Source organism: Blennius ocellaris, assembly GCF_963422515.1.
Source record: "Blennius ocellaris genome assembly, chromosome: 10".
Lineage (NCBI taxonomy): Eukaryota > Metazoa > Chordata > Actinopteri > Blenniiformes > Blenniidae > Blennius > Blennius ocellaris.
Window position 1 is genome coordinate 26,990,377 of NC_137659.1, and position 104,760 is coordinate 27,095,136.

General features: G+C 43.3%; 1 protein-coding gene and 1 long non-coding RNA gene across 3 annotated transcripts; both read right to left on the reverse strand.

Annotated features, from left to right (window-relative positions):
- Positions 1-1,032: 1,032 nt before the first annotated feature.
- Positions 1,033-76,658, reverse strand: colec12 (collectin sub-family member 12). 2 transcript variants are annotated; one of them, XM_080503791.1, is made up of 10 exons: positions 76,344-76,657; positions 70,904-70,954; positions 21,309-21,431; positions 18,694-18,780; positions 13,644-14,687; positions 12,977-13,540; positions 12,682-12,824; positions 12,479-12,588; positions 12,248-12,390; positions 1,033-5,178 (listed from the first exon to the last, which is right to left on the reverse strand). In XM_080503791.1, exons 1-10 carry the CDS (start codon positions 76,348-76,350, stop codon positions 5,159-5,161), a joined length of 2,292 nt encoding a protein of 763 aa, XP_080359917.1. In that variant the 5' UTR covers positions 76,351-76,657; the 3' UTR covers positions 1,033-5,158. The 2 variants fall into 2 exon arrangements, with proteins under 2 accessions (XP_080359917.1, XP_080359916.1); XM_080503790.1 differs by lacking the exon at positions 1,033-5,178 and adding an exon at positions 10,746-10,912 and having other exon boundaries at positions 76,344-76,658.
- A 9,981-nt stretch (positions 76,659-86,639) lies between these two features.
- On the reverse strand, positions 86,640-104,258 carry LOC308135271. The gene is made up of 4 exons (XR_013936789.1): positions 104,209-104,258; positions 103,601-103,731; positions 97,873-97,983; positions 86,640-87,451 (listed from the first exon to the last, which is right to left on the reverse strand). It is a non-coding gene; the product is annotated as an uncharacterized lncRNA (long non-coding RNA).
- Between the last annotated feature and the right edge of the window lie 502 nt (positions 104,259-104,760).

A 104,760-nucleotide genomic window follows, 5' to 3' on the forward strand; every position in this document is an offset into this window, starting at 1 on the left:
CTTCTGGTTTGGGTACGTGGTGATTTGCTTTACCGATATGACATTATTTACGGTACTGTATATATAGTTCAATACAGCAGCAGTGAATGTGTCCAGGTCATTGTTGGTACCTCCAGTGCCAGGAGAGGCTAACACTCCAGTCAGTGTGATGGACATTGTCCTGAAGTGTAGAATCTGCACCCTCTGGCCACACTTTGATGGTCTTAGTTGAAGGCCTCACATGAGAGGAAAGTGTATCTGGGGTTGAGAAACAGTGATAAATGGTCTGACTGACCCAGATGGGGAAGGGAGGCCACAGATTAAGCTCCAGCAATATTTGTATAAACATGATCCAGAGTTTTGTTTCCCTTTGTATGACAGAAAACGTGTTGGTGGAATTTTGGGAGCACAGTTTTTAAGTTAGTATGGTTAAAGTCACCAGCAACTATGGTAGCTGCCTCCGGATGAGCTGCTTGTGGTTTAATGATAGCAGCATAAAGTTCTTTCAAGTCGATAGGACACATGACCTGGAAGCTATTGAAAAAAATTACAGGAATTTTCATATAAATTGTAATATTTTTCATAAAAAGCATTAAACGCTTAATAAACGTGTCTCATTAATCATAAGGAGTTATATGATCCAACACTGATTTGGAGTCAATAGGTCACATGACCTGGAAGTTATTGAGCAAAATTACAGTAATTTTATGCTCTTTATGAAAAATATTACACATTTATTGAAAATTACTGTAGTTAAAATTACTGCACATTTAAACGGTCGTTTTTTTAAAAATATTCACATATTGAAAATAACAGACAAACAACTTTATTTAGGCTCAATAACTCGCAGGTAACAGATTCCAAATCCGTGTTGGATCAAATATCTACACAGGCAGGTTAAGACAGTTTCTAATCAGTCCATATTGGATAAACAACGTGAAAACCATATCGTTTCAAAATGTTCTTTATTTTAAAAACTGAGAGCTTGACTCTGCTCCAAGACGTTACTGTAAAGTTCACAATACGAGCGACCATAAAAATGTCGGAGCGGCTCACTTCACCAAACAGAAACGAGGGATGGCTGGCTTGTTTACGCTCTCGATGGGGTCGGCGTGCGCTTCCACCCGGTCCAGTAGCGATGAGTTGAAGGTCTGGGTTGAAGCCATGGGGGATGTGTAGACTAATATCCAGAAGCCTCCTGTCAGGTGTAGGATGTCAGGGTGGAGGTATTCCGTGAAAACAACCCCGAAATGAGCAAGAAAAGTTGCAAAATTGCAACTCGAGTGAGCCACTGGGCCTCGCGCTGCCATCTTGTCTTGTTTTATTATAATAAATTATTTCTCACTCACATTTTAGTGACCAAGGACAAATAGTAATGTAATTTTACACATAAAGACACATAGTTCCTTTGAAAAAGCGGGGAGAGAAAAAAAAGTTGCAGAGTCCATCATAGAAAATCATCATGCACATCATGTCTGTGAAGGCAACGGGAGGAAACAGGGATGGAGACTCAGCACAGATGAATTCCTAGACATTTTCCAGCACCTCGTTGCACACGATTATATAGAATGAGAAATTGTCTGGATTCCTTCATGTGGGGAAAGAAGTCAGACAAAGAAAAAGCCTGTTCCCCATGTCTGATATATATATATACACACAAACATATATACAAACATGGGATGAGAAATGGCTAATATGAACTTTAATCACTATCAAGTTTATATATATGTGACAGCAGCAAGCACGTTTTATACATCCATTAATACAGTATGATACAATTACTGGTACAGTTCAATGTCATAACATTCGTCTCTTAACACACCAAAAGTTACTGGAGAAAGTTTTCACAAGGCAAGAAATGACACTTAATACACCAAAACAGGGAACGAGGCTAGAAAGAGCAACTTAACAGACCCATATTATACTAAATCGACTTTTCTGTGCTTTGAACATCATTAAAGTGCTATTGTGGGAAGACTCTTTAGGGTCTGTGTTTTGTTTTTCATTAGTTAACAGTGATTCAACAGTGTTTCGTTCTTGCCTTCTTTTTTCCACCACTAAGGCCACTATGCACCAGTGGCCTTAGTAGTATAAATATTATCCAGGGAAGACTGTAAAAGGAGGAGCTTTGTTTATCTCCTTCGTTTCATACAGGTTTGTGACAGACAGAGTTAATTTCATTAACAATTTCCATCTCCTTTTGTTTACTTTCCCTGCTCAATCGCTTACCATTAATTACAGAAATATGGCGTACCTTAAATTTCAGAAATTCCCATTTGTCTCTGTGAGTGGTGAATTGCACATCATTGTTAATCTCATTTATTGCAGTAACAGTTTCTCAACAGTATTGTGTATCGTTTAAGAGATTTGAATTACATTTCCAATAACCTTTATGCCTAGAACAAGCATTATGGGCTTGAATATTGAGTGTAATCATACAATGGTCTGTTAATGGTGCAGTCGGAATGTACCTTGCTGTGGGCTGGCCTCCGTAAATGTAATTCCCTATGCTTTTGGTCTTACGCGTCACTTCGTGTATGTCGCTTCTATGAACGTCACTTCCGGCACGTCATTTCCGGTCATGGTGCGCCTTGCACCATTTCAAGATGGTGGCGACCAGTAAACAAGTATGGCGGCACCTACAACACCGCCATCTTGGATTTCCCCACTGACATCTCTTGACAATCTTGGCTGAGAATGTTATGTGTTTGTCTGTGTATTTGTATCTGTGTTTATTTAGTCATTTAATTATTTTATTGTTTGTATGTAGTTTCTTAACTTTTCTCAAAAACTTGTGTCACTAAATTTCCTTTGAAATTTTCAAGTAATAGTAGCACATTATTATACATTTCTTCTTCTTCTTGTTCTTCTTCTTCTGGGTTTAATGGCATCCATAAGGTTGAATTACTGCAGTCTGCTGGTTTTATCCGTTATCAAAATAAAGAGCAGACCCTGCATTGACCACGACTCCCTATTGGCGCTGGCGAGCGGTGGTGCCGCCATCTTACCCCAGTCGTCTGCTCCGCTCAGTCTAATCTGCTTGACAGGAGCAATGAAGTGTCAGAGACTTTAATCAATGATAACTTGCTGCATACTAAACTGATTTTCACCGGGTTTTATTTTCTGCAAACATCATGCATGCAGTTCTGAAACTGGACACATGGCTTGGTGTATTTTGATGTTCATAGAGGACTAAACAACACGATCTAATGGCATCTCTCGTGCTGAGATTAAAGCAGCTCAAAGGAGATCAGCACCTGTTTCCATGGAGACCCTGAGATCACAGCAGATCAAAAGAGATATCGTTTGATCTCACCATCTCCATAGCAACATATGCTGATCTCCTTTGATCTGGGCACCCGTATATCTCCATGGCAACAGACACTGTCCTGCTTCACCCAGTTTTTTTTTTATGTATTCGGAAGCAGTTACAGATATTGAAAAGCACAGAGCATAGCAATCATCTCATGAACTTCTAATATTTAAATGTTTGGAATTGGTTGAAGATTGTTGAAGAAACAACATGGAAGAAGTGAGAAGAATAGTAATAATGATTTGGATCACTAATGTGGAAGACATTCACACAGTGAATTTGAAGTCATTCACGCAATGATAAAGAGAAGAAACAGCAACTCATCAGCTAAGATAAACTACCAACGCTCAGACAGACACAACTTTTAGAAAAGGAAGCTTAGCGCTATTGAAGCTATATATATATATGTAAACAATTATATGTAAACAATTCAGAATTCAAATAGAAATAATAATGTCATAAGATTTATGACGCAACCATGACTACTTTTAAAGTACATCTACAAAATATGTTCCAACAGTGGTGATAATGGAGGAAAGCAACATAAAATATATAGTTTTTAAAAGCTGACGACAGCATGTTTTTGAGAGAATATATATCCACACAGTTCCTTTTGCATTTTATTGTGGTCCAAACCATCAGTGCTTGGTGATTGAAATCAGATTACACACGACTTCTCAGGCCTCTATCATCACATTACTCTACTTCAATAATATGACAACGACAACTGATTATGCAATCATAAACATGTTTACGTTCATTGTTTTGGCATAATGAGACAACAATCCTACTCAATCAATGACTACATTAACTAAAACATATTGTTAAGGTATATCTCAAATTAAATACAGCGGCTCAGTAATGCCTCCTCTGTTCTGAGCTTGTCCTTGTTTTCTTTATCTTTTGTGTTGGAGCTTCCTTCTGTTCAGTTTTGCGTCTGTGCAACACTTTTTCAAAAGGTTTCATTATAATGCTGATATCTTTTATTTTACATTGAAATGCAATAAAGGAGTTAAAATGTATGATACTTAATCCTGATGTCACTTGATTAAACAACTTTTGGTAGATTCTCATGTACAACAGTTAGCTGCAGCAGACATTGAAACAATGCCTCAGTGACACATGATAGTCAGGCCTTTTCTCCAACGCAGAGTGCAGTGGTGACAATGCAGTGATGTGGGGAGGATGCAGTGATGCATGATGTGGTGATGCAGTGATGTGGGGAGGATGCAGTGATGTGGGGATGATGCAGTGATGTGGGGATGATGCAGTGATGTAGGGATGATGCAGTGATGTAGGGATGATGCAGTGATGTGGGGATGATGCAGTGATGTGGGGATGATGCAGTGATGTGGTGAGGATGCAGTGATGCATGATGTGGTGATGCAGTGATGTGGGGATGATGCAGTGACATGGTGGTGATGCAGTGATGTGGTGAGGATGCAGTGATGCATGATGTGGTGATGCAGTGATGTGGGGATGATGCAGTGACATGGTGGTGATGCAGTGATGTGGTGAGGATGCAGTGATGCATGATGTGGTGATGCAGTGATGTGGTGAGGATGCAGTGATGCATGATGTGGTGATGCAGTGATGTGGGGATGATGCAGTGACATGGTGATGATGCAGTGATGTGGTGAGGATGCAGTGATGCATGATGTGGTGATGCAATGACGTGGTGATGATGCAGTGATGTGGTGACGATGCAGCGATGCATGATGTGGTGATGATGCAGTGACGATGCAGTGGTGGGACGGCTCTGTTGTAAAGTGCCTCTAAAGACAAATCAGTCTTCATGTGACAAACCACTGGACTCAGTTGGTTTGATCCTGCAGCTCCTCTTCACCTCACTCGCAGTCTCAGATGTCAATACACTGGGGCTTCCACTGGAACAGACATGAACAGCATTGTTTTACACTCCAGAGACGCTCACAGGCTGATATGTACAGTTACAGCAAATTGACAAATTCTGAGAGAGAAAGACACAGAGAGAGAGAGAAAGACAGACAGACAGAGGGAGACACATTGATTGAAACCTTTTATACAGGTTTTAACAGACATCATCACCTCACTCTGAACTTCTTTCCTTCTACGTTAGAAGTGAAATCAAATCAAAATGTTTGTAATTACTTTCAAAGGCGCTGATCCCCTATGATCAAAGTGCAGGACCCTCCTTTACGGTCTCTTTTATTTTTCCAACAACCTGTCTGGAGAGATCAGGCTGGCAGGATTTGTTTCAACCTTCACTCTGGACAGACTGATAACTTGTGCGTGAGCACTGAAGGTGCAAGGACCCCATTGTATCTAAAGGCGTTAGGGTCCGAGCCCTGACAGTGCATAGGACCCTTATGATGATGATGATGATGATGATGATGATGATGATGATGATGATGATGATGATGATGATGATGAGGATGATGATGATGATGATGATGCTTCTTCTTCTTCTTCTTCTTCTTCTTCTTCTTCTTCTTCTTCTTCTTCTTCTTCTTCTTCTTCTTCTTCTTCTTCTTCTTCTTCTTATTATTATTATTATTATTATTATTATTATTATTATTATTATTATTATTTAATCTAATATCAGAGTCCGGCCCTCATCACAACAATATGATGACTCTCTGTCATAATGCCTTTTGAGGGCATGGCAATGGTCAAGAATGCCATGGAACAGGAAGTGTAATGCTAAGGGCCTGTACATGATCAGGTTGATTTCAACTTGATATGTTGCATCATAGTTTCCGCACAAGATTCCACATCTGATCCATTTCAAGAGACACAGTCATTGGGTATAGTACCACCTGATTTTATTTTTAAATGCATACATTTTAATTATCCTGACTACTTGAAACAATATTTAATTCGTTTCAGATCTATCAATAATGTGAGACATGCATCTTAAACATTCTTTAGATAGATAGATAGATAGATAGATAGATAGATAGATAGATAGATAGATAGATAGATGACTTTATTAATCCCTGAAGGGAAATTGTTTTGTTGCAGCATTCTGGTTTATAAAATACAATGGAATAGAATATAAAAAGTAGGGAATAAAAATATACAAATATACAAATATAGAAATATAGAAATATCTGGGTAGGACATAACTTAAGAAATGAGCGTGAGTAACTATAATGAGGCTCTGGCGGAGGTAGACGAGTTAAAAAGTCTTGTTGCCGTGGGGAGGAACGACTTCCTGTAGCGTTCCTTCGAGCAGCGGGGTTGAATCAGTCTCTTGCTGAAGCTGCTCTTCAGCTTGTCCAGTGTTTTGTGGAGGGGGGGGGGGGGGGGGGGGGGAGGGATTGTCCATGATTGCTAGCAGTTTTGCCAGCATCCTGTCCTCCACCACCTCCTCCAGGTGACCAGCTTGGAGCCAACAACAGACTCTGCCTTCCTGATCAGTTTGTTCAGTCTGTTGGCGACCTTTGCCTTGATGCCCGCACCCCAGGACACCCCAGGACACCCCAGGACACCACAGGACACCCCAGGGCACCCCAGGACACCCCAGGACACCCCAGGACACCACAGGACACCCCAGGGCACCCCAGGACACCCCAGGACACCCCAGGACACCGCAGCAAAAAAGATGGTGCTTGCGACAACAGACTGATAGAACATCTGCAGCATCTTGTTACAGACATTAAAGGACCTGAGCCTCCTCAGGAAGTAAAGCCGGCTCAGGCCCTTCTTGTAGAACCTGTATGTTGGTGGACCAGTCCAGTTTATTGTCCAGTGTGACACCCAGGTACTTATAGGAGTCCACTAAGTCCACGTCCTTCCCACTGATGCTGACTGGAGAGAGCAGGGGCTTGTTCCTCCTGAAGTCCACCACCATGTCCCTGGTCTTCTCCACGTTCAGCAACAGGTGGTTCTCCCCACACAACTTCACAAATCGCTCCACCAGGACCCTGTACTCCGCCTCCCCCCCGCCCCCAACACACCCCACAATGGCCGTGTCATCAGAGAATTTTTGCAGATGACACGACTCAGTGCAGTACTTAAAGTCAGATGTGTATGTGGTGAAGAGGAAGGGGGACAGTACAGTTCCCTGGGGGGCCCCGATGTTACTGATCAGACCACCAGACACACAGTTCTGTAATCTCACAAACTGCGGTCTGCCCGTCAGATAGTCGTCCACCCAAGTGATGAGGGGAGCACCAACCTGCATGTTCTCCAGTTTGGCCTTCAGCAGTCTGGGCTGGATGGTGTTGAAGGCGCTGGAGAAGTGGAAGAACATGATCCTGACCGAGGAGTTGGGTCTGTCCAGGGAGGAATACGCCTTCTGCAGCAGGTAGATGATTGCATCATCAACCCCAACATGGGGCTGATATGCAAACTGCAGGGGGTCTTGCGATGGGCACACCAGTGGTCTGAGGTGTGCCAGGACCAGTCTCTCCATGACCTTCATAATATGAGAGGTCAGTGCCACCGGCCTGTAGTCCTTCAGTGCAGCAGGGCGTCCTTTTTTGGGCACGGGGACCAGGCAGGATGTTTTCCAGAGCACTGGCACTCTCTGAAGGTGTAGGCTCAGGTTGAAGAGGTGCTGCAGAACTCCACAGAGCTGGCTGGAACACGCCTTCAACACGCGAGGGCTGATGGAACACGCCTTCAACACGCGAGGGCTGATGGAACACGCCTTCAACACGCGAGGGCTGATGGAACACGCCTTCAACACGCGAGGGCTGATGGAACACGCCTTCAACACACGAGGGCTGATGCGGTCCGGCAGCTTTCCTCTGTTTGAGCCTCTCCAGCTCTCTCCTCACCTGGCTGGATGTGATGTGGAGTCCAGACGGGGGGGTGGAGGATATGGCAGTGTCTGAGGTGGAAGGTGGATGAGTTGGAGGTGATGAGGGTGGGGCAGGGGGGTGTCCACCGCAGGAGGTGGTGGGGAGCTGTGGTGGCTGGAAGGATGTCCAGTTGGTGGGAGGTGTGAAAAGGTCTGTGGTGGATGTCAACAGGGGGCAGGGAGGTGTTAGGGGTGATGGGGGTGGTGTATGGCAGGGGGTGGTGGGGGGAGGTGGGGGGTTGTAGCTAGTAGGAGCAGTAGAGGGGCCGCCGGGCGTGGAGGTGTTGAACCTATTGAAGAATGTGTTCAACTCGTTGGCGCGTCGTTCCTCCCCCTCAGCTGCATTCCCACCTCTCCGCTGGAAGCCGGGGGTCTCTCTCATCCCACTCCAGACGTCCCTGCTGTTGTTTTCCTCCAGTTTGTGTTCCAGTTTTCGTCTGAAGGTGTCCTTGCTCTCCCTGATGCTGCGTTTCAGTTCCCTTTGTACCCGTTTGAGTTCTGCTCTGTCCCCAGATCTGAATGCCTTCTTCTTTTCATTAAGAAGGGCCTTCAGGTCGCTGGTTCCCCACGGTTTGTTGTTGGGGTAGCAGCGGACCTCTTTAGTGGGGACGGTGTTGTCTATGCAGAACCCAATGTACTCAGAGACACAGTCAGTCAGGCCATCGATGTCTTCGCCATGTGGCTCATACAGAGCATCCCAGTCTGTGGCCTCCAGCGCTCCACGCATTGTCTCCATGGCCTCAGGAGACCATTTCCTCACCGTCCTCACTATGACTGGGTGCTGCTGAACCACAGGCTGGCATGATGATGAGAGCAGGACTAGGTTGTGGTCTGACCTGCCCAGTGGTGGCAGGGCAGTGGAGCTGTACGCATCCTTAGCATTTGCGTACAGCAGGTCCAAAGTCTTATGTTCACGGGTGGTGCATGTCACAAAGTGGTAGAAGGTAGTGAGAGTGGATGAGAGAGAAGCATGGTTGAAGTCACCTGTGATGATGATGAAGGCCCCGGGGTGTTTGGTTTGCAGTCTAGCAGTCACAGTGTGGATGGTATCGCACGCTGCTTCAGCATTACCAGATGGAGGAATATAAACAGTGATGACGATGACACAGGTAAACTCCCTCGGCAGATAATAAGGACGAAGTCCGACGGCGACGAGCTCGACGTCCCGGCTGCAGACTGTCTCTTTAACGGTGACGTGCTCCGGGTGACACCACCTGTTGTTTACGAGTACTGCGAGTCCCCCTCCTTTCTTCTTACCGGTCGCTGTGCTGTCTCTGTCCGCTCGGACCGTCTGGAAGCCGGGAATGGTGACGTTAGAGTCCGGTGTCTGCTCGTGCAGCCACGTCTCCGTGAAGCACATCATACTGGACTCTCTGTTCTCCCTCTGCGTCCTGACGAGCGCTTCCAGTTCGTCCATTTTGTTTGCCAGAGAGCGTACGTTTCCCGTGATGACTGCGGGGATGTGTGGCTTAAACCGTCTCTTTTTCACCTTCCGTTTAAGCCCCGCTCTGCAGCCTCGCCGTCTCCTCTTTAGCTCCTCCGGTACGGCGGGTCTCTCTCCGGCCAAGAGGGTCGGGCGCCTGAGGGCCATCAGCTGGTCGCGAGTGTAAACAATGCCGGCGGTGTTGCAGGCATGACTCCCAGTGATCCCAAGAGACCCGAGTGCAATTAAAAAGAAGAAAAAGTGTCCAAACTGTTGGAAAAGCATCTTGCCGTTGTGCTTTGCAAGATACGAAGATGCGCAGATGCGCAGGACAGTGCAAAAAAATAGCAATAAATACAAACGTACTGAAAATAGACCAGGAGCTGCTGCAACAGGCTGCCGCTAGGACGGCGCCCTTATCGTCCCAAGAACAAAAAATAAATAAAAAATTGGTGATTTTTCATTTAAATATGAAGCCCCCTTTGACTGCAATACTCTTCCCGCCTCTGTCCGCTCTATAATTTCCCTTAATATGTTCAAAAACTCTATTGTACAATACCTTGAGAATGTTTGTAACAGTTTCTGATTCTTTTTTTTATTATATCTTATATTCATTAGTTTATGTATGTATGTATGTATGTATGTATGTATGTATGTATGTATGTATGTATGTATGTATGTATGTATGTATGTATTTGTGTATTTGTTTATTTATTTATGTATTTATTTCTCTTTTTGTTCAAACTGATATAACTATTGACATGTGAGAGCCTAGTGTGTTTGGGTATGAGTGTCATTGGTGGGATTGTGTGTGTGAGGTTCGTTATTTTGCATTGTTTTTTTATATGATATGGTTTGTAGTCTATTAGTTTCATTTACAGCTGCTTCTGTTTTGTGCTCCTATTTTTTTGTAAATTATCAGGGACCCCCTTGAAAACAAGATGCTGCATCTCAAGGGGTTTATCCCAGAAATTAAATGAAATGGAGACAGGAAGGGAGGGAAACGTTCTACATTGCATGAGAGTCTGAGGGTATGTCCGAAAAGTCCCTCCTTTCTCCTTATCTATCAACCTTCACTTACCCCGTGGATGACGTCACAGGGTTAAAGAAAGGTGTTAGAAGGCTTCCTAAAGTAGTTAGTGAAAGGTGATCACGTCAGTGTGGCAGTCGGACCGCACTTTCACTCAGTGACGTTATAATAAGATGGCAGCAAGTAGTGACCTCTTCCGTGGCGGGAAAGAACTACAAGTTTCCGAAAATGGACTTTAAAAGTGCATTTGGGTTTTAGATGATGTACAATTGTTCAATGCAGATGATTGCTTTAGTAACTTACACGATCTGCGTCCTTTTTCCACCATCGTGATTTTCCACAAATGCTCAGATGAGCGGGTCCCTTTAAATGTTGTCGCTGCAAGGAATCGTGGGGGAGCATGAACTCACCTCCTTTGCGAAAGCATGCATCAGTGCTATCCTATGCTAAAGGAGACAACAAGCAACAAGCCTCCATTCCTTTGCTTATTGAGAATTCAGACAATCCTTATCATGGCCGCTAGACAAAACACTTCCGGTGTTAAGTGAAAGTCGATAGAGAAGGAGGGACATTTCAGACGTACCCTAATTCTGATCACAGCAATAAGATGGTTACAACAATCGGGCATAGTGGCACCTGCTAGAAACAAGAAGTGAGGCAAACATGCACAAAACCTCGACAGGCACAATAGAATTACTATTGCAACAACTGCAACAACACATCATCAGTAGGGTAAAACTAACCTGTCTCACGAAGGTCTAATCCAGCTCAGGATCTCTATTATTGGAGAACTGGCTTGTGGCGGCCAAGCATTCTTAGCAATGTGAATCAGAATTCATCTAGCATTGGATTGTTCAACCACTAATATAGAACGTGATGCTGAGTTAGACTGTCGTGAGACCGCTTAGTTTTGCTGTACTTTTGACCCTAGTTTTACCCTACTGGTGATGTGTTGCTGCGATAGTGCCATTCAAAGTTCTTGCAGCTTAAATTATGATGAGAAATTTTTTTTTTTACCAAATGAATAGCTTGAACATGTAAAACAAAACCTCACCAAATTTGGCACAAAAATGAGGCCTAGGGAAAGTTTACATTTGAATTTTTTTTCAGATATGGGCAGGGCAAAATGGCTCCAGTATTGTTATATTTTGGAAAGAAATATTAACTAACTTAAGTAACTAACCATAATCAGTCATATCCATTTTCCATATTTGATGTTGATCTTTTAGCTTTGGAATTTTTCATTTTTAATGGCAGTGATTGTTCTATATTTGAATGTAATTTATTGGTTAGTTTTCTTATTTTAATAATCACATGTGTGTCCATACTTTAATCCAGCAGTGTTTCAGCTTATTGACTTTGTAGTTTTTAGTAATATTTCTTGATTTTCGTGCTTCTGACTTGTTGTCATCAGGTTTTAATCTACACTAATGTTGCAATAATGAAGTGGATGCTTGAATGCAAAGTTCATGTAAACACCATTGCAGTTTGTCACTTTGTCTTTTGCAGAAAGTTTATTGGAAATGTTGCTATCCCAACGATACCAATGATGATACTGATGTAGTACAACGCTTTGCTTATTGTGTGAAATGATTACCTGTCACACGTTGTAAAGATAATCTTGGGGACAAGACTGTCTAACAGAGTGCTACATTTGGTGTTTGATTTTATGACTTTGTATATTCAATACTTCATCTTGCAAAAAATACTTACAGTCAGATGAACATTCACAGATGAAACCGATGCGATCAGTGCAGTAGAAATCATTCCAGTTGGCATTGTGGATGAGGCCTGCGCAGTCCTCGCCGTCTTCATGACCGTGGGTCCAATTATCAGGTTGGCCTGGCTTCCATTTCCTGGTAACAATCACAAGGGCAATAACTTAAACTTCGGGAGGCTGCGATCGTGTCAGACATCAGATACCTTCACAAATTTGTCACTCACTTAAAAATGGGTAAAGTCCCATCCACCCACTTCCAGATGTTTTCTTCTTCCCTGTCAGTCAGTCCCAGCCAGAAATAACCTTTTCCTGTGATCGCGTTTTTAATGAATTGCTAAAGATGAAAGAGCATCAAAACCATTTAAATTTAGTTTGTCTAATTTTTTGTAACCGTACAAATTGTACAAATGTGTTGACTGTTATGTACCTGTTCCTCATTGTCATTAATAATGAGCATATGAGCTGATTTGTTTGTACAAAACTGATTGGCCTCATCAAAGTTGAGTCTCTGAGCACCAGAGGAGAAGTAATAGCAGCTGTTTCCATACTTCCTGAACTCACTCATACAACCTGGAAAAGTTCATACAGATAATGTGACTAATTACTCAAGTAAAACCACTGCAGTTGTTTGTTGGATGACATAAGGTAGTGTTTGTAGAAAGAATTGCATAAATGTAAGAAGTGACAACCAGTTTCCTACATGTAGAGAATCATTGACTCACCCAGTGATGAGGTAGGAGTAGCAGGGGTCTGGACTTGCCGGGATACCGAGCCCTGTGCATCCTCTGTGCTTTCAGATTGTTTGGGCTTCTCAGAGACCACAGTGACCTGGGTGGGCTGACGTGGTTTTATTACTACTGGAGGTAATTGAGCTGGCAACCCTGGTAGACCAGGTGGACCAGGAGGCCCAATCGGTCCAACAGGCCCACGAGGCCCCTCTAAACCTGCAGGTCCTGCTGCTCCCCTGGGACCCTGTGACCCCTGTGATCCTGCCATCCCTGGCTGTCCATCCCTACCTGGAAGCCCTGGCAACCCAGGGTCTCCTTTCTCTCCAGGGTTCCCAGATCGACCTCCAGGCCCTCTCGATCCTTTAGTTCCTGGAAGACCTCGAGTTCCAGCTGTGCCTTTTGGACCGGTAATACCCGGAGGACCAGCCATACCTTTCTCTCCTTTGGGTCCCACCATTCCCGTTAACCCTTTGTCTCCTTTATCTCCTTTAGGTCCAGACTGGCCTACTGGTCCTTGTGGACCTTTGTCCCCTTTGGGGCCCTTTGAACCTGGTGGACCTAAGTCAGAATGAAAGCACATGAGACGACTGCCTGCGAGTGAATGTACAGGCCAAATACAAAAAAAAAGAGGCTCAAGGAGAAATTTGCAGCTTTTTCTTACCCCTTAGGATAGTGAAGTTGGTGATGAGTTGTGAGTGCTTGCTGTCTACAAGCTTCATCTCCTCCATCACCATTGACAGGTTGCTGACCTCTTGGTCCAGTCTGGCTGCCAACTCATCTTGCTTGGTGCGCAGCTCTCTGTCATTTTCCTGGGCATCCGTCACAGTCATATTCAGTCCCACCAGCAGGTCCGTGTGGTGCATCACCGTCTCAGCACATGACCTCAGGCCGTTCAGGTCTGAGCTGATGATGCCAAGAATCTGAGCAGCAAAACTCACATTTCCAGTCACACGGTCCATGTCATTCTCTTGGCTGTCTAATCGTGCCTCCATTTCCTCGAACCTGTAAGAGGTGGTGTTATCGTAATCTCTCTGCCGGTCCATAAGGTGACGTAATCTTTGGTCGTGACCCTCACTGATAGCTGAGGTGTTTAGGATTTGGCTGGCAAGAGTGCTGAGCTGAAGTCCCAGGTCATCTAAAGCTTCTCCGTTGGACCTCGCCAGGGCTGAGTTGTTAGCTGCCAGCACTTGAAGGTTCTGGACCTTTTCTTTTAGCCACTCAGTGTCAACTCGCATCTGTTGGGCAGTTTGGTGTAGAACCTGATAGTCGTTTTTCAGTTTCTGAACCACCTGACCTGCATCTTCAACAGTCTTCTGCAGTGAGCTGAGAAGACTCCGCTGCTGGGTCTGTGTAATGTTTAGGGCACTTATGCTAATGTGGGTCTGGCTCTGCTTTTTGAGCTGCCCCTGGATCTCTGACTGAAGTCGTACGGTGTCAGTTTGGAGGTGATCAATCATCCCACTGTAAGAGGCCAGGGTCTGGTTGACCCCTCGTAGGCAGGCAGTGTTGCTCTCCAGAAAACTCTGCAAGGAGACGTGGCCATTCTGCATGTCATCTCCTGTGACCCGAAGTTCCTCAAGTATGTCACGGTTACTGGTTGTTCTAACAGCGATGTCATTCAGCTGGTTCTGCAATGCCTCCAAGTCTGTCTTGAAGGTCTTGATTTCACTGGTGGTGTTACCTGACTTCTCTCCTGTCTGGTTATCTGGAAAGATCAAACAAAAACAAGTTGTTATTCAAAGTATAGCAATGTAATTTAAGCGGAGTTGCCTCGATGTGCAGGGACAATGTGAGTCACTGGAGCATCTTGTTGGAAGCCAATAGCCTGGGAAAGATTTCCTGTGATCTCAACATGGAAATGCTGCTCAACCATAATTCAATAATGTTTTTTTATAACATGATCATTTAGAGGGCCACATGATGGTGGAGTGAGCACTGTTTGGTTTCCTACCACATATAAACAGACATGTGTCTGAGGCAGTGGTTCTCAATTATTTTCTGTCATGCCCCCCCTACAGGACAGAATGTTTTTCAGCCCCCCCCCCCCAAATTGTACTACCATTGAGAACCTGATAATATGTATTTATTTATCTGTATAAACCACTGTATGAGTTGCTGCACCAGCATTCTGCATACAATCGCCTGATTATCACAATAAATTAATAAAATGAGCTGAGAACAACTTAAAGCAGTTTACAAGTTTAGTTTATGAATTGTGATTCTCAAAACAGAAAAAGTGCAAATGACTCACTGGGATGTGCATTTTTAAAAACTTAACACAGTAACATTCAAAACTTTAAACAGTGAGAAGTTCTGCTAGTTGTTCTGCTAGTTGTTCTGCTAGTTGTTCTGCTAGTTGTTCTGCTAGATGTTCTGCTAGATGTTCTGCTAGTTGTTCTGCTTGTTGTTCTGCTAGTTGTTCTGCTAGATGTTCTGCTAGTTGTTCTGCTAGTTGTTCTGCTAGTTGTTCTGCTAGTTGTTCTGCTAGATGTTCTGCTAGATGTTCTGCTCGTTGTTCTGCTAGTTGTTCTGCTAGATGTTCTGCTAGTTGTTCTGCTAGTTGTTCTGCTAGATGTTCTGCTAGTTGTTCTTGGAGGTGGTCTGAAATGTCAGACATACGTCTCCCGACCGTGTCATTAGAAAGAGGGACAGTCTTCAGTGTCTCTCATTAGAAAGAGGGACAGTCTTCAGTGCCTCTCATTAGAAAGAGGGACAGTCTTCAGTGTCTCTCATTAGAAAGAGGGACAGTCTTCAGTGTCTCTCATTAGAAAGAGGGACAGTCTTCAGTGTCTCTCATTAGAAAGAGGGACAGTCTTCAGTGCCTCAGCACTTTTCTCACCTAGCATGATTGTGACCATGTCCAATGCTGCGGGGAGGATTAGCTCGTCTGCTATGGTGTGAGGTTTTATGCACCTTGCGATGTGGTGGACAACTTTGTAAGAGGCTAACAGGCTTCTTTGTTTACTGATGCCGCGCTGACACAATGACCGGCTTGTTGGCCATACTCATGGAGTTTACCATGAAAAAACTCCAGTAACTGGGGTGTATGGTCTCCAGGTGTATGGTGTATGGTCTCCAGGTGTATGGTGTCTGGTCTCCAGGTGTATGGTGTATGGTCTCCAGGTGTGTGGTGTATGGTCTCCAGGTGTATGGTGTCTGGTCTCCAGGTGTATGGTGTATGGTCTCCAGGTGTATGGTGTATGGTCTCCAGGTGCCGTCTTCATTTATTTGGTTTGATGCTCCGCTGCCAGAGTTTTTAGGCATAAAACACAAACGGGTGTTTCCTGGTTTCCGACGTGTTCACGGTAAACCCAAGGGCGACGTAGCATCGTCATATCTCCTGCTCTTACTAGCTTTATGTTTACTCTCACCTGTTTTCTTTTCCTCTGACGCCTCATCCTTTCTTCTTTTCACTCCTGTCAGAAACTTCTCCACCTCTCCTCCTCCTCCTCCTCCAGCTCTGTAGTACACCGGTGTTCATGTGTAGTACTTCTTCTACTCTACTGGCTGAACAGGCAGCCTGTTGATTAGTGTGAGCACTGCTGCCACCTAGTGGCTGGAGGCCCTTTTTTTATTGTTCAAGCATGAATAAAGACACTAATACTGAAAGTCGCGCCCGCCTCACACACCCCCTGACACCCCACCACGCCCCCCCAGGGGGGCGCGCCCCACCATTTGAGAAGCACTGGTCTGAGGTTAGTTGGTGTGTATGTCCAGTGAGTGTGAATGTGAGTGACTGCAGTCTCTGGTTTTTGCTCTGTTGGATAAAAAGGTTAGAGACTAGAGGATGGATGAATGTTCACAGAGATTTTTGGGTGGATTTACTTCAACACATATTTTATGTAAAATTTGTAATTATGGTATTTGTATCAAGGTACAGTATAGAACAGGCTTCCCCAATTCTGGGCCTCAAGGTCCGGTGTCCTGCATGTTTTTGGTTTCTCCCAGTTGCAACACACCTGAATGCAATAAGGGCCTCATGACTTGGTTTGTTTGCAAACTTGACAATGACGTCAACAACAGATTGAGGTGTGCTGAACCTGGGAGAGAGAGAAAACCTGCAGGACACCGGACCTCAAGGTCCGGAATTGGGGAACCCTGGTATAGAAAATGCTAATTTGACCAAAGTATCTTGGGGTCTTGTTCACGAGTGGGGGAAAGACACACACCCACACACCCTCAATACACACCCTCAATATTTTAATATGTTGGCTGTATGAATCCTCTGCTGTTAATGTATTCAGCTTTGCACCTGTTGTTTTGTTTTGTTTTTTCTTCTTTGGTGCACAACTTTCGTGTTGGTCACGACTTGTGAAAGTGCGGACGTGAGGCCGGGGGAGACCGGGGCTCGGGAGCAGACACTACGAGGAGCACCAGGGTCTGTCTTTGCATTACGTCTGAGCTTTCTACTCAAATGCCAGAGCAGCCACTCTGCCCACGGCACAGAGCCAGATCGGTGCACCGCGTCGGGACACAGGGGCTGCTCTGAGCACCAGGATCTGTTTTTGCATTGCCTCTGCACTTTCTGCTCAGGCGCGGAAGTGGGGGCGGTTACATCCAGTGGCACCGACTGCTGGAGTGGCGGAGAGCCGGCGCCGCTGGATGTGACCGTCGGAGGCAGTCAGCACCGAACGGGTTTCCCCATTTGGGCAGAAGGCCAGCTCGACTCTGTGCTGCGGCCTGCCAGGGCGTGCTCAGGTGCTTCGCTGTCTCTGGACCAACATGGAAGTTGAAGCTGCAGCTCTGTGGCTGCAAAAAATGAAAGTTAGCAAAACAACCAGTGCAAAGTGGAGGATGTAAACACCAACAGAGGATTCATAAGATCCAGATCTGCCACCCAGCTGAGATTACTGTTGTAACGTCACATATCTGCAGAGCTCTAAGTCCCGCCTACTTTTTAAGCTTCTTTCTGCAGTGGAAACGGGTACCGGATTTGGCTCTGGTTACGCTTTGCCGTACCTCCGTAAGGCTCTGTTCCGTCCCTGCACTTTTTCTATGGTGAAAACACGCCATAAGTCTACACAGTTTCTTGGACATAGGTGAAACCTGTTAAATGTGTTGCCCATGTTAGATGTCATGAATTAAAAAAAAACAATGTCGGGTCACTATGGATTGGTCATGGTCATTGACCATGGTCAATGGCAAAATGACCATTTTATGGTCATTTTGCGAGACACGTGCAATGACCATAAAAGCAAACATTTTTTCACGAAGGGTTTGAGCACATTTAGGCCCTCAAAAATGCAGCAATAATAATTATAATTAGTTCAATTACAAGTTCTGCTCTGGCCGAATAATCAAAGGTAATGAAAATGACTATATATATATGTGTGTGTGTGTGTGTGTGTGTGTGTGTGTGTGTGTGTGTGTATATGTATGTATGTATATATATGTATGTATGTATGTATGTATGATTGTAGATTGCATATACAAATATTGTATTGTAGTTTCTGTGATGCCTGTGTTTCATATTTGTTGACTTTACCAGTCTTCACTATGTTTTCAAAGATTCAAGGCACAAAGGCAGAAACAGTGGATGGTAACAAGCTGCCTTTTCATTTAGTCATACGGAGCAGAACTGAGTGAAGCTTCTGGTTCTGCCCTCACCCTTGTTATAAGATAGTATTTGCTATCCATATCCTCAGACACAGTCATTGTGGTTAAACAGTGTTTCAGGTAAAAAATGTTTACTTAATCTGGAAAGTACAAACCAAGTTTCCTCAAATCCTTCGCCACAGCATCAATCTTGCCTCCATAGTTCTGCATGCCTGCTGTGACATTGTCCATTTTCTGGACCACTGGAAAAAGACAGAGAAAATGTCATGTACATTGTTACAGCTTTTGCACATGGTTTCATGAAAAAAGATGATTGCAGAGATAATAAGACCCTCACTGAAACGGTGCTGAAAACCACCTTCTATCAGCAGGGGGAGCTGTTGCATTTGTACCTCTGCACAGAAAAGCAAGTAAAGCAACAATCCTCAGCTCCTCAAACTCAATAAAGTGAAAACCTTTCAGAAGACATTTGTAAGGGAGGACCTCAGTATATGCTGATCCACACAGAACTCCTACTTCATAAATTCCACTCTTAACACCGAACAACAAGAAACATAGTGACTACCAAACACTGTACCATGGTTCCATTTCTCCTCTGCTTTACATCTGCAGTAACTCCTAATGTTTGTTTTTCTGTCAGTGTGACTGAACTGGAAAAAACACAGAGCAATAACATGCAGAATCACAGAAACATGATTACAATAGTCAGCTGGAGCACGCATGTTGAGATCATATATTAACCCTCCAAAATACAAATATGTAATAAATATTAGCTTTCCCTCTTGATAATAAATATACCACTTGTTACTTCCAGTCCCCCTACAATAATAATGGAAAAGCCTCCTCAGTTACAGCTGTTCAGTTATTTGCATGAGGCTGGACCTCCTGGTTTTCTGCATGCTGTGAGCAAATCTTAACACAGGGCTTATGTGACCATAAACAATGTAAGAGACAGAAAACCAGAGTAGAACTACACCTAAGGTGGTTCCTTTCAAATTATTTTGGACCCTCACAGCAGTTTGTGAGTCAATGTGTGATTCATGAAACAACAAATTGCTACCGAGCCATAAATTCTCTGTGTTGTTAAGCGAGGGCTCATCTGGTAGACATTAGAGCCTAACCATCCACATCACATGGACTTGACCCCACCACAGACCCTGACCTGGAAACCTCAAAACAATCCTGACAGCACTTACAAAGCCTTGTCCTGAGTAAGATCTGAACTCAGAGATGTGTGAATAAAGTCTTCTAGGATTGGATGAGTACGTCTGTGGAGGACACAGGACAGCAATAGGTTTTTTGGGGGGATATTTTAACAGGTTTCCTATGATTGGTTTGGGTCATAAATGTTTGATGTCATGACTGTACAGAGCACATCCTTACTGATGGTGAAAGAGATTGCTGAAATACGCTTCTGTTTTTATTTCAAATGATTTCAGATTCAAATAGAGAAGAAAATAAAAATTGGTAACAACATGTCATTTCAAGAGAGTGAATATATAATCTGTGACATTTGTGTGAATATTGGTCACATCATGTTGAATCAATTTCGCATCAACATGGTGTCAATGTTACCAAATATTTAGATGTGAAGACAAAGTCATAGTAACAAAGCGATCAGCTAAAAGTTTGTTTTAAAATATTTGGTTAGCGACAAATGCTTACGTTTATACAGAGACTTTTTCATTTTACCAGGAAAACTCTCTTTAGTCATTTTGACAAAATTATTATTTTCAACCTACAGACATAACATAAATAAATTGAATTGTTGTGCTAAAACTGAATCATCAGCAATGTTCTGATTCTAAAAGTCTGAAAGCATGCTAATTAGCATGTGTTAGAATGGCCGTCTTTTCTGCTGCCTGATTTAGCCACAAAACACTGAACAAAATAACAAATATGAAAAGTTGCATGGGGCGGTGGTTATAGTTTTAATTGACACTTTCTGACTTGTCAAACTGAAGAAGATTTTAGGCCTTAACATATATTCTGGAACTGTTATTGTACTAATTGTTTTACACTAAAAGGTTAATAAACAATTCTGTAAAGTGTGTGTCTAACATAATAATTCTGTTTTAACCCGCACCTGTTTCTTTTTTTGTCAAGGTTTTTACAAAAGATAAGAAATGATTTGAGGAAAATGTCCCATTTCTCATACTGCTGCCCCGAACTCTACCTGGAGGAATCCTGTTATGAGAGGAGTGTGACCCACCGACCTCCTAAACAGCAAGATCAGGTGTCAAGTCCAAATACTGTTTCATGAAAAAAAAAAAAAGTGACGAATATGAAAAGTTTGAGCGAGTTTTTAGAAAAATATATTGTCAAAGAATCTTACATGTCAAATTAGTCAGAAAATCGCATTCATTTTAAAGCTTTTCTGTATCCGAACAAGTGACAGTAAAGGATTTTTACACGTTTACAACCTAATTGTATTTCTTCTCACATCAATGCAAATGTTCTTACTTTATTATATGAAGCCATCAAAAAATGAAGCAAACATTTCATTGGCTATATGCTGAGAGATCTGAGATAATGATAACTTACTCAAATATAATTTTGTTATCATTCCAGAATCGGGTGATCAGGGCTCAAAAAGAAAACCCGATCAGTCAGATTAAAGTACGAATTCTGAGTTTTCGTTTTATTCTGGGGAGTCCCGTTCTTCACGTCACGGCCACTGAATTCAGAAAACTTAATCATGGTCCTTTTGAAATCAGTACAGTGGCTGCCATGTTGTTGGGAAGCTTCAGGAAGTGAAGTGTTGACTCACCTTTGTATCCGAGCACAGCCACTGCGATTGTGAGCACTGCACAAAGCACATAGAGGAGTCCAATGGCTGCTCTTAAAGCCCAGTCATTTTTACACTTGGTGCACTCGGTTCCCTCCTGAATTCCTGTAAACATTAAACAAGATCTGTATCACAACAGTGCACGACACAAAGCCTCCCTAATCTCTGGGAAATTGTAAAATGAAAGAGCACTTTTTCTCGTATTGTGCAACTGAAGAAGAGAGTTCATAAACATTACTCAAGGCTTTTCCGTCTACAAGTCGATTCATGCTGGATGTTTTTTCTTTCCATAACTAAGTTTAGACCTGCACTGGGACATACTGTGCTTTTCTTCTGCCAAGTATGAAGAGAAAACATTTGGCCTCATGAAGTGGAGAGTCGACCTGCTACGAAACGGTGAAAACAGCTCACATGTGTTCTCCAGACGACCGAGGAACCAAAACAGAACTGAGCCATCTGCCCCTCTCTGTCATTACTCAGCCCATTCCACCTAAAACAGCAAGGTAGTGAATGTTGTATTTGCACATGTTCAGCAGGATTTCCTACAACACACTGAAGACAAAAGCACCTGGGTTTTTAAAACCAAGTCCAGAAAACTTGGGGCACCTATGGAGCTGAAACAGAATACACTGACAAGTCAAATACTGAAGAACATCTGCACATTCTGAACTGGAACATGCACTCTGGAGAGAGCACACCTTCACCATCACCACATTTGTTTGGGGAACCAAGTTAGCATTGCTTCGATGTCAGCTGTTAGCTCATGTAGATGATCATTAGCCTCTCAGACAGCAACATCACTTTGCAAAACACTAAGTGTGGGCACATAGATGAACCACTACCCAAGTCAATGCGCTCGCACCAGTGTTTGTAGATACTTGCCAAACCGAGATATTAGCCGCTAGCTCCGGAGTGGCGTTAGCAGCGTGCGAGCATGCGGCTAACTGTGGCAAACTGTCAAACATATAACTTAAATAACTTTCATACATATGCATGTCAAAACACCTTAAGAACAAAAAATAGCAGTTTCTGAAAAGTATTTTTCGAAAATATTAAGAAAAAAGAAAAGCAAAATGAACAAACCACAATAACAACAACAACAAAAAAAAAACATCAAATAAAACAAAGACTCACAAAGGGTTACAGAATTATGTCACAATCTGTAAATGTCAACATAAGCCTCCATTGTCCATATAAATAATCAATTTGAAGGGATTAACTACCGTTCCAGATAGCTCAATATTGGTCCTCATACAGCATGAAACTTCAGAGAATTTCCTGAAACTTCAGCTTTTCAATGTGTTGTATCCCAACAAACTCCCTGAGCCAGGTTTCAAACTGTGGCCCTGCTGTCTGCAGATTATTTCCAGCTGTGTTAACTTCTCATCAATTTCTTTCAATTGTGAGTTTGTTTTTCCCTGTGCAGTATCATATGAGATAACATGGCCTCTCATAACCACTTTAAAAATGTCCCATAAAATAGTCAGATGTGTCTGCTGTATCATTAGTTTGCATAAAATCCCCCCCCCCCCCAAAAATTTGAACTTTTCAGTGTTCCACTTTGTGTTAAAGGATGAATTAATAGTAGACCACTTCCTAACTAGTAAATTCAGTCATTCAGCATATGGATGATATTATTATTTGTTCACCAAAGGATGCTCAATCAGTCGCCAAAGTTTTTGCTAAAGTCTTTGTGCACGTTTTGTGCCAGCAAGTAACCATTAGATGGCGACTTCCGGATCAAGTGTCCTCAGATAATGGGAAGAGTGTTGGTGAATAAAATTGTGAAGCAAAATAATAATGATAATGAAGCTGAAACTGAAGCTGATTTTTCGACAATTGGAAATCAAGCTGTCTTGGTTCTGTGTAGGATCGGCAAAGTCAGGGGATTTGGAAGAAAACAATGGAATCTTCAAAACCCTGTACACTCTGAACAATCAATTAACCAGTTTTCCAATGTATATATCAGAAATATGTTTCTTGTTGTCAAACGGTTCATTCTAATACATGTTGCTCTGATAATATGAATAAAGGGGATTCAATGACTTAACATGAATAGTGTGACATGATGAAATTAAATTAACTCAACATATTGTTTCGGTGAGTGTGAAAATGACTGAGAATTATGTTTTTGGTGTATTGTTACGAAGATGACTGTTGTGAATCAAATGTGACAATTTTTAGATCTGATGATGATGATGCCAAAAGACGACTGACATTGATTATGACAAAGACGACGTAGTGATAGAGGGTGAATTAGTGGAGACCCATCCATTCACTCTCATTAAAATTTTTGCGCTAATTATAATATCACTTTGTTATTTTAACACCATACCTATAGTGGGATGTTATCAAGGGGGGTAGTTTTAATATTATGTATTCGCACATGCATTAATATTACACTTTGGCCACTTCAAGCCTCCCTCTATATATTCAAAAATATACCTCTCATCCTGTCATTATGAATACTTTATGAATCTGGTCACAATTTTAAAAACACTTCGGTTTAACAGATTTCTCTCATCTGGCCTCCATCTAAACAATCATCTTTTTGTCTCATCTGGATTAGACGACACCTTCACTTTGTAGAAAAGACTTGGCCTCTCCCAATTTAAAGACCTATATAGCAAGGGTGTTATCTCTACCTTCAGCCATGCCTCTTAAAAGTTCAAATTCTATGGGTCAAGTTGCTTTCGATATTTTCAAGTCCGACGTTTATACAAAATGTAAATCCAAACTTTCCTAATGCACCTCAACCTCCTGCTTTGGCTGACATTCTTCAAATCCTTCAATCTAAAAGGCTTCATCTCAACGAATCAATTCCAACATATCATGTCTTGGAGACGCCTTTCTCAGTGAAATTAAAGGGACATGGGAGGAGGAGCACCAGGATATAATTCTCGAGGAATCGTGGACTGAGGCTCAGAAAAGAGTTAATAGAACAACTCCATGTGCTTGGCTGGTTGTAATTCAGTGTAAAGTCTTACACCATACCCACCTCTCTCAGTCCAGGCTGGCCAGAATTTATCCTGAGCTGAATGAGAATTGTGACAGACGTCATATTGCTCCAGCAACATTATCACACATGTTCTGATCGTGTCCGTCCCTCTCGAATTATTGGTCAGCAGTTGTCAGAGTTCTCTCACAGGCACTATTCTTAAATCTACAACTGAATAATCTGCAACTATTCAGCAATCTTTGGAATAGTACCAACTGACCAGCAGAGTAGTGGTTAAAAAGATAAAAGCTGTGCTTGGAGGGACAACAGACCTCTTCTATTCCACCAGGAACCTAGTGATATCCTTCATCAACAAACTAAAAATCCTCCCTGACAAGATCCTGAAGTGATGTTGTACAACCAAAACAGCCTTCTCATTTATTCCTGAAAGAAAAGGAGGCTTGTTGCTTCCTTTAGAGCCTCCTTTAGCATAGCGACCACTGATACATCCTTTCGCAAAGGAGGCGAGCTCATGCTGCCCCACAATTCCTGCCCCACATTTAAACGCTCATTGGAGCATTCAGGGAAACTCACGATGTCTGAAAAAGGACGCAGATCATGTAAGTTACCAAAGCAATCATTTGCATTGAACAACTTTAAATCATCTAAAACCCAAATGCACTTTTAATAGTTCATTTTCAGAAACTTGTAGTTCTTTCCCCCACCACGGAAGAGGTCGCTAACTTGAGCCGCCATCACATTATTATGACGTCACTAAGTGAAAGTGCGGTCTGACTGCCACACTGACGTGATCGCCTTTCACTAACTACTTTAGGAAGCCTCCTAACACCTTTCCTGAACCTCATGACATCATCCAGGGGTTAAGATCATGTCCATAGATAAGGAAAGAGGAGGGACGTGCCCTGTGTGTCTCACCTTATGTTTCCAATCAACCAATGATCTTCTCCCTTCGTTACGAGTTCCACCTGTGTCCACCTTTTCCCCGGGCATTGAACCCCCTCTCCCTCGTTTGTCTTGTCAACACATCACCCCTCTTGTCTACATGTTGCTCCTGTGTCCCCTGGACGTTTTCTGCAATAAACCTGACTTCACGGAACTCTATGAGTTTGCGTTTTGAGTCCAGCTACAATCCCTGACAGGTGGTGGTGGTGGCAGCATTATATTGTATATGTTCTGTTTGAAAAAAAAAAAGAAATATTGCCTTTTCTTAATGCAATCTTCTTTCTGTACCCTGTTCTCAATAAAAAGATCATTAAAAAAATGTAGGCGTGAACAAAGCGGAGACGCATGGGGTAACGAACGCAGAAGTGGGCGGCAGTGGCCGGCTTCACCCGGCCCTCAACTCCACAGCCGTCGGAGTTGTTCTCTGTGTCACAGCACAAACTTTCCCCTTGTGAACAGCAGAGTCCAGCTCCTGCTGAATGTCCTCCTCTCCTGTTACTGAGAGGAATGTCTGTACCTCATTGAAAGGCCGCGATGTTGTGTTGTGCATCAACGTTTCAATAACCCAGTTAACAAAACAACCAGTGAGCGCAAAGCGGCTTGTGTAAACAATGGGAGGATTTACGCCGATGAATTATTGGAATATTGAGGGCAATATTGTGTGCAAGTCCAGAGTGATGGTCGTCAGTGGCACCTGCCGGAATCCTGTACGCACCATGCGTACAACTTTCTTTGAAGGTGTGAAAAAAAAAAGTTAAAGCCTGGGCTGCTGTTTCTGTACACCCTCCCCCCCGTGGACGAGTTCTCCGTTAACCCTTTGTCATCGGCCGAGCACTCAGGAACACCCACTGGGAGGGTGCCTACTATGAAATTCAACCGTGGTGGCGCCACTGACAATCATCTCGACCAATCAGCAGACGGCTGCGTTGTCGCTCCTCCTCACAGACCAGTTCCTCAGTGCGAGGTACCTCAACGGAAGGGTGATGAAAAACCGTATCTGGTGGTCATGGTCTTTTCTGTACCATCCACCATTTTGATGGGACCACACAAAAACCCGTCTCAGCACAAAAAGTGCATTGGACCATGGCTGGAATGGCACACTTAACATGCTGGTGGAATGTAGGGAGCAAGCTCTTTAAGCGTACATGGTTAAAGTCCCCTGCAACGATGTGCACAGCGTAAGGATACATGCTCTGTTGTCTACTCAGGCCATCATACAAGACCTGGGGCCTCATTTATAAAACTGTGCGTAGGATTGACGTCAAAATTGGCGTACGCACGAAACACAGAAAGTGCGTACGCACAAAAATATCCTGATTTATAAAACAGTGCGCACGCACGTCCTACGCCGATTTCCCTTTATAAATCACAATCCACTCTAAATGTGGCGCACCTGTGTGCGGGTCAGACCACGCCCATATTGGCCTATAAATATTCAGAGAAACGCCTCTCATGAATATTGATTCATGACTGAAAGCATGCCGAAAGCAGAAAGAAAAGCCAAGAAACGCAATTTGACCCAGTGTGAGGTGGAAGTTCTGGTCGGGGAGGTGGAGAAGAGGAAGGCGATATTATTTGGTGGACACAGTGTTGGGGTCACCAACGCCAAAAAAGCTCTAGAGTGGCAGCATGTGGCGGATGGTGTCAATGCTGTGGCCTCAGAAGGTCGGAGTGTGGCTGAGGTGGAAAAAAGTGGTCAGACATCAAAGTAGACACAAAAAAGCGCCTGGCGTCACACTGGCAGAGCGTCTGTGCCCCGGGCGGGGGAACGGGCCACCCGGAGCTCACCCCACTGGAGGAAACACTGGCGGGGGTCATCGGGGAATCCCTCCTGAGTGGAGTGGTGACGGAGGTGGAGGGGGACACCCAGGCCCGCCCCTCCCTACACGCAGAACACGCGCTGTGCGTCGGGCCCCGCGATCCATGGGGGGCCACATTTTGCGCAAGTGAACTGAATTTCCCTCGGGATCAATAAAGTATCATCATTCTCTGCAAATGCGCAAAGGATGCGCTGCATTTTGCAGAGAGGCGCGTAGAACACCGCCACCAAGTCAGCCCGAGGCCGGGGAGAGAGAGAGAGAGAGAGAGAGAGAGAGAGAGAGAGACAGCTTCCAAACGTCAATACGATTCAGGAGCTAGCAAAAGAAAGAAACAGTCCAAACAAGAAGAGGCTCGTGCTTCACTTGAAGGTGGGATGTTGTTGAAATAAAAAAGATTGTTCCACTTTTGATCTATAAAGTTCTTGTTCCACTGTTGATAGAGGCTGTTCATTTGATTCGTTAGTAATTAAATGTATTGTTATTATTATTATTATTATTAGTAGTAGTAGTATTATTATTAGTATTATTAGTATTATTAGTATTATTATGTTATTGGAAGGGGGGCCCCAAAATAATATCCTGCTTAGGGCCCCCACTTGGCCAGGGGCGGCCCTGGGGACACCGCCGCCTGCCCTTCAGGAGCCCGATGGTGCGCTCCACAATACTATAGGTTCTAGGTCCTCTCCTCTGCGCCTTGTGTGTTAGGAAAAGGGGTGAGCAGCCACCGCTTGAGGGTTAGGGTTCTCCACTGTCGCCTGCAAGGTCGTGAACGGGTTAAACACTACTACAAAATTGCAAGTCTCAGGATTTCCACATGAATTCTCCGTACCTAGAAGCCACCCATCACGTACAGCCTCCAGTCTGCGCCCAACACTGCTATATGGGCTATATGATATAGGATATTACACTGCATTCATATCAGTGGAAACATAATACTGTTGTCTTACTACTGTCTTAATCATATGTTTCCCGTGTGCACTCCAGGGAGTATGTTTGTTTATTCATTGTAGAAATTTTATTTTTTACTATCCACTTCTTGCAAATAAACTATCCATATATGAGGTCATATAACTATTTATTTTACACGATCGGTTTCACACAGTTTCTCCCGTTTCTTTCTTCTGCCATCGGTGGCGCAGTTTCTCCTTCCCCCAGTTATGTGCGTACGCCTGGGTCAGAGTTGGCGTGGTGGACCCGTCTGGTTTTCCCGTCAAGTTCTCTTTTTATAAATCCCACGGTTTGCGTAGAGAGTGGCGTACGCATTCTTTTGTGCGTACGCAACGTTTATAAATGAGGCCCCTGGTAGCACACATCTGTTGGAATACAAACAACACATAGACACAGTTTCACTCACGAACTCCAACATAATTATCAAATACCACGATCCATGTAAAAATCAAGTCCTTTTGTTGTGGAGTCTGCTTTCATTTGTTGTCGTACAAATGAAAGCAGACGCCACAGATAATAACAATGTAAGGGTCAGTGGTTTTAAACTAAAGCCTAAAAAGTAGCTCCGTTTTCTATCAAGAGTAAGAAAAACTGAAAATATTTTATTTTTCAGGTTTAAAACTAGGGAAGCACCGATCCACATTTTTTCAATTTCGATCAGATCCCGGTGCCTGAATTTGGATACCTGCCGATACCGATACTATTCCGATACCAGAGCTTTATTTGTTTTAATATTATTATTGTCATTGTTGTTAATTTATTATGAGGCTGTAATAAACTCCTCTCTACAGTAAAGTAATAAATGTAGGAATGTTTGCATGTATTCTCTCAAAACACGACTTGAGGTTAGTACAAGGTCATAAAAGGAAGCAGTACAAACTATTTTTGTTCACTTTGAACAACGTGGGGGTCGGCGTGACGTCATCATCTCATAATAAACTTTATTAATCCCTGGGGAAATGTAGGAATGCAGCACAAACAGCAGTGTTTCCAGCTCTAATGCAGCACAAATGATTAGAACTATTTTAAGTGAGTTTTTCGTGGAGCTTCACGGAGTTGTGAATCGGCTGCTACAGCTAAGGAGCGAGCGTTTCACTGTTTTGATGCCATGGTCAGTGGCATTCTCCTCGGTGAGCTGGCATTTTAAAACAGTGACGCCTGGCTGTACAATGGCTTTGCAAAAGTTGCACGTCGCTGTGTTGCTTTGCAGTGTTTTGAGTGTGAAATACATCCAAACAGCGACATGTTGTCATGAAGTTGGACAGCACAATGCTACTACGCTAGCCTGTTCGCTGGCTGCAAACTGTGGAGTGGATTTCCTGACTCATTAGCCCATGTCATGTTGAGACCCGCCTCCGTTCAAGAAATCCATTCCACAGTTTGCAGCCAGCGACCCGAGCAGTGGATCGGATCGGCCCCATCCCTATTTAAAACTGTAACAGTCGGTCTGATGAATAAGTCAAGTCACACATTCTCACCTCCTCACACACAGCATCCTTCTGAAACTCCTAAGAATGAAGAAGTGGAGGAGAACAGTCTTTATCAGGCTGTTCTCTGCCACTCGACATTATGTGTAGGTCAATATTTCCCACCGTGGGGAAATGTCATACAGCTTGAGCAACATCTCCACCTGATTTCTCCCAAGAAAAACGTCACAAGGCTCGGCTCTGTTACCCAGAAGGGAGGGGGGGGGGGCGCGGCTACAGGAAAGGGACTGCTGGCGTGGGGTTGTATCCACTTTGGAGCCACAAATCTGTGCAAACATGATGTCTGACCATCTCAAAGAGGCCTGGGCACAGAAACGATGGCCACTGTTGTTCTTGCATGTACTTACAATCCCCCCTGCTGCACAGCACAAACTACTTAAAGGACAGAATCACTGCAAGAACAAGCAGCTGACCCGTGGTACAAACTCCTGAGGTCAGAGAACGAGCATTTGTTGTGTGTTCCTCATCTTTTCACATTCAGTGAACTTTAGGTTTTTATGCAGATAACTTTCTTCTCAATCAAGCTTTAACTAAGAAGCTTATATGGCTCTGATATGAGAGAGCAAATTGTTATTTGTTCAATGTCCACATTCATCTCTGGGATTAAATAACAGCTTGACTGAAATAGCTGCTGTTCTTTATAATAAAAAAATATAGAGATTTTATATACTGTATTAATCCCCAGAGAGGAAATTCCATTCTGCCGGTGGTCGGGCAGAAGGTGCTGTGCGGGGACGAACCGCGGACGCGATGCAAAGAGCTGTGTTCCAGCGCAGCGCTGCCGGAGTGGCGGCTCAGGCGTTTGAGCAGAAAGCTAAGGGCAATCTGTGTCCTGGTGCAACGCACCGGCGCGGCTCTGTGCCGCAGCCGGCCGGGGCGCACTCGGGTGTGGGGCAAGTCATCGAAGCTGGGGGCAATAAAATTAGAAAACATGTCACTTACATATTGCATTTTCACTGTCTTCATCATATTCATCCATTTGCACACAGGGATGGTGATGAACCCATGAAAGGTTCTCACCAAATCAATCCGGAGTAATGTGGGGATCAGTGGCTCTGACTCATGGACTACCTTCAGCTCAGTAGAACAACTTTGGAGTTGGAAGATGCTCAACACCACCCACAAAAACCACAAGACAAAAATAATCCTGACAAAACTCTACATTGGTATTGAATTTCTTTGTTTCATTAGTCAATGTGACTGCTTATTTTGGAAACCTTCCTGCACCATCAAAATGAAGGTCACACTGCACCAAAAATCAGCAATGAAAGTCTGCAGCCTCCACAGTAAACTTCTCCAGGGACAGAAAGTTCTTGACGATTTTCTCACAGTCAGTAGTGGACAAAACAAGTTGAGTTTGAACAGACGGAGATCATTGTTGCCTGTAGTTATTGAAACAACTTGTGTGCATTATTTCTCCGCAGAGAGAAAATGTGTCTGAGTCCCATCATGAAAGCATGTCAAAACATTCACAAGGTTAGCAAGTCAGGCGGGGGCTGCAGTGTTTCCCCTCGGGCTTCTCCAGCAAAGAGCCGCCAACTGGAATGTTAACAAATGAGCATTATCCAACACGGAAGTTACCACTGAGACAAACTATCCAGACATTACCTCGCTCGTTTTGCTGAGCTCGGCTAGCATGTTTAGGTTGTGTGTGTTTCAGTGGCCATTAACATGTTTATGACACTTTAAAATGGGCCTCAATCCCCTGCACATCTGGAGCTCATTACTGAGCCAAAAATCAAAGGACAGGGGCAAACATCTGATCCAATGTCTCTTCATACCGAGCAACAGAAGAATAACAGGAGCCTTAAAGAAGTTATCGTGGTCTTTACATTGACCTTTTGAGGTACTTTTAATGAGTGAGGCCATAGAATTTTTACAGTCGCAGGTCATTTTGTTTCTTAAAAAAATAGCAGGATGGCGTGCCCACTTTATAAACACACACACACACACACACACACACACACACACACACACACACACACACACACACACACACACACACACACACACACACACACACACACAATTGGCTCCAAATATGAAACAAAATTTCATAAACAAAAGACTTGTGTGCTGTGATAATTTAGCATCCCAATGATATTTAGGCAATTTTTATATCTTTTTCAGGTAAAATCAGAATAACATTTGTTGTGCTGAGGCTATTCATTTTTAACGACAGCAGGATTTCAGTTTCTGAAAATGTCATCCTAAGTGCAACAATTGCCAAATGGCTTCATCTAAACAGAAAAAAAACGACACTTCTGAAACATGTAGTTTCACACATGAGCTCTCCAGTTACTTTGTAACTTTACAAAGAGTAACAATGGAGGGCAATGGAATGTTTGTGCTGCTCACTCTTTTAGATTTAGCAGTTCTTCTCCAACAATGTGAACATTTCCTACTATTTTTTAAATTGTTTTAAAATCTGCATATGTGGAAACTAAATGGACCTATATGTGGAAGAAGGACTGAGAAACGGAGCTGGCAGGTTTACATTCCTACTGTTACATTTCAATGTTCTTACCTTCCATGTGCACAGCATTTAAAACCTTAAATATATAACTTTTTTGAAAAGAAAAACTTTACAAAAACACATTTTCATTTTAAGGCTAAAATGCTAATGCAATTCCTGGTTTCAGGGTTAATTCCTGCAGCACTTCAATCTTAAATAAAAAGAGAACAAAAAGTTTGGTAATTTTCAGGAGAGTCAAAGATCCGAAGAACTCTGAAAACACAACTGTGGAGGGATTTTTGTCCCACTGAATTAACAGCAACAACAACAAAGAAAGACCCAAAGACAACACACAGCACTAAAGTATTTCTGCAGATTAGAAAACTTCTGGGACAATGAAGTCTGCAGTGTGTTTCTTCCACAGTTCTATAGACACTGAGTCCCGCTGGACAATGCAGCATTGGCATAATGGCATATTAACACAGGGGCTTGTGTTCAATGAAGCAGTGAACACGGAAGGGATCAGATCTGGGGTCTGTGCTACAACACTGGATTGTCTTATATCAAGATAACTTCAAGGACAATTACGCTTAACGTCTAACCTGCTCCCGAGCTGGTTATGTTCTCGATCAGATCACAGTCAATGAGCGTAACAGCTCTGCCTCCTGACCAATCAGTGCTCTTGAGCCCCTCCTTGTTACATCAGAAAGGACAGCATGCATAATATGCTATTAATTCTTTCACATTATCTATATTTTCTTGCCTGTGACTAAAATGTCCTCCTAAATTGCACAGGATTAGTGTGTGAGGATTTTATTTCCTGGTCATTGGTCTCCTCTTGCTGCTTCAGGCTGTGCTTTCTCCTGATCCACACCTATGGTGTATGAGTGTAGCTCGCCCCTCTCTCACCATGCAGTGTGTATTGCGTGCAGTAATGTGTTAGTGCTCACGTTCAGGCTGTGGCTCCGTTCATTCAGATCACATGATTTTGATGGGGCTGGAAGCCCGAAGCCCCACTAACAATGTCATTTCGAAGCTCAGAGCTGATTGGGTTAGTATGCTAACGCTCACCCAGTGTTAGCATACAGCTAACACCAGAGGCCTGCAACCAGGGCCTTCACTCCTCAACTCCTCTGCTGACCCCACCACGAGGGTCAGACCTTCCCCTGGTCCAGAGACCAGCACCCAGAGTCTGATCTCCCATCAACCAGGAAAACCAACCAGTTCCTCCAGGACGGACCAGGGAAATGACGCCTCACAGAACTTCTTTGTGTTTTCCTCAACCAGCAGGAAAACCATCACAGACCTGAGCGACCAGCTCCTCAGTCTGGACAAAAGGAACAACCAGGAGCTGTAAAGAAGGACTCCTGAAACATCAACTTCATCTTCTTCTCCTCAGCCTGCAGAACCAGCAAGCACAGTTAGCAGGAGGTGCTAACTACAGGAGAAGACACCAGCTTCCCTCCAGCAGGACAACAACTGAACTCCTTCAAGGAAGTGGGAACAACAACTGGGCTGCTCAAAGCTGCCAGCTCATGCAGTTAAAACCAGACCACCTTCGCCGCTCGGACAAAAACTCTTTTCATTACTGAAACAGTTCAGAGAAATGTAGTTCTGAAAGCACTGGAGGCGAGAACTAAACTGTGCAGTTGAAAAGTTAATACTCTGCTTCACAGACACGTGGCTGCTGTGAGGGGGCGTGGCCTGCAAGTTCGGCAGCTTCTTATCAGTATAAACAGTCCTGCAGAAAAAGCCTTTTTTTTTTTACATCTGGCTGACGTCACTGCCAAAATGTCTTCTTGTTCTTATAGGTTCAAAAAGGGAGTATGCAGGGGCATTTCACATCTCTGTGTTTGCCTTCAGGCAGCGGTAACGCCACCCTGACAGCAGCAGAGCGATACGTTAGAGAGGTGCTAGTTTACCTCAGCTGGTTTTTTCTGCTTCTTTTCATTGTTATGATGTCATAAATGTCTGTTTCTTTTGAGAAACCTTCCTAATATGAAATGATGAAACTTCAGCTGAACTTAATGAGTGAATCAGTCAGACTTACAAACCCACATAGAGCTGAGAACTCAGCTGTTTGATGTGTCACACTACAATATTACTGCTTTGTTGATGCTGAAAATATATAATTCAAAGAGACAGTCAGAATTATGGAGCTTTTTATGGAGCTATATTTTCAGCTTGGGAGAGATTGGTATAAAATTCAGCAACATTTGTGCAAATTGAAATATTTCAGTTTAATTTTACAGTATTTTCCCAGAAAATATCTTTCCAAGTATATCAAAAATCACTTCTCTTGATGACTTCTTCCAGCTGGCTGGTGATGGACTGTGAAATGTTGACGGCCTAGCTAATCTGCAGATTCTGAGGAGCTGAGCTTCTGTTTTCTTGCAAACAAGAACCTAAAGACCGAGGGTACGTCCAAAAAGTTCCTCCTTTCTCCTTATCTATCGACTTTACCTTTACCCCGTGGATGACGTCAAGGGGCTTAGGAAAGGTGTTAGAAGGCTTTCTAAAGGAGTTAGTGAAAGGCAATCATGTTAGTGTGGCAGTCGGACCACACTTTCACTTCGTGACGTCATAATAATCCGACGGCGGTGCAAGTCTCCAAGTTTCTGGAAATGAACTACAAAAAGCGCATTTATGTTTTAGATGATTTAAAGTTGTTCAAGGCAGATTGTTGCTTTGGTAACTTAAATGATCTGCTCCCTTTTTCTGTCATCCTGAGTTTCCTTGAACGCTTCAATGAGTGGATCCCTTTAAATGTCACTGCAAGGAATTGTGGAGCAGCATGAGCTCACCTCCTTTGATAAAGGATGCATCAGTGCTATCCTATGCTAAAGGAGGTGCTAAAGGAAGCAACGAGCCTCCTTTCCAGTCCTCATCATGGCCGCTACATAAAACACTTCCGGGGTTAAGTGAAAGTAGATAGATAAGGAGATAGGAGGGACATTTCGGGCGTGCCCCTTTGGATGTCACCGGGTGATTATAAAAGGGCTATAGAAATAAAGTTGATTTGATTTAGTATTTGAAATACAATCCTGCTTCACAGAGTATTCCCAAGGCAGACCCTTAGTTTTGTTTATGAGGTGCACCTATTTCTGCCTGGATTACGATGTTGAACCCATCTGTCTTTTTCTAACCAAGTACAGATGGGATGAAAAACCAGGGCCTGTACTACAAACCATGATAAACATATCGAGGATCTCTCTGTTTTCTGGGTTATCTTATCCAGACATGTCAATCCTGATAACTGTTACGACAAAGCAGGTTATCAACTCGGTAGTTCAACCCAGACCAACGTGTGCATGTTCACATGAAAGGAGCAGAGTTTGCAGCGTCTGACCAATCACACGCGGAGAAAATCTGCAGAGCAGTGAACAGATTACTGAAGGATCAATTCTCTGAGAATATCAAGAATTTTAACACATCCACCAGGCTAAAAGCAACACTGCTGCCGTGTGTGTGTGTGTGTGTGTGTGTGTGTGTGTGGATATTACAGTATATTATTGTCACTTTGTTCATGTAATAAGTTTACAAATTTGTTTCTCGAAATATTCAAATTGTCAAAATGTTGGACCTGCACTCTAACAAAACTGAGAGATATGTTAGAGATTTATTAATTTATGTTTTTATTGTTTTGCTAATCTTGGACAAAAACAGCATTCATGCAAAGCTAAAAGGACATCATAAAAATAATCTTTGAATTTAAATATAGACTGTGTGCTGTGTTCTTGCAGCCATGTTCCACCAGGGGGCGCATTGTGATTAGGCCATGGTGGTAATGTTTGCATGTGAGTTTGAGCCTGCGGGCATCCTTATTTCCTGTTTTGTGCTCGTAGCAGCTGTCGACCAAATCTTCTGAATCTACATCATTGTTCCTCTTGTCTGAGTGATAAAGACAATATGTCTTTTTACAGTTTTTTCATATGAGGATAATAAATCGTGGTGTGAACCCACAAAGCGTCATCTTTTTATGAAGACTGTTATCTACCTGCCAACCAGGCCCGAGACGGAAGGGAGGGCAGAATAGTAAAAAGACATTCATCTCGTCACTCTCTACTGGGGAAGCCGGTCTGCATATTTGAAGCATCAAGAAAGCTTAACATGGCAGCTTCTGCACACCACCAGGAGCAACAAATGGAAACGAGATCGTGTGTTTCTGGTTCCACACACTCCAGCCACCTCACCTCTTCATCTGCAGCCGCTGCGAGAGCACGAGCAAAAGCTGAAGCCGCACGCGTTCAGCTCTCCTTCGCAACACAAGAAGCAGATATTTTGAAGCAAAAGGCTGCACTTGAAGCTGATTTGCACATACTCCATTCACAGAAGGCTGCTGCAGCGGCACTAGCTGAGGCTCAAGCTTGGGAAACGTCCTCGCTTGAAAGTGGAGACCTACAACAGCCCCAGGTAGACCAAATCCCACCAATCAATACAGCACAATGGACGCAAGAGTATGTACAACAGCATTCAGGACTAAACGTCTATGTACAATCCACTGTTGTGGAACAGCCTGAACCTCCACGTGCATCAACGCCACAGCCAGATGTGCACAGCAGGGAAGCAGCAGCACGCTATATAGAACAACATGGTCAGAAGCACACTGACAACAGCAGCCAAGCCATCATGCGTCATGCCTCTGCCACGCCATCCATCAGGTCCACAACCCAGACCGTCACATGCCCTGGGCCTAAAGAGAGAATCCTATGGTGACACTCATGTTCCTAATGGTGAAAGGCCGTCTCACAATGGTCATCTCTATCATCCACGGCTCAGTACATCTCCACCCAGACCTCCGAACATTTACTCTGCTGCCACCTCTGATCTAACCAAATACCTGATGAGAAGAGTTAATTTAGTTTAATTCTGTGGTTTTCCTTGAATAAATATCCATTACAAGCTTCATTCTTCAGTACAATTAATTGCAATTAATTACAGAAAATTGTGTGGTTAATTCGTAATAAAAAAAAAATTTGATTGACAGCACTAATATATATACAGACACAAATATAATTATTTGTGACAAATAAAGGACTTGAGTGCTTGAATGCCTGAGCACTGCTGCCGCACAAAATGTGTTAAGCGCTGGTCCTGCTGCATGTATTGAAATGATGTTACATGCCTGCATTGTATCGCAGCCATTCACAGCCCCACCTACGTTTGAACTGCACTCTGCGGTGGAACTGTGCAACACGTGTGGGCCTGGGCACGCTGTGCCTTACTGTGAGGGCCGGGTACACCGACACATGTCCCCAGTCCATCACAGGATACACACACACTCACATTCATGACTAGGGGCAATTTAGGGTCACCAATTAACTTCAGGAGCCTGTTTTGGGGCTGTTGGAGGAAAACAGAGTACTCGGAGGAAATATTCACAGACATGGTGAGAAAATGCAAACGTCACACAGAAAAGCCCCGTCTCCACCGCACACAAGTGGCGGGACGGAGCGGAGCGGTACGGAATAGAGACCCCGACCGAAATTTTGGGTCGCGTCCCCACTGCAGAGAGGAGCGTGAAAAGTGGGCGGGGCTTATGAGCTCCGCAGAAATGTGACATAATAACAGAAAAGAAAGTCATCAGATGTAGATCTTATGAATCCTCTGTTGTTGTTTAAATTCTCCACTTTGCACTGGTTTTTTTTGCAGCGGAAAAAAAAAGTTACTTTTTGCAGCAGTCATTTTTTGCAGTAGAGAGCTGCAGCCGCAACTTCCGTGTTTGTTGTGAGAGAGCGAACGCTCGGCCACTTGCCAGCGACTTGCCCCGCACTCGAGCACTCGGGGGCGGGGCAAGTGGCCGGAGCGTTCCCCCCAGTTGGCTGAGACACAGACACGGGAGTGGAGAACCTCCTGCTCAAACGCAGGAGGTTCTCCACTCCGGCGCTGATCGCGGTCCGGCAGCTCAGCGCCGGAACACGGAGGCGCCGAGCTCCGAGCTCCGTTTCATCGCTTCCGCGGTCCGTCCCCGCGATATAGCGCCACTGACCGCGATAAAGCGCCACTGACCGCGGCTGAACAGAACACTGACCGCCTCTGGGAAGCGGAGCTGCCAGAGGCGGTCAGCGCCGGAGACGAGAGCTCCAGACTCCGGTGTCCCGGACGCGCATCCACCACACGGCGAGCGCTATGCTGCAAACAGAAAACTCCAACGCGATGCAAAGTCCCTCCCCCCCCCGTGCCTCAAGTCGCTCTTTCACAACAAACACTAAAGTTGAGCAGCAAAGAAAAGAAAATGAAAATAAAAACAACCAGAGCACAGCTGACCACACTGACAGCAGAGGATTCAGCCGCACATTAACATATTGAGGGCGTGTAGTAAATCACTGACCAATCAGCAGACAGACACATTAACATATTGAGGGCGTGTCGTAAATCACTGACCAATCAGCAGACAGCAGCTCAAACTCAGACCCGTTCCATGGTCCTGGTACCCCAACGGAAGTGGGGCGGAAAAGCGGTGGCCTTTGGAGCGGTCTGGAGCGGTTTAGACCGCATTCCTGTCGTGACACGTGAACCGGAGCGGTTTAGACCGGTCTAGGCCGGCACTTTTTGTGCGGTGGAGACGGGGCTAAAGAGTCGGCCAGTAATTGAACCTATTAACTTCTGTGTAAACTTTCAACAAAGTTGAATATTTGAAGGTTATCATACTGAAGATCCACCTGGACTGTATGTGACCAATGAACTAAAAGTTCATCACTGATCACAAAGACATTTCACAGCAATCCTTTCAACCAAGGATCTATCAAAAGGCATATTTCCAGTGTTAAGGTCCATACAATTCAAATAAGAAAAATATGGTCGGTGCCATTTTAATACATAAGAATCTAGAAAAGTATGAAATGGTTTTATTAGTCTGAGCGGAGAACAAGAGACCCCCGAGTCCCCCTCCTCACATTCCAGCTCTGGCATGAAGGAATTTGGTCAACCCTCAGAGGGGGGGTGCAGAGAGACTGACAAAGAGAGACAGATAGACTGAGAGGAAGAGGTTGGTCTTTCATCCTTTGACCCGACCTCTCTTGCTACATGAGTTTCCATCCCCTGGCCCCCTACCCAGCACTCCACAATGGGTCCAATAAGGAGGCATAAAATGCAGCTGTCTGCTGATGGTCAGTGATTTATGTCACTGTGACACACCCGCAATATTTAAATATCTCATTGGCTGTAGAATCATCTGTTGTTGTTGTCATACTCTGCTTTACACTAGTTGTACTAGTTTTGTCGATCCCTTTGGGGTTTTTTTTGCAGCTCTTAACTTCCACGTTAGTCTGAAAAAGCAAATGCGGAGACAGGGGCTCGCGGTGGTTGGCGGTTCGAATCCCACTCTATCTAATTCATTGTCGTTGTGTCCTTGGGCCAGGCACTTTTCCCACATTGCCTCATATGCATGAGTATGAATGGTGCATGTATGATGGTGGTGGTGGTGCAAACCTCTGTCAGCTGTGGCTCCAGTGCAGCTTACCACCACTGGTGGGACTGGTGTGAATGAAGAATGTTTCTGTACATGCTTTGAGTCAGCCTGAAAAAAGCACTATTTAAATCCAAGCCATTATTAATATTGACATCTAAGATGGTGAGTTGTCTTTAGAGGCACTTTACAACAGAGCCGTCTCGTCACTGCATCGTCACTGCGTCATCGCTACATCGTCACTGCAACATGGACATGTGCGGCTTATTGTCAAAGTGTGGCCTATTTATGTACTTTTTTTCTTTTAAAATGTTGGGGCTTGTTTCCAAGTGCCCTCAATAGTCTGGGCAATACAGTACATTATTGTTTAAGTTCTGTGAAGAATGAATGGACTGCTGAGTCTCCACAAACACAGACGATTATACAATAGCATGGAGTTGTACCGGCTGGGGTCTTCAGTCAAAAATAAACCAAAGAATAAACCCAATAAACCATTGAGTGCTGCAGACAGAGGCAACCGGTGGTCTGTGTCTGACATTCGACCACACACATTTTTATTTGTGGCCTGCATGTCGCAAGTATTATTAAATGATCAAGTTGCTCCACATTATTTATTGTTCATTAGTCTTACCATACTTAAATTACTGTGTAGAGATTTGAGCTAATAATTACAATTCATTACGTTCACTATTCATTCTCCAAAAAAGGACAATAAGAATAATTCACAAGGTGGGGTATCTGGAACACACCAACTCCTTATGCTTACAGTGATTACAGCTTACAATGATTCAAAATCAGAGATCTGGTGGGATATCAAACAGCACATATAAAGGCCAAATATAAATTCCTACCAGGAAATATTCTAAAACTGTTCAGTGGTGAAGAAGGGAGCCATGATTTAAGAAGAAAACGCAACTGTAAAACTAGGGATGAGTACGGATAAAGCATTTCTGATGAGTACGAGCATGATACAAGTAAAACTTGTCAATATCCATGCTCATCCTGAAGGAAAATCCTCATTTGGTAATTGACTGTCTTCATGCTCTGTGATTGGCCAGTCACACACAACCCCAACCTCCCTACACACACACATCTGGCAAGCCAGAGCTCTGCTCCACTCTCTCTCACAAACACACACACACACACACACACACACACACACACACACACACACACACACACACACACACACACACACACACACACACACACACACACACACACACACACACACACACACACACACACACACACACACACACACAGAGTGACTGAACTCTGTGCTTGGCTTGACTCTAACTCACGTTGCCCTCTTCAGTAATCCTTAGGTTTTCTTCAGCTCACCTGTATTTTGGTTGCATTTGACAAAACAGAGCTGAAAACGGCTCGTGTCACGTCGGTCACTGCTTCCACTCCGGTCAGTTTTTTTTGTTTTTTTTACCGTCTGCTTGCTCTTAGTTTGGCTGGTAATGTAAAGTCAGTTGGAAAACTTTGCTGGTACTGCACACGGTGCTTTTGAGAAGGATACAGTGAACAAGGCAGACATTATTTTCCTGTTTGTCTCCACTGGATGTTTACATCAATCACCAGGTTCACACATCATTACAAAATAAAGTCTTACAGACCACTTACACACATACACACAAAGTAGCCTATATAAATATGTTTATTGTATATGGTTGTTCATAAAAATTAATGTATTATAAATGTCCCAAATTAAGCTTTACATACTTCATACAGTATATATTTTTTTATATATAAAACATTCAATCTCAATTCTGAGGCTGTTCTGTGAATAATTTTCAAATAAACAATAAATAAAGCAACTTCTGATCAATCTATATCAATTTCAGACTTAAAATAATGCTATTGATTTAAGCCCCATCTAGTTTCAATTGAACCACGCCCACTTTGGGTCCCCCCCCCCCCCCCCCCCCCCACTCCCAGTACAGATACGGAAACAGATCATTTAGATAATTGAACAAATACAGATATGGATACAGATAGTGGTGTACTCACTCGTCCCAAACCGAAACATTATTCTTACAGACCACTTACACACATACATATGTTGGGATTTAGTTAGTTATTAGTGTTTAAATTACTGTTAGTAATAGATTACTAAAAGCAATAAATCACTGGAAGTAATTTATGAAAATATTTAATTATTAATGGAAGCAAAATGTCATTCACTCATTAACAACTCCTAGAGTAATTGAGTAATTACTCAAAAATTAATAAATTATAAAAAAATATTTATTAATGAAAAATTGTCAATTTGAATACATTTTATATTTATCAAATAATAATGACATTGGGGCACCACCAGCTAAACTGGAAGTAGCTAATACCAAAATATCAGTCTCATTTGTAAAAAGGTTATTTAAGTTAGTTAATATTCCTGTGCAAAATATAACAATCTTAAATAACAAGGAAGGTGTGAGATTTGAGCTCAGACTGTTACAAACCAGTGAATTGTCAACAATAAATACACAATAATTACCAGGAATCCATCAATTCAGCTAACAGGCGTTTAATAACAAAAATGTATTAATTCAGCGATTCGGATGCTAAATGTGACTATGTAGAGAGCTTATCTCCATCAGTTAACACATGCGGCGGCGGGATATGCGCAGGTCGCGTGCGTGCACGAGGGGTTCATGAAGGAAGGAGCGAGCGAGAGAGAGAGAGAGAGAGAGAGAGGAGAAAAAGAGGAAGAAAGTTCTGCGAGGCTCAGTTCCATGACTTGGTTCTCCACACAAAGATCCAGTGGGCCTGAGGCTCACTGGATCTCCTGTTCTGAGGTGGAAAACCAGAGTCCTGAACTTGTGATGGTGCTCGTGAACGCGCGTTCACAACAGATGCTGATCAGCGGCACAGGAAACACAATTGCAGGTTAGCTTCAGGCTAATCTAGCAGCCCTGCCCTGACAAAAGTTTTTTATGGTTCCGTTGCGCTGTGTGGTTCAGCGCTGACCATGGGCTGGACGTCTGGAGGGCCTGGTTTCGCTGCAAAGGGGCTTCAGGTTTGCAGCTGTGTGGGAGTGGATTGCGGCTGGGGGGGTGGGGGGGTTTGGCTTTGCGTCTGGCCCCCAGGATCCACAAAAAGAAAAAGGGAAAAGAGAAAAAGGATAGTCCAAACAGTGTGTTCTGCTGGCCAGCAGGCTGAACTGTGGTTTGGTTCTTGTGGTCCACTTTGTGCTCTCTTGGTCTCCCGGTGCTGCAGAGACCTGGTCCCTGCTAGGAGACCAGTTTGAGAAGCAGAGACCTGGTCCCTGCTAGGAGACCAGTTTGAGAAGCAGAGACCTGGTCCCTGCTAGGAGACCAGTTTGAGAAGTGGGGGGGCAGTTGGTTGCGAGGCAGTTTGACCAAATTTGCATTTTGGATACCTGCTGTGTCCGGTGTGGGTTCCACCAAATAATAGGGCTTTTCCAACCTGGGGCTTGTGGCCCTCAGGTCACTGTCCCCCCCCCCCCTGCTGTTTCATTACCTCCCCATTGTTCTTGCAGCCGGTTCTCTTGGGGGAGAACTGCTTGAAGGAGAGCATGGATTCCAGGCCCAACACACACATATTGCTGAACACACAAAATAGCCTATATTAATGTGTTTATTGTATATGTCTGTTCATAAAATAAATATATTATAAATATTACAAATTAAGCTTTATATACTGTATATAGTATATAGTTTTTCATGTATAAAACATTGAATCTCAATACTGAGGCTGTTCTATAAATAGTTTTCAAATAAACCATAAATAAAGCAACTTCTGATCAATCCATATCAATTTCAGACTGAAAATAATGTACTGATTTAAAGGCCTAGTGAAATGTAAAACACTACTTTGCAAAAAACGATAGTTGGGCTACTACTTGTAAGGTTCCACCGACTCTGCCCCACCACTGTTGTCGCATAACAAAGTTATTTGAATTTTGAATCTCCAGCCGAGGAAGTCGGGGGAATCCTTCTTCGTGGGCGTGACGTCACGAGTTGTGCAGATCTCCATCTGTTGTGTTTATATCGGCTTGTTTCCTCTTAAATATCCAAGTTTTTACAGTGTTTTGAAGTTATAGTTGGCGTTTTATGAGCCTTGACGAAAGATTGAGCCTGGAAGAGACCGAGGGAGGAGAAAAGGAGCACGGGCGGCGGGAGCCGCTAACTCACACGGCTAGCGGGAGCGGCTAGCTCACGCGGCTAGCGGGAGCCGCTAGCTCGGGCGGCTAGTAGACGATCAAGTAATACCTGGACTCATCTTCGGTGATTCCGCACAGTCGTAAAAGCGCTTGGACATGATCCCCGAAGCCGGTTGTTCTGCCAAAAGTCAGGAGCCTCAAAGCCTCAAAGGTGAAAACTGGCGGCTGCTGAGGCGAGGAGACGAGGAGACGAGGACGAATGGAGGACGAAGCGTCTTCTGCTTCCTCAAACATGTTCCAGACGGGGTCACCGATGGCAGAACCACCTTCTGTGTCTTCTTCATCAATCACTGGGTTTGAAATGACCATGATGATGAAATCTGGTTCAATTCAGCCTCTTCGTGGTCAAAACTCTGATCCTCCATAATGTAAACACAACTTGGGCGTGTGCACAACCAGTGACGTCACTCTATTATTGTCAGAAGCTCCGCCCAGCAGAGGAAATAGCGCCGTTTATCGGCTATTTTCTCGCAGATTGCCGTGTTTTAACATTTTACCTTCAGCCAGTTAGCATAAAAATGATCCTAGAAGTGACACCAGAGTGTTTTGGAGGTCGAATTTTCATTTCACTAGGACTTTAAGCCCGACCCAGTTTCACTTGAACCACATCCACTTCCCTGGACAGAAACGGATACAGGTCATTTAGATGGTTGAACAAATACAGATACAGATAGTGGTGTACTCGCTCATCCCTATTCAAAACTTGCAGTGCCTGTACCACAGGAAAAGTTTGTGTTTCAGTCTGTGGAGTCAGACTGTGGAACCGTTTGAATGAGGAGCAGAAGCAATGTCTAAACATTCAGTACACCAGTATAAAATACACTACAAAAATACAATATTTACACGATATAAGTTTGAAGAGGGGATTTGACTCATGTCAGGTGCTTATAGGAGTTAAGGTTTATCTTGTTTATCTTGTATGGTGTGTGTGTGTGTGTGTGTGTGTGTAAGTATGTATTTATGTGTATATGTAGGGTTGGGTAGTAACGGATTACTTGTTACGGCGTTACGTAATTAGGATCCAAAGATTTTTTTTACTGTAATCCATTACAGTACATAAAAAAATTGTAATCTCGTTACAGGTATATTTAAAAAAAAAACTGGGATTACTGAGCGGGTTTACAATAGAAAAACAGATGTAATAAACTAGAAATAAAGCTGTCACATGCGCGTCCACGGGCATTGCGACACTTCCTGAAGCTTTCAGGTCACAACACACTGTTGTTACCTGGTCGGGACTGAAGCATTGCCATGGATTCTGCAGCTAGCTGCTCTCCTTCTGGCTGCTCACTTGGAAATAAATGCATTTTCTGGCTGGAAACTCCGACATCATTTTGTTTAAAAGTCGGAGATGGCTCTAAACCTCTCTGTAAAATGCAAATGACGCCTCCCAGCCGTGAAAGTGCTGTGAACGTCCAGGAACTCGACGTCTCACCTGAAGAAACATCAAGGTAAACAAACCCGCTCACTTTTGCTGAAACACACCTGGACTTTGTCAACGACCTTTATTAGCTCACTAACCTGTCAATAACCTGCCAATACCAGTACTGGTGCTGATGGTAGTAATCAGTAGCCATTGTCAATACGTTTAGAGGATCTTAAGTTTTTGATATTAATTGGGGCGACACCTGTCCTGATTTTTTTTTTAAAGTCTGCTCTTGGCTCAGTAGGGTCCAGTGGGTTGTTCAGTTATTATCAATCAGTGATTTCTGCTGCCAGATACAGCCTCTCAAACCTATCAACCTATATATTTCGTCCAGAAAAAATCAACATCAATTATACAGTTATAGTGAGAGTAGTGGACATGCTAGTGACGTAGCATTAGCATCACTGTCAGGTGACTTTGTTTCAGATTGCACTGAAATCAGCCAGACCTGCTGTACAGATATACAATTTGTATTTTAGTGTTTATAAAAACGAGTAAAACAAACGGATTCAGAATTTGGTGTAAACAACACGAAAGTGTGGATCCATCCTGCCTGAAATCAATTGTTCAGCCGTTGCTGCTGTCATGATTTTGTGAGATTTTCTCCTTAATATCAACTGAGCAGGTTGAAACTCTTCCAGGCAAATGCTCATTTAAATCACTCGAGAGCTGAATATATGGAAAAACACAGTGTGGCAGGCTTACTGGTGAAACATGCAGACAACTTTATGTATCTCCCAAACAAATTGTACTGGAGCAATAACAAGAAAAAAAACAGACATTCTAGTTTTAGGCCAAAGCACAGTTGGAGCAACAAAGGCACAACAGCTCACTAAGACTCCCACACCTGTTGTATTTCAGCAGATGGCTCAAAGGACCAATGAGTATTCATCTCCCGCTGATAGGACTTCCAAGAGTCAGATTGCATCAACTCACAGCCAAGCAAAGAAAAATTCAATTTTTTCATTCCAGCTTTCAACTGTTTTTTCCAAAAAGAGGAAACGGGGAGGTTGGTGTTGGTGTTTAGGGCCACAAGCAGGCCCGCCTTATCCAACGGGCTAGCAGGGGCTGGAGCCCAGGGGCCTACTATTGTCAAGGGCCTATCAGAATTAAGGAAAAAAGGAAAAAGAAAAGATGATTTGTCGATTTTCATGTCAATCACTTCACTTTGCTGCATGACGAACCGGATGATAGTGATGCGCTCCTACATGTGTACCTGGAGTAGGCCCGCCCTACCTGGCCCAGAGGGCCAAATCAGATAGAATCGAATTCCATATTATATTGTAATTTGTTTGTTTTACCTGTCAATCACATACAACTGACCAATTAGCTAGAATTTGTCATAGCATCACATTGATGCTGTGACAAATTCTAACCAATCCAAGCGCATAGAAAGACGTAACTTATGTACGTAACGCATCTATTCACTTATAACACTTCTTGATGGCGACTCGTAGCGAGAGACAGAAATGTCGGGGAAGAAAAAGTTTGAGAGCGGTGCACAGAAAAGAAAGACGCAAAAGGAGAAGGAGCGTCGTGATAAAGAACTTATGAGCCATATGCCGAAGCTAACGGGCTTTTTAAAATCAAAAACCAGAGGTGGAACCAGCGCCGCGGACGCAGGCACCTCCACAAGCCTCGGCGAACTGGCACCCGCAGCCGCTGCAGCCAGTGACCCTGACACGGGAGGCGCAGGCCGCGCAGCTGACAGCGAGAGCGGAGAGGAGATTGTTGGCTCTCATTCCGGTGAGGAGGAGCTGCTAGAGGAGGTGCCACGGCCCTCCCCGTATAGCCAACCCCAGCCTTCAACCACTAGCTATGCAGCTGCCATTTCACCGCTACGCCCAGACGAGTCGGGGGAGGAGAGCGCGGACCAGGTAGGAGCAGAGACGGAAGGCGCCGCTGAAGCAGACACTCCTCCCGCAGCAGGAGGAGGAGTGGAAGAGGACTCGAACATTGTGGACCCCTTTCACTCAGACCCTGTTCGATGGGGGGAGCCTGCCAGTGTGGCAGAAAACGTACGTGGCTATTGGGCCAAAATGGGACCAGAACGCTGCCAGAATAAGGACGCTGATGTGTTTGCTTCAGAACGCCAGTTCAAAAGCCAGAAACGTTTTTTTTCCAAAAGCTATTTCATGCGCAAACTCATCAATGGGGAGAATGTACAGAGAGAGTGGCTCTGCTATTCTCCACAAAGTGGGAATGTGTTTTGCTTTGCCTGCAAACTTTTTGGGGGGCAAAACAGAGACAAGTCGGCCTTTTCCAGTGTTGGATTCTCTGATTGGAAGCAAGTAAGAAGAAGCGAACATGAAAACAGTCAGATTCATCGAATGGCAATGATATGTTATATTAACGAGTCAGTAGAGCAAGGAGTGGTGGATTCGGATTTGAAAAAGCAATTCAACCAGGAATGCCAATATTGGACTGAAGTTCTTCAAAGAGTCGTCTCAGTCGTCAACTTTTTATCAGAGCGGGGACTGGCTTTCAGAGGGAGTAGCCACAGATTTGGTGATGTCAGCAATGGCAATTACTTGGGGTGTCTGGAACTTTTAGGTCAATTCGACCCCTTTTTAAAGTCCCACATTGATAAATTTGGAAATGCTGGAAGAGGAACCCCCTCATACTTATCATTGAATGTATGTGAGGAGTTTATTAAATTAATGGGAGAGAAAGTCCTCAGTGAAATTATTGGCAAAGCCAAATTAGCTCAATATTTTTCCATCAGTGTTGACTCTACCCCAGACATTTCACATGTCGACCAACTGACATTTATATTACGATATGTGTCACCAGAGGGATGCATTGAGGAGCGCTTTTTAAAATTCTTACCCATCACAAGTCACACTGGAGAAAGCCTCATTCAGTCTGTGATCACTGTTTTGGAGGAGATGGGGATTGACATCAGCAACTGCAGGGGTCAATGCTATGACAATGCAAGCAACATGGCCGGAACCTACAAAGGGGTGCAAGCACACATGAGGGAAGTTTACCCTCTTGCTGAGTGGGTACCCTGTGCAGCACACACCCTCAACCTTGTGGGTGTGAACACTGTGAACTATTGTGATGAAACTGAGAGGTTTTTTAGTTTTGTTCAAACCCTGTTTAATTTTGCTTCTAAAAGTACCTCCAGGTGGCAGACCATTAAGGCTGGATTGCAACCCAGTGAAAGCAACCGTATTGACAGTTTAAAATCAGTGTCTGATACAAGATGGTCTGCACATGCAGACGCCACAAAAGCACTGTGCCAAAACTATGCAAACATTCAAAAGTCCTTGGAACAAATTGCAGATGATGAGTCACTCAACATGAGCACCAGAGATGAGGCTAGGGCATTGCAGAAAAAAATGGACAACCTGGAAATGGCAATTTTGTGCAATGTGTGGAACACCATTTTACAGCGTTTTAATTATGTGAGTGCTTCTCTCCAGGCTGTCAACCTAGACCTATGCAATGCAGTTGACTTAGTTAAATCTTTACGGGACTGTGTCAGGATTGAGAGATCACTTTGAAAGGTTTGAGTCAGCTGGAAAAACTATGTCCCCCACTGTGTCCCCTGAGTACAAAGCAGACACTTGGCATCAAAGAAAAAGAAAGAGGAGAGCTGATGAGACACAGGAACCAGATATTCAGCTTTCTGGACAACAAAGATTCCGCTCATTTGTGTACACAACTATTATTGACCGCCTAGTGTCAGAGCTGGACCGAAGATATATCTCATATGATGGCCTACGTGGAAAATTTGGGTTTTTATGCAACTTGGATTCCATTTCTCCTGAAGACCTTCAATCTGCAGCTACAAATCTATACAATAAATACAAAATGGATCTATCTGAGGACTTCATTAATGAAGTGGCACATTTTCAGCACTTCGTTAAAACACTGTCAGTCAGCAGCAGCACCACTTCGCCCTTAGATTTATTAAAAACCATAAGAAAGCGACAACTTCAGACAGTGTTTCCCAATACGGACATTGCCCTTCGCATATACCTGACTTTGCCTGTGACCAATGCTGCTGGGGAGCGGTCCTTTTCCAAGCTTTCATTGGTCAAATCTCGCCTGAGGTCAGGGATGCACCAAGAGAGACTTAGCCATCTTTCATTGAAAATGACATACTTCGTAACTTGGACTTTACGGACATAATTAAAGACTTCTCAACCAGAAAGTCAAGAAAAAGACCCTTTTAAGATGTATAGCTTTGCTCATATTTATTATTTCTGCCATATTTTTGAAGCATGTTTTCTGTTGTTTGCAAGAGACAGTCTGTTTTAGTTGAGTTGTAGTTGTTGTTTTTTTTTTTTAATTAAAGATTGAGATTTTGATACACATTGCAAGATGCCATTTAACATTTATTTTTGACACATGTAGGAGTTGCAGGGTTGGGTTTTTTATCCGATTCAGGGTTAGGGTTTGCGCTGAGGGGGGGGCCTACAATTCTGTTCAAGCCCCGGGGCCTATGGGTACATTAAGGCGGGCCTGGCCACAAGACTTCTATTCATCGTCCTGTCTGAGACTGCTGACTGAACATCGAAACAGACACCCCTAGCATTGTGCTACTCAATTGATTGAGCCAAAATATCTGCAATGAGTGCAGAGCTGTACAAATATCTATAACATAAGAAAGAGCACAGCCAACGGCAGGCATCATTAAAATGATCTCAGAATATCCCTGCAGAAGTTTGATGAGGTTGAAACAACTCGAAGTCACTCGCTGACAACAACTCCAGAAATGTCCTGGTCCTGAATTTGAGAAGCCTTTTCATTGACACAGTCAGTACAGCACAGCACCGTACAGTACTATACATTACCGTACAATACCGGTCTGTCTAATCATTATGGAAGTCAAGGCAGCTCCATGTTTATTACCTTTGAATCCTTCATACAAGCACACCACTATTAGTGGTGTGCGATGCTCCAAGATTTGGTATCGATCCGATACCAAGTAAATACATGGCCAGTATCGCCGTTACCGATCCGATACCGATACTTTTTATCATTCAAGGTTAATGCATCATCAAACTGATGAATCTTTATAGAGTTAAATTTTTTTAAAGATACTTCCTTTTCTTTATTGATTAGTTAAAACCTAGGACAGAATTGAAGTTTATACAGAAAAATACAGAAAATTCTTTATCATAATAAAAATGTTTGTTCAAACAACAGTAAGAAATCAAATTTCTCCCATATATTGGAATGTCTATTTTTTTATTCAATGAAGAAAGTGTAGAAAAAAAGCAGGTCTTTCACAATAATTTCTGCCATGCTTTTTTTTCGCTGCCTCTGCTCTTGGAGAATCAACGAAGGAAAACAATAAAATAAACATTAGAATAAGTATTTAGTAAACTGACTTGTATTTTAAATATAGTAATCCTGCAGAATACCTTTTACAGTTAACACAACAGGGTAATTAATATATTCAACCAAATCCAAGTCATATTATATTCAGTGTATATTCTAGTAAATAAATGTATTTGAAATAAGATCAAATTGGGCTTTATTAATGCAACATGGGACAATTCAGTATTCACAGCAGCTGAACATTGCACAAATACTTCGACAGTTTTAAGAGTTACACACAAGAGAATATACTTTGTGTACACATAGATAATTAGATAAATATTGAAGGAATATAATGGTTAAACATTTGTTTTCTGTGTGACAACTGAACACATATTGTATTCAGTCGTCTGAGCTGAGGAGGCTCACCCGCAAACACGGGATCAGCATCTCTGTACCGTTCCCCTGCAGGTGGAGCAGGATGCTCTGGCTGTGGGGGAGAAGGTTGGCTGCAGCAGTGTGAAGGCGGCGGCCCGGATGAACGCGCCGTGGTGGTCTTTGTGGACCAGGTGGAGAAGGACAACTCCGTGGTGGAGACAGGAATCACCGTGTCGGACAGGTTTGTCCAGGTACAGCCGCTGTCTCAGCCGGCTGTCATCCTGTCCAATGTCCCTCCTTATGCGCCAGATGAGCTCTGAACCAAGGAGCTTTCCAGATGTGGGACAGTAGTGTCCTGCTACAGAGACATGGCCTCTGGAATTAAGTCTCCGCTGCTGAAACACGCAACATATTTCAGAAGACAAGTCTTTATGATACTCAATAACCGGTACGAGGAGCTCAACCTCCGGTTCCCTGTGAGAGTAAATGATTTTGACCGTATTGTTTTCACGAGCTCAGCTGGTATGAAATGTTTCAGCTGTGGTGAGCAGAGACACATGGTGAAATCCTGTCCGCTGTGGGCTGAGTCGGCTCAACCCGGCTCCGCAGAGTCCCCCGGTGCTGCCGCCATGGCTGCCGCTGCCCCAGCCTGGGGGGTTCCACCCCCTGGAGGTGACTCCGCGGTCCGGGCTCCCAGGAGATGTGGTGGCCGGGGCTCAGTCCGAGCGGCTGATTGCCGTTCCTTGGGCTTCACCCCATGCATTCTCGATGATGTACTAGCAAATTAAAAACATTAAAAAGAACCTGGGGTCTCTGGTAGTTGATGGCTACAAGGTCAGATAAGAATTTTGATTTGGCACCTTTCAGCACTTTCTGGTATCTGGACAGTGCATCCTGTACAATGTCAAAAGAGACTTGTAATTTCTCCTTTTTCCACTTTCTCTCAGCACGTCGATGGGCACGGCGGAGAGATCTAGTGTTTTCATTGAGCCAGGGCCTTGTTTGAACCTCAACGGTGCAACAGAGTCTAAGATCTCTGTGGTTCTGTTAAACAGCGAGGTGAGCTCATCTGCACTGAGATCACCATCCAGTGTAAATAATTCTGAGGATTTAAAAGCATCTGAAAACTGAGAGGCAGTTTGCAGGTTCATCCTGTGGGCAGAGCATGGGTGAGAACTGGTGGAGGCTGTTGAGCAGGGGACAGTCACAATAATGACTAAAACAGGAAGGTGATGAGAGAAGTAAGCGTCACATAATTCGATGATGTCAACAGACAACCCGTGAGACAACACCAGGTCAACATGTGACCCTTTTCATGTGTCGGACCAGTGACCAACTTAGTGAGATTAAAAGAATCAATTAGACTCAGGAACTCTTTTACCAGAGGTCGAGACTCACAGCACACATGAATATTAAAATCACCAACGATTAAAAACCTGTCGACATAGAGCTGCTCAGGTTGGTTTAATCTAGAAAATCATGTAACTGTCTAGATAGAGTTGCTCAGGTTGATTTATAATCTAGAAAATCATGTTACTGTCTAGATAGAATTGCTCAGGTTGATTTATAATCTAGAAAATCATGTTACTGTCTAGATAGAGCTGCTCAGGTTGGTTTATAATCTAGAAAAGCATGTTACTGTCTAGATAGAGTTGCTCTGGTTGGTTTATAATCTAGAAAATCATGTTACTATCTAGATAGAGTTGCTCAGGTTGATTTATAATCTAGAAAATCATGTTACTGTCTAGATAGAGTTGATCTGGTTGATTTATAATCTAGAAAATCATGTTACTGTCTAGATAGAGCTGCTCAGGTTGGTTTATAATCTAGAAAATCATGTTACTGTCTAGATAGAGTTGCTGTGGTTGGTTTATAATCTAGAAAATCATGTTACTGTCTAGATAGAGTTGCTCAGGTTGATTTATAATCTCGAAAATCCTGTTACTGTCTAGATAGAGTTGCTCTGGTTGGTTTATAATCTAGAAAATCATGTTACTGTCTAGATAGAGCTGCTCAGGTTGGTTTATAATCTAGAAAATCATGTTACTGTCTAGATAGAGCTGCCCAGGTTGGTTTATAATCTAGAAAATCATGTTACTGTCTAGATAGAGTTGCTCTGGTTGGTTTATTATCTAGAAAATAATGTTACTGTCTAGATGGAGCTGCTCAGGTTGGTTTATAATCTAGAAAATCATGTAACTGTCTTCATAGAGCTGCTCAGGTTGGTTTAATCTAGAAAATCATGTAACTGTCTAGATAGAGTTGCTCAGGTTGGTTTATAATCTAGAAAATCATGTTACTGTCTAGATAGAGTTGCTCTGGTTGGTTTATAATCTAGAAAATCATGTTACTGTCTAGATAGCACTGCTCAGGCTGGTTTAATCTCACAACAGTTGGAAAATATTTGGGTAACAACTGTAAATTATATATGTAGGACTAAAAAGTACTAAAAAGTACCGACCCCTTAACTCTGGGATTTTCCAAGATATGCCTGTCAGATAAATTCTGATCAAATTGGTTTTACGTATTCGATCCAGTTTTCCCATAATTGTGCATTGCAAGGGATTCAACTTCTCACAGGGAGTGAAGTTTGGTCAGTACATACAGCAGGCCTTGCTGATGTACCTGTACAGAAACAGCAGCCCAGCGAAACATTATGGTGACGGCACACCAAGCACAGACAAAACAATGGTGTCACTGATCATATCAATGTCAAATTTGGTGACATTTCCGTCAAAGGGTGTGTCCATGGCTGTACATTGGTGAATGTTCTCTGTGTTAGAGAAGAGCTGCTAAATTCTGAAGACTTAAAGGCCCCTTCATACTCCTTGCAGCTGCGTGTGCGCAGAGTACACGTGATGTAAAAATCGTCATCCACACTTTTGCGCAGGCTCCGCTGCGGCCCCACTGCAGCCGAGTGCACGCAGCTCAAATTTTGTGACCGCGTGTCCTGTGTGCGCCGACTGCTCACGCATCAGAGCCGACTTGACACTTGTGTGAGGGGATCCTCTGTCTCGCCGTCTGAACAATCACAAATTAAAAGCACATAAACCTTAGGAAAGGTGTAGAATGCCGTACAGTAGAAGTCAAGACAGTTTCAGGATTGTTACATTACGTTGTGTAACACGCATGGAAGTGAACCCCGAGTGTAAATATGATCATTTGCATGGTCTGCAGACGAGCCTTGCGGAGAGCATGAAGGGGCCTTAAGAAGCACAGACTCTCTGAAGCCTCCATTGTGAATGATCAGCTACTCACACGAGCAGAGAAAGTACTGACTCAACACAATGTTTATGCGCAGGACTACAGATTTAGAAGTTGTGCTTTTTCTGTTCAGTTTGAGGAGGGGCCATTTGGGAAACCTTGCAATCTGGAGGCAGTTTTAGGTTACTGTTCTCTCTTGGAGACATTGAGCTTTAAACAGGGCATCAGTTATTTCCTGCTGTGTTAAAACAAACCTTAAAACCAAGAGACCTAAATGAATCCTGTTTATCTGACCTGTGGCTGACCTGTATCTACCCCCATCACAATGTCATTACAGCTCTGTCTGAGATCTGGTCCCATCATATCATCATTGGTCAGTCCAGGATTGACCCATCATCCAGAGGCCAGACACATAGAGACTATTTGGTTTTTTTTTATTTGACATTGTGTCTACCGACTTTTCTTCATTCTGCTTTGCATGGCCTGTCTTCTCCCTGGCTTCTCCAACAACTGCCTTCCTGTTATTGGAAACATGAGTGAACAATCTTTCATTAGTACAACTGAACAGGGTCTGCATGTGATTGTGCCCTGGAGGGGGCTGTAAGCAACAGGCAGGCATTTTTCTCTGGTAATAAAGTCCCCTTAAATCAAAACCACTTGCTGCTTTACTCCCCAAAATAAGTCAGGCCAGGAATGTGACTCCTCAGCTCAAAATAAAACGGACAAAAATGTGCCGACTTGATTCAAACCCCAAAAAAGACACTAAGATAAAATAAGTAGCAACATAGCTGTAAAATACAATGTCCAATATTTTTCCTTTGACTTCTATTTTTAATTTTTCCATGTATTTTCCTTTCTTTCCCTCTGCCTCTATGTGCCTCTTTGTCTTTGGCACATTGCTGACATAGCACAGCCCAGACCTGGACCCTGCAGGCCCACCGCACACTCGTACTCCCTTTCTCAATGAAAAGGTTTGCACTGACTAAACTTCCAGTGTGCACACAGGAACCGTGTCAGCATTTTTGTAGGTTTATGTACACTCTCATTAGAATAATGGAGCTCTTGTGCAAAGCACATGTAAAAAATGTATCAAGGGTCTTTTTTATGTCCTGGCCGAAGATGAGGGAGAGAAAAGTTTTACTTTCTGTCACTACATGAGTAGGATTGGAGGAGAATTCAGAAGGAAAATAAAAACATTTAAAAAAATTGTCATGTTATTGAGTTGTTATTGTCCAGTCCAATAAATGTGCCAAAAACAAAAGAAATGTGAATACATTTTATGAAAAAGCCTTTTGCACTCTCTCTCATGTAATCTTAAATAACCAGGTTGTAGAGGTGGTACAAAGTCATAAATACCTTGGCATCACCGCGAACAACAAACTGTCCTTTAAGCACCATGTTGATGCACTTTCTAAAAATCCAGCAAACTGAGGAATTTTAACTTTGGTCCAACTTTCATGAGAATGTGTTATTGTTGTTTGATTGAATCCCTTCTCTCTTGTTGATTTGAATCACTCAATTAAAACTGAGTGATTGTGTCACTGTAGTTGCTGTTGGAGCGATCCCCTGGAACCGTTGTGCTGTTGTGTATTGTTTCACCCCGGAACTGTCATGTACTGGTGAGCTGCAGTGGAATGTGTTGTATTGAATATGAGCATTACTAAAAGTTATCCAAAACGTTACCGAGTGTGAGTGCATCCTTGCTCTGAGGTTAACAGAACAAAAACAGAAAATAGACCGGAGAGTGAAAACCTGCTGCAAAATTGCACAATACCCACAATACCACCTCAATAATAATCCATTGAGGTCGGTGTTGGACAAGATATTAGATAAGATTATACTGGACAATGTATTTAGCATTTTAATTCTACATGGCCATGGAGAACACCATCACAAAGAAGGTTCTTCTGCAGCAACAAACCATTGGTGACTCCTGATCTGAAGGTCTGCTGAATGACGAGAAGACAGTCTTCAGACCAGGGGACAGAGAGGAGCTGAGGAAGGTGCAAAAGGACTTAACATGGAAGTCAGGAGAGAAAAGGACTGCTGTAAGAAGAAGCAAGAGGAGCATCTGCAGTATAGCAAAGTGCAGGATGTCTGGCGGGGCGGAACACTGACACTAGACCAGTGGAGCCAGTGGAAGGGCACAAGGACCCAAGGACCAGAAGATGGCAAATTAATTGAATCCTGTTTTTGATTTTATATTTTTTTTGGTTTGTTTGTTTGTTTTTTTAACAGATCTGATTCCGTCCCCCCCCCCCCCCCCCTCCTTCTCACCAGCCTCCTGACCTGGTGACAAGTTCCATGTCTATCCAACCCCTCCTCCCAGGCAACATCAAACTGCCCCTCATCCTCCAACTCTCCTTTTCACCTGAGGCAGTAAGAACAGAGCTCAGGAGGTTGAGAAGGGCTACAGTTCCAGATGTCATCAGCTCCTGACTGCTGAGGGAATGAGCAGACAAGTACTGTCTGGTGCTTCTGGACATCTTCAGCCTGGCGAGAGGGCAGGCTCTGTGGAAAGCCAGTCTGGTTCTAGTCCACATGCACCCCAATGAGCCAAACCACTTCAGACCCGTAGCCTTAATGGCTCATCTGATGAAGACGATGGAGAGGATCAGCCTCTCCATCGTAAGCAACAGACCACAGTATGTGAAGCTTCACAGATGCATCACGGATGAGGTGGTCTGCAGTAGGGATGAGCCTTACGGATAAAGCATTTTTGACGAGAACAAGCATGATATGAGTAAAACTCGTCGATATCCGTGCTTGTTCTGAAGGAAAATCCTCATTTGGTAACTGACTGTCTTCACGCTCTGTGATTGGCCAGTCACACATAGCGCCCGCCCCTCCCTACACACATATCTCTGCAGCCAAAGCTATGTGCTCCACTCTCTCACACACACGTTACTCTCTACAGCACCCCTTAGGTTTTCTTCAGCTCGCCACTATTTCAGTTTGTTTGATATTTAAAGTTACTTGGTGAGCTTGTTTCATAACGTGCGCGGTGCATTTGCTTGTGTCGTGTTGGACACTACCTCCACTCTGGTCTCGTTCTTTTTTTTTTTTTAAATGTCTGCTTGCTCTGAGTGGTAATGTAAAGTCAGTTGGAAAACTTTGCTGGTACTGAACGTGGTGCTTTTGAGAAGAACACAGTGAACAAGACTGACATATTATTTCCTGTTTGTCTCCACTGGATGTTTACATCAATCACCAGGTTCACACACATCATTACAAAATAAACAGTCTTACAGGCCACTGACACACATACACACGTATTGCTGAACACACAAAGTAGCCTATATTGATATGTTTATTGTATATGGCTGTTCATAAAATAAATATAATATTAAATATATTACAAATTAAGCTTTATATACTGTATATAATATATATCTATTTTATATATAAAATATTGAATCTCAATTCTGAGGCTGTTCTGTAAATAAACAAATAAACAATAAATAAAGCAACTTCTGATCAATCATATTGATTTCAGACTTAAAATAATGTACAGATTTAAGCCGAACCAGGTTGTACTTGAACCACGGCTGCATGCGGTTTCGGCCCCGCCCACTGGTTGAACGTATACAGATAGTGGCGTACTCGCTCATACCTAGTCTGCAGTACAGGAGTTCCTCAGGGCACAGTACTCTCTCCCTCCCTTTATTCCTTCTACACTTTACTTGAAATGTAACCTGCTGCTACACTAAACTGGCAGTAGCAGGCAAATACTACCACTTCCACTGAGCGCACCCACACTGACAGCGCAGCACGAGGCAAATATTCCTCATTATTGATTACCTGATCATCCGGAGCACAGAAAATGCTATTCGGACAAGAAACCACACTCCTTCACGTCGGTGAACATCCAGGATTTGGACATTGAGACAGTGGATTTTTATAAATACCTGGGTGTTGACATTGTTTGATACTCTTCATGTTAAAACATTAATAGAATGTGAGTCCAGTTCTCCACTCTACATGTCATCCACATGTCATAGGCACCTTGGTGTACATATGTGACATCAAACATCACACATGTTTGATGTCACGTTCTAAATGATTAATAATAAAACAATTAATGATTAAAAAATGCTGCATGAAAGGACGAGAGAAATGTAAAGTACAGATTCAAGAACAAAACTACAAACACTGAATTTATCTTTCACATGCTTTCAAAAAGAGGGGACAAAAAAGTCTTACTCAGCCCTTGATGGATTACGTGAAATATTATTGGATGCATAGATGTGGTTGCAAACACATCTTTAAGCAATCAGCATTACTTTTATGTACCTCAGGGCAGCAACACTAACTTACAACCATTGGTGGTGATGAGGTCATAAAAGCCACCAAAACTCAAAAAGTAAAAAACATCTGGGCAACAGAGGTAAAACCTAACAGACCACTTCTTTCTTCAAAATACATCCCAAAGGTAAAGACAATTTGAAAAGAGATCTCAAACATGTTTCATTTACTTCTCCTAGACAACGTTGAGATCTGTGTGAGACCAAAGTGAGACTAAGGTTCATTTCTCCTCCTGTATCTCAGTTTTTACTCCAGAGCAAGAGATCTCAACAAGCTCTCATATAATTCTCAGAGTTTCTCAACTTTTTTGTCTCCGAAAAATTCATCAGCCGATGCGTTCGTAACCCTGGGTTTCCACTGTATTAATATTTCAATGGGTTGTAACTTGAAAGTAGTGAAAGCTAAAGGGTTACTGTAAATTGGATGAAAAAAATTGTAATATGAGTTTGTCTGATTATTCATCAGGTCCCTGAACTTATCATCCAACTACAAGCCGGGAGATTGCTGACTTTATTATTCATTTTTTTATTCTCTCTAAAATAATCAACTAATTTATTTAATGTACTGAGTCGCGAGTGAACTAAGCCATCACCATCATTACTTTTCATGACGTCGCTGACCTGACTGCATTTTTTACAGATAGTGGAGCTGATAAGTTCATTTGTTCACTAGCATACTTCACTTAGTGATACAATTATGAAATTTGGTACATGCCTTCTCCATACCCTAACTAAAAAAAAACCCTGGGTGTCCCCTCAAAATTTTAAAATGGCGGCTATTTTTTCAAGATGGCCGCCAGTCAAGGTTTTAGCGACGAGTGTTTTTGCTTTTGGTAATCTTTTTATCACATTTCTTTTGTTTCATATACCTTAAGTAGAGTATACAGGTATATGCACAAGTCTGATGTATTTCTGTTAAAGAGGTCATATGGCATGTAGAAACAAAGATGGCATCCAATATGGCAGCTAAAATCATGAAATTATATTGTCCAAAAATATGTTTGGCATAGAAAAATGCTCTTTTATCACACCACACCAACACTACAAATATTTTTACAATAAATCTGCATGCCTAAGTTCAGTTTTGCATGTCTAAGTTCAATTTAGGTGGTGGTGCTTTAGTTAGTTTTAGTTTAAAAGAGTGAATGTCAGTGCACAACCAGGGCACACTGGTGACTTCACTGCTGTGTAACTCAGCATGGGGTTCAGTGTCAGCTAATCCTGCTTTACTAATGCTGTACCTAGCTTTACTAACTCCAAAATGGTAGACTAGGACTAGTTGTAGTGTAGTTTAGTTTAGTTTAGTGTCCCAAATGCTGTCTAATAGCCCCATATCAATTAGCTCTTAGGAAGTAATTGGTAGATTTGTTAGAATTGACAGGGTGTGCCAGCGCGGGAGAGCCGAGCCAAGGGTAAGTGGGGCTATACATGGCTTTTTCATGTACTTACCCGGATGGTGTACAGATCACATGGGACTTAAATGGCACTGGATGAATGATCGGGCTAGGTGTAGGGTGACCGAATCGAGTTGTATCCCATACATTAATGTGCGTATCAGACTAAGGTGGTAAAAGGATAACCCCTCGGCCTTATTTAAGAACTCATAATGGCAAGTACAATCACAAGCAGGAGGAAGACTGACTGGAACAAATGTTGTCTTTGCCAGGAAGACAAGAAAAATGAAGGTCTAACTTCTCCCTCAGCCACAGTACACCATAATCCAGAACATGATGGGTATGTAATGATTGCAATCAACGTGCCATTGTTCAAGGAAATTGGTCTTTGATGTGTATCTGTGTCTTTGATGTGTATAATGTATCAAGTCTAAAGCCAGGAACCAGGTCCAATAGAGGACTAGGTGGAAGACGCAAGGTGATGGAAAATAACTCCATTCCTTCGAACTGGCACAAGTTCCTCTGACACAACAGCAACAAGTCAGAGCTGTTTGACTTCCTGGCAGACAAGATTGCTGAGATGTCTGTGCCAAACTTGGTTATTGTGACCAAAGGAACCAAAGCGATCAGCAATCACAAAGTGAGTCTGCTTGAACTTAACAACTGTTCTCACGAGGAGGCAGATCTTTGTCCATGCCAGATATGCTGCATCACAGGGGAGCAAATCTATCATGGTCAAAGCCAATGACACAGATGTCCTTGTAATTAGCCTAAGTATGTTCCCAATTCTGCAAGCCATAGGTCTGGAGAAGCTGTGGCTCGCATTTGGCCAAGGTCAGAGCCTTCGGTGGATAGGTATTCACAACCTGTACAACAGTGTTGGTGCAGAGAAGGCTAAAGGCATGCTATTCTTCCATGCATTTACAGGTTGTGATGTTGTCTCAGCCTTTAGAAACAAAGGAAAGAAAACAGCCTGGCAAACATGGAACATATTTCCTGAAGCCACCTCAGTCTTTTCTAAAGTGAGCAAGTACCCAGCAACCATCGAGGATGGTGACATGAAGATTCTGGAGAGGTTTGTGGTACTCATGTATGACAGGTCAAGCACTCTAGACAGTGTAGATGAGGCCCGACTTGACCTATTTGCCAGAAAGCAGAGACCTTATGAAGCCACCCCTCCAACCAGAGCAGCTTTGCTCCAACACACCAAACGCTCAGCATATCAGCCAGGCGTGAGGGCTCAGGCAATTCTGCGCCAGCCAGAACCAGAGAGTCCTGCTGACTGGGGTTGGGAAAAGGTTGGTGAGGAATGGAAAGTCTTCTGGACAGCAATCTCTCCCATTGCAAAGAGTTGTGAACAACTCACTAAATGTGGCTGCAAGTCTGGCTGCCACGGCAGATGCAAATGCTACAGGCTTGGGTGGCATGTACAGCTTTATGCAGCTGCAAATGTGAGGTGTAAGTAGCTTCTGGAGCTTTTTCTTTATTTTTTCTTTATTTTATTATTTATTATTTAGTTAGTTTTTAATGTCAGTGTCAACATCATCGACCACATATCATAAAAAAATGGGCACTGAAAGTGTCTAAAATGGTCTGAAATCGGTGCAATTGGGGGCCATCTTGAAAAATGGTGGCCATCTTGAAATTGGATTTGGACACCCAAACTTTTCAAAAGAGTGGGTTATAGTGAGCACTTGTGCCAATTTTCATGTTTGTATCACAAACTGAAGTATTTTTCCACTTATCAGCTCTACTAAGAGCACCTTTTTTTACTTTCACTCCTGGCTACTGCCGCCTGTATCCATGCTGGTTTGAGCTGGTTTGGCCCAATACATTACATGTAGACATTAATACAAATCTTGAAAGGAGAAGCATGGATGTCAAACGGACAGAGTTGTTACTTCGGCATCGGGAAGTAACTTTAGCTTATCAAAGTGAGAGCTAAAGGGACGCCACCTAGTGACAAAATCGTTTAAGGAACCTCTCAGAGTGTATTTAATCTTTTCAAGTTTGATGAAGAACATAACATCCCTCAACCAAGAAGATGAGAGGGGAGGCTTGGGAGATTTCCATTCAAAAAGTATTCTTCTCCGAGCTAAGAGAGATGAGAATGCAATAACATCTGCTTGCGGTCTTGAGGAGGCAGAATGCACCAAGGGGACCCCAAAAATGTCTATTGAATGACATGGCAAGAGGTTAAGCTGCAGGACGTCGGACAGTGTTTTGAATATAAAACTCCAAAAGTTATTTAATTTTGGACAGAAAAAAAACATATGACCGTGATGAGCAGGGGCACAGCCACAGCGATCACACCTATCGTTTACGTCAGGGTATATTTCTGACAATTTAGCTTTAGAAAAGTGGGTCCTATGGAAGACCTTAAACTGTATGAGCCCGAGGCGAGCACAAGATGACGTAGAGCTCATTCTATCGATTGCCTTAGCCCACCAGTCATCAGTGAAAACGACATTTAATTCCTTTTCCCATGCAACCCTAGCTTTGAGTACAGGTTTGTTACTGAGCGACATGAGATCGCTATATACCCGGGATATCAGAGCTTTCTGATTGGGACTTAATTTCAATGATTCCTCCCAGGGCAAAGTGGGTGGTGGAGAAGTGCGAATGAAGTGTCTTAGTTGTAGGTAGCGAAAGAAATGCGAGTGCGGCAGGCCAATTTTTTTAGTTAAGGCTGTAAAGCTGGAAAAAACTCCTTTTTCATATAAATCCAGGAAACAATTAATGCCTTTTGCTTTCCAGAGAAAGAATGACGCATCTAAAGCCGGGGGAAATAGGTGGTTACCAACGATGGGAGAAAGTACAGATGAGGATAAGAATTTAAAATGGCGGAGAAGCCAATACAATCGGGTTTTTGGTGTGCTTGGACGGGACAGTTGGAAGAGAGGAACACAGCAGCGCAGGAAGAGATGATGACAAACAAGAGTTTGACTCAATAGACCCCCAGGAGGTATTAACTGCATGGAACCAATACAGCAGTTTTTGAATATTAGCTGACCAGTAGTAGAACATAAAGTTTGGTAGGGCAAGGCCCCCTCCAAATTGACTAATTTCTAGTGTTTTCCTACTAATTCTGGGGTGTTTTCCTGCCCAAATGAATGATGTAATAAGCTTATTCAATGATTGAAAGAAGGATTTCGGTAAGAATATCGGAATGGATTGGAATAAGTAAAGAGATCGGGGTAAAATGGTCATCTTCACTGCATTTATTCTGCCTGTCAGCGTCAGAGGGAGGTTACCCCATCTCTGAAAATCAGATTTAGTCTGATTGAGTTGGGGAGTAAAATTCGCAGCCAAAAGTCCCGAGATGGACGGAGTGATATGGACCCCTAAATATTTAAACCCCAAGTGGCTTATAATAAATGGCAAGTTCAACTGCTGGAGGTTCGAGGGGGGGGGGATGTTAAGAGGGAAACACTCACTTTTCTGGAGGTTGAGTTTATACCTGGAAAAGGAACCAAATTCATTAAGAATAGAGATAACAAACGGAATAACTGTGGCAGGATTCGAAACATAGAGCAAGAGGTCATCTGCATATATTGACACACGATGAATTCCCTCCAGTAAGGGGGAAGAGCGCAAGGCTATAGATAGGGGCTCAATCGCTAGGGCATGGACTTAATGGGCAGCCCTGTCGGGTCCCGCGTGATAGTGGAAAATAATCAGATCTAGTATCCCCAGTGCAAACACTTGCCTGGGGATCAGTGTGTAAGAGACGGATCCATGAGCTGAAGCGATCACCAAAACCAAATTTTCTAAGAACAGTAAATAAATACAGCCATTCTACTCGATCAAAGGCCTTTTCGGCATCTAACGATATTACGACTTCAGGATGTTTGGAATTTGGGATCGAATAAATTATGTTCATTAATGTTCGTATATTGAAAAAAGAATGACGCCCTTTAATGAATCCTGTCTGCTCCCCCGAAACGATGTCTGGCAAGACTGCCTCGAGACGGGTTGCAAGCACCTTCGCTAGAACCTTAACATCAACATTAAGAAGAGATAAAGGCCTGTAGGACCCGCAACAAGTAGGATCCTTATCCTTCTTAAGTAAAAGAGAGATTGACGCCTGGGTCAGGGTAGGTGGTAATTTTCCCCGTTCGATTGACTCACTATATACATCTAGGAGAAGTGGGGCTAGTTTACAACTACATTTCTTGAAGAACTCTGTAGGGTAGCCATCAGGGCCGGGGGCTTTGTTACCTTGCATTGAACTTATCGCATCAATTATTTCCTGTAGCCGTAATGGTGAATCTAGGTTATGTCCAATTGTGGGGTCAATAGTGGGTACATTAAGACCCTGAAAAAATCGTTCCATGATGGTGTTGTTTGTTTGGGGGTCTGACTGGTATCAGAATAAAATGTTTTGAATGTTGCATTGATATCAGAGGGGGCAGACAAGAGAGCCCCAAGTGGGTCTTTAATTTGAGTAATGACACGCGAGGCAGCTTGGCGCTTTAGCTGATGGGCGAGCAGACGACCACCCTTATCGCCATGCCCATTGTAATTGCTACATGATTGTAAAAGCATGCGCTCTGCCTGCCCCGTGGAAAGTAAATCGAATTCTGCTTGCAGACTTATGCGCTCCTTATATAGTTCAGGACTGGGGTTACTGGCATATTGACGATCTAGGTTGAGGATTAGGTCTGTGAGTCGTGCCTGATTAGCTTTATACAGTTTAGTTAAATTGGCAGAGTAAGCTATAATTTGACCTCTCAGGTATGCCTTTAGTGATTCCCACAGTAGAGTGTAGAGGTAGAATCATTTTTGTTAATAGAAACAAAGTCGTCAATAGAGGAGAAAATATAATCGCAGAAGCCCTGGTTAGAGAGAAGCAGAGAATCTAGTCTCCACAGAGGACGGGGTCTTGGATGGGAGGTCAATAACATTTCAAGAACCAAAGGAGAGTGATCGCTTATAACTATCGCCAAATATTCAGCAGATACCACATTAGGAAGAAGACTAGCATCTACAAAAAAATTATCAATTCGAGAGTAGGAGCGATGTACTGGCAAAAAAAAGGAAAATTCTTTTGCATGTGGATTACGAAACCTCCAGGGGTCAACACATCCATTTTGTAGCATAAAATCTGCAAATTCCTTTGACATGGAAGAGGGATGAGCTATTCTGGGGCTGGAGCGGTCTAATACGGGGTAAATAACGCAGTTCAAATCACCACCAAAAATGAATCCATGTGTATTTAGCGCTGGGATCCTGCTAAGTAAATTGTTTGCAAAGTTGGCATCATCAAAATTAGGAGCATATACGTTAACCAGTAAGACAGGGTTCTGCTGTATGGTACCTGTTACAATCAAATACCTCCCATTCGGGTCTGAGATTGTACTAGTGGGAGTAAATTGCGTTCTCTTATGGACCAATATAGCCACACCCCTAGCCTTTGAATTAAAGGTAGAGTGGAAGACCTGGCTCACCCAAGATTTGCGCAGTCTGTGATGGTCATTGATGCGCATATGAGTCTCTTGCATAAAAGCTATGTCCGTATTTAAATGTTTAAGGTGTGACAAAACTTTGGATCTTTTAATCGGATGTCCCATGCCTTTGACATTCCATGAAGTAAACCTAATAGGATTTATTAAGTTATTAGACATTATGAGGACACATTGGTAGACAGTGTCCTACAAGAGAATACAGTGATATGAATGGACCCAGCATAGAGAAATTACAAGTACACACATGTATTGCATATAGATGTAAACAAAATAGAACACCAAGGATAACCCACCCCCCCACCCCCCACCCCCCAAACCCAATGTCCTCATCCCCAAACGATGAAGACGGCAGGTTGAATACAGCTTGAAGCTTCCGTTGCATCACAACAGCGAGAAAAGAGAAAAACAAAAACAAAACGTCTTCCTCTCTACATGCAGAGAGGCCCCAAGCTTTCAAACAGAGCACCTTGGGTGTTTACAAAACTCAAATGAACACCTTCATTGAAAAAAGTCACATATTTAAGCACTGCTAGCCTGGTATATCCAGCCAGTGGGAAGGGGTGAATAGCCATAGTCCGCACACAATGAACAAGAAAAAGAGAGGGAAAAAAAAAAGCCTGAAGTTAGCATATTCTCTCTTTTTATCTCTCACACACAGAGACACACACACACACACACACACACACACACACACACACACACACACACACACACACACACACACACACACACACGCGCGCGCGACTATAGTAGCGGCCAATATGGGCTAAAGGCTGTTTTTACCTGACAATATGAGAGAGTTCTGTGTCAAGGGTCCATGTGTGTTCCCAGGGGGACCGATTTAGGTGCGACACGGACCGTGAAGGGAACAGAATGAAACAAGTTCAGTAGTTGAAAATCCCCAGCCGTTAGAAAAGTGGGATTTGTAAAATTCCTGGGCTTTTTTTGGGCATTCAACAAACCTCTTCTCCCCGCGGTACTCCACACGTAGACGGGCAGGGAACAGGAGGGAGAATTTGACTTGCTTCTCGTAGAGGCAGCGCTTCACGTGGGCAAAAGACGCTCTCTTTTTAGCGATATTGGCGGTCATGTCGGGGAAGAAGTAAACATTATGTCCACAGTACCTGAGCTGCTGTACGTCCCTCTCTCATCTCAGAACGCGCTCCTTATCGCTGAAGTAGTGGAAACGGACAATGAATACTCTGGGTCTGGTACTCCCTCTATCCACCGGGCCGATGCGGTGCGCTCTGTCAAGGACCGGGGGGGAGGAAAAGACGTGGGCGCCCAGGACCTCAGTAAGGAAGGTGGCCATAAACTTAACCGGGTCTGTCCCTTCTGCCTTTTCCGGGATTCCAATCATGCGTAGGTTGTTGCGACGTGACCGTGACTCCAAATCCTCGGTCTTAGCCAACAGCTGTGTATTCTCAGATTGCAAACGAGCCCATATGTCTTCGAGGGCGGGGATCCGGTCACTGTGGTCTGAAATGGCGGTCTCCATGCCGGTCATCTTCAGGTTGAGCGAGTCGGTAGTCGGCTTAACGTCCTCTAAGGCAGCAGAAATTGGCTCCAGAGCTTCAGACACCACCATTTTCATAGTTGTAGTAAGGGTCGACATCAAGTCCGATAGCAGCACAGCGCGGAGCTTATCCAGGTTCGGTGGTAGTGTATCATCGCCGCCATGACAGCCCGACATCGTGGTTGCCTCTCACTCGGGTGAATTCTGCCCTTTCTCCTCTTGCTTTGTTCGGCCCATAATCACCAGGGGTCAGGGGTCGTATTATACCAGCACAAGTAGTCTGTGGTGCTAATATGAGTGAAATATCAAAGAATGCTCGGGAGCCCAGCTCAACACGTCCTCTTCACTCACATGCTAACCGGAAGCAAGCCTGGCTATTTTAACCTTTGAGAAGCTGGAATCAGTTTTTTCCCTCTTATTTAATTATACTAACAACTAATCAACTAATAGCTGCAGCTCCAGAAAATCAGTTTTAACATAAACATGTTTTTGTTTTCCAACAATGCTTGATGTAACCCACATTAAATGATGTCATCTGTTGTGTAAATGGTATTTGAAAAATGGAGGATTCAATCTAAATATAATATGTACATAATAATTTTAAATATTTAAATAGGTACTTGAAATGTGCAAATATGTGTAAAAGGTTCAAATGTGTGCAATTCATTGATTACGATCACCCTTTTATGGATGAGTATTACGATTTGCTGAAAAAAAATTGGATGCTTCCCCTTTAAGAGCTGCAATGCATGCTGGTTGTAGCAGAAGCTTGGAGAGCACAGAGCTGAGAAGCTGAGGAAGAAACAGGATTTGAGACCAAAAGGTATGAAAACGATCACATTCTATTGATCAAAGTATTCCTACTTGAAAATGTGTTATTTGGAAACTTGTATGCGTGAACCTCAGCGTTTTTTGATGAATTTAATTGAGACTTTTCCTCACGGTGCACTAAGCCATCGTCCGCAGGCCGATATATATATACCCTCAAACCTAAAAAACATTCTTCAGTAAAACCCTCACCTTGGATTAATGAGTCAATCGCTGTCAGATGAGTTAAACGCTGTCTCCGGCATCAGTGTCGGAGGACAGAGCGTTTATGGAAATCCACTGAAATACAGGTCCACCGGCTGCATCTTAAGGATTTATTACTGGAACTCAATGAAATTGCAAGAACAACACATTTCTCCAACCTAGTTTCTGTGAACAAAAGAAATTCAAAAGTTTTCTTTTACACCATACATGCGATAGTCTCTCCTACCACTTCACAAGTGCCTGTTTCCTCTCACACTGAGTGCAATCATTTCTTGAAGTATTTTGTCACTAAAGTCAGTGAAATCAGAGCCAAGATACCCCCTGCCCCAACCAAGATGAAGCCTTCATATGGCCCCTATGATTTTCTTCCTCCATCCTTGTTTTTTTATGTTTTTAAATCAGTTGGTCCCACAATTGTTGATGTAATAAATCTCTCCCTATCAACAGGCTCTGTCCCCATACTTTTAAGCATGCCTTCGCTGAAAAAAAACTAATTTGGAGTCCGCCCTTTATATGAACTATAGGCCTGTTTCCAAACTGCCCTTTGTCTCAAAAATACTTGAAAAAGTTGTCGCCATACAGCTTACGTCTGCTCTGGAGGCCCATGGTATGTATGACCCGTTCCAATCTAGCTTCCGTAAACTTCACTCCACAGAATCTGCTCTGACTAAAGTAACTAATGACCTTTTGATGGCAGCAGATGATGGGAAATACTCCGTACTGGTACGTCTGGACCTCAGCTCTGCTTTTGACACTCTGGATCACAATATTCTACTGGACAGGCTAAAGCAGTTTGTGGGTATCTCACGTTCGGCATTGTACTGGTTCTCCTCCTATCTCTCTCAAAGGAGGGTGTCTGTTTCAGTAGGACACTTCATGTCTGACACAGTCCCTCTGTCCTGTGGTGTACCTCAGGGATCTGTCCTGGGCCCATTACTATTCTTATTGTATTTATTGTCTCTAGGTCAGATAATTATCAGTTTTAGTGAGATTTCTTACCATCTGTATGCAGATGACATTCAGTTATTTCATTCTTTTAATGTTCAAGAGAGATCAGTAAACTTTCCATTTTAAATGACTGTTTGCAGGCCATTAAAACTTGGACGACCTTCAACTAAACTCAAGCAAAATCGAGGCTCTTATACTTGCCCCCCAAAAATGGATTGCAGCATTAATTCCATTAAATGCATTAAATGATTATATAAAACCCTGCCTCCATAACCTGGGTGTGTCTTTTGAACAGTCTTTGTCACTAGACAGCCATGTCAGCCCGTTGACACGTTCCTGTTATTTCCACCTGCGTAACATCGCCAAACTAAAAGGAATGGTATCTAAGGTAGAGCTGGAGAGGATTTTGCATGCTTTTATCTCTTCTCATTTAGACTATTGTAATGCCCTTTTTACCTGTTTGAATCAGTCATCTTTAAACCGCCTTCAAACCGTCCAAAATGCCGCTGCACATCTTTGAACAGGAACAACCCAGAGAGCCCACATGACCCTCGTCCTCTCCTCCCTCCACTGGCTCCCAATCACGTTCCGTGTTCATTTTAAAATGAAAACTAGTGCTAACTTTTAAAGCATTACATGACCAAAGACAATTTTATATTTCCAACCTCCTTCACCCATGTGCCCCAAAAAGAGCGCTTAGCTCTGGCCAACAAATGTTGCTTACGGTTCCACACACCAAGCTCAAAACCTGTGCTGATTGAGCATTTCAAGCTCGAGCACCAAAGCTGTGGAAACTCTTCCACTCCAGCTGAGATGTGTCGACTCCTGTGGCTCCTTTATGAAGCAGTTAAAAACATTTTTATTCAGGCAGGCCTTTGACCCCATAGCTCATTCTTGCTCTTTTGTATAACTATGTACTCTATACCTTTAATAATCATATCTCTGTTTTACTTATGTTTAACTTTTTATTTTTGTATTTTCTTCTTTTCTGTTTTTAAGCATTGTTAAGCACATTGTGACTCATGTCTGGGAAAGGTGCTATATAAATAAAGTTCCATTCTATAAACAAATGCTGCATTAGGGCCACAACACTGTGAAGTATTGGATGTTGCATATTGACAATTTGTTGAAATGAGCATGTTCAAAAAAGCCTGTTCAGATTGTAGAATGATAATAATGTTAGAATAGCTTTTGCTGTCTTTGAATGTTAACTGTATTGTTGTTGCTAACATTAGTACAGCTACATTGAATTAGTCATCGCCATTGTAAGTAAGTATGGAGTACTGCTGTTTTGTATTTCAGTAAAGATTCATGTTGAATCTGTTCATATTACTTTATTCATTCCAAAAGACAAATTCCTTCATCCGTCAGCTCATCTGCTATTTGCTATAGAATTATAAAACCTGATAGCTGTGAGTACAAAGATCTTCTATATCTCGCCGTCTTGCAGTCCAGAAAGAGGCCCATCACGATGTTATGAAGTGGATGATCAGTGTTTAAAATGATAGATCCAGTCAGGTGGAAGGAGAGGGTCACATGATTGAAGTCACCTGAAGTATTGAAGTGTTTGGTGTGTGTGTGTGTGTGTGTGTGTGTGTGTGTGTGTGTGTGTGTGTGTGTGTGTGTGTGTGTGTGTGTGTGTGTGTGTGTGTGTGTGTGTGTGCGTGCGTGTGTCAGTCACGTATTGCTCATTTTCTTTCCAAAGGAGAAATAAAGGAGCCATTAAAAACACTAAATTCAGATTAGCAAGGTGTCTCCCATAAGTATCAAGTATGACTCCCTTGAATTAGTGTCTCACCTATTTCACCTAGTGAATTTTAGGAGAAACAAATGAGAAACATTTTAGACAAAATAGAAGCTAAAATGAGGCAAAGATGAGATTCTCAAATGTGTCTCCCCAGCTATAGAAGAGCAAGCTTTGAGCAGTAAAATGTTCCTCTGGAATGGTATAACCACAGTTTTTCTGAATGCAAATGTAATATATAGTGAGTTTCAGAAGCAGATTTTCTCACACGCTGGTAATTACCAGCATCCTGCCAATGGAATCAGCGCCTCAAGAAAAAGGAACAATGAACTGAGAAGGCAGACTAACTTTTTGCTGGTAGACCAACCTTTGTTGTGCAGTTTTGTGCTGGATGAAACAATAGTATACTGATGCTGACAGTGCTGCAAAGTCATGAGCTGGTCAGGAACAGCAAGGATATTGTGGTTGCTTTTCTCATAGCACCTCCCTGCTGGTCTAACCCAGACTGAAACTGATGTACCAACCAAAAACAAGCTCTGGGAACTGAGGTGTGGCTTCCATCTGGCTCAAGGATTAGTGACAATTGGCTTCAGCCAATTGTCAATTGGCTTCAGCCAAGCAAAACAGTAAACAGAGTAACAAAGTAGTACGTGGGAACAGCAGGAAGTCAATACTCACCAAACCTCTTATAACCAAAGGACTGTACCTCCTCTTCATCTGCAAAGTCGTCTGGAGAAAGAAAACACAAACATAAAGAACTTAATCCAGAAGCTCATGTGTAAAACTGCACCTGGGGAACAAGGAGACATCATCTGAAGATTGTGCATCTAAAAAAAAAGCTTTAAAAAGCTTTCCCACAAAAAAATAGTTATGTCAAGGTCTGTTTCTGTTCTCATTTCTGTAAACTCAGCAAATTCTATCTGCTAATGAGAACTGCTTTAAACTCTTTAATTAGTAAATAAAGTACCGTATTTTCCGCACTATAAGGCACCGGATTATAAGGTGCACCTCCATTGATTGACATAATTTACAACTTTGATCATATATAAGGTGCACCACATTATAAGGCACATGGACTAGACCAGTGGTCAGCAACATTTATAGCTCAAAGCCATTAGATTACATTTTCCACTGATTCTAACACCCAGAGAGGTGCACACACTTTATTTTGATAGTCCTACCTGCAGCCTATGCCAGGAGGACACTACACACAAAACCTTCTTCACTGCTGGTTGACAACTTACAACTACCGGTAATAAACTAAACTACATGAACTAAGCAACAAAAACACAACACAACACAATTATTACCGACACCACAAACCAAATATAACCCCCAATAATTGCATTTAAAACATCACAAACAGCTGCAATGAATTATGGGAGTTTCTATCGGCTGCACTGAGGAGCTCAGGATGCAAGGCATGATGGGAATTCATGTTTTGTGTTGTTGGAGGTTATTGTGGGTTGTTGTTGGGCTTGGTGTTGTGTTGATTGTGTTTATGTGTTTTTGTTCCCCAGTTTAGGGAGTAATTATTTCATCTAGTTTATTTTGGTTTGTTAGAATGTTGGTGTGCAACCATGAGTGATGAAGGTGTTGTTTGGAGTGTCGTCCACTCTGAAGCTCTGGTTGTGGAGTTAGAGTTGTCAAAATAAAAGCTTCTGGTTGTTCAGCTGTCAAAGAGCAGTCTCCAGGAGAGCAATTCTTCCATATATAAGGTGCACTGGGTTATAAGGCGCACTGGAAGCTTTTGAGAAAATTTGAGGTATTTAGGTGCCTTATAGTGCGGAAAATACGGTAATGACAATGACTTGACCAATTTCCCAAGAGTGGAAAAATGTACAACATACGTACAGTGGCTGTCAAACAGAAAAGTAGTGTTGAGCCCTGGACTCTAATGTTTTCAGTATTGTATCCTGTTATCAATCAAATGAATTGTTCATGTTTAATGTCGATTCCATTGATTTATTGGAGGGTCCATGGATCATTTGGTAGTGGGCCGCGAGGAAATAAAAAAAAAGAATTTAAAAAATATACATTTAAATATATTTTGAAAAACAGTTCACTTCTGTTAGCAGTTCAGTTCACTCCTTCACACTTTTTTCACGCCCTCAAACTTACTTAAAGCAAACATTGCTGCAGGGCTTCTATGAACAGGAGTAAACTTTAGCCAACCACAAAGAACCAAGCATTATCTCTTTAATAGGTGATTGACATGCTCCCAGTCCATTCCGCGTAAAATGTGCTGACCGAAGCCATGAAACCCTCAAAACTGCTTCGCCACATTGACAACCAAGCACCTGCTTAAAACAACAAGCCTTTGGAGATTTTTCCAAAGAAAAAAAACATGGAAACTCTGGAATTATATTTGTGCCACAAATGGGAGCGCACAGTATTAAGTTTTGAGTACAGACAAAACACTTTCCTGTGTCCGGGGATCGGGTCATCGAGGCCCTTGCCATCAACTTCCACCCAATCCATGCTGCACTCAACCCCCATGGAAGCCTCTGTGGGTGGTGGGCTCACAGGAGGAAGAGGAGGAGGGGCCCATAAGTGTATATTGAACTGCTTTTAGTCTAATTCGTCACCCAGGACCTGTTTGCCTTGGGAGACCATACTGCGGGGCATAAAGCCCCCCGAAAACATAGCTCCAAGGATCATTCAGGTACTCAAATTCCCCCACCATGATAAGGTAGAATTCAAGGGGGAGCCAAGGAAATTTGGGCAAACTGTCCGTCACCTCAGGAGGGGGAAGCAGTTCTCCACCAACACTGTTTACAGTGGAAGTGGGGAGCTGTTGACCTCAACTGGGGATATCGTTGGGCGGTGAATGGAATACTTCGAGGACCTCCTCAATCCCACCACCACGTCTTCCACTGAGGAAGCAGACAGTGGGTTCTCAGAGGTGGACTCGTCCATTTCCCAAGCTGAATTCACCGAGGTTGTTGCTAAGCAGCATGGTGGCAAAGCACTGGGAGTAGACGAGATGAACCCAAGGTTCCTTAAGTCTCTGGATGTGCAGGGACTGTCGTGGCTGACTCGTCTCTGCAACATCGCGTGGCGGGCGGGGACAGTACCTCTGGACTGGCAGACCGGGGTGGCGGTCCCTCTTTTCAAGAAGGGGGATCGGAGGGTGTGTTCCAACTACAGAGGGATCACACTCCTCAGCCTCCCCGGGAAAGTCTATTCCAGGGTACTGGAGAGGAGGGTCCGGCCGTTAGTCCAACCTCGGATTCAAGAGGAACAATGCGGTTTTCATCCTGGTCGTGGAACACTGGACCAGCTCTATACCCTCCACCAGGTTCTCCTGATGGTGGAACACTGGACCAGCTCTATACCCTCCACCAGGTTCTCCTGATGGTGGAACACTGGACCAGCTCTATACCCTCCACCTGGTTCTCCTGATGGTGGAACACTGGACCAGCTCTAGACCCTCCACCAGGTTCTCCTGATGGTGGAACACTGGACCAGCTCTATACCCTCCACCAGGTTCTCCTGATGGTGGAACACTGGACCAGCTCTATACCCTCCACCTGGTTCTCCTGATGGTGGAACACTGGACCAGCTCTAGACCCTCCACCAGGTTCTCCTGATGGTGGAACACTGGACCAGCTCTATACCCTCCACCAGGTTCTCCTGATGGTGGAACACTGGACCAGCTCTATACTCTCCACCAGGTTCTCCTGATGGTGGAACACTGGACCAGCTCTATACTCTCCACCAGGTGCTCCTGATGGTGGAACACTGGACCAGCTCTATACCCTCCACCTGGTTCTCCTGATGGTGGAACACTGGACCAGCTCTAGACCCTCCACCAGGTTCTCCTGATGGTGGAACACTGGACCAGCTCTATACCCTCCACCAGGTTCTCCTGATGGTGGAACACTGGACCAGCTCTATACTCTCCACCAGGTTCTCCTGATGGTGGAACACTGGACCAGCTCTAGACCCTCCACCAGGTGCTTGAGGGTTCGTGGGAGTTCGCCCAACCAGTCCACATGTGTTTTGTGGATCTGGAGAAGGCGTTCGACCGCGTCCCCCGAGATGTCCTGTGGGGGGTGCTCCGGGAGTACGGAGTCCGGGGCCCTTTGTTAAGGGCTGTTCGGTCTCTGTATCTCCAGAGCAGGAGTCTGGTTCACATTGCCGGCAGTAAGTCGGACCTGTTCCCAGTGCACGTTGGCCTCCGGCAGGGGTGTCCTTTGTTACCGGTTCTGTACATTACTTACATGGACAGAATTTCTAGGCACAGCCGGGGGCCGGAGGGGGTCCAGTTTGGGGACCACAGGATCTGGTCTCTGCTTTTTGCAAATGATGTGGTTCTGTTGGCCCCATCGAACCTGGACCTTCAGCATAAACTATCTTTTTTGACAAATGACCAAACAAATGACAGCTGGATGGCTTGCTGCCTAAAACAGAGCAGCCAAACTAAGTTTCATGTTTGAGCCATATTCCAGTATATTATTAGAATCTGCTGCGGGTCAATCAAAATAAACAGCTGGCCACCGTTTGGATGCCCCGGTGTAGAGGGTCGAGAGCAGGGGTCCTCAATCCCGGGCCTCGAGGGCCAGTGTCCTGCACATTTTGGATGTCTCCCAGCTTGCGCAAATTAAATCTAATGGTGATGTCATCATCAAGCTTGTAAAAAAGTTCAATAATGAGACCCTCATTATATTAAGGTGTGTTTCAACTGAGAGAGACCTGAAACATGCAGTATACCGGCCCTCAAAGCCTGGAATTGAGTAGCCCTGGTCTTTAGTGTAGATTAGAGAGTCAAGAGGAAGAGCGTTTGAGGGAGCTCGAGTGTTGAAAGAGCTGAGTGGAGTGAAAAAACAGAGCTGGAGAACGTGCTGGAGGTTATAGTCTACACACCACCTTGTTGTGTTCTTACGGCTCACAGGAACCTTTTTTTTCCTTTACTGAAGTGTGTGTAGTTCAAAACAATTCCCGTTCTTCCCAGCTACAACAGTAGCAGAGCATCAGTTTGGAAAGAAGCTAGAAACAGCAGCAGCTCATGGATGTGATGATGAAATAGATGAGCTTGTTATTTGACCTGGTGGATGCAACATTTCAGTTTAAAACCTGTGGGATAAGTGCACATCTTTGTGCAAAATGCTAACAGAGAATTTTGTATCAACTCAATGTTAAACATGTAGCCACTTGTCAACACGAAGTGCATTACTGCTTTAAGATTTTAACTATACACAATACAAATGCTTGGAGGGCCACAACAGTTGTAGAGAAAAGTCTGTTAGATTATATTAGAATCTAGAGACTTTAGATAAATGCATCTAATAAGTCTGTGCTAACATTTCTTTTTAAATTGTGAGCTTTAAGCTGCTTGTTAATATGATTTTTACAGTTACCACTACTTTCTACTTAATGTTCTGGTGAGCCAAAGGCCCCAAGTGGCAGGATTTATGGTGCGGCATCATGTGGGTGGAGCTCTACCACAACAAAGCTTTTCATTGAGTGTGACTGAGCGTGACTCAGGGCTTCCTCTGCTGGATTTCTCAAAGCTGGACTGATCAGGATCCTTCAATAAAGAGCACATTAATCACATTTGGGAAGTTTAAAAACAGCAAAGGAGTTTATTGAAACCACAACAAAGTGACTAAACTCTCACTGAGATGCAGAACTGCTAAGAATGCTGCAGCACCCCCTGTCGGACAACAGAGGGAACCGTTCAAATCAAAGTGACTCTGTACTCAGTGGAATTAATGATAAGATGATAAATATATGCAAGTTAGGTCATGTTCTGAAGTCAGCTTTGTTAGCAAAAACAAAAAAATCTGATAACCCCCCCACCCAAAATGTTAAACAAATATATTCATTGTTAATAATAATCCTAATAATATTAATCAAAATTACCATCCAAAGACAGAAAAATGGTCAGTTGCAGCAGTAGAACAGGTAAAACCTCCATAGCAGAGATTGTTTGATGTGCAACTGAGGACAGATGCAAAACAATTCCAAACAGTTTGTCTTAACTGGAACCAGATGTGAGAATCAAGCCCACATTCCTCAGGTTCCAGACCGGGCACTGAGCAGTGACAAAGACAAAGCCTGAGGAACGCTGCCGCTTGCAAGCAGCCAAACAATCACACATGATTGACCATACCTTTCATTTTGCTTTAGTGGTCTGGACCGTCGAGAGGCTGTCGTAAGGTCACAATATCGCTATGACATCTGTCCCAAAGCTCCAGATGTGCGCTCCGGCACCTCCAACTTCTGGGTGTCTGAAGATTCTCCGCTCCCTTCTTAGTGGTTACTCAAATCAATTCAAACTCAGGGCAGCATCCAAAAGCTGCGTCCTTGTGCTGCAACCCACCTCCTCCAGCGCAGGTTAGAAAAAAGTGAGAAGCCCAGAGAGGAGCACCAAAAGCATGAGGAGGAGCTTCAACTCCTGAGACATTCAGCAGGTTGGAGAGATGCTAAATCTGAAGTCCTGCTCTTGCTCTGCACCCTGACTGCATGGAGCTCTGCAGGAACAGTGCAGGAGTGAAGAAATCCCAGTGTGACAGGAAGTGGCGCACCCCAGGGTTAGCTCGGAGAAACCACGTGCACCTCACATCTGTGCGCACCGTCTGCGCCGTCCCTGCTCATTGTGCTGCACAAAGGTTACAGTCCAGGAGGCACACTGGCACAAGTTACCACCAGGACGCCATATGCCTGAGTGTGGACAAAACTCTTTTTCTTCGGTTCACTTCTATTCATCCACAGTCAGGTGCCCTATCCACTCCAAAGCACACATTTTCATGACTAATGACGATTTTCCATTTCCATTTTCCCTCCCAGTCTGAAGCTCTTTCTGTCTGTCTGTCTGTCTGTCTGTCTGTGGCGGCTGGTGATACATTTCTTCAGTGGGGCTCTTCATTATCTGTAGAAAATGAAGTGAATACAGTTCAGGGCCCAATGTTAGTTTGTTGGCATAAACATATTTTGACAGTATTACAGTTTATTCATATATTTTAGATATTAAAAAAAATACAAAAAACCTTCCTCTTGCTGTCATCGGGGGGGGGGGGGGGGGGGGGGGTCCCGGCGCCCGGCACTGTCTATTGACCAGCTGCCACTGCTATCTATCTATCTTGCACGCACGCACACACACACACACACACACACACACACACACACACACACACACACACACACACACACACACACACACGCTGCATACGGCGACGGAGCCTGGTCTAGTCAATACAGAACTGCGCTTCACTTTGTGACTAGTACAGTGACAAGCCCATACCTGAAGGACATGGTGAATCCCATGAACATCACAGTGACGTGCAGTCACGGGAGGCAGTGCCTCACCTGCCATCATGATCAAATAGAAAAAAAGTCCATAAAACAAATATAAATATTTATAATAGATTTTTTATGATAAATATTTTTCACTGATTTCAGTTAAAGATGCATTTTCAGTATGGCTCTACACATTTTTGACATTTTATTAAGTAAAAATCAATGAATTTGAGTATTTTGCTATCAAATCCAGGGCAGAAACCCTGGGAGAGGCAGTGGAGAGCTGTGCCTCATGTCTCACTGTGATCCAACACTAACTGGGTCACATGACGCTGCCCGTTTCTGTTCCTCAGCATGTTGTCAATATGAACGTTATAGAAATAATTGTTATACAGCATGATTCTCTACAGTCTGTGTAAAATCTTTAATGTATGTGTGAGCAAATCGTTCCTGCTGATGGTACAATAAAGTGGAGAGAAACGTCAGCAAGTGAGACAGGCAGGACTCTGTCTCACCTCAAGGGGGCGTGTGAAGTGACAGGCACTTTCTGGCTCATTTTGATAGACAAGCTTTATAAAAATGAATTAAAGCACCACAATTTGAAGTTCGAAAAATAACAGACATTTTTACTGAAGGTCGAAATTAAATGTGTGCTGCAAACATCTCTATACTTTAATTTGTTTACAGTAAATATGAATTGCTTGGACACAAAAGAGTGCTCTATCCATTTAAAAAAAACCTCCTTTGTAGGACACATATGTTCCTGTGTTTATGTTTGTGTTGGTGTAAGTGAAAAAGGAATGCTGATGGGATATGAAGCATTACCAGTTGCATGCTCTTGGATGAATAGTGGAATAAGATGCTCCTTTCAGTTGTTACAATTGTAAATCTGACTCCAGAGGAGTCAGTGCCTCACCAGCCATGAACCTCACCGCACGTCACTGTGAAGGTAGCATCATCGTAAGTGATCAGCTGCTGAGGACTGAGGTACTGCAGATGAAGTGACCTGCATTTTCTCCAGACCTGGAGCCATAGAACTCCTCTGGGATGAGATGAGTGGCTGTGTGGAGGCTGGTAACTGTACCCAGAAACTGCTCCTAATGCCTCACCAAACAATGACTCCACTTGTGAACATCATGAGACGTCATTGGCAAGCTGGAATTGATGTTTATGGACATGTTTTATTGTGCTTACCCTAATGACTTTTTCAATAAATTGCTTGAAATGAAGAAATCCCCCTGTACGCTTTTACTTAAATGCCCTACTTTCATAATATAATATCACTGCAGTGTGATTTTCCCCCCATACATTTCACACAAAAGTCAAATATCCCAAACTTTTTGTGAGTAGTTTATGAGAGTACTACTAAATCCTCATCACAGGGACAGTTTTTTGTAAAAGAGTATAGTTGCCTGTTTATAACATTAGATACCTATACACATTCAAAATGGCTTCGTCAATTGATTTAAGCCGTCCCACTGCACTTTTTGTGCCACAACCCTGACTACATTTTAACTTTACTTTTGAGAGGGGTCTGACTGCAGGACCTCCACTGTCAGGCTTCCTCCACTGTCAGGCTTCCTCCATTCTCAGACAGGAAGTGACGACAAATTTAACCGGAATACACAGGCGCATGCTACATAGTAGTAAGTTACTACTATGAAATTTCCCCCAAAAGTTATGAATGTATAGTTTCTTGAGTACGGAAGAGGATTAGGATCAGTTCTGGCTTTTTTTTCTCAGAATTGTGACTTTAAACTCAGAATTGTGACTTTAAACTCAGAAGCCTGTAGGGAACCAACTTCAGTGGGCTGCCAGTGACTTTAAGGCCTGCAGGAGAAGAGCCAGATGTGGACCAAGGATGTCAGATTTAGTGGAGTTTCTGCTGGTCGACGGGTTCCAGACGAAGCCATTTCATTGATGGAGGAGCAGAAGGTGAGTGAAACTGATAAGTGTTGGTTTGGTGTGTGGTGTTTGTAAATAAGGAAATGACTGCAGATATGTAAAATGCTTACGCGAACTAGCTCATAGCATGTTTGTTCTATAAGCGTTTAAGCATTAAATCTTGGGCGACTGGACAATAACCCCGGGTCTGTCGCGGCTTGTCAGTTTGTCACAGTGAGTTACTGACATGCTCCTGTGGCAGTGATAGCGCCCTCTAGTGTCTGGGCAGGAGGCTTTGTCGCATTACAGTTCTCAATAACAGTGGGGCAGTAAGAGACACACATTATTATCAGTGTATTATTGCTGAAAGTGTCATTTTATTTGATCAATAATGTGACAGTAAGTTTGTGTGGAGTTTCACTTCCTGGTTGGGCGACACCTACTGTCATAAAAAAGTTATGACAGCTCCAATTTTTACACCTGATTTAGGAGAACAATAGTATTACAACTTATAGTGTTTAGTTAGTTTTTTTTTTTAAGGGGAGGGGGGCTGTCTGTTTTTCTATTTTTCTTTGAATAGAGGCTTTTCTCCCCAACCTCAGCAGCAACATATAAAGTCAGTGACACTGGTCTCCACCAGCCAGTGGTTCTTTTCATTGGGTCAGTGCTGTCTGTGGCGTCCCGTCTCACACAACTGTGTTAATGTCACTGCAAGTTTTAGAAAAGTAGATTGCGTAAATACTGTACATGTGTTGTTGTACACACAAACTCTGTTTGTGATAGGCTGTCCACTACATGCTATGTACAAATAATTCTTACCACTTCACTTAAACAAACAACAACTAAGCAATCACTTCCACATTTATGCATGTTCACATTGAAAAAAAAGTATTATCTCATATTTAATTTCCTCCTCTGTGCAGATCGACCAAGATGTCATCGTACTCATGGACGATGCAACTCTGGCCAATTACATCCCTTCCTACAGTGACCGAATTGCTGTCTTCAATTCCTGTGGAAGATTCCTCTTAGCACGATAGATCCCTTCATGTTTGCTTTGCACACAAATGCCTGCAGTGCCTGATTCGGAGGGTCTGAAGCTGTACTTCAGGCTTTCTGTGCATCAGAACAGTAGCTATTTGAACCCTCCCAATTAATCATTGTTGTTTGTTGATATGACCTCATTCCTATGTAGTTTTCCACTGACTAGTGGTAACAATATAAAAAACGTTTTTAGAGTCTATTCGCTATTGACTTCACTAATTGGGGGCATACAAATATAGAGGACCCAAAATTCTCACAATGAAAAAGAAATTAATTACTCAAAAAATGTATATGCAGGAAATTAGTATTGTAAATCATTGAAGAATTTGAGTATTATAAAATGCAACAATTTCACATTTGTGTTTATCCATGTTTTACTTCCCCCTGTAAAAGGCATGTAAATAAATATGTACATCCCTTTTAATTTTACAATTACAATTACCAGAATTAAAAGTAAAGCTTGAAGGATTTTGGAGTTCTTGACACAGAAGAGTCGACATTTCATTCACCTTTGTGCTCATTAATAACACAGCAAGTATGATTCCAAACATTATATTTATTTACAATGAAAACAATTAAACACAGATTCTAACTACCTATATACAGCTGGGTGTGTGTGTGTGTGGAGAGAGAGAGAGAGGGGGAGAGTGTGTGTGTGATGTGTGATGGAACTACAAAACAAGATGGCTGATCACAAGAAACTACATTCAGATGGAGGTTATCAGAGAGCAGGAAGTCTGTCCTGAGTCTCCACCATGTGCTGGAGAACAATGGAACATGGAAGCTAGTCTTTAGTGTCTGCTTCCTGTGTGTCTCTGCTAAAGGACCATTTCTAGAATGACTTGATGTGAATGAGACTTGTTTTGTAAAACGTCAGGAGTCGTCAGATGGTGTTCAGTTACTGTGTGATGTTGTCTTTGATGTGATATGTGTAGGATTGTGAGTTAACTAGTTAGTAAAGCAAAGATTAGCATGCAGACCCTGTGTCTGTGGCAGAGCTAACGTTGGTTTACAGGTTGATAACTGCTCCTAATATCATCATCAATAGAACTCAATCACTGTAACAGAATCAACACATCTTCATAAAGTTAAACAGTTCTATCATAGCATCAGGTTTAACTAATCTCAGGTAAAGCCCAGTTGTTGTTCCCACTTCCTTGAAGGAGTTCGGTTGTTGTCCTGCTGGAGGGAAGCTGGTGTCTTCTCCTGTAGTTAGCACCTCCTGCTAACTGTGGTTGCTGGTTCTGCAGGCTGAGGAGAAGAAGATGAAGTTGATGTTTCAGGAGTCCTTCTTTGCAGCTCCTGGTTGTTCCTTTGTCCAGACTGAGGAGCTGGTCGCTCAGGTCTGTGATGGTTTTCCTGCTGGTTCAGGAAAACACAAAGAAGTTCTGTGAGGCGTCGTTTCCCTGGTCCGTCCTGGAGGAACTGGTTGGTTTTCCTGGTTGATGGGAGATCAGACTCTGGGTGCTGGTCTCTGGGTCCTGGGAAGGTCTGACCCTCGTGGTCGGGTCAGCAGAGGAGTTGAGGAGTGAAGGCCCCTGGTTGCAGGCCTCTGGTGTTAGCTGTATGCTAACGCTGGGTGAGCTGAGCTTGCTGGGAAGCAGCTCTTCCTGGGTGTTCACAGGAGACGAATTACTGCAAAACCGTTTTTTGTAGGCTTTTGTTGCAAGTGTGTGGATTCAAAGGTGTCGAATCCTGAGAGCTTCAACCAATCAGTAACTGGCTGAGTGCATGGGGGAAGTGTCTTTTCAGCAGAAAGTGGGGGAGGGTCTGCTGTGACAAAAGGTCCCCCCCCCCCCCACACACTGGGTGTGATGGTCAATCACATTCCTGGGTCAGAATTCATGTCATGACTGTATCATGACAAATAAAAATTGTCTTTCCCTAGAAATGAACAAACTTTCTGTGGTCTTGTGAGATCCCAACAGATATTTTGATTCTTAACTGTTTGTTAGCTTTAGCTGCTAACAAGCTGGTATTTGTGACGACTTTTTCCAGTTCTGTGAAGCAGTGCCTCAATCAGCGACAGCCAATCAGCTCTGAGCTTCGAAATGACATTGTTAGTGGGGCTTCGGGCTTCAAGCCCCATCAAAATCATGTGATCTGAATGAACGGAGCCACAGCCTGAACGTGAACACTTACACATTACTGCACGCAATACACACTGCATGGTGAGAGAGGGGCGAGCTACACTCATACACCATAGGTGTGGATCAGGAGAAAGCACAGCCTGAAGCAGCAAGAGGAGACCAATGACCAGGAAATAAAATCCTCACACACTAATCCTGTGCAATTTAGGAGGACATTTTAGTCACAGGCAAGAAAATATAGATAATGTGAAAGAATTAATAGCATATTATGCATGCTGTCCTTTCTGATGTAACAAGGGGGGGCTCAGCCCAACCTGCCCCTAATGACCTGTTGCCCCTGCTGTTGGACCAAAACTTTTACTTAAGCCCGGTTCACATGGCAGGATTATAAAATTGTCAGCAGATTTCCCAAATTTAAGAGACCACACATGGCGATAGATAATCCCAGGTTTAACAGTTTTGGTTGTAGTGTTCTATGTGCAGCCACTCAGCAACATCAACACACCACACATGAACCGAGTTCACTCGCGAACATCCCCAGATCAGATGAGAAATCTCACAAAACCTCTCGAGTTCAAACGTGATTCCAGAGTCAACAAACCTGGTGGACGAACAGGATGCAATGGCGATCGTTTGTGGTGTGTTTTTATCTAGAAAAAACACGTTTTAAAAAGAAGTGTTGGTTCGTCATGACAGCTGTTTTGATTCTTGGATTCCCTGCGTGCTACCGGTCCGGCGTTTCCTCGCCTCGCTTTCTGATTGGCTACACGTCACATTCAGCAGGCTTGTGCTCCTTGTCCCCTCTGCGGACACCACACATGGTGAGAACCCGGGCCAAAACAATCCACATCCCCGAATCGAGATTGGAACGGTCCTGACATCCTTCTGAACAGACGAGAGCAGTCTTAACACACCACACAATATCTGATAAGATTATCTTGTGATGATCTGAGCGTCCTCAAGGAGAGAATCTGGGCCAAAATGGACCTAACTATGCTGCCGTGTGAATCGGGCTTTACAAGATTACACTGAGCGGCGCAGTCACAGAAGCCTTGTAATTATCCATGTCACGTGTACGGTGATTGGTTCCTCCCCGGTAGAATTGCCACCTTGAGCAGCACCCACCTGTGGGCACCGGTTTCATTTCATTATTTCAACATTACATCAAATGTGGTGACGACAGAAATCAGGAGCATGAAAACCAATGAAAAATCACTGAAACACAATCAACAGACTGTTGAAACAGCTGTTTATCAAAAAGAAAAAACAAACTGCTAAAACTGGGTCCAAGAAGAGAAAGAGCACTGGTATTTCTTAAGCATATGTTTATTTATCACAAGTCATAATAACTGATATCTTACAGCCCGACTTTGTACATTGTTTCACTAAAGTGAAAATACATGATGGATTCCTCTGCTGGTACTCAAGGACTTTCTAAATTGTGTACTTTGGTATACATGGAGAAGTTGAAGATTTCAGAATGATTTTATTTACAATGACAGAGAAACAGATGAAATGACAGAACAAGACTTCCGGGTCTGCAGTCATCACAAGAGTCATCAGTCCAATGACAGCAGACAGTCCAGGAAGAAGAACGCTGGACCCCTCAGACTGGAGCAGAAGCAACACGCTGTACTTTCAAATGAGGATTAGTTCACGCATTGTCTTTTTAGATGCGCTCTCTCCCTCCATCTCATTTCTACGACTAAACATGCACTCACGCCATTACAGATGTTCAATTTTACACATTGTGATTCATCAGTCCACAGAACAGTTCTTGACTTGACCCAGAGCAGGTGTGTAACCTTTGACCTGAAGGGATGCGTTTATCACTTTAAACCAAACAAAATTCGTCTGGAGCTGCAACCTTAAAGAAGAAGACAACTCTGCTCATATTTAGATAGTGTTGGTACAACTGACAAAAACGTTCTCTTCTGTTGCACACAAGATATGGGGTTTGTACAAGCTTTTTGAGAGTTTGATTTGCTATATCAATGAGCAGTTTTAGCTCATTCATCATTAATCCAGGAGTTTGTGTGTGCTTTTCTCTCCTCTCCCCTGCTTGCTGCTTCCTATCTTGTACTGTCTCGTGTCAGAATCTAACAAGAGCCTCTCTTTACATTCCCACCTGGCCCAAAACCGGAACCATGAAATTGATCAGCTGGTCTCTCAATACGATCGGCCAAATATTTACGACGCGATGCTCGGGCAAGGGAGAGCCCGCATGTCCCGATGGGATGTTTGCTGCCGGATACACGCTCGTTTCCTGGGGTACTTGGAGGTCCCTGTGTTTGGCCGTTCTTTCCATCGAGGGCATGGAAGACCTCTACATATTTGGATTCATGACAGCAGGTATGCTGCTGATTGAGGCTGGCAGCTTTCTGATCTACAACGTTGAGAAGATGCGGGCAGCTGGATTAGGAAGGCTGCCTGTCGTCACTGAGCTCTGAATGCTCAGACTCATGTGTCAAACGAACTTAAGAGTACGCAAGACGCGACTTTTGAACGTTCACTCGAAAGTCGAATCTTGGAAAAATGCAGAGTTCGGCTGAAAATTGGCCATGATTTGGACCGCATGACAGAGTTGGGTCTGGATGTGCTTTGCCGTACCGTACTCTCCCACCTCGCCACATACTGTGGTGGGACCAGTTTAAATTCACAGGTAATGCGTTTGTCGAGGGGTTCTTGAGTCCAGGATTTTAAAGCACTGCTGTCAGAAGATTGCAGAACTCCTTAATGGTGGTATTGAGGTTTGGCCAAACTTCTTCAATCTTCTGACCGTCGGATTCAAATTGTATCCAAGTTTATGTTATCACACATTATTCTTGAATTGTTACTTCGCTTCATCTTGATTTGTATTTCTTAGAGTTCCATTCTCTCATTTTTAAGCATTTTCCCCCAATGTCAGTGGAACGTATGAGTTTATATTTTTAGATTGAGTTTGATTAAATTTGAACATTTCACACGCCTAGATGCTTTAAAACATCCTCACCTTTCTGGAATTGAGTATTCCATTTGTGTTATTGAATTCCTTTGAAGGTTTACCAAGACATATATTGTAAAACATGACTTAATATATTTTTACAAGTTATATCTTTAAATTGTGCATGTTCCAAATATATTTATTCTAATGCCCAAGTTTGCAAACAGTCAATCTAATCATCACAAAATTAACCATTACCAGTTTCTTTTATATTTTTTCTTTAAATCTAAATGAGAAAAAAATGTAAAATAAAAAAAATGTAAAATGTAATAAACAAAAATAAGGCATGAAATAATATAGATCAATGGTTCAATGTTTTACTATATATTAAAAAAATACTAGAATAATTATAAAAAAATATATTACTTGTGAAAACTAAATTCGGGAACATCGTTTACGTGAATTTTAATTTGCAAAATGTATATGCAGTAAAACTTAAATAATAAAACAATCTAAAATAATGAAAAACAATAAACAGAGAAAAATTTGAGTTGCATCTCATTTGACCAAAAACTAATGCGAAACGATTTAAGGCATCCCTGTGTTGCTGTTCACATAAATGAAATCCCTTGCAAGCATTCGCTCTGAATCAAACAACTCTTCTTACTCCAAGCTTGGCTGCACTGATTTCTCCTCACACACGTTACTCCAAGCTTGGTTCCACAGATTCTTCCAAACCACCACTTCTTTATTGTGAACCCTCCCGTGCCTGGTCAGATCCCCGCTGTGACTGAAGCCTTTCCCACAGGTCCTACATATATATGGCTTCTCACCTGTGTGAGTTCTCATGTGGTTCGTCAAATTCCAACTGTGACTGAAACTTTTCCCGCATGTCTGACAAGCAAACGGCCTCTCATTTGTGTGAATCCTCACATGCTTCGTCAAGGCACTACTCTGACAGAAACTCTTACCACACGTTTCACAAGAATACGGCCTCTCATCCGTGTGAATTCTCATGTGCTTCGTTAAATTACAACTTTGACTAAACTTTTTTCCGCAGGTTTCACAGGAATATGGTTTATCACCTGTATGAGTTCTCATGTGGTCGTTTAAATTCCAACTGTGACTGAAACGTTTCCCACAAGTTTCGCAAGAATACGGCTTCTCACCTGTGTGAATTCTCATGTGGCCAGTCAAATTACTACTCTGACTGAAACTTTTGCCACATATTTCACAAGAGTATGGCTTCTCACCCGTGTGAATCCTCATGTGTTTGGTTAGAGCGCTGCTGTGACTGAAACTTTTCCCACATATTTCACAACAATTCTCATTTGTGTGGACTCTGCGATGCTTCTTCATGTGGTACCTGTCCCTGAAAACTTCTTCACATATAGTACATTTGACAGGCTTTTTAGTTTTGTCAGTATTAAACAGAGTCGTTGAGATGGTGCTGGTGTCTACATTTGTCATGCGACTATTATTTGGATTAAACTTTTCATTACTATTCGAGCCCTCATCATCGTCGGTTCCTGTCTGCTCTCGTCTCTCAGAGGGTACACAGCTTTTAGAGAGAAGCTTCTCATTGCGGTAGGTTTCCTCATAAGACCACCTGAACATGTTAACATCTGGGTTGATTACAAGCTGCTCTGCTCCTGGACTGGTGCATGATTCTTCCGGCTCCTCTATAACCAGTGGAAGCTCCAGTTCCTCCTGTTCCACTATGACCTGAAGCAGCTCTGGGTCCTCCGGTTCCTCTTTTATCTGAGGAAGCTCCACTTCCTCCTGTTCCACCAAGACCTGTGGAATCTCTCCTTCCTCAAGGACCCAGGGAAGCTCTGGATCCTCGGGTTCCTCTTTCACAAACAAAAGCTCTGGTTCTTCTGTCACCTCTATAACCTGTGGAAACTCTGGGTCCTCTGGTTCCTCTTTAATTTGCAGAATCTGTGGTTGTTCCAGTTCTTCTGTAACCTCTAAAGATTCTGGTTCCCTCTGGCTCAAACAGAGTCTATTCTTCCAGACATACATGTTGCTATTGGACATCTAGAGGGGGAAAAAAAGAATATTTTCTCATAACATGCAACACAAGTTCTTCCGTCTGAGCATTCATGCAGTATGAACAGTGAAAATATGTGTTACAATGAAGTCTTATATTGTCGTTAAAATGAAAATGAATACACTGCTGTGTGTTGGTCAGTGAGCGATGAGTGATCTGTACTGTCACACGACGGTGAACAGGTAACTCTGACCCTCAAAGAATTGTAAATAATAGAGTTTTCCATTCAGTCTACATTAACGCTTGATAACTGGAGCCAGTGACTGCTGCTGTGGGACAGACGGCGGGCATACACTGAATACAAATACAAACAACACCTTTTTTGCTTCCATTTTTCATGAGCTGATGTGACACTTTTTCTATGTACACAAAAGGCTTATCTCTCGAATACTGTTCACGGACTTGTCTCAATCTGTGTTCGTCAGAACTTTTCCTTTGCTGAGATCATTCATCCACCTCACAGGATGCAGATCAAGATGCTGAATAGACAGCAGGAATCATTGCACGTGTGCGTTCACAGCTCTCTGTTGGATCCAGAGTTTTCTCTTCAGCAAATTTCTGGGAAGGTCTGCTTCATTTGAGCATCTGTGAACTCTCCCTTCAGCTCTGATCCGTGTCTAATCTCATATCAGGTGAGAAAATGAATAACTTGGGAGGCAGACGAGGAGTAGTGAGGAAGAAGTAGCAAGAAAAGCGCTTGACATCTGGTCAAGGGATGCACCGACCCCAATACCTGAACTTGGATACCTGCCAATACCGATGCTATTCCAATATCAGATCTATGTTAATATTATCAATATTGTTGATTTGATGAGGCTGTAGTAAACTCCTCTCTCCAGGCAAGTATGACATGTAAGAATGTATGCATGTATTCTGTCAAGACAACTTAAGGTTAGCATAAGGTCAGAAAAGGAAACGGTACAACCTTTTATTTTTTCATTTTGGACAATGTGGGCAGTCTGCATGACATCATCATATAATAAACTTGTTATATCTTTACAACCTCAGAATCACTTTAATCGCTGCAGAAATTCTTCAGCAACGCAGCACAAACAATTGGGACTATTTTCAGAGTTTAGCGTGGAGTAAGACAGAACTTCACGGGGGTGTGAATCGCCGGCTACAGCGTGGAGGAACAAGCTTGTCATCGTTTTGATGCCGCTGTCAGTGCTGTTCTCCATGACGAGCTGGAGTTTAAAAAGGGTGACGTCTGGCTGTACAATGGCTTTGCAAACATTGCACGTTTCAATGTTGCTTTGTTTTGCGCGTAAAATATGTCCAAATATATGGAGGCCAAAAGGTTTGTTCATTTGAAAACGTGATTGAAAAAACATATTGTAAAACTGTATGTTCAAGGTTTGGTCTTCAATTTTGAAAAATTAAAAATACTGTATTCAAAATAAACATAAGTGTACGAAAAGTTTTTTCACCTTACATATAATTTGGATTCAGCTCTGGAATTCTTTTGATAAAATCCTTTATTTTCACTTTTCACTCTTAAATATATATATTTTAAAATATAGGCGTTTTGTCAGTTGCAGGATTAATGTTTTCAGATTAGGATCTTATTTTTTTCACATTCAAATCCCAAATACTTTTTCACTTTCAGATTGGATTTTTCAAATGTTTGAACCTGTTCTGGCATAGGGGCGTGGCTTCTACTGAGATGGGTGTGTGATTGTGAGTTACCGCTAAGGGTGTAACAATGTACGTACTGGTACTCGTACCGTTCGGTCAGGTCCAGAGGTGTACCGCAGTACAAATATTTTAAGACCAGGGCTCGACATTATGGCTTTCCCGAATGTCCGGGGGCTAGCAGTGCTTTGCTCAGGCAACTGAATTATCCTCCCAACTTGCCTGAACAGGCTCGTGATAGCGTAAATGGATCACGCCATCACCGGGCGCGGCCATTTCTCGCCCCGAGAGAGCGATCACGTGATTGCTGATGATAGTACGTGACGACCGTGGGCAATCGCGGCTGCTATTTTATTTCCGATTCGTGTTCCCCGTTCTGGTCAGTGACGCGCTGGAAAACATGCATTCTGATTGGATAGCGTTGCGAAATTCCTCAGGAATCCGTCGAATTACGTAGTCGGGGGAACTCATCGTCTGCAATTTTAAATTGTTCACTTCCGTCAACATTCAGATCGTCACTGGAATGTATTAAGAACTCACTCGAATTCAACACATAAAAACAACTTAAAATAAAATGACGTATTTTTGATTATTTCGACTTTCTAACGTCGAAGTTTCATAACTTTTTATGGGTGAAATAAAGTTGATCGAGCAGGAAGAAAAGAAGGAACAGGGACAGGCAGTGTTGGGATTTATGGTTATTAGCATTAAAATGACTGAACGTAATAGATGACTGGAAGTAATTTATAAAAAATTTAATTAATGGGAGTAAAGGTCATTGACTCATTAACAACTCCTAGAGTAATTGAGTAATTACTTAAAAGTTAATGAATTATAAAAAATTTATTAATAAAAAATATATAAATTTGAATAAATTGGATATTTATCAAATAATAATGAAATTGGGGCACCACCAGCTAAACTGGAAATATCCAATACCAAAATAGTGTTATTTGTAAAAAGGGTTATTTAAGTAAAGTTAATATTCCTGTGCAAAATATAACAATCTTAAATAAAAGGGAAGGTGTGAGATTCAAGCTCAGACTGTTACAAACCAGTGAATTGTCAACAATAAATACACAATAATTACCAGGAATCGATCAATTCAGCTAACAGGCGTTTATTCACAAAAATGCATTAATTTATAAATAACTCTGAAATCATCTCAGAAATCAACACAATCAAGTAACAACATCATCTAACACGGAGATCCAATCTACTAAACAGCAACACTATGTACAAAGAAAGAGGGTGTGTGTGTGTGTGTGTGTGTGTGTGTGTGTGTGTGTGTGTGTCTGAGTGGGGATGTAATGACCACGAGTGTCCACCAGGTGGCGGCGGACCTTGGAGGGTCAGTGTGAGTGGGTGTAATGATCTCGAACGGACAGCAGAGGGAGGCAGGCGTCTGGTTCGCGGTGGTGACGGTGATGACCACTGGCGGCATGCGGAGGGAGAGCGCAATGACTCGTTGCAACCACCAGGTGGGCGTAAAGAGAGATTGCGATGGCCCACGCAGCCACTAGAGGTGTTTGACTCGCTCTTTCTGGGGATGCTCGACCAGGTAAACAAGATGGCTGTTGCGCGCATGCCCGGGGGACGCTCGGAACAAGTGGTCTCACCGGGGAGAATCATTACTGTAACGCCAGAGTTTAACTGGATGTTGAGACATGCAGTCAAACTCCGGTGACGATACGGAGGTGTCATGGCGGCACAAGTTAGCGGTTCGGATGCTAAATGTGGCTATGTGGAGAGCTTATCTCAATCAGTGAACACATGCGGCGGCGCACACATGAGGGGGTAATGAAGGGGAACGAGAGAGAGCGAGAGAGAGGGAGGAAAGTTCTGGCGAGACTCTGTTCTCCACACAGAGATCCAGTGGGCTGGCGGAGATGTGGCTTTGCGTCTGGCCCCCAGGATCCACAAAAAGAAAAAGGGAAAAGAGAAAAAGGATAGTCCAAACAGTGTGTTCTGCTGGCCAGCAGGCTGAACTGTGGTTTGGTTCTTGTGGTCCACTTTGTGCTCTCTTGGTCTCCCGGTGCTGCAAAGACCTGGTCCCTGCTAGGAGACCAGTTTGAGAAGTGGGGGGGCAGTTGGTTGCGAGGCAGTTTGGGTCAGGCCTGACCAATGATAGGGCTTTTCCTACCTGAGGCTTGCAGCCCTCAGGTCGCCGCCCCCCCCCCCCCCCCCCCCATGATGTTTTATTAACTTGCCATTGTTCATGCAGCCTGTTCTGTTTGGGGAGATGCTGCTTGAAGGAGAACATGGATTCCAGACCAAACAACAGTGTGTAGTAGTAGAGTGTGACAGTGCCAATCTTTAGAGTATAAAAAAAATGTTCAGACCAACACAGCAAAAAGCCCAGAGGTCGGCCTCACATAAACACTGTGGGAGTTCATTCAACTCTGTGGGAGTTCATTCAACTCTGGGGGAGTTCATTTAACTCTGTGGGAGTTCATTCAACTCTGGGGGAGTTCATTCAACTCTGGGGGAGTTCATTCAACTCTGTGGGAGTTCATTCAACTCTGGGGGAGTTCATTTAACTCTGGGGGAGTTCATTTAACTCTGTGGGAGTTCATTCAACTCTGGGGGAGTTCATTTAACTCTGGGGGAGTTCATTTAACTCTGTGGGAGTTCATTCAACTCTGTGGGAGTTCATTTAACTCTGGGGGAGTTCATTTAACTCTGTGGGAGTTCATTCAACTCTGGGGGAGTTCATTTAACTCTGGGGGAGTTCATTTAACTCTGGGGGAGTTCATTTAACTCTGTGGGAGTTCATTCAACTCTGGGGGAGTTCATTTAACTCTGGGGGAGTTCATTTAACTCTGTGGGAGTTCATTTAACTCTGGGGGAGTTCATTTAACTCTGTGGGAGTTCATTTAACTCTGTGGGAGTTCATTTAACTCTGGGGGAGTTCATTTAACTCTGGGCTCTTTGCTGTGAAGAACAAACATAAAATACAGTATATATTATTATTCCTTAAGATTGAAGAGTATAAAGAGATACGGCTTCCCTGAAAGTTTCATTGAGATATCTTGATTATTAAAGTTATGTTGGTCGAATTCATACATTACCATAGTTATGAATTCCCATTAAACTTCGGGCAAGTCCAAATTTGTCTGGGCAAGTAAAACGTTTTTTTTCATTTTCCCCTTAACTGAGTACCAAACTGTACCAACCCATGACTTCTGTACCGAGGTACGTACCGAACCCAGATGTTTGTGTACCGTTACACCCCCAGTTAGCGCCATATTGGGGCTGCTCCATTCTGGAAAAAAATCCTATTCGTGATTATTTTGGGCAATACTGAAATCACAATTATGTCTTTGAATTTGGAGCAGTGTTTATTGAACATGTCCAAAAAAACAAAACTCCTGTTGAATATATATAAATATCTTGTAATGTAGTAGTAAAATATAAACTGTTGTACTGCACTCAAGCCTTTGAAAACAAGAAATAACTTTAGATAACAAACTACAGTAATGAATAATGTTGCTTTACATTATATGTTGATACTTTGGCTGTCCTGTGAGAACCACACTTCTCTAAAAAGTTTACAAGCTGAGAAAAACACATTTTCTACTTCATTGCAATGCATTAGCTACTGCATGGAGGGTTTATCATTTGCTGCACTCTTTACAAACTGTTTCATCCATTGGATATACAAAGTTACTTTATGTTTTGAACTGACAAAAGTTAAACCTACAATGCTTTATTGATAGCCACCGTTGGAATCACTTAGCTTTAAAATGACACGTAACCTAAACCATTGGTGTAACACGCCGTTATTTGCATCATCAATATATGTTAGTTTACGGCAGGTATGTCAACACATGTAAGAAACCATAGTCATAACTTTTCTGGAAATTTTAAAGTAGCAACTTACTACCATGTAGCTCACGCCTGCGTATTTGGGTTAAATGTGTTGTCATTTCCTGTCTGACAGTGGAGGCTGCACAGGAAATGTATCACAAATGATTTTCCTTGATTATATATAAAATTATATATACATTTTGAGATCGTCTGGAGCCAAAATCATAATCACGATAAAAATGTGATTAAATGAGCAGCCCTACGCCATATGACATGTGGCATAGGGCTGTACACGTTGGATAGCCGCAGTGGTATTACATTAATAATAATAATAGTGCATTGGTTTTATATAGCACTTTTCTTGACACTAACATGCTTTGCAGTGCATTATTCATTCATTCCATACTGGATGGTGGTAAACTACGTCGGTAGCCACAGCTGCCCTGGGGCAGACTGACGGAAGCAAGGCTGCCATTTTGCGCCATCGGCCCCTCTGATGGGGTGGCCCTGAAGTACAAACCACAACAACAAATCAGTAAACGCAACAACAAATCACTAAACATAACAAATTACTAAACACAACAACAAATCACTAAACACAAATTGAAAAGCACAACATTAACTTTATCGGAAGAGGTAGGTACTGTTGCATATTTATTCTCATGATTCTGCATGTTCCTTAACTGTGACTGGCTCTGGAAATCAGACCTGAGATTTACTTTGGCACCACCTCTTCGTCCTTTATTAGCGGCTCACGGAGCAGCGATGATCAACTTTGCGAGTACTGAAGTGTACCAGTGTGTACATAGAAAGGTGGGCCGTGTGTTGTCATCCAGAGACGGAGAATTCACCTTTTGAAGGCAGACACAAGTCCCAGCCGGTCAGCTAGCACTAGCCAACATGCTAACCACCTGGAGTGGGGAAAGCAGAGCAACGAGCTGCTCCTCCAACATCAATATTGTGGAAGGTTCAATTCTCAATCTATAGCCCCATTTCCACCGCACAAAGAGTGCAGGGACGGAACGGAGCGGTACGGCAAAGCATAACCAGAGCCAAATCCGGTACCTGTTTCCACTGCAGAAAGGCTCTTAAAGAGTAGGCGGGGCTTGTAGTAGGGCTGGCCGAACGCTCCGGTGACTTGCCCCACACCCAGGCGCGCCCCGGCTGTCCGAACGCTCCGGTGACTTGCCCCACACCCAAGCGCGCCCCGGCTGTCCGAACGCTCCGGTGACTTGCCCCACACCCAGGCGCTCCCCGGCTGTCCGAACGCTCCGGTGACTTGCCCCACACCCAGGCGCTCCCCGGCTGTCCGAACGCTCCGGTGACTTGCCCCACACCCAGGCGCTCCCCGGCTGGCCGAACGCTCCGGTGACTTGCCCCACACCCAGGCGCGCCCCGGCTGGCCGAACGCTCCGGTGACTTGCCCCACACCCAAGCGCGCCCCGGCTGGCCGAACGCTCCGGTGACTTGCCCCACACCCAAGCGCGCCCCGGCTGGCCGAACGCTCCGGTGACTTGCCCCACACCCAGGCGCGCCCCGGCTGGCCGAACGCTCCGGTGACTTGCCCCACACCCAAGCGCGCCCCGGCTGGCCGAACGCTCCAGTGACTTGCCCCACACCCAGGCGCGCCCCGGCTGGCCGAACGCTCCGGTGACTTGCCCCACACCCAAGCGCGGCCCGGCTGGCCGAACGCTCCGGTGACTTGCCCCACACCCAGGCGCGCCCCGGCTGTCCGAACGCTCCGGTGACTTGCCCCACACCCAGGCGCGCCCCGGCTGGCCGAACGCTCCGGTGACTTGCCCCACACCCAGGCGCGCCCCGGCTGGCCGAACGCTCCGGTGACTTGCCCCACACCCAGGCGCGCCCCGGCTGGCCGCGGCACAGAGCTGCGCTGGGATGCTGCACCGGGACACAGGAGCCCTGAGCTTTCTGCTCAAACGCCGGACAAGCAGGCTGCTCCGAGCGTCTCTTTGCATCGCGTCCGCCTTCTGCCCGACCACGGGCAGTGGGACGCCCAGCTTTCTGTTCAAACGCGATGCAGCGGCGCTGACCGCGGTTAAACAGAACGCTGACCGCCGCTGCATCGCATTTGAACAGAAACCTCAGACATGATACAAAGACTCGGCATGCGGCACACTGACACTATGCTGCAAACAGAAAGTTCCGGTCACCCCCGGCCTCACATCCGCTCTTTTATGACCAACATTAAAGTTGAGCAGCAAAGACAATAAAAGAAAAAAACAACCAGTGCTAAGCTGAATACGTTAACATCAGAGGATTCGTCCAGCCGATATATTAAAATATTGAGGGCGTGTGATAAATCACTGACCAATCAGCAGACGGCTCTTCAAACTCAGACCCATGCCATGGTCCTGAGAACCCCGACGGAGGGGGGGCGGAAAAGCGACCACCTTTGCAGCGGTTGTTTCTGGAAAATCACAAATTCCTGCGGTGGAAACCCGAACCGTAACGGACTATACCTGCCCATTCCAGCACTTTCTGTGTGGTGGAAATGGGGATTATGAAGTAAACCATGATGAAATCCTTTTAAACTTGAATTTCTTTATTACAACCATGAGCATGTACACGTAGCATGTAATGCTACACATAGCTAGCCACGGTTAGCCACAGAGCCTCAACACACACAACCGAATTCTGTTGGTATCAGAACCTGATGCAAAGACTTGATGGGAGAGATCAAGACTTCATATCCCAGTTGCTTGTGGCTATCCATTAGCCTGGAGAGAACTGGCCCAGCCACCATGGGCGAAAGTGGCAGGTAGGGATGCAGCCAATCTGATCCAGTGTCAGTATCAGGTTCCGCTATGAACACAATTCATGCATCAGAAATTTCCAATCCAACCTGAGGAGATTTCCATTCCACAGTTTACAGCCAGGGAGCAGGCTCGGGAAGTAGCACTGTCCTATCCAACTTTTCATGACAACATGTCACCGTTTGGTCAGATTTCACACTCAAAACGCCACAAAGCATCAACAAAGCATCAACCGTTTTAAAATGCCAGCTCACTGACAACAGCGCTGACCGTGGCATCAAAATAACGAACAGCTCGCTCCTCTGCGGCAGCAGGAAACTCACACCTCCGTGAAGCTGCGTCGTCCTCCACGCTAAACTCTCTGAAAATAGTCCCAATCATTTGTGTTGCGTTAGAACTGGAAACACTGCAGTTTGTGCTGCGTTGCTAAATAATTTCCCCAGGGATTAATAAAGTGATTGTGAGGTTTTAAAGATAGAACTAGTTTATTATGAGATGACGACGTCACGCAGACCTCCACATTGTCCAAAGTGAACAAAAATTGTTTGTACCATTTCCTTTTCTGTCCTTATACTAAGCTCAAGTTGCCTTTTGGGAGAATACATGCATACATTCATACTTTACTTTAAAAAGGAGTTTATTACGGGCTCATATAAAAACAATAGTGATAGTTATGATATTAACCTCTGAGGCCGGCGGACGGACTGGTGCGTCCTCATCACATGACCGTTTTAAAAAGCAGTAGCATCACAAGCACAGCGTCATCTGGTCCAGTGTTTCAATCCGTGACGAAAGTGCCGATATAAAATTACAAGATCGTTTTAAAATGATGTTGATCGCCCAAATAAAAGTGGCGATATGAAGAAAACTGTGTCCGTGTTTTTCCGCGACATTTTAGTGCGTCAGGTGCAGAAGACCGGTCAGGAGTGAAAGTGAAAGTAACGGAGCAGCAAAAAAAACAACACTTGTAATGTGCCAGTATACCTTTCACTCATTGGTTGAGAAGAAGAGCCCATGTCCAATCAAAAGTTTCCATAGTGGGAGGTGTCATTTTGTTTAGTTCACCCGTGAAAAAGTAAACAGAGGGAGACAGCGAGAGTGAGGTGAGATTTATATCAGAGAAAAAGCGATTATTATCATGATTTGACCATGAAGTTAGTGTATAGTTGGTGTGTAGTGAGTGTGTAGTGAGTGAGATTAGAGTGTTTTTTGGTTTCAAGTGAACTCTTTTCCCCCCCTATCAAAACAATGACGCCTTATGAACGTCAATCAGATGCTCCGACTTTTTTTTTTTGAAGAAGGAGCAGAGCATCGAGTCTGACACTGAGTTTGAGAGTGATTCTGATGGCAATATTGAAGACCAGAGCTTTGTTTTGGAAGAGAGGAGAGAGGTGTCCCCCAGACCAGGACAGGTGTCCCCCAGACCAGGAGACGTGTCCCCCACCCTGTCCTCATCATTCCAGCTCCACCACAACAGCCAAAGGCTAAAATGTAAACATTGCCTGCAGGAACACAAGAAAAGGAAAAACACTTCATGGAAATGTCCTGCCTGTGACGTGTCCCTCTGTGTTGTGTTGGACACAATCTGTTTTTTTGAGTGGCACAAATCATTTGTCTTCACCTGACATTATATGTGTGACCTTTTGCAAATAGTTTTACAAAAACGCCCGAGGCAGTGCTTCTATTTCACGGTAAATATCTGTATAGAACCGTATATTCAGTCTTGTTTTGATCAATTTTAAATTATAGTTTAGATTTACTTCACAAGTAAAATAAATGATTTGTTGAGCATGTCTAGAACGTTTTTCGACAACCGAATTTGTAGTTTTATTGTGTTTTTAGATCCACTGTGTTAATAAAGTATGCCAAACTGAAAACAATACTTCAGAGCTGCATTTATGAGGTTGTCCTGAACAAAATGACACCAAACAAGGCAAGGCTTATGGATTTTATATTTGAGATATAAAGGAAAATTTAATTGTAGTGAAAAATGGAACAAAATGCTTGAGGCCCAGCAGGTTAAAGCAAACACTTCTGGTATCGGAATAGTATTGGTATTGGCAGATATACAAATTCAGGTATCAGGATTGGATTCAGAAGTGAAAAAACCTGGATCGGTGCATCCCTAGTGGCAGGACTTCTACTGTTGGTCTGGACCAATCAATGAGCCGTGTTTCTTCGTTACTTACTCTCTGGTCAGTGTTTGTTTTGGGGCAGACCCCGATGAGGACGACCTGCAGACAGGTGGACACCCCGATGAGGACGACCTGCAGACAGGTGGACACCCCGATGAGGACGACCTGCAGACAGGTGGACACCCCAGTGATGACAGCGAACATGTAGAGAAACTTCCCTTAGACGATTTCTGACAGTTTGTGCATAAATTCTTTGGTTCTGCAAAGCGATTGTTTGCAGCAGGTGTCTGGGTGGCTGGTTTCATACACTCTTGGAGGTGAAGATGCTGAATGAGGAGGTCCTGGGGCCTCATTTATAAAGATTGCTTACTACCAAAACGGGTCCTGAGAGATGAGTACGCCACTTCCCATGCAAAGTTTGTGATCCCAAACAATTTGCGGGACAATGTGACATGGGGGGAAGTGGCGGCACAGATGGTGAGATGGAAAATTTACTGTACTTTCCAGACAATAAGCCACAACTTTTTTCCAATGGTTTGAACCCTGAGGCTTATAACATGATGTGGCTAATTGATGGATTTTTACGGGTTAACGGGCTTCATGCCTCCAGATTCTACTTCTGGTAGAGACATGCTGTTTTTAGTGCCTCTGCTTCCCCAAAACGTGCCTTAAAAGTGACATTTCTGCTCTTGGTGAGCTTGTCTTGAGGCTGTTTCCCGTGGCCCGGAGCTCCAAGAGCTGACCGTCGTGGATGATGCCTTCAGGTGCATCACGTAAACTAGAGTGCTGGACTCCGTGGCTGAGAAATCTTCTTCCTCAGAATCACAATCAGCAAACAACTGATAGAATACTTTATCAACAGAGATCAAATGCTTGGTGGCCATGTATCTGTCTCTCGGTCTATCTTGGGCTTCAAAGCAGGCCCAGGAGATGCAGAACACAGCGGTGTGTTGTGCAGCTCCAGCGCTATGAAAGACAGATTTGCAAGAATTGATGAAAATATGAGCAATCCCCGTGTTCCTGCAGTGAAATTCTTGCCCCATTACAACGTGGACACGTGTGGCTTATCGTCAAGTGCGGCTTATATGCGTTTGTTTTTGTTTGGTTTTGCAGGTGCGGCTTACATTCAGGTACACTCCACAGTGTGGAAAATACGGCAAGCCAAATTCATCTCATACATTTAATGTCTTCGCATATCAGATTTATTGATCCACACAATTGTAAACAGGCAGACTGCAGCGGTATACAGTGAGCCATGACAGCACAATGTTTATGTGTTACACTGTAGGCCTGGGCAATAAACCGAAAATGTACAGATACCGAAATTTACTGACATCATTTTGCCCATGTCAGTATATTATCGGTGAAACGTTGGTTTTGAGCGTGTGTAGATAGCATGTCCATTTAAGACTGCGTAAGAGATGCAACTCCACCCCATCCAGTCTGTAACAAAAATGGAGAAAGGCGATGGAGGACGGTTCAGAGGGTGTAGCGGCTGCTGCGGTGGCTGAAGTGAGCGGCTTTAGAAGCCATCGAAGCAAATTGTCTGTATTGAGGATCAGCGTGCAGAGTGACACAAGCTGCCTTCAGCGTGGGCAGAGCGCCGTTTGTCGGGCTTACTTGTTCCAAGCCTGTTTATCTCCACAAAGCTTGATCTGTGATGATGAGGTTGATGATCTCACCTCACAGAACTGAAGAAACATGAATTTATGGAACCAGATCTACTCATCCCATCATCTTGATGAATTAATATCCCATTACAAAAAACTCACGCAAGAGAAACTGGGCCTCAAAACAACTGGATGGAAAATGGAAACTAAAAGCAGTGAGGAAGTCCATCCGGACACATTTGTGCTGTAATAAAGTGAAAGTGAGTGATCACGCTGCCGTGCTGTCTGCTGATCAATTAACCCTTTCGGAGCATTCAAAAAAACTTCCTATTTTCAGCCACTAACTTTGACAGCTGTAAAAATATGTCTGATAAATGTTTTTTTCGCATAAATCTGTTCATATCATATAATCTCACGAAGTCACCATTAACAAGTCAGGAACATTCCGACTATGGCTGCAGCAGCAGTGTTGCTTTTAGCTGCTGGATGTGTTTTACTTCTTCATTTTATCAGAGAATCCTCATTCCTTCAGTAATCTGTAAACTGTGCTGCAGGATTTCTGTGTGTCTTTGTGCGGACGTAGGTCTGGGTTGAACCAGAGAGGTGATAACTCGCTTCGTAGTAACAGGGTCCTGGATATGTTGATCACGCTTCGTAGTCCAGGCCTCAGGTGTAGAGCCTAGAGCGTTTTGTTTTGCTTGTGTGTCTTAAGAAGCCATGAGTCACTTGCATCTACCTACATTATTCTAGTGGGGATGCCATTATTTTATGCCATTCATAAAGTTATTTACTGGAGCTTTGCAATGTCATTGAGGTATAATGTGACTTTTCTGTTTATACACCGGAATTATTTAATTTCATGTAAATATTTGCACTTTTATTTTAATTCAAACATTTGAATGGGTCTGTTGTGTTTACAAATGTTGCTAAGAGCTTTAAGTTTTAATAAAGCCAAAGCAGTTATGCATAACTTCAGTTGTGGTCACATGTTTTCCATCTTTCTTCAGGGGACCAGAATAGTTGTACCGTGAGCGTGATGTTTTTACATGTCAGTATCAAGCAAATTACATCCACGTATTAACAACTTTCAGAGTAGGGCTGGGTGACATGGCCTGAAATATATACCAGGATATATTGAGCAGTTCACCTCCATAACGAGAAATGGACGATAACTGCTCCACTGCACCCCCTGCAATAAAAAAAGGTTTGGCCACTTGATGTGGCAGTTATATTGAGAGTATGACTCCCCTGGACCTACTGTATTTATTGCTATTTTAAAGGACTACAAAACTATACTGTCTGAAAATAAATGAAGAAAATACAAATGAAGTACTTTTAGTTAAGATGTATTGAAGAGCTGATGAGCACAGATGACTTGAAATGAGGACAGAGCGGATTAGACCGTGACTTCGTCTGGAAACACAGGATTTCTCCACAGCGATATGAAAAAAGGCCTATCTAACCTAATTCTCCTGAAAGAAGTTACAGGTTCCGACGTCCAGCCTGAAGAATGCCCCACGGCGCTCTGCCCACGATGAAGGTGCGAATTCCCGCAGCTCGCATCACTCTGCCCGCTGATTCTAAATATGGACGATCAAAGAGGAGTTGCTTCGATCGCTTATAAAGCCGTTCACTTCAGCCACCGCAGCAGCGGAGAGAATTTCTGAACTGTCCTCCATCGTCTCCTCTCCATTTTTGTTACAGACTTGGATGGTGTGGAGTCACGTGTCTCACGTGAGTCTTAAGGGACATGCTACCTCCACACACTCAAAACCAACGTTTCTTTTCTTCTTCTTTTTTTAAACACCGAATATACCAAAATGGGCAAAATGAGATTGGTCATTTTCATAAATGTAGGTATCGGCAAATGTTCGGTTTCTTGCCCAGACCTATTTCAGAGTGACACAAAGAATCAGATTGGTATCGGAATTGGCCGATCCTCAAGTCTGCAGTATTGGTATCGAATGTGAAAAAGTGACAAGCAGTTCCACTGCTGAGAAATCATAGAAAGAACGTGGTGACAGCCGTGTGTAATGCTACACTGTGGATGCGCTGGTACAGTCATGTGCTCGGGTAGTGCACAGGGCCCTGGTGCACGGATGATCTCCTCGTCACACACTGCTTCCAGCTCTCCATCCACTGAGGACACAATACCAAGTCCACTGAGCCTTTTCACAATTCCCTCTTGACATATTTAATTTATACATTTAACATACAGATAAAGCTGTACTTTATCAGTCTGCTGTCAGTCCTCTGACCCCCATGATGTCACTCTTCTCTGGCCTCCACTTCCAGATCACTCTTCTTCACCTCTACAGTCACTGAACTCTGTGACGCACTGCCAATCACTTATTTTTTCTTTAATTAGTGATTCCAATACTGCTACCAACCAAATAATATCATTTTCCTGGCCTCTACCTCCCCCATGACTATTTCACTCGTCGTAAAATTCCTTTTCCTCGTCTTTTCTGCCACGATTTAGCATCAAATACCAGCGATCTGCAGGTTTATTGAGATGTAGAGACTCACTTTGCATTGACCATTTATGGTAGAATGCGGGCGTTTTGAGGGGGGATATGCACAACCTTTCAGGTAGACTGTGATTTACAAAAGAAAAGTGTATGCGGATGTGCGTATCCATGCTTTTATGAACATTTCTGCCATCAGTATGCCAATGGCACCGTGCTGAGAGAAAACTACACATTTTAGAATGGCTTTTATATTGTGGCCAGCCCAAGTCACAACTGTGTAATAATTGTGTAGACAGCACGATTATCAGCATTGTGAGCTGCCACACCTTTGAGCCGAATTGATTATCTCCGCAAAGAAGAACTCTAAATCTATATCGGTGTGCAGACAACTATATTTGAGAGAAACAGGTCTTTTGTGTACATACAAAAAGACTTAGACCTTTTGAGTTCAGGTGGTGAAAACAGGAGCAAAAACAAGTGTTACAGTTACGCTTGTAGTTAAGCTACTATTTCAATATGACTCCCATTCAAGGCCCCAAGCTGAAGACAGAGACCTTCTTGTCTCAACAAGGAAGGTCACAAATAGGGAATCTTGCCTCATGCTCTTAAACTTTTAGTCATTATGAGACATAATTGGGAATGATTTGGATCAATTAAGTTATATTTTGCACGGCTTTTCTGATGCCAATATTACAATATTGTTTTGTTTTTTGCAGACCATCATTATATAAAGAAACTATGATATAGGAACAGCACATAAAAAGAATCAACTTATCAAAGACGAAAATTAAACCTTATTAATATAAAAATATTGTGTACAGTGTGTCTAAAAGACCTTGAGATTTTGACCAGGTTTAAATGAGTGCAGTGTGTAATTGAAAGATCTTGAGGAGACTTACTGACCAGGTTTAAAACATGTGTGCAGTTTGCATTTTAAACACATTGAGGAGACTTACTGACCAGGTTTAAAACATGTGTGCAGTTTGCGTTTTAAATACATTGAGGAGACTTACTGACCAGGTTTAAAACATGTGTGCAGTTTGCGTTTTAAATACATTGAGGAGACTTACTGACCAGGTTTAAAACATGTGTGCAGTTTGCGTTTTAAACACATTGAGGAGACTTACTGACCAGGTTTAAAACATGTGTGCAGTTTGCGTTTTAAACACATTGAGGAGACTTACAGACCAGGTTTAAAACATGTGTGCAGTTTGCGTTTTAAACACATTGAGGAGACTTACAGACCAGGTTTAAAACATGTGTGCAGTTTGCGTTTTAAACACATTGAGGAGACTTACTGACCAGGTTTAAAACATGTGTGCAGTTTGCGTTTTAAATACATTGAGGAGACTTACTGACCAGGTTTAAAACATGTGTGCAGTTTGCATTTTAAATACATTGAGGAGACTTACTGACCAGGTTTAAAACATGTGTGCAGTTTGCATTTTAAATACATTGAGGAGACTTACTGACCAGGTTTAAAACATGTGTGCAGTTTGCGTTTTAAATACATTGAGGAGACTAACTGACCAGGTTTAAAACATGTGTGCAGTTTGCATTTTAAATACATTGAGGAGACTTACTGACCAGGTTTAAAACATGTGTGCAGTTTGCGTTTTAAATACATTGAGGAGACTTACTGACCAGGTTTAAAACATGTGTGCAGTTTGCATTTTAAATACATTGAGGAGACTTACTGACCAGAGGAATTATTCCTGGTTTCCAGCAGATTTCGCAGCTTTGTACGCTGACGTGGTCTTTACAGCAGGACTGGTTTGACCATCAGGACGTTACTGCAGCAGCAGCTGATCGCAGCGGGACACCCTCCAACCCTGCAATGGAGACAGTTACCCGTTTTAACCATTGCAACCATTTGTTGAGGACAAAAAGCTAAAGCTACTGGTTATGGGACAGTATGGAGTTGCTAATGTGGGCGGAGGACGAGACGTGCGCATCGATACGAAACCAGTCAGCATTCCGACAGCACACGTATCGCTTCCTATAGCCTCGTCTGGTGGTAAAAGGTCGACAGCTTTACTGGAAATTTGGATTTCACATAATGTTGACATCATGTTCCGCTAAAGATGATACATTCGTTGATGTCTAACGGGACCTACTTGTTCTTCCGCCTGACGTGGTATGTGAAGTGCGGCTGTGTAACCGCATCACTCAGTGCTGCTAAAACCATGAAATCTGCGCCTCAGTTGTGACGTAACAGGAGTAAAAACACGACTTTCACTCGGTATTTCAACGGGAATCAATGGCCACAATACGTGACATATTAAATCTCGGTTTCTGAGCCTACTTACTACGTCTATGCAGCCGGTGACCCGAGAGCGTCTCTTTTCATTTCCGGTTTTATATCTGGTGTTCAGGCAGAATAGCGCCACCTGTCGCACCGGAGGCGACAGGTGGCGCCTCCGGTGCGACGGAATAATATTCCATCTTTTAAGAATTGGCTCTTTTCCTGAGCCAATTCATAAAAGAAGTACGGTGGCCCTGAAGTGCAAACCACAACAACAAATCATTAAACACAACAACAAATTCAAAAACACAACTGCAAATCCAAAAACACAACAACAAATTACTAAACACAACAACAAATTGAAAAACACAACTGCAAATTCAAAAACACAACAGCAAATCATTAAATACAACAACAAATTCAAAAACACAACTGCAAATTCAAAAACACAACAGCAAATCACTAAACACAACAACAAATTCAAAAACACAACTGCAAATTCAAAAACACAACAGCAAATCACTAAACACAACAACAAATTCAAAAACACAACTGCAAATTCAAAAACACAACAGAAAATCATTAAACACAACAACAAATTCAAAAACACAACGAC

Excerpts from the sequence above, each read along its gene's own strand:
- colec12 (XM_080503790.1), bottom strand. Across the intron at positions 18,781-21,308 it reads GGCTGTGCTCGGATACAAAG|TGGTCCAGAAAATGGACAAT; the intron begins GTGAGTCAACAC and ends GTCTTTTTCCAG. Across the intron at positions 12,391-12,478 it reads GGGACTTTACCCATTTTTAA|GAAATGGAAGCCAGGCCAAC; the intron begins GTGAGTGACAAA and ends GATTGTTACCAG.